The sequence below is a fragment of the Myodes glareolus genome, chromosome 13 (genome assembly GCF_982192425.1).
Source record: "Myodes glareolus chromosome 13, mMyoGla1.1, whole genome shotgun sequence".
Classification (NCBI taxonomy): Eukaryota; Metazoa; Chordata; class Mammalia; order Rodentia; family Cricetidae; genus Myodes; species Myodes glareolus.
Window position 1 is genome coordinate 43,702,209 of NC_142038.1, and position 144,179 is coordinate 43,846,387.

General features: G+C 41.6%; 1 protein-coding gene across 4 annotated transcripts; it reads left to right on the top strand.

Moving 5' to 3' along the window:
* Positions 1-30,066: 30,066 nt before the first annotated feature.
* Jakmip2 (janus kinase and microtubule interacting protein 2) lies at positions 30,067-91,498 on the top strand. Of its 4 annotated transcripts, XR_015734708.1 has the most exons (22): positions 30,067-30,329; positions 39,046-39,543; positions 42,884-43,093; positions 44,872-44,970; positions 48,293-48,439; positions 48,982-49,122; positions 51,159-51,215; positions 52,138-52,257; positions 53,457-53,585; positions 55,194-55,277; positions 55,963-56,025; positions 59,402-59,500; positions 60,379-60,477; positions 61,264-61,317; positions 62,102-62,167; positions 65,442-65,510; positions 67,894-67,971; positions 70,024-70,227; positions 76,872-76,937; positions 79,346-79,416; positions 85,775-87,855; positions 88,904-91,498. XR_015734708.1 is itself a non-coding variant. In XM_087896078.1 (21 exons), exons 1-20 carry the CDS (start codon positions 30,201-30,203, stop codon positions 79,394-79,396), a joined length of 2,463 nt encoding a protein of 820 aa, XP_087752204.1. In that variant the 5' UTR covers positions 30,067-30,200; the 3' UTR covers positions 79,397-79,416; positions 85,775-91,498. The 4 variants fall into 4 exon arrangements, 3 of the variants coding, with proteins under 3 accessions (XP_087752204.1, XP_087752206.1, XP_087752205.1); XM_087896078.1 differs by having other exon boundaries at positions 85,775-91,498; XM_087896080.1 differs by lacking the exon at positions 79,346-79,416 and having other exon boundaries at positions 85,775-91,498.
* The last annotated feature ends 52,681 nt before the right edge of the window (positions 91,499-144,179 follow it).

Here is a 144,179-nt window from a genome sequence, read left to right on the forward strand (position 1 = left end):
AATGGCAAACAGCAGCTTTGACAAACACAGCCTATCAATTTCACTAGACAATTATGGGACCGGGAAAAATCGGGCTGGCAGTTCATTTTTCTACAGAGCCTCTCCGGCATAGGAAGGCCTGGCCTGACATAATGATGGCTTTTGGTGGAGGGACCCTTGAGGAGTCAGGCTTGCTTTATTTCAGTTGTGCAGGATGGGAATGTCAGCCTGTGATCAACCACATAGAATAGACAGGAGGCATCCAAACTGGGATCAAGCAGCTGGCATCCCCCTTGCCCTCTTTAGCCAAAATAGAGTGGTGAGGGAATGTTTGAAATTCCGGTACTTCTCCAGCATGGGCAGCAGCGACTACCAGCAGAATATTCTACCTCAAACTTTAGATCGCACAGGAATGACCACAATTTGACATCAAAAGCGTCAAATTCTAGCCTAGCTATTGTGCTCTTCAATATGAACATATTAATTGGCCCTAAAATTGTTTAATTAGCAAGGGTTTTCAATGGTTTTAAGAGAAGGCAATTATTTGAGAAGGGAAAAGATCAAGGATTTGCTTAATGGGTTTTTTGATTTTTCCAAACACAACTTTTCTGCTCAGAGATTTGACTCCTAGATTGATGTCAATTCTGAGTGTTAAAGCCCTTCAGCTAACTTTTATAATCCCTAGAAATGTTGACTTCACAGGTATAGAATTGAAGTTCTTTTATTTTTATTTTTTCCTGCTTCATTACATTTTATTTAGCTATCCAATTTATTTATTTATTTAGTCTCCCTCTCTCTCTCTCTCTCTCTCTCTCTCTCTCTCTCTCTCTCTCTCTCTGTGTGTGTGTGTGTGTGTGTGTGTGTGTGTGTGTGTGTGTGTGAGGACAATTTACAGGAATCATTTCTCTCCTTCCACATCATGCCCAGGATTAAGCTCAAGTTGCCAGTCTTGGAAGCAAGCACTTTTACCAACATTGCCGCCTCAGGGACCCTAAAACTTGAATTTAACTAGTTATCACAAAATAAACTAAGGCCCTTTAAAGAAAGGAAGCAAGTTGTGGGAAAGGTTATGTTTTTTTTTGTGTGTGATACTGAATTTCATATTCCTTTCTCTATTGTCAAAACAAAAAGATTAAGACCACTATCTTTTTCTGTCATGAAGCAATGTGCACAAACTGTCTTCTCCATCCACAGTCCCACATACACCCACCTACTTTATCCACTACTTTCAGACTCTTAAAACTGGAAAGGAAACCCTGATTTGTAAGCTGTAGCTCTGATGTAGACTGGTGGGGTGTGACTGCTCACCTTGGTGTTATCATGTCGGACTTCCAACAGTGATGGCGACAGCTAAAATGAATGGAGACAATCACTCTTGCCTGGGTTTGCATGGATTAGCCTAGCCCATCCACAGCTCCCCCGCAGGCAGAAGTTGAAAGCTGGGAGGAAGGGAGTTGAGCTGCCCAAGGTCACACAGTAGCTGCTTAGGGTTGGTCTTTCAATCTGGCTTCTGAGTTCCAGTGATTTTTACAATACTAGAATCTGCAGTTATGTCTATTGTTACCTAAGATGTAGAAAAGTATACAAATTTTACTAATTCTAGCAAGTAAAATTTGTGTATAATTTTGCTCGCTGGATGCAAATCAATGGCATAACTTTGTTCATGCTCCTTATCCATTTTTAAGTTTGCATACAACGTAATGGCCCAAAGGAATGGCACTTCCTCGCATTTGTGTTTCTTTGCCCTCCTCTTCTGCTTGTCTCCCTTCCCCCAGAATCCTGGTTGTCCTGTTTCCTGTCCCAGTAAAGAATCCTAATTACGGGACGGAAGTGGAAACTCTTATAAATTAATAATAAAAAAAATACAAAAAAAAAGACTGAAGAGGAAGGGAGGAGGGTGAGTGGGGGAGCAGGAGGGGAATGGGAGGAGGGGAGAAAGTGGAAATTTTTGAATGGAAAAATAATAATAATAATAATAAAAAGAATCCTAATTACATCATTTCTGCCATCCCTCACCTTTCTCCTAGCCCTTCCCAATTCACACTTGCCCCTCTCAGCTGCCTCCTAAATTCATAGCCTCCTCTTCTTTAATGATTGTTTATATATTCATATAAAATAAACATATAAATATAATCTGCTGAGTCTCTTCAGTGTTGCCTACATATATATGTATGTGTATATATATATGTACTATGTGTGTATATATGAGACATAAACTTATGTGTTATATGTAAGTTTAGGTAAATAAAAATAATGATTACTTATGCATTTTTCAAGAACCCTAAAGTCATTTTTCCTTTCTCCCTCCCTCTTCTGCTGTACTGTCTTTCCACCTTCTCCCCATTTCTTCCTTCATCTAACCTCTTTTCTATCATTCACCTCCCATGGTCCATCTTTACTTTCCTGTGGTTACTTCAGGTTATGTCCTGACGTACGAGGATTTGGAGCTCAAAACTGCCGTTGAGAGAGAACACGTGGCATTTGTCTTTCTGGGTTCCTCTTACTGACTCAATATAATCCTCTCTAGTTCTATGCATTTGCCTGCAGATGTCGTGATTTCTCTTTACGGGTGAATGTCATTCCATTGCACGTATGTACCACCTCTTCATTCTCCAGTCATCAACTGAAGCCTCTGGGTTGTTTCCATTCCCTAGCCTGTGAGTGGAGCAGGAAAGCTGAACAGGTGTCCGTTTTCTGTTTTCCTTTCAGTCTTTCTCCAGAGACTTCAAGTGTTCATTGTTGAGGTCTTTCATCTTCTTGACTAAGTTTCTTCTGAGATGTTTTACTTTCTTTGAGTCTATTGTTTCTTTGCTAATTTTTAGTTTGGAAGAGCTACCTCATGTGAGACTCACATCCTTAACTATCCCATTATAACTGTGTTAGTACCTATGCCTTGTTCGTGATGTTTGTTTTATGAAATTGGAAGCCTCTAGGTAAACTACACAAATATTTATGCTTCCATATTTCTTGATTAATTTTTATCTTTATTAACATGTAGAAATGCTACTTAAGGGCCCTTAGCTATTGTTTGTTCCTATGCCCATTTGAGCCCTCCAAATTGTTATTGATACTTTCTAAAAGAGGGGCTCTGAATTCTTTCTCTGACATGCAGCTATCCCAGGGACTTGGTTTCTGATATGGAGGAGTTGAGTAGTTATCGCTGAGATGTCTTCATATTCTGTTGTCTCATATGTATGATCTTTCTGGTTCTGCTTTGTGTTTATTGAGAAAAAAATCTTCCTTCCCATTTAAATGTTCCTCCTTTATGTCAATCTTTTTGCTTTTGCAGTTTTTTTGTGAGTTTCTCTGGTGGATTCTCTTCCTGTTTCCTGTTACTATTGTGAGAGGTTATGGCTGCAGCTCCTCTAACATTTAACAGTAGTCCTGTCATTGACTTGTACCAGGGGACACTATGAACCTCATGTGTCCTAGATAAGGTGCAGGGCCAGTGACATTGGCCAACTGTCTGGGAATGTCAAAATGTCAAAAAGAAGATGTTTGTAAGTCCTAAAAGCTTTTCTGGTGAGATCAAAGTTAAACATAGTAGCTTAAAAGTTAAAGTGCTAAAAATAAATCATTTAAAAAATAAAAGCAAAAGGAAATAAATAAGGAAAAATTACGCAAATAAAAACAATCAATAATGTAAAATGCTGGTCCTTAGTCAGTATTTCTTTCTCACTGGGGTAATATGGGTTCTCTCCCCTCTTGGATTTCTATTTTCTTCAGTCTTACAGGAGGCCGATGAGAACTAATAGTCTGCCTAATTCAAATAAACCAAGTCAAGTTTCTCTGCCCAGTGAGAAGGGCCTCTTGAGCATAGACTATTCTTCCAGAATTCCCTGTACTAAGGTCCGCTGGTCTCCTCCCCCAAGCCCCAAACCAATTATAGTCCTTTGCCTGGTGAAATAAGGATCTAATTTCCATGGGCAGGCCTTTCTCCAGCTCAGGCTCTGGGGGAGTCAGGCCCACCTGCCTGAGTACATTTGTGTGTCATCAAAACCACCTAGCTTGGTTCCAGAGCACATTTGTGATATAGCTTAACTTAAGCCTTGCCACGGCAGAGAGGGACTATTGTTCTCTCAGGTTCGGGTTCCTTGGCTATCCTCCTGCTTAACACTCTCGTCCTTACTCTGCTCTGGCTACTTTCTGTGTTGGCTTTTAAACAGTCCAGACCTTCTCTCCCTGAGCCTCCTGGTGCCGCTCTTGTGGCCAGATCAGTGGTGACAGCATTTAAAACTGGTTGGTAGGACCAATTGGGTAACAGCAGCAGATGCAGCCTTCTTGCTAGACTCCATCATTGGGCTGTCTGGGCACATTCATAAGAGAAGTTCACTGCTCCAAATAATGAATACTGGTCAGCAAGTAGAGGAGTTTGTGCAGTGGCTCAGTAGCTTACTCTTCCCACTTTCCCACTGGATCCTGTGATGTCTCTGAACTAAGTCAGGAGGGAAGTAAGTTACTGATCACGTCATTGGAACGGTAGAACCAGGAGAACCTGGTTTCTTTCTGTGTCTGTCCTCAGCATTCTATGACATTGCCTTATAGCTCGTGATCCCAACCTGCTATCAGGAAGTACTTCTTGGAATTCTTTCCAAATTGGTTTCTAGTAGTAAGTTTATATTATCTCTAGGACGTAACGTCGATAGAAATAAGAAATAGTTCCTGCACATTATTTATGTTCCAAGTTTGAAATGAATTGTTTCATGCCTTTAGGGTTGACGATGAGAAATCTGATGTTATTTTGGTTTTGGTGGCATGCTAGCTTTTCAGTTCGACATAAACCTAGAAATATCTGGGAAAAAGAACTTGAGTTGAGAAGATACCTCCACCAGATTGCCTATAGGCGAGTTTGAAGGGGTATTTTCCTAATTAATGATTGATGTGGTGGGCCCATACTATGGGCTATTCTGTAATCCCTGAGTGAGTGGTCCTTACCAAACTGAGCAAACCATAAGAATGCCAGAAACAATACTCCTCCATTGTCTCTGCTTCAGTTCTTGCTGCCTTACTTTCCTTCAGGGTAGATTATGATAAGTAGATATAAGCAAAAATCAACCTTTTCCTGCTTGAGTTGTTGGTCCTGTGCGTTGTCCCAAACGTAGAACCCTAAGACAGCTAGCATTTGGGAGTGTTTATATTTCCGTCATCAGTATTATTTCTTTGTTTTGTATTTTGACCTGTTGACTATATTCTGTAGAGTCTTCTCTGGTCATGTCCGTCTGCAGTTCTATGTGTCCCTTGTCTTTAGATGCTCATTTCTTGTTCAACCTTTGGATAATGTTGACTGTTGTTGTAGGGTTTATTTCAGCTCCTTCTTCTTTCCTCTTGATTCTGAGGCTTCATTGCTTCATTTCTTGAGTAAAACTCGGGGTTCTTAGAAGATTTGGTCATGCTCATTCTTGTTTTCAGGTATGTGAGCCTGAAATATCATCTTCACTTTGCCTTCCATCCTTGAGATGCATTGTTCCGTTTGTTTTTTTATTGATGATGTTTCCTACTGTTTCTTTTAATTTTATTCATTAATTCTGTCATCTCCAGACTTTCATCCACCTTGCCAACTTTCTTTTCAAAACCTTCACTCTTTTCCTTATTTCATCCTTATTATAGACATCATTGTGGTCATGAGCACTTTCTGAAAACTAGGGCTCTGTAATATTTTTAGTATTATTTTAGCTGTATCGTTATCTTTATTTCCTTATATTTAGGGGTTGTGTGTTTTTGTTTGTTTGGTAGGTCTTTTTGCATATGTTTCTTTAATGTGTTTGCATAGATGTTGGAATGAATGTGTTCTCCAGATTTATTTTCAACGTTTTCTTACTTTGTGCTTGTATGTACTATTTAACAGAGACACTAACTACAGTAACAAATACAGTGATTGGTCAGAAGTTCTGATGTTAACCTGCAGTGGGAGATATGTTTGTATCCCAGTCAATATTCAAAGACATTAGTACCACTGTGCTGACTGGCGAATATAGTTTATAGCTTTTTGTTTAGAGCTAAGAGTGTCAATGACTAAAATAGTAAAGTGAGAAGAGAACGGTCAAGGGAAAAAGGAAGGATTGTATTATGCATAAGGAAGAAAGTTTATAGGTCAGAGAGCTAAGATACAAAAGAAAAAAGGCTGAAAAATGAAGGCTTAGAGGGAGAAAGGGAAGGCATAGATGCCTATGTAGGCAGCTCTAACATAGCAGAACAATCAGAGTAGAAAAGAATAAATAAGAAATAATAGTGTTTGGAGATTTAGCTTCCTGTCAGATTATTTTATACAAGTCCCTAGCTATATTCAAAATAAATATAAAAATACAACTTAAAATAATAAATAAAAATAAGAAATCAAAGTAAATAAATGAAACCATGGAAATATTAGAAACTCAGTAGTTTTACTTGTGGAGCAGTCTGGCTCCTGTCTCCCCGAACCATCTTTTTTATCAGTCTCCACAGGTGGAAGAGAAGGCGTCTCATCTCAGGAAATCAAACAAGTTACCCCATGTATCCAACCTAATGAGAGGGATTTGTTGTCGGGAAGTCCATTTTTTCCCAGGATTCCCTGGTCTGAGGCCTCCGTACCTGCATTTCCGATTTGGTCTTTGTTATTTTGTAGTCATTCTTTCTACTCGCAGGGCCATATGTGACTGAGGTGCAAAGGGGTTGTCAGAAAACCTGCCCACTACCTAATCTCTGTCATTTTCAAGTCTCTTTCTGGCCAGGCCAATCCAGCACTTTGCCATGTTCAAAAGCTCACTTTCCATGATCGCCTATAGCTCACTCAGGCAATCACCCCCATCAGTGGAGGTGATGCCTCTCGGTTAACTCCAGGAGAATCTAGAAGGTTCTCAGGGTCAGACTTCTGCAGCAGGAGCCTTCATCTGTCCCCATTGCTTATTCTGCTAAGCCATTCAGTGTGTCTGCTGCATCTGGCCTCCGGTTGCATCTCCTCAGCCAGGACAGTCTTGCTTGTCTCCAGGATGAGGAAGAGCACCTTGCAGGCAGCTACTGCAGATGCCAGATGTGAGTGATCTGTGCTGCTTCTTTGTGGAGAAAATCCCACCCCCGCTCATGTCAGCTTTCTATAGCTTTTTCTCTTCTAGGAATGGAGTCTTTTGTTTCTCATTTAAACTCATTTCTTTCCCTAATCACACAAAGGTGGCTTCTAGTCTTATATTTTACCTGAAAATCCCTGAGATGTTTTGTAATCAGATCCAGTGATGACAAGCACCCAACTCTTCTGCTTATAGGAAGAAGGGGTGCATTTTATATTGTGATGTTTTGTGATACCTATCATCAGTGCTGACTCTGTGATTACGCTGGTCAATGTTATCACTACACCCAGCCTTTTAAAAAGTCAGACATTCTGAATCAAGCTAGTTAGCCTACTGAACCTGCTGAGATAAGGTTTTTCTTTTGCTTTCTAATGAACTCTACTCCAGGTCCCAAGGAACAACTGCTGTCCTCTCTGGTCACATATAGATTCACTCATACATTCAAATCTTGCTTTTGTTTGAAAAATATTTATTGACTACTGCACATGGTTAACTCAGTGCAGTTCGAGCATTCACAGACTTCTATCTTCCTAGCAGCGACAGAAAGCCAAACATCCGCTTAGGAGCTGTGACAAACAGTCATGCTATGTAAACATGCCCCGAGGAACAAACAGGCCTTGATCTCAGAAACCCAGTGGACTGGGGAGGGAGCTTCTTACAGCTAAGTAAGAAATGACCACAAACTGGGTAGCTTTAGATGGTAGGCGGGCATTCTCACAGCTCCGGGAGAAAGCAGTGTGTAGTCAGATGTTCTTTCTAGACAGACGGGAGTCTGCTCTTGGAGTGTAGACAAGTCATTCCCATCTTGACTTCTTCTTGTCCCCTGTGTGTCTGTGCGTTTCTGGAAAAAAATTTTCTCCTCTTAAAAGGAGAGCAGCCATTAGATGAGACCCGCCAATCTAATACATCATCTTAACTTTGCCACATGTTCAAAGTCACTGTTTTCAAATAATGTGACACTTCTGGGGAGCGGGGGATTAACCTGTCTTTGGAAGTCACAATTCTTCCTCCTAGAGAAGCTTCCTTGAGCACATTACATTTGAGATGAGGTACGAGAGTCTACAAAATAAGAGTCCTCTGTGAGGGTAGTGGGCCCGCACAGGCCCTCAGGTATGATGGGGTATCCTGCTTGAATATGTGAAGTCAAACATATCCCCCAAGGAAAATAGAAGCAAAGACTCAAAACATGGAGTATCATGTACAGAATACCCTCCTGAGAGGTATGAATACCACAAACATGATTATCCATGCAACTCCACTGCCAACCAGGTTTAGACACAATGGTTCTCAACCTTCTTAATGTTGTAACCTTTTAATACAGTTTCTCATGTTCTAGTAACCCTCAACCATAAAAGTATTTTGTTGCTACTTCATAACTGTAATTTGGCTAATTTTATGAATCATAATGTAAATATCAGATATGCAGGTTCCATGGGGGCCACAAGCTACAGGTTGAGAACCTCTGGTTTAGAGGAAGCTGGATGAGGTCAAACAGCCTTATGACACCCGGGCAGGCGACTGTTGTGGAACAGTAGGTGAAGATGCCTTACATTTGCTTATGCTGTGGAACATTGGTTTAATGATGCAAAGATGTGCTTCATTCTGTTGTTGCATTTGTTTAACTTGGTGAAGCTATGTGACTTTGCCTGTCTAAAACACCCAATTGGTCCAATTAAGAGCTGAATGACCCATAGCTAGGCAGGAGAAAGGATAGGTGGGGTTGGCATTCAGGGAGAACAAATAGGAGGGGAAATCTGGGTGAAGAAGGTCAAGTAGAAGAGAAAGGAGAAGGAGTGGACTCCAGGGGTCAGCCACCCAGCTGCACAGCAAGCCACAGAGTACGAAGTAAAGGTACAGAGAATGGTAAAAGCCCAGGGACAAAAGGTAGCTGGGATAATTTAAGTTAAGAAAAGCTGGCTGGAAACAAGCCAAGGTAAGGCTGGGCATTTCTAAGTAAGAATAAAACTCCGTGTATTTATTTGAAAGCTGGGTGGTGGGCCTCCAAAGAATAAAAGAGTAAAAAACAACCAACTATAATTGACTACTATAAGTTCTAGGTCCTCATCCAAAAACCTATTATTCTCAATGACAAACCTACTGCTCACAAAGTGAAGACAGCCATATCTTCCTCAGGCTGCCATTGTGAATATTAGGTTTGAAAATACCCATTTCAGTTTTTAAACCTTTAATGTAGAGGAACAATGTGAACAAAGATGAAAAAAAAATTCCCTGACTTTTTAAACTTGGCCCAATTTAATCAAAAATACTTCCTCGGTGAAAACAGTAGCTAGATTGCGGAGGGGAATTACAAATAACTTTCTCAATCCGTATACTATTGAAGGAAGCAGGGAGGTTGGGGATGACATTAGCATGGAATCTGGGCACAGTGGGTGCTCTGAGGGACTTCCAGGAGTCATTTTAATGGCTGACCACATGCATGCCGGGTAATGGCTAACAGTTCCTTTTCACAGTCTCAGGCAGTGCTTGAGCATTCAAAACTTGTTTCAAAAATAAAGCTCATGCAGCCAGGGATGGTTTTAGACACAAACCTTATTATAGGGGCACATCGGCACCAGCGGCTTGTCACATTAACTGCCCTTGGGAAGGCTGGAGAGAGGAGGTGACAAGAATAGGCAGGGAAAGGGAGGAAGCAGGTCAGGCTAGCGCTCCACCAACCAGCCCTGAGGCGGCCAGGGCTGGAGAGAAGCTGGACCCCTCTTGTTCTCACTCCAGACTAATCCCCTGTGAGCTGAGGCGCTGCAGAAACAGGGCCACATATGTAGCTGTCACAGCTCTAGTCGTGTGGAGAGCAGCCCAAGTCTATCATGTTCTGGCCATGCTGGGTTGGAAGCACATTCTTCAAAGACCTTCAGACACAGAGCTAAGGAAAGACCTTCTGATCTTGAGTACAGTGGAACACTTCATGTCTTTCAAAATGTTTTTGTGTACTTATACGAACACACATACACCTAGAAACTTGCATGTATGCATTTATTTATGTAAGTATGAATATAATACATGAATGGCATTATATTTTGAATATAATTATTTAGGGACTTAATCACATACTTTGAAGTACAGCTAGTCTGTTGGCCAGTGTAAATGCACCTACATATTTGAAAGTCATTGCATAGTTTCTTATAGACTTTAAACAAATGTTCTCTCTTATGTGGACATGGGTTCATGCCTAATTTTTAACTTCTAGAGCACATAGTTTGGTTACCATGAAGTCTGTCTTTAACACCTTTAGTGTACTATGAAATACATATTGTCAGGGACCAGTCATTTACCAGGGTAGGGATATGAGGTTAGAAATATAGCTAAAGAGTACAAAGCTGCAAAAATAATAAAACAGAAAAACATAGAATAGTACCAGAAGGGAGTTCCAGTGAATACTGAAATTGTCCACATTTAATTTTCCATAATCTTTTATACCCCAATACCAAAAGGGGGAAGAAAGCAACAAAAAAATTCTTTAACATGACAAAGGACAACTCGAACAGTTAATTGCTTTAACACTTTGAGGCATCAAGTCATTAGCATTGTGTTGTTTAAGCAGTGAAACCACTCTAGACCAAGTATCCCGAAGACTGCCACTCCCCAGGTAACTTCATATTACCAAAGAAGGGGCAGAAGTATGTTTGCATGTCCTGACCATCTGTCAGGATGGAATGGATCTACTTGTATGAGGCATCTTAATGTCAAGAGAGCCAAATAACCACATCCTGGTAAGAGAGTTTGGAGGTGCTCAAAAATATTGATGACCATCAGGTGGAAATAGGCTCACATTTTTGGGTCTCCACAATACATATTTGTCTCATGCTACTAAATTTAAACTCCATGTCGACAAGAACCACCTGTATGAATTGTTTTCAATGATCTCCCTTCCACCCCTAAAACTGTCTACCTTTATTGAGTAAATGTTCTGTGGCCATACTCTTGACTCCATATGCAGTAAGGTGCACCCCCATTGTCCTGTCCTTAGGTAGCTCTTTGACGACAAGGACAATCACCTCATTTCTTCTTGCTTCAGTGGAGGCACAATGCCTTACACAGCCGACAAGTTCAGTTGCTTTCAGAGGTGAACAGTATAATGCACAGTTTAATACTTGGTCACCTAGGTGTGATTCAGTGAAGTAACAACTTAGGATCCTGCCATTGTGCTACAGAGCAACTCAATGAGGATTCCTCTCAACCTCCTCCTGCTCCCTGTCTGCTCTAAGACATCATGGCACCATCTCTGTGCTGAATTCTTGCAGAAACCTCTAAGCCCAGCTCCTTGCTTCCACCCTCATGCTGTTTTTTTCTATTCTAACTAGAACAGACAGAGTAAAGTGATAAGGACCCAGTCAAATCAGAACACTATTCCTAACGTCCCCAGGGTATCACTACCCTCTTTGAGTAGAAGCCAGAACCAATTAAAAGAAGTCTAAAAGGCACAGCATGGTCTATCCATGCTGCTCTTCCATTAACGCCAGCCCTCAGCTTGGCTGCTATTCTAGCTCCCTCCCTCACTCCAGCCTCCTGACTTCCTGAAGTTCTAGGACTTGGATACTTCAACCTACTCTGGAGTCTTATACTAGCTTCTTCCTTAGGCACCCACATGGCCTACCCACTCTCTTCCAGCCTTCAAATATATCCCAGTAGCACAATTCACTCTCTGACCTACATAAATCTCTTTGGTTAACAAAATGAACATGTATTCACCATACTAAATATACACTAGAATCACTAGAATGCATAATAACTTCATACATGTACATAAAATCCTCTTATTTACTCCAAGTTAGTCCCTCTTCCCCTCCCTCATCAACATTATTTACGGTTTCCTTTCTCTTCTTAACTAGTCCCTATTCTTCCTCTGTGCTTATTCCCTAACATGTTATGATACTGCAGCACTGCATGCTTATGCTTGTGTGTAGCATGTATGTATGTCGGCTTATTGTGCGTTCTCTCAACTAATGGTAGTTCCATAAGTCAATGAAGTATTATTGATGATTGATGATTGACTCGTTTCTGACCCTTCCTGGTCCTCTTATGCCAAAAAAACAGTGCTCAGAAGTTGTCTTAGTTATTGTTGCTGTGAAGAGACACCATGACCAAGGCAACTCTTATAAAGGAAGACGTTTAATTAAAGTGACTTACAGTTCACAGGTTCAGCCCATTGCCATCATGGTACAACATGGTGGCATGCAGACAGACATGGTGCTGGAGAAGTAGCCAAGTGACCTACATCTTGCAGGCAACAGAAAGTGGTATATCTCATTGAGCAGTATCCTGAGTATATACGAGACCTCAAAGTCTACCTCTATAATGAGACACTTCCTCCAACAAGACCATACCTACTCCAACAAAGCCACAGCTCCTAATAGTGCCACTCGCTATGAGCTTATGGGGGCCAATTACATTCAAACCATCACATTCCACTCCCTGGTCGCCATAATCTCATAACCATTATCATAATGCAAAAATACATTTAGTCCAACTTCAAAAGTCCCCATAGTCTATCACAGTCTCAACATTGTTTAAAAGTCCAAAGTACGAAGCTTCTTCTGAGATCCATGGAATCTAACTGTAATTCCTCTATAAAATTAGGATCAAAAAAGCAACAGATCACATACTTCTAACATATAATGATATATGATATACATCACCATTCTGGAACATAGGGATGGGAGCGTCGTAAGGAAATGTTAGACCAAAGCAAAGCTGAAAATCAGCTGGGCAAACTTTGAACTTTGCATCTCCATGTTTGATGTCAAAACACTTGTTAGATTTCTTTTTTTTTCAAAGTTTATTAAATTATGAAAGTTTCCATTTCCGCCCCTCCTCCCAACACCTTCCCACTCCCCCCTCCCCCTCCTCCTCCCTCTCCATTCCTAAGAGCAGTCAGGGCTTCCAGCCCTGTGGGAAGTTCAAGTTCCTCCCCCCTCCCTCCAGGTCCAGGAAGGTGAGTATCCAAACAGACTGGATCCCAAAAATCCAGTATATGCAGAGGAAACCCGTCCCAGTGTCATTGTCAATGGCTTTTCAGAAAGGCTCCGGGCCAGCCACATTCAGAGAATCCGGCCACATTCAGAAAATCTGGTTGGATCACATGCTCGTTCAGTCCCAGTACAACTGGCCTTGGTGAACTCTCATTAGATCAGTCCCCTTGTATCAGTGGGTGATCGCACCCCTCGCGGTCCTGAGTTTTTTTCATGTTCTTCCTCCTTCTGCTCCTCATTTGGACCATGGGGGGCTCAGTCCGGTGCTCCAATGTGGGTCTCCGTCTGTATTGCCATCCATCGTCGGATGAAGGATCTATGGTGATAAGCAAAATCTTCATCAGTATGGTTATAGGCCAAGGCCGGTTCAGGCACCCTCTCCTCTGTCCAGAGAACAATCTGGGGATCTCTCCTTGGACCTGGGATCCCATTTATAATCAAGTCTCTTGTAAACCCTAAAATGACTCCCTTAGTTGAGATATATTCTTCCCTGATCCCATATCCATCCTTCCTCCCTCCCCCATCTCAGTCCCCTGAGTTTTCCCCATTTCTCCCCTACTCCCTTCTCTCTAACCCAAAAACACCAATGATAGCCTATGCTGGAGAGGATGTGGAGAGAGAGGAACTCTCATTCATTGTTGGTGGGAATGCAAACTTGTGCAGCCACTGTGGAAATCAGTGTGGCGGTTTCTCAGGAAACTGGGAGTCAACCTCCCTCAAGACCCAGCAATTCCACTCTTGGGAATATACCCAAGAGATGCCCTATCATACCACAAAAGCATTTGTTCAACTATGTTCATAGCAGCACTATTTGTAATAGCCAGAACCTGGAAACAACCTAGGTGCCCCTCAATAGAAGAATGGTTAAAGAAGGTGTGGAACATATATACACTAGAGTTTTACTCAGCGGTAAAAAACACTTGTTAGATTTCAACTCTGTTCAGCTTTGTTGACTAAAACACACTTCTTTCTCTTGGGCTGGTTCCATTCCCTGTTAGCAGCTTTCTTTGGCAGGTGTCCCACAACTCTGACCTCTCTAACATCTTGTGGTCTCCAAGGCAACCCAGGCTTCAACTTCACAGCTTCACCCAGTGCCTTCTCTACTAGGCCTCCATTCAGGGACAGCCACAACACAGGCCTGGTCTCAGTGATTTTCCTTTGTTTTGGGTCAAACCATACTCCCTTTTTACTATCCTTAGCCATGTGGCCAAAACTGCCAAGTTCTGCTACTTACTGGGGCTGGAATATGGCCTCCGTGGTCAATTACCTCTTCATTAGCTTTCTGTCCTTCATTGTCTAAGCTTGGCTTTCCTGAAACTGGAACTCTAGTTCAGTCTGGCCTCAAACTAGGAGATCTGCAAACCTCTTCCTTCCGAGTGCTGGGACTGAAGGTGTCCACCACCACTCTGGGCTCTATGCTTTTCTTTAATTCCTTTTTACAAATGAGAAATTTAGTTGGGTGTGATCTTGCCCTGAGGCTACCACTGCCACTTCTGGCTCTGTTTATCTCTTTGAACAGAGGATTTAGCTTTTTAGTGTTCATTATCTTCTTAAATTTTATATCTTGTAATTTAAGCTGCTCAGATTGCTCCTTTTCATTATATCTTTTCACTATTACAACTAATACCACTTTTAGTGTCTGCTAGACTGTTGAGATTTCTTCTTCCAACAGAATGAATACAAAACTCTTCACTTTAGCCTCAGGCAGACTCTTCAGACAATGCAAAAAGCAGTGACATTCTTCGCCAAAATAGCACAAGAACGAGTTCTAGGCAACATGGTAAAATCAGAAATCTCTTGGTCCAGGCATCCATAGTTCAACAAGTCATATTCAGCGTTACTGTCTTCTGTGTTTGATGTATGAGGGTCATCTGTCTATGTGTTACTTTTATTGGTTAATAAAGAAACTGCTTGACCTGATAGGTCAGAACATAGGTGGGTGGAGTAGACAGAACAGAATGTTGGGAAGAAAGAAGAGAGACAGAGAGCTGCCCACCATGAAGCTGTCAGGTTAGACATGTTGCATCTTTTTTGGTAAGCCATGACCTTGTGGTGAGATACAGATTATTAAAAATGGATTGAATCAATATGTGAGAGTTAGCCAATAAAAGGCTGGAGGTAATGGGCCAGGCAGTGTTTAAAAGAATACAGTTTCCATGTAATTATTTTGGGTAAAGCTAGGCAAGCGGGCGGCTGGAAGCACTTAAAACATCCCGCTGCTTTTCTAACACAAAGTACCAGAGACCATATTGCTCCAAACCAAACCATGATCAGGCCTATTGCAGCCATACCCCATTCCTGGAGCCAACTTTTATCTTAGTTACATTTCTATTGTCGTGAAAAGACACCATGACCACGGTAACTCTTATAAAGGAAAGCATTTCAATGGAGTGGCTCTCTTACAGTTCAGAGGTTCAGTCTGTTATTGTCATGGTGCAATGTGGTAGCGTGCATACAGGCATGCTGCTGGCAAAGTGAACTGCATCTGTCAGGCAACAGGAAAGTGTGTCTTAGTGGGTGGTATCTTGAGCATATATGAGAGCTTAAATTTCACCTCCACAGTGATGCACTTCTTCCAACGAGGTCATTCCTGCTCCAACAAAGCCACAGCTCCTAAGTGTCACTCCATCTGAGCTTAAGGGGACCAATTACATTCAAGTAACTACCACAGCAGCGATGAAGTATTCAATATCTTAATAGTGGTCAATCTGGCATTAATTTGGAGCATTGTACCCTTGTTGCTCAGTAAAACTTTCAGTGATGTTCTCTAAGAGACATTTTGCATGTCTGAGACTCTCCAACCAAATGCTTTGGATTCAACACATTGCTCCACTTCTCTGGGCAGAATTTTCATTTTATTTATATTCACCCAGTCTCTTGCTACTCCATCTGAACAGATAAAATGGGATATTATGATTGTTGTGTGCTACTACTTGTTGCATTTTATCAGACTTAGTTTGAACTAGCCATTTTAATATTGCAAGAAGTCTATGAACCACATCCCTAGACTCCAGCATCTGAACCTGTCTTGTTTAATCGACTCTTGTGATCATTTTGGATAGCATAGCTATTCGCTGTGTACTGGCTATAGGAGTAATGGACGCCCTTGTCTGTACCTTATTTTACATAATAAAATATTCACTGAGAGGTTATACTTACCACACATAGAAGAATCTTCAAATGAACTGCCATAAACCGTCAGGCCCTTTAGGCTGCTGAACATTAGTAACTGAGTGTGATGTGCAGCCATTTCCTAACTATCTGAAACAGTCAGCTGTCACAAAACATGGATTGAGTCAATGGGTGGCTCACAGATGTATGAACTGTGTGATGTTGGCAAATAGCAAAAAAAAAAAAAAATTTGTTGAATTTCCTTGTTTGAATAATAGAATGTAACTTCCCTATGAATCTGTTTTGGTGAAATATTTGGGCAATGGCAGAACCTGTGTGAGAGTGCCCAAAGCATCACAGATCACAGAGCACATAAGCAAATGCAAATATTCCCAATACTGTAAATGAGAAATGTGGAAATGTGGGTCCTAGCTGGGCATAGTGGCATACCTCTGTAAGCTCAGCATTTGTAAGGGTGAAGCAGGAGGATTACTGTGAGTTTGGGGTCAGCTTAGGTTTCATAGTAATTTCCAGGCCAATCTGTGCTAAAATGTGAGACCCTTTCTCAAAGAGAGAGAGAGAGAGAAAGAGAGAGAGAGAGAGAGAGAGAGAGAGAGAGAGAGAGAGAGAATAAAACAAAACAAAAGAAAAAGAAATAAAATGAGACAAATCTCGGCGCTGATGTGAATGTTTTTCAGCAGCGGCCAAACAGAAGGCCTCCTCCATGCTGCTCCCACAGCCCCTCAGCCGTTATTTTAAACATGAGAATATTGCAGATTTAATAAAATCTGCATCCATAAAAAGGGCCTTCACAAAATTCTCCTTCTCCCTCATTTTACTTCCAAGCTCACATCAGGCAAGAGCCTTGATCCATTTCTAGTTCTCACTAAATCTTCTCATGTAATTTTCCTTCAATATTCCTTCTCTATTCTCCAGACCACATGGCAGCCCCTCTGCCATCTTCCAAGACTCAGTTTGGCCATCCTTTCTGCCAGGAGTGTGCTGTGTTCCCCCAGGGAGCAGACGCGCTCCTCTGTGCACCCCAATGTCGGGTGTGCAGCTCCTGCGGCCCTCATTATATCTGCAGACTACAGTTCATTATTTACATGTTGGCCTCCCCTGTGGGGGGAGAGTCGTAGAGAGGATTCATAAATCATACACTCAGGGGTGACTAAATGATTTTCCCCTCCCCCACCAGAGCCCTGAGCAGATAATACATGTCTATGGCTTAGCATTGACCAGCAGTAATGTGTGGTCAATGGCCATGATGATTCTGACGACTAGCACCCTGGGAACATCCATCCATCCTTCACAGCATGAGGTGAGTCAGCAGACGAGGTGTAGAATTATCTTTACCAACGCTAACGCAGTCAAGGATATTATAGGCCAGGACTCCAGCCCTTTGCAACAGAAAATTGCTTACTACACACACAGGAAATTCTTGAGCCTTCTGACATTCTGAACTGTGGAAGAAAACAGCCCTGGGGCTTCATTTTTCCTAACAAAGCTGTCTAGAGAAATAGATTAAAACCGAAAATGAAAAAGTACCATTCCTGGTTTCCGTGTCACGCGGTAATAAATCAAAGAACCTACTGGGGGAAAATGTACTTCTCAAATACAGATTGCTAACATTTGAAAATAACTTGCTTAATTTTCTCGGGGCTCACATACTGTTTGTGCATCGCTATGTTTAATGAGGGGAAAGGAAGCCTCCGCCAAGCATTAACGTGACCTGCGCCTCCTCCTGGGACAGCTATGTACCTGAGGAACGACACCGAGGCTACCGACAGAACCCACTATTCTTCAACAGCACTGCCGTTTAGGCTCCATTCTTGCCTGATTTCAACAAATCTTTTGTTTTTGTGTCTCGGCTATGAGGCACTGTGCCCAACATTGGAAAGCGAGTTATGAATAGACCCAAGGAAGTCCTGCCTCTTTAAGCCAGAAGAAATTGAGGTACTGAAGCAAGGGAGGTGAAAAGTGTAGGGAATGCAGTTTATTTTCACCCTGAAGGAGGCAGGGAGGCTTCTTTCAAAAAGGCAGGCTGAGAGAAAACAGTGTCCCTGATGATTTCCAAAATGGTATCTGTTTAAGCTCCAATCTAGTCCACCTTTGACTATAGTTCCAGAAAGGGATCCAGCATGTACTTCGTGGTTAGTTCTACTCAGTTGATTCCCAGCAAGCCAGGTTTGTAGCCGGATGAAGCGCTCTTACTTGCTGTTACTGTCTCTTGAATCTATGTCAGATTTGGAACAACGTATCTGCTTGCATTAATCTCGGCTCTCACTGACTAGTGTCAGTCTGTTGGCTTCAGCCTCATTCCTTTTCCTCCTTCCATTTCCTTCACTGAATTCTCCCCTGTTTTGATTTCTGTCTCCAGAAGCCATATTTCATTCCCATTAGAGAAGCTGCACAGTCATTATTGTAGGTATCTTTGGAATGGGGAAGAATAGCTCCAGGAGCGCTGTGATATCTCGCCACCTGACATTAAGAAAGCTGGTGTCTGATTTCGCTTTGAACACTTATCTTTGCACGTGTGTAAATGTGAGCTGTCTGGTTCTTCTTCAGCGCCACGGATCGTATCACATTGAAATCTACTCCCATAAAGAGTTTTGATAATTGATTTCAAGTAAGTTATGGCAGAAACTTCTCATAGGTAGATAAACTTATGATAAATAAGTAAACCAGTGATAAAAAGAAAGTACTGCTGTTCTTTAAATATGAGTCTTAAAAAAAAAAGACTATTTCAGATACAGATACAGGTGTTTTGGTGATTGTATGCATAAGCTCCTGGAGCAAAGTCATTCAAGCTACAGTGGCATTGCGTCTGCATCACATGATCAAAGGCAAAGCCTTCATTCCTTTCTTTATCTTTTCTCTTCAGCCTAGTATTTACAATGTGTGGTAGTGGGGATGTGAATGTGCGCTATTTAACTTAGTGCCTGACTTTAAAGTCCCTGAACGTGTTCGCTTAGGTTATTTCTAAACCACAATGGACTCCCCCCCCCCCCCCGTTTTGGTACCTTCTGCATTCTTTGTTGTCCCATTTACTAGAGTGTTGTGTCACCCGGAACATTCAGTTGCTCACAGCTGCCCAACAATCAGCATATCACCTGGGCTTTCGCTCTGTCGCAGAGCAGACAGAGAAGCAAACTCAGAAGATTCCGCCAACTGTGTGTCTCGATGCTGCTGTCGACCTCGCTCTTTGGTTCTTAGTGAGGGGATAACCTTCTGTCAAGGGAATCCGTCTCTCTCTACAGAGTGCTATAACTGCAGTTAATGTTATAACTGCATAGATCCATAACTGCATAGTTGTGTTTAAAGTCCAAAATAGGAGAATGTATGTAAGTACACAGTGTTCTTCATCCACATCATAAATAGAAGATATTCAGCCAAAATAAAGCAAAATATGAGAGTGAAGTGAATTGCAATCCTTTTAGCTTAAGAAAGGAAACGCCTGTGGGTCTTTATCCCAGTCCAAGCTTCTCTCCTCTGACTGGACATCACAGTGAACGTCTGTCTGGACCTTTGCTGTAACTGCTCTCTGCCCTACACAGAACGACAAGAACAGGCTTCCTTAAAGGCAAACGTAGGGGGATAGAAAGATGATTTCTTCAGTTCCTAAACGTTCCTCCTGCTGAAGCATGAGGACCTCAGTTCAGATCCCTGCACCCACAAAAGAATCCTGAACCATTTAAAATCTACATAAAAAGACATAAAAAAGCCAGATACAGCGGAATGTGTACCTGTAACCCCAGTGCAGTGAGGTAGAAGGTAGAGGAATGGGAAGAGATAGTCAGGCCATGAGGCTTGGTACCAAATCATCCTTCCTTGCCGAGTCATTTCTCCAGCCCTCATAATTAAAAATAAAACAAAATAAAAACCTAAGGATTACAAGGGTATTCCCACCAACAGCCTAGCTCCAGGTTCAGTGAGAGACTCCGTAGCAAAGGAATATGGCTGAGATCAGCACACTGGAAGTCTTCCTCTGGCCTCTATGCATGTACACACCGGTACATGCACCTACACACATGTACATATACACACACAGAAACAGCAATTTCCCTATTAATTTCTCCTTAATCTTAAGAATTTTGTACATAAATCCAATGGAATATGATCATAATTACCCCTCATTTCCTCTCTCCAGCTCCCTCCAAATCCCCCCAACACCAACACACTCCTTTCCTGATCTCACATCTCTTTCTGATAATCCATCAAGATTATCCATCTGATAATCCAATCAATACTGCCCCAATGAATATGGGGGCAGGGCCATCTACTGGAGCATAGGAAATGGCGACACAGTGAATGAGTCTGCCTCCCCATCAGCTATCTACTGCCAGTAGCTCTTCGGGAGGGGATGGGCCTGGGGAGCATGACCCTTCTGACATCCACACTGGATTTTCCCGAATGGACCTTGCACAGGTCATAAACAGGTAACCACAACCGGTGTGGAAAAATAAATGCCATAGCCAGGTTAAGTGCCAAGATTTGCATTTCCCAGTGCTGTCCTCATTGTCTTGCTCTTGAATTCTCTACTTTCTGTCTGCTTTTTCCTGATGTTCCCTGAGCCTTGCAGGGTGGGGAGGGACCGAGAAAGACATCCCATTTAGGGATGAGCTCACTCTCTTCCCCGAAGCACATCGCATCTCTCCCTAACTGCTGCCCTCTTCGAGAAGGACACTTCTGTTGAGTGCAGCCCAGGTCTCTGGGTAGAAACGCCAAGGTTTAGCATGAAATCGAACATCAGGACCTTTCCACAAGACAGCAACAGCAAGTTCTACCTTAGGAGCATGGAATACCCCAGTCACAGATGAGAAAGCAGCACATCTAAACCCATTTTAAAACATAAAAGTCCCAGTAAGGATAAACAATATGCAAATCAGTACCGAGGCCCTCAGGACTTGCTCTTTTTCCTCACCTCTTTCCTTTTTGTTTTTTTGTTTTGTTTTGTTTTGTTATTTTAGTCTTTGTTTTTGGATTTTGTGCTTCTTTTTGAGAAAGTGTCTCTCTGTGTAGTATAGTTGGTATCAAGCACATGAAACCCCTTTCTACAGCTTCATGAGAGTTTTGGTTACAGGTGTCTTCCACCACACCAGCCTGCATCGCATATATTGAGTGCGTAGAATGAGCCATTCTTATCAGACATAATAATACAGGAATTATTCCTATCCATGTGTCCTGACTTCCAGGATTTTCTGTCCCTTCCATGTTAGCCTTCAGGTTCCAGCCTTACAAAGTCCTTCTGCAAAGTTGCCTATTAACTCTGAACTATCTATTCAGAATCACTTGTGTCCACTGTTGTAAGCAGTGGGATTCAACGAGGAGATAGACATCAAGTGAACAGAATCTTAGACTCAGGGTGCAATACTTCTTCGTGTATGTGTGTGTGACCCTCACCTATGCACCTACACACACACACACACACACACACACACACACACACACACACACACACCTGGAATCTTCCCCAGTGAGAATATGAAGTTTCATTTAGTACAAACATACTGCACTGTGTCCAACTGTAGCATAATGTTTTATATATAGTTATATTTCAGAGATGGTATCTGAACTGATTTTTGATTTGTTTTTCCTATGGAGAATAGTGCATAGAGTTAGGATAATCACTTTAGTAAGACTTTTCTTTTAAGAATCCATCAACTGGAACACACGCACACGGACAGGAGTTCACAGCTACACAGTCTGCAAGGAATGAACTTTCAACACAGAACGTTACTTTGTAATTTTGTAACATTTATTCATTTAATTCATTGCCTGTGTGCCGTGTGTGTGTGTGTGTGTGTGTGTGTGTGTGTGTGTGTGTGTGTGTGTGCAGGTGCATAGGTGGGCGTCAGAGGACAATCTATGAAGGTTAGTTCTCTGCACCTACCATGTGGGTGGGGCCTGGAGATCAAATTCCGGCTTTTCTCAGCTAAGCCGTTTCTCTGACCTTCCTATTTTTTTTAAATGATCCACATTATTTTGTAGTTTATTACTATATTATACCACAGCACAAACAAAATGCTTTTAACCAGTTATTACTACGGGGAGTATGCAAAATTAAATGGAGCTTTCATAATAGTACTATGGACACCCATCTATGAATGCTCAAAGCTATTTTATTCAAATTTATGTGCTTTTACCTAAGAAGTATGACAGTAGTCATTATAAAAATTTGCATTGAAATTATTCTGCCGTTTTGTAGAACAACTGACATGCCTGGGCCACTTTCTATTTATATAAGTTTCTGTTTCTGTTTGGCACTTCACAAAGGTGTCTTCTCCATAGGTTTTCTTTTCCTAAATTCAAGGTCTTTGGGAGCTGTTACCAAGGAAACAGCTGGATAAGTTATGTATATTTCACTTACACCTAAAATAGAAAAAGCTTGCTCTGGGTTATAAATATAATTCTATAAACCTTCCTCCAGTAAGCTCTGTGTTTTTCTGCTCACACCATCTTGTCGTTAGAGCAGGGCACATGTACAGCCATGTCTGCCTCGGGCAGAGACTCTGAGCCTATGTGTTCCTTGCTCTGTCTAACCTTAATCACTTCCTGCTGAGACAGCATTGCAGTGTGGGTGGGTGTCTTTCTCGTGTCCAGGAGTTGATATTTGTCACTCACAACAGCTGTAAGGCACTCTGAATCTAAGAGAGAATGAAGTAAAAATACTTGTCACACACAGACTTACCTTTCCTCATGAGACTCAGCCCATCTCTGCGAAGTCCATCTAAATTCAGACAAAAGAATATGATGCAAGGCGCACCTGTGCTGAGGACTGAGCGTAAGCTTGGGACTGTGATGGGCAGTCACAACGACTGAGAACCCCCAGCGAATGAATGCACTTGGTAGCACACCCAAGGATTTCCAGCGCTCAGAAGGAAGAGGTGGGAGGGCAGAGTTTGAGGCCACCTCAGCTGTCTGACAAAGGCAGGTCTCAGGAAACCAAAATACGTCAAGAAACAAACAAATATACTCTGAGACCTACATAAAATGCCTTTTGTTTTATTTTTTAATTACCCCCCTGCAGCTTTTGCCTAAACCCTAAATAGCTATTCAAGTGCTTACAAAATAGTAGCAGTTTCCCACAATAAATCTTAATATAGGTATCTGTAGAATTGATACCTTGTGCTTCTCATTCTTGGCATTTTCTATGGGTAGAGACCAAAGCTTAGTAAGTTGCGTTTTGTGGTATACGTTGCGTACAAAGGCAAGCAAGATGCTGTTTTATTCTTCAATGACAGCAACTGCTTACTGAAGCACAACTATAGGGCAAATGGGGCCGAGGATGGAGCTCGGTGGTAGAGAGCTTACCTAGTGTGGTAAGGCCCTACATTCAATTCTCTAACACTGTAAAAGCACAAAACAGAAATAAAACTAGTAGTTGCATAACCATGGGCATGGTCACATTCTTCCAACTCCTTTACTTACCTGGACCCCCATGCCTTTCTTCAGTGACAGGATCCTAAGGGGGATGATGGCCAGAAGGAATGAGAAAATAAAGAAGATAGGAAAGTTTGAGATGAGAAAGTCTTAAACAGATGATGATACCTGCAAGCAAGTTTACTTAAGCAAAATACAGTATCTTATGCACATTTGTCAGGAGAAAATGGGACCGAATCAGCAGAAAGCTGCCACACATTTGCATGAAGTCAGTAGGAAGCTAACAAAGCAGTGCTGCACAAAGGGAATGCAGGGTATCTCCAGAGCATCACAGATGTAGCGACTGATGACCACAGTCCATTAGGGTAGGAAGAGCTGGGGGTCTCAGGATCTGAAGTCTCAGTTCCCCAAGGCCCTGGTCCCACGGGCCATTACTGGCTGTCAGCTCTGTTTTCGGTTGTAGAGAAGAAGTCATATTTCTTCTCTGCATACCAAGGTCTCAGGGACAGTCTAAGATTGACCCACCTGTCTGCAAGCCCTGAAGCCCATTCTGTCCCTCATTTTCATAGGATTATTATGAAAATTCAGTTCCACTGGGTCCTTTTTGTTATCTGAAACCCTGTGGTAACAACAGGTGCTTTTTGCCCTCCACTCCCTATGGTGATATTTTGTTTGTGCTCTAACAAATAAAGCTTGCCTGGAGGTCACAGAGGGTGGAGCTAACCATGAGTTAATCAGAGAAGTCAGGCAGAGGTGGCATTTGCCTTTAATCCCAGCACTTGGGATGTGGGAGCAGGAAGATCAGAAGTTCAAGGTCACATTGGACTAGGTGAGATTTAACCTGTCTAGAAGAGAAACAGAACTCCCACCTTTGACCCCAGCACTTGGGATCTCAAATCTTTAATTCCAGGACTAGGGAGGTGGAGACAGGAAGTGATAGATGGGAGGCAGAGAGGAATGTAAGGCAGAAGGAGGCAGGCGCTCAGCCCCTGTTCAGGACTGGGGATTTCGTCGAGATAAGAACTGTGGTGACTGGCTGCTCTGCTTCTCTGATCTTTCAGCTTTCACCCCCTAATATCTGACTCTGGGTTTTTATTATTAAGACCAATTAGGGTTCAAGCTACAAGTCCCTGTCAACATCCCCATGCTCGTCTTTTTCTGCTTGTCTGGTTGTTCCTGAAGCTCCTCAAGGGTTTTTCTCTGCACCATCGTCCACAGTCCTTTTTACCTGGAGAATCCGATATTCAGTGCTTTCGTCTAGATGGTTCCTTCCCATTCTAATGATGAACTGGTTGACTCTCTTTTGCTTGCCTATCTCACCTTCCCTAAGTGATCTCTTCTGGCCCACCTGAATACGTGCTATGCTTCTCATCCACTGTCTGAACAAACGCTGCAGCTATTACACCGCTGGCTCCCACCAAACCCCTCAGGAAGGACAGGCATCGTTTCTTTCTTAGTACATGCATGTCCTTACCAGGTGCCTCGTTTATTATTTGTAAATTACTGAGTACATAAGAAAACTGCTACAAAGCATAGCTTCAAAGTGAAAGCAGAGATTCAGGCTTAAAAGGGGTGAAGGAAAGTGACAAGAAGTGACATCTGATCTGGGTTTAAAACATAAAGCTGAAGGGGTATTGCCAGGGAGATCAGGGAAGAAAGGAACGATCAAGCAAAGAACTACATGACCGAATTCAAAAGTTCTCAGTAGATGGATGTCACCTGCTTGGGCCTTCACCTCCTACCAGACAGACATTGCTTCCTCTGAGCATCCCTGGAAACCCCCCTGAGAGAGAATAGATGCTCCTGACGTGTGTGCTAAGAGCTCTTTAGATCCCCACACTTTATAAATGTGATTCTAAAATGAAGTTTTGATGGGCATCTAGAAAGCAAACAAATACAAAACACCAAGGATGCTAAATTTGAGTTGTATTGATGGCATTAAACTTTAACTAATTTTTAAGATTTGCTATTTTTATGTGAAAAGAGAGCAATTTGGTGAGAGACTGGAGCTTAGAAAACAAACATCCAAGCTCAACAGCTTGCCATCCTGAAGGTGCATAATTACCACTATACTGAATCTCAACACCTACCACAGGTGTAATGGGTTGGAGAGCTGCCCTCTCCCTCTCCAGGCACAGAACACCAATCCCTCCCTATAGGGAAACTAGATCTCCAGAGTTACAATGCTTTAAGCAGAAACCCTTTATATTATATTTTTGTGCCTAACTCATGAGCACACAATGAGACACGTCTGTATTTGGGGGAGGGGCCGTAGCACGCCTCTCCTGGTTGGCGGGGATGATGTACTCAAGGGTAATTCAGACATTTTAAATACTGACAGCATCTCACTCAAAAGCATCAACTTTGGGAAGAAGAAAGGCTTAGATATGCTCTCAACGCTTCCTCGGGATGGACATGTTCCAATATCAATTATGCAGAACTCCTGGAGCATTCGGCTCCACACATGTGAACTCTAGCTATTTCATATTACACTGCTTTCAAATCATAACTCGGCAGCGGCAGCCTTAGTGGGAAGCTTGAGGTTAATTACGACTTTATTCAGCTTCTAGCTTAAGGCAGAAGCAGCCACAAAGCCAAAGACCCCTGGGAATACTTATCCTGTCAGTGACAGCCTCGCTCCCCTGCAAGCGGAAGCATGAATTTCTTTGCTCTTTTCCAGGGTCTCTGTGCCTTCCCTGTCCCCTCTTTTTAAAACAAAGGAGAGATAAATGTGTTGGTTCTGCACTTTATGTTTCAGCTGGTGTTTAGCAGAATGTTATGTCCTTGAAGAACTGTAAATATGATAATAAGGGCAATATTGGCTAACGTTTCCATCACACACTTCAGTGCACTTCCTCTTTGAAAGAGCCCAGGATGGCAAGCACACTATAGTCCCAACTTTGCAGCAGGAGTGTAGAAACTTAGAGATTTAAATGCTCAAGACTATACAGTAATGAAATGTAATTAATAGCCAGTTTTTCTGATTTCAAATTCCAGGGTCCTGACTACCTCCTACCATTGCATTTCATTAAGTGCCAGATGTACTTGTATCCTGTGCCTCTCTGTAGCCTCCTGGCAGCTAGATCTGAATCCTGCTCTCTCTCTAAGAAAGTGGTACTGTGTCTAAAAAGGTTAAGAGACTGACAGATGTGCATTTGACTGTAGGCTATGCCATTTTACAATTGAATGACATTTTCCAGGTTAACTCACCTCTCTTATTCTAAGTCTAAAACATAATGAGTAAATGCCAAGAAGGGTTTGATTGGGGTAGCTCAGAGAACTCGTGTACTGTACAGTGCCAGGCCCTTAGGGTGAGGCAGTATAATGGGGCTTGACTCTCACACCAGCTGTTTTAGAAAGCATTCATGCCTTCTTAATCGGCCCCGAGTTTCTCCTGGGCTTTGACCATCCACCCCTTCACTGCTTCCTAGAATGCGTTTTGTCTCTGTCAATGTAAGTCCCATCATAAAAGCTAGACGCCACCACTGGATAGGAGTAATATGGATACTTCTTAACATCTTTTAAAAGCCAGCTTCAGTAAATGTACATTTGAGCAATGCTTGAGAATTTCATAAACTGTATTCTGTTTGTACACCCCCGACTCCTATCAGATCCATTCCCATCTCCACTCAACTTTGTGTCCTCATTCTTTTGAACCCACTAAAGCCAGTATTTGTTGCCTGTACACTCACGGTGCTGGCCACCCACTGAAGCGCTGCTCATCTACCAGGGCTTATGCCCTTAAAGAAAACTAAATTTTCCTCTGCTAACAGTGATCAGTTATCTATAGCAGCTCAGCTCGCAGTGAGACTTTGCGCCCCACTTCACCCCTCTCCTTGCTGGGATTTTGTCCGACATGAGCTTGTGCAGGTCTCCATGTGCTGTCACAGGCTCTGTGAGTTCGAATAAGTGTCCTAAGTAGGGTTGTCATTGCAGTCAGGAAACAATATGGCTAACGTAAGCCTGGGAAAGGGAGGGTTGATTTGGCTTGCAATTCCAAATCACTGTTGGCTATTGAAGGAAATCAGGGCAAAACCTCAAACAGGGCAGGATCCTGGAGGAAGGAGCTGATGCAGAAGCCATGAAGGGAGATACTTGCTGGCCTTATTCTTCATGGCTTCCTCAGCCTGCTTTCTTATAGAGTCCAGTACTACCAGCCCAGGCGTGGACCCACACACAATGGGCTGGGTCCTCACCCAGTAATCACTAGTTGAGAAAATACCCTACAAGCTTGCTCTACAGCCCCATGTTATGGAGACATTTTCTCCGCTGGGGTTCGCACCTCTCTGATGATTTTAGCTTGTGTCAAGTTGACATAAAACTATCCCGCACTATATATAAATACCTCATTGTGTCCTGAATACGTTGTTTGGTTGGAGCGGTACAGACGTCTCATTTTGGGCTGAGCACTCCATAGTCTCTTATTCTGCACTCCTGTACTAGTTGTGAGTCCTTATGTCAATCACCATCTCCTGCAAAAACAGCCTTCCCTAACGAGATCTGAGAGAGGCTCTCATCTCCGTGTATAGCAGTAGATAATTAGAAGTCTGTTTAATATTATGCCCATTTAACAGAGCAGTTGTGGCTGATTGTCTTCTGGGACCTCTAACCTGTGCAGCCTCAGCCTCTTGGCTCTGATAACAATGCCAGGGTGGAATGTGCCATATCATTCCATGATTTGTGTAGACAAGTTTGCTCTCTCTTGCCTCAAGCTCCTCCTCCCCTCCTACCCCCGGCCCCTGGGGACACTCCAGAGGGCACAGCTGCAGTGTTTGTAAAGGGTGGCACCCATCCCAGGATCTCAGTTCTTGGAGCCAAATACCAGGGTCTGTAGAGAGCAGCAGCTGCTGGAGCACATGGCAGATTAGTCCAGGGCTCTCAGTTCTCATCGGCAGCGTCTCAGCACACCACCACCTCATCTCCGGACGCAGGCATGAGAAGCTATGGTCTCTTGTCCTCCTCTGTGATGGTAACAGTTGGATGTGCATAGCTTTCTCTACTTTCCCTGTTGTTCCAATGCTGTATTTAAGGACCTGTAGATAAGGCTACCACATCTTTCTCTCCTCTTGTCAGAATTCTGGTTAGGCTTCCATTACCAAGACAAACTGAGCAAGGTCCTCTCCAGTGCCCACGTCTCCATTGCTTCCCCATTCTCTCACCAGAATACCAACATCCAAACCCTTCCCTGCTACATAATCACCAGTCAGGGACTTCAGCACCCACCCTCCACTGCTTACTGAAAGATGAGTCCTACACTCTGAGATTGGAATTATTCTGAGTCTTCTACCAACTACCATTTCCAGTATTGGTGTCTACTGGCCATTTTAGGGCCATACTTATTTAGATCTTATTCTTCTCCAGAATACCCTCTGTGACTTTTTGCTGTTGTATCACACACAGCATCTGCCATTTCCTTGACCCAGGGTGCTTCACCTGTGTCAACATCTGTTAACACTCATCCGCTCCTCATGGACCAGACCAAGGATGCTGTCTTCTGGCATGCTTCCTAATATGTAAGGAAGGTAGAAAGAAAAGTTCTTGTCTATTCTTGTAAAATACTTTGTGCTTGTTTTATAAAAACATTTATTAGAGTCAGGTATGATGCCATACACCTTTAATACTAGCAGTAGCTTTCGGGAAGGCAGAGGCAGGCAGATCTCTTTGAATTTGCAGCCAGCCTGGTCTACAAAGCAAGTTTCAGGCCATCCAGGGATACATAGTGAGACCTTGTATCAAAGAAAAACATAAAGCAATCAAAACACTTACCAGAGAGGTAAGACAGACAGATGCTAATGATGAACGTAGGTAGGTGTAGATCAGATAGATAGATGACAGGTAGATAGATAGATAGATAGATAGATAGATAGATAGATAGATAGATAGATAGATGGATGGATAGATAGAGAGATAGAGAGAGAAATAGTGAGATAGATAGATAGATAGATAGATAGATAGATAGATAGATAGATAGACAGACAAACAGATAGAGATAGGGAGATAGAAGTTAAGTAGATAGGTGATGGGTAGCAAGTAAATGGGGAGTTAACTTATTTTTCTGTCATAGAACTTAAAAAGAAACATATTGTACTAGAAAATCAGTTTAAAGTAACTATAGCAATATTAACTGAGTGAGTGATTCAATCCAGAAATCCACTTAGTTACTCCCTACTGTTCAAATCTTAACTATTGAACAATATGTAGTGCTTTCCTATTTTTGAGTACTAGAATATCTCCATGTGTGCCTTTCTTTAAGGACTTTCATGCACACACTACCATTGAGTGACATGGAGGAAGACAGAATAATGGGTTGGTGTTCCCAAGAACAGCACCAGGCAATGTGAAATACATGTGTTTTAGGTAACGGATCCTAAGCAGATGGCAATGTAATTGGAAGCGTCACTGTGAGTTAGATACAAAATATAGCATAGAGGAGGTTCTGGAGACAGGAGGGCCTCAGGAGATGGCATTTTCGGCCACTCTGGCTGGGAGTGGATAGACTGGCACAAATTCATTCCTCACCAAAGAGTCACTCTGGTCTCTGTCTCTCCCTAGGGCTTCCGGGGGCAACGACTGAGAAGACCTTAACAAGGAACACCACGCAGTAGTTGCTGCAACATCTCACTCCGGGAAATGAAAGAGTAACATGGCAGTGCCCATTTGAGAGGACTAAACCCCAAAAGACTCCGTTTAGAAAGGAACAATGTCCAAGAAGGGACGAAATAAGGGCGAGAAGCCCGAGGCACTCATTGTCGCCCTTCAAGCTGCCAACGAAGACCTCAGGACCAAACTAACAGACATCCAGATAGAGCTGCACCAAGAGAAGTCCAAGGTGAGTAGGGGCTGCTGGGGGTCATGGCTCCCGCCAGCCCTGGCCGTCTTCATGTGCACCAAACTCAGCAATTCCTTAGAATCATGGGCTTCGATGCCTGCAGCCCAGAGACAACCACATCAATATAAAATGGCATCATTTCAATAACTGTTATTCTAAGAACATTCTTGATCACAGAGTGACAAATGTCTTATTTCAGTGTTTCAGCATTCTCTTCTATCACTGTAGAAATTTAATCTTACCCCAAACGTATTTTACTCCATTTCAAAGAAAATAATAAATGGACTCAGAATCAGTTGGAGGCTATTTCTTCCTATGTCAACTAAGTTTGGCCGGTTTTAGTAAACAGAAATGTGAAGTTTGTGAAGGACAAACCTTTATCCCCATGAACAAAGGGAAGCATGTTCTAACTCTTAAAAGGCATTAATTTGTGAATCAGAAATTCTAGGCATTATTTTTTTCTTCTTCTTGGAAAGAGACCTAGGTGTGTCAGTATTCCTAGTTGTCATTTTGATGACTGGTTCTTTTCCTGCACAGCCGTCTCCCACACATTACTCTGCAAGAGAACAACCTGGGAGAGCCCGGGGGAAATTGAGGTTCCTGAACCCACAAGTCAAGGATTTGGGTTAAGTAGGCGGTGGAAGGAACAGCATAGGCCATTCGGATAAGGGGACTCCATCTTGAGGATTAGTTTTCACTGGAAGAGCTCTTCCCGGTCCTGACACTGTCTGGTCCATTTAGTTTCATTTTCCCTGGGGCAAAGTAACATCTGCAGGGAGCCAGGCTCCTCTTAGTAAATGAGGAATGATGATTACAGGGATGCTTAGGAGAGAAAAACAAAAACCTCAAGATTCCAAAAGAGATCCCACCACTGCCAGTATCCCAGCGTCCCACACATCTCAGCTTTTTAAAAATGGACACTCTTGAGTTCGAATGCAGCTGCCTGTCTTCCAGCATCTGGAACAGCATCCACACTGGCAGCCATGCGCCATCCCCGCCCGCTTCCTCTGACTAGGCTCTGGCAGTAGGCCTCTTAGACAAGAACGTTTCTTCTCACCCCTCTCCTGCCTTCCCTCCTCCCCTCCGCTTATAGTTAGTTACAACCTCAATGCAGGCTGTGCGCTGGGCAAAGCCAGTGTGCACCGGAGGGACAGCAGAGGGCAAACGAATCACAAAGCAATTTCATTATAGATAAATATGATGGTGTTTTCAAAGAGCAGGCTCTAGGGGAGAGAATGATCAAAGCCAAGGCATGAATTTACACTCTCGGCTTAGCCCCGAGGCCCTTCTGATAAAATGACAACTCAGCTATTGGGAGGGAATAGAGTAAAGCCTGAAAACCTTCAGGCTGGTGGGCCATTACTCATTTTCCCAGCAAATCACATAATGCTATTGGCATTTACAGAATGCCCCGTGTGAAGCGAACAGAGCCCATTGTAAAGGCTTTGGTCGATTCTATAAATAGCTAGCTACGACTTGCCCGGTGTACGCTATCTATCACACGCTACAACATGCGCACTACATCCCTTCTCAGTCCCAGCTCTGACACTCAGCACCCGGCTGACCCTGAGCTGGTCTTCCCATCCCTCTCTGCTTTCTTGCCCTCGCCTGTCAAGAGGCACTGCAGGGGTGCCTGCTCCAGATGAGTGTGGGAAGGAGGGATGGCAGGTGAGAGGAGTCAGTTGGCATCACACTGGAAAGGGAGCTATGCCATTATCTTATCTGATTCTCAGTTCCTCCTTTTCAGGTAGGCATTGTTCTTATTTCCATCTGTATGAAGAGAGTACCCACCTGGTGTGTAGGCGGTGCTCCAAACTGCTTACTAAAAGAATCTGTATGACTCTTCAAATGCTTTCCTGACATCTCTGCGCTAGCATCACTATTGTAGTATTTGGAAAAGAAAACTCAGGCTGGAGTAAGAAAGGCTTGTCTTTTCTTTGATCCAGCATTCTTGTTTTCGTTCCTGCTTTTGTTTTTGTTTTTGTTTTTGTTTTGTTGTTGTTGTTGTTGGTTTGTTTGTGTGGGGTTTTTTGTTGTTGTTTGCTTGGTTGGTTTTTTTGAGACAGGGTTTCTCTGTGTAACAGCCCTGGCTGTCCTAGAACTCACTTTGTAGACCAGTCTGGCCTCAAACTCACAGAGATCTACCTGCCTCTTCCTCCTGAGTACTGCCATTAAAGACCCGCGCCACCACGGCCCGGCTGAACCAGTACTCTTCAGCTACTAAGTACGCGACTATTTTCCTGTCTGTGGATGCCATGCTCACTGTGGCTTGCTATGAGACAAGAAACTCACCCACTGGCTTCTCCAGGGAATGTGCCTTCAGAGCTGGAATACAGTGTTACTGAGCAGAATGGGCGAGGTGACAAAAGGGATGAAGGGATGGAGCAGAGGTCAGGGTTATGAGGAACAGGCTGCGGCCAGCCTAGGGTGCAGGGTTTAGGAATCAGTGATTTCAAATAGAAATAGAAGCAGCCAATGGACGCAGTCCCTCAGACTGCAAAGCATGTGGCACATGGCCTCGTGGTCCTCACACCATGTTTGGGGCAAGGGCATCCTGTGGTTCCCCTTTTGATTTTACTGAGGGACGAAAATGAGTTTCCTTATGCGCAACTCACTCGCTTTCTGATGGCAGCCGTGGAGGCTCCAAAATGGCAATTTTCTTCTAGGAAATAGAGGAGGTCAAGAGAATGCTTGGACACCTAACCTCTGCCCATTCCCACCACCACCCCTGAAAAACCACACCTGACCTTCTTCATCCTCCGTCCTCAGAGCTTCTGGTTTGAGGCTCAGATCCGGAGTGTGGTATTCTTTCCTTTCTGGACCTCTGCTGCTGTTTTCAAGATTCTAAAGAAGAGGGAAGGGAGGGAAGAGAGAAGGGGAGGGACAATGGAAGGGGAGGGGGAAGAGGAAGGGAAGCAGGGATTGCTCCCCCAGGTCTTCAAAGGTTTCCCATAATAGCTGCCTGCTTGCTGCAGTTTCCCCTCTGAACCCTTGTGTCTGAAAGTCCCTAGGCTCAGGTGATAATTCCCGCTGGTTGACGGAATTTATTCTCCAGGAACATGCAAAGCAGATAATCCGAGCCTCAGCTCCTGAGAGCTTGACTCCCCAAGATAACCCACCGCTCTTTCCTCACCCTTAACTCAGCTGTGATTTTTAATCCTGGACTTCTAAGAGTGCATTAAAACTCCCATCACTGCCAGGCTTATCTTGGCACAATTTACACGGGCACTTCCAAAGGCCAGACTAGAATTATGGACGGCAAACAGCGTGAGCTCTGCATAAAGCGGTCAGGACTCCTTTTCCTTGTGTCCCACTGAAACCATTAACACAGGGATTAGATTTTCTTAGTGCTCTCTTCTTCCCATAGAATCCTGAGGGCAGAAAGGATTTGAAAGTTCATCTTCACAGCCTTGTTCCGTGCCCCTTGTCCTTGCCTCTTCTCCCCCACCCAACTCTTTATGGCAATGTGCATTCCCAGTGTGTTCCAAGTTAAGACCCTACGTCACCAACAGCAGGGAACTCAATGCATCCCAGGGAAACCTGGACATTCTTTTTCTCTGGACATTCCTTTCTGTTGGGAAACAGTTACTACAGTCTTGATGTGGTATTGCAATGTTAGTCATCCATTATGGTCATTTGCATTTTTGTTGGGGGTGGCTTGATATAACACTGTATAATATATCACCATATGCAACAATATTTTCAAAATGAACGTGATAGTATCTACTGGTGCTTAGTCACTCGCTTTTGATACATATTGAGTCATCTTCACCACAACCAGATGAGAAAGAGAACATCATCCCAATATGCCAATGGGAAAAAAAAGGCCGACAGAAGGAAAGGAGTTTGCCGGAAGTTTGAGAGGAGTCAGGCCTGGGCTGTAGGCTGTAGGCTGGACTTGGCTCTTGGCCACACCGGCCTAATTGATGTGCTCATGTAGAGACTGTTCCTTACTGTCTCCCCTGAAACCGTGCGGAAGCAAATACCACAGGGCTGGCCTGGAGGCTGGATGAACTAATACGTGCAATGCCTATTTCGAACAGGGCCAATTGCAGTAAAATACACAGAATACCAGCACATTTACGACAGTAAAATACACAGAATACCAGCACATTTACGACAGTAAAATACACAGAATACCAGCACATTCACGACAGTAAAATACACAGAATACCAGCACATTTACGACAGTAAAATACACAGAATACCAGCACATTTACGACTGAGCCTAAGCTCTTGCTGCAAAACACCCTCACTGTTCAAAATCATTTTTATTTATTAAATAATTTCCAATTTCTAAATATCTTCATGCTCGTATTTACATTTCTACTCAGCAATAGCTGTTTTGTGTCATCTTGCATCTCAAGATTTGTATTAAAGTATTTAAATCTTCTGCCTTAATGCCCAAGTCTGTCTGAATGAATCCAGAAAGAGACCTTGCCACACAACTGTGATGGCCTCTCACGTCCATCCCCCAAATCACATTTTTTGGCTCCCCCTCAAAGTGAAACACTTTCCCCGAAGGAGTTTCAAGGGGAAACAAACAAGTCATGTCAAGAAATCCTGCAAATAACGGCAGTTTCCATGGCAACTGGAACAAATGTGAACCGTTTCTTTGTTTTGTGAATTCCCCCGAGTGATTGGCACCATGGCCAGCTTCTGTTTCTGTTAGTTTGCTCCATGGGTTGGAATATATTCTCCACACAGCTGTATTTTCATAGCCTAACTTTTTTCTTCTTTTAATCTCCTTTCCTTCCAACACGCATGAAAGATTACTATTTATAATCCGAGAGAAACAACACAGCCCCAGACAGAATCACAAGGAGATGCTATGTTAAGCACCTCGAGAGAATCTGACATAAGTCGTTTAGGGTGGAGCGTCTCCTGTCATAGCTACTATTGCTCTGTATACCACAGGGCTTTACATTAAGTCATTTTCCCATGCATTTGCAACTGAGTCTTGGAAACATCTATTACAGGCATTTTTTGAACACTTTTCTTAGCTGGCGATACAGAACGGAAACCCAGAACACCTTACTCTTTGTCCCTGTTTATTATTGTTTGTCACTGTCCTGTGAAGTGTTTCCCTTGTGACCCTGTGACATTGTGGTAATGTCGCTCTTCCCAATGCTACCGCTTACTGCTAAGACTGAGGAGACCCAAATTCTCACCACTCAAGTTAAAGACATATTTCTAATGTCTTCTATGCGAGCTAAACTCAACTTCTAAATTAGAAAAAAAATATCCCTTCCACTAAAAATAAATACATTATCTAGACCAGAAATCAACAAACCTTCCTACAAAGTGGAAAACACTAAATATTTGAGGGTTGTGAGCCAGACAGTCTCTGAGAGAGCTCAATCACTGTATCATGAAAGCAGCCCTAAGTAATGTGTGACTGGACAGTCATGGCTGTTTGCCAACAGACCTTTAATCATAAAGACAGACAGTTTGGCTTACGGGCTCTAGTTTCCTCACCTCCTTCCTGGAAGGCATCATTTTCTGTTTACTCTAGAAAGGTGAGAACAAGATCTAGATTGTCAAGAACAGAGAGGCAGCCTAACAATGGCGGTGCATGTCTGTAATCACATCATGTAGGAGGCAAAGGCAAGCGGAGCTCTATAAGTTCAAGACCAACCTGGTCTCCAGATTGAGTTCCAGCACAGGCAGAGCTAACAAAAAGCAAAACAAAACAAAACAAACAAAAAGCACAGCAAAAAGCAGAAACACTGTCTCGAAATAACTGAGAGAGAGAGAGAGAGAGGGAGAGAGAGAGAGAGATTCAAGACAGAGATAGTCATTCTAATTCTTAGATGTTAGAGATTCTGTGATTTACTGTAGTGTCTTCCAAGGGATGAGTGGATACAGAGTTATGCTGGAACTCCCTAAGCCTATGTTTTGCAAACTGTATGACAGGGCTTATTATTCATGACTCTGCTTTCGGGGCTAGCTAGGAAACAATGGCATATGGCCTTTAATTGCACCTGTGCCTTCTTGTTCATTAGTGTGCTGTGCCAGCAATCAGCGGATATACAGCGGTAGTCTCGTCGGAGTTGCCACTCGGGGGCAGGATAAGAGCAGGTGCAGGTGAGAGAGCAGCGTGCACACAACCTGTAACATGAAGGAAAATACACTAAGGACCAAGAGAGTGCACAGAGAAGACAGAGAAAGGCAGTTGGCCTGAGCATAATCCTAGGCCATTAGGTCACATGACAGGAAAGGAGGGTAAGTAGCTGGGCCAGGAGGAATGTGAGATTCCCACAGAGAGTCAAGGGAAGGGCCACCAGGGAAAAGGAAGTGAAGGCAGACAGGTACAAATATAAACCAGGAGCAGAAAATAGCATATTCTCTTGTATCTGGGGGGGGGGGGTGAGGGGAAGGAGGAAGGAAGTCCTCCAAGCCAACCTGCGAAGGGGCTTGATTGGCAAGGCTGAAGTATAGGGATTCTATCCTCAGTGTGGAGGAGCCTCCAGGCTTAGGACAGATACTGCAGTCCTGCCAGGATGGGAGTCTCCTGAGAGACCATCACTAGCAGCATAAAGGAAGTCAAGTTTTCCAAATGAACCCCAATGAACTCTGGGGCAACACTGGCCAAAAGAAATGGATGGTGGACTCTGCATACCAGATACGTGACCTTTGATAAATTTTCTTATGAATGAAATTTTCACAAGTGAAAGGGATCGATTGCTTTCCCTAAAAAGTTTAACTTAAGTCATATAAAATAGCACCATTTCAGCATACAGCTATTTAAAAAGGACTAACAAGAAACTCTGTCTCGTGACAAATCATCAAAATCTGGAGTATATTTTGCACATGGAGCAAATTTCAAGTTTACAATATTGCAAGGGTTCAGCATAGCCATCTGAACACGGCTCACAACTGCTTTACCAAGTCCTCTCGGGTTCTCCACCCTTACAGGATAACCACTGTGAGATTAATTATAGTACCTTTAAAACAATAACATGTTCTCCAAACATTACTTCATTTAGAAAATACTGCTCTAGCTGGCGCTAGGTAAGTGGCTGAGGTAAGTGTATCCCCCAGGCTCTCTATACTGTAGTTTCGACCACTTTAAAAGGGGCTTTGACTTTTCAAACACTGCTAGGTTGAAAAATCTCTCAAATTTTGGGAGAGGGAAAACCACAATCAGAATATATTGCATGGGAAAAGAGCTATTTTCAATAAAAATTGAAAATATATCATTATTAAACCTTTCCAACTGGAGAAGCGGTGGAGGCTATCTAAGTAATTAATCACTAGGTATGCCCCTGGGGCTTCCAAATTGTCTTCACTTTCTCAAATTCTGTCTCTGTCTCTCTGTCTCTCTGTCTCTCTCTCTCTCTCTCTCTCTCTCTCTCTCTCTCTCTCTCTCGTGTGTGTGTGTGTGTGTGTGTGTGTGTGAAGGAAATGGGGTAGAAGACATAGGCAGGTGACAAAAGGAACTGAGTGGAGGAGGGAATTGCACAGGATCACAGAGGGACCTTTTCCTGCTACCCAGGTGGCCAGCCACCACATCCCAGCAACCCGTTAAATCAGAGAGTTAGGTTGTACACACCTGCCAGGAGAACTAACAATGTCACTGGAAATGTAAGGACACCCAGGAGATGATTTCCAGCTGAATTCTTGGAAGGCGGAAAGATTAGAAGGAATTCTTACACTACGTGAAGTGTTTGGCTTGGGTGGCAGTAAGGTCAAGGGATAAGAGAGCCTAGAGAATGACAGTAAGAGACCTCCTGTAGCGTCCCTAAAGCCCTGTAATCAGAGCAGAACCCAACAGACTTTGGAGGTGTCAGCTAATTGGCTGCCTTGTGTGTATGTATATGACTATATACAACAAGTTGGAGAATGGAACGTGACTACTATACAAAGACAAAGTCATTGTTACTATAACAATCTTTTGTTTGGTTGGTTGGTTAGTTGGTTTCACGAGACAGGGTTTCTCTATAGCTTTGGAGCCTGTTCAGAACTAGCTCTTGTGGACCAGGTTGGCCTCAAACTCAAAGATATCCACCTGCCTCCGCCTCCTGAGTGCTGGGATTAAAGGTGTGCGGTACCACCACCCGGTTAATCTTAATATCTTTTTAACCTCCGTTGTCAGCAGTCTGTACTCCACCAGCACGTCCCATCCCACATGATAAAGTGGGGCATCATATAATAACATTTGCACCCATTTGTTTGCCTTCTTACACTATCAGCCTTTGAGCTATCCAGAGATGCCCACATGTATTGGTTTGGGTGGAGCCAGGCTTGTGCCGGTGGTAGCTGTAAAATCTTCTCCACCAATGGGAGAACCACTCCAGCAAAGCTTCCCAGTTTGACTGGGTAAACCAGTTGCCTGGGGAATTGTTAAAAGGCGCATTCTGATTTATGGGTTAGGTGGGGAACTGGAGAATCTACAATTCTCACTAGCTTCTGGGTGTCTCTGGAGCTGCTAATCCATGGACCACATGCTATTTAACAAGGCCCGGGAACATCAAGTATTGTCTGAACACGCTAAGATAAACATATTAGATGTTTCCCTGTTTTCCACACCATAGTCTCTGCTTTAAGGCCGGTACTTCCTTTTCCTCTGAGCACACAGCAGCTTGGATTTTTTTTTTTTAAATAAATAAGGTATTAAGAGATCATAGCAGAGTAAGCTGCAAGATCCTGCCTGGAAGCACGAGTTCTCTTTGAGGCTCATGCTTTTGCATCCTTTTTACCCCTCTGCCTCTAGGTATCAAAGCTTGAAAGAGAAAAGACTCAAGAAGCAAAGCGGATTCGCGAGTTGGAGCAGCGCAAACACACGGTCCTGGTGACAGAGCTCAAAGCCAAGCTCCATGAGGAAAAGATGAAGGAGCTGCAGGCGGTGAGAGAGAACCTCATCAAGCAGCATGAGCAGGAAATGTCAAGGACAGTAAAGGTGCGGGATGGGGAGATCCAGAGACTCAAGTCCGCTCTGTGCGCTCTCCGGGACGGCAGTAGCGACAAAGTAAGGACAGCACTCACCATTGAGGCCCGGGAGGAGGCCCGGAAACAGTTCGATGCAGAGCGCTTGAAGCTCTTGCAGGAAATCACAGACCTGAAAACAGCCAAGAAGCAGGTGGACGAGGCGCTGAGCAATATGATCCAAGCGGATAAAATCAAGGCTGGGGACCTTAGGAGTGAGCATCAGTCCCACCAGGAAGCCATCTCGAAGATCAAGTGGGAGTCGGAACGGGACATTCGGAGGCTGGTCAGTAATAATGAGAGCTGGGCAGAAACCAGTCTCTGCCAGAGCTCAGTGTGATTTGCTTTGCTGGGTGTCCCCTCGACAGTTACCATAGACAAACACCCCCACTTCGGCAGGCTGCGCTATCCAAAACGCAAGGTAGAATGATAGGTAGTTGGGTAGAAATTGGAATTGTAAAATGTAAGCGATTTTACAGTCCCCATTTTCATAGTAAGTGCCTTCTCCTGGGTGCCCAGGTGTCCATGCAGCAACCTGTGTTCTTGAGTATTCCATGAAAGATTGGAAAGTACAAGCCATTCCAACCTTAGCTTGCTTTGTGCCACAATTTGTCTGAAAGTGGCCACTGAAAACATGAAAACATCCTAAATGATTCATCAGCACAAACATGGAGCTAAAAAATCCCTGGTCATTTATAAAATGGGTTTCTTTCCCCCAATAATCAGGGACTATTTGTTACGAGCCATTCTGGTTTTTAGATGGGTGTCATTCACACATAGTTTACTTGCTGTTACAGTATTTTTTAGTTCAATCCACACAGAATTAGTTTTTGTTTGGTTGGTTTGTTTTGGGCTTTGGTTTTTAATTTGCAAAGCCAACAACCATACAGATGTCTCATAATGCTAAAACGAATAAATTAATAAATTAATGCATGGTCTATGAGCTGTAATGTCCTAGGTGCCTTGATCTTAGAAGGAAACTTTCTATTCATGTTTGTACAAAAGTTGAGGATTAGCTTAAACCATTTAGAATGTATTTAATACCATTTCTCTAAGCCAGTGGTTCTCAACCTTCTTAATGCTTCGACCCTTTAATACAGTTCCTCAGGCTGTCATGATCTCCAAACAAAACGTTATTTTGTTGCTACTTCATAACTGTAATTTTGCTACTGTGATGAATTGCAATGTAAATATCTGATATGTAGGATATTTGATATGCGACCTCTGTGAAAGGGTTGGTTCAACCCCCCCCCCCCAAACTGGGTCGTGACCCACAGGTTGAGAAGCACTGCTCTAAGCTGTTCAGGAAAAACTATTCTTTCCCTCTGTGTCTGCCAACCCTCAGTAACCATCTCCAGGAATTCCACTTCATGCTCTGGATGATGTCTCCGGGATTTCTACTTTTAGTGGTTCCCATAGAAGATTTTACAGGTTAAGCATGTGTCGTTTTCTTACTGATGTGGTGTGATGTAACTGTAAGATGCTGCCTCGGCCATGCGTCCTGGGGGATGTACTGCAGTTTGTTCTGTTTGACAACCAAGGCCAAAGGCAGAGCAGAAATAGTGGTCTCTGTTCTGCTTTTGGTTTCTGAGATGACTGTGGTTGACGAAGAAGGATTCAAGACTCTGCAGTGTGGAGCAGTCAGGTAGGTGAGTTAAAAGAAAGCCTCGAAGTAAATATTGTTGCTTTCAGTGTAAATCGACCAATTGGTCATGATTTCCCCGTTACTTCTTCCCAAGAACACCGCTAAGGTAGACGCAAGAGTCTGCTAAACAACCACCTGAAATCTAAGCCATCCAAAGAGTGGCTCAAACACTGGGTACAAGCAGACTCAGGTGGGGGGGGGTGTTTCTTTAATGTACATGTCCCTGTCTCCACTTTCTCATCTTCCTTTCCTACCCCTACCCTCACCCCCATATGTACTTTGGGGCCTGTAGGGAAAGAGGTGAGATCTGTTCTTTCCAAAAAACATCAAAGAATTCTGCAATGTATTCCTTCTCATGTATGAAATGGAGCACTAGTTAATTTTGTAATATTCTGAGAATCAGGTTATGCGTTCACAACCACTGTATAACAGAGCCTCTTCATTGCTCGATATTCTACAGGACCCCACTTTGGAAAGATCTGGGGGCGGCGGGATGCCAATAATTTTGGAGCCAGTGTAGCACAGTGCCCGATAAATGGGCTCTAGGCTCAGAAGACAAAGTTAAAATATCAAGACTTCATCATTCACAAGGCAGGGGACAATGACCAAATACTTAACCTTTTAGGGTCTCACATGGTACCTGGTGATCATGGAACCTACTGAGCAGGACATTCTTAGAAAGTGAAATAACTTGCATAGTTACAGTGCTTCCAATACTGTAAGGATGAGAAGATTTCATTTATAATACTAGAGATGGTAAGGATAACTCCAAGAGGGTGTTAATCAGCTGATAGCCTAGCATCTGTCACTAACTAGAAGACATTGCCAGCAACCAGGAAGGGGCAGTTTGTGAGCTGTATCAAACTTCAGCAAACATTGTGTATATCAATCTGAAAAATGATTGAGCACTCAGTTTCACACGCCTCAGCCATATTCAAGGAGTAGGAAAATGTGACTGATATTCTCTTGCAAATCAACAGGACACTATCACAACCCTCATCAGTTAGCAGGTGATGTTACAGGACAGTGCAGACATTAGTGCACATTAGAGACCTCCCAATGTTAGCCAAAAATTTAGTCGCATGACCTAGAGTCAGTAGCTAGGCATTAGCGTGTGTAAAGCAAGGGACTGCGCGAACAGGTGATTCTATGATCTCCTCCTCATCTAAAATGCACAGCAAAGAAACACGCTAAGTGAGTCATTAAATATGAGAAAGGACAAAGAAAGATGACATTTGTGCTAAATGTCTTTTCTTATTTGCATTTTAAGTAACTACACAGAATGTGCTGAAAGGTTCCACCCAGTGTCATGGTTACAGACATTTCATATATGGTATATTTCTCATCTAAGGACAGCAAACTGATTACAGTCCAGTAGAACCCTAATCCACTGATACCTGTGCCTTAAATTGAAAATGAAGACATTTGAGACCACTTCTAAGCTTCACAGAAAAGAGTGGTGAAATCAATAACTATATGTCACAAATTTACAAAAAAACATTTTGACTAAAATTAACAGTCATTTTTAATCCCTATCCTGGTCCCACTGATGCTTTTCCAACAGTAATGGTAGAACGATTGCTAAGGTTGACTGCTTTGAAGTGTGGGGAGGAAAGGAAAGGCCACACAACAGGAATTCCTGGAAGAACCCCCTCCAGATGCCACCAGAATTGACACTTACTAGAAAATCAGTAGACCAGTACTAGGAAGCCTGCAGTTTCTCCAGTTGCAAATGATTGGCTAATAGTATCAATCAGTAATCATTTATTTGTCCACTAGAAACAGTGGACTGTTTTGGATTTATCTTTCGTAAAGCTAATGATCCATTTTAGATTTTACCTTTCCTCACCCACCCAGACCGTTTCAAGCTCTCTAGGGAAGGACAGCACCTTCCACCATCCCAAGACGAGGAGGACTTCCCCTAGTGAAAATGGGATTTATATACAGCATAGTGAAATGTCCTGGATCTCATTTAATTCAGATGGATGAAATCAAAGCCAAGGACAGGATCATCTTTTCCCTGGAAAAAGAACTGGAGACGCAGACAGGCTATGTACAGAAACTCCAGCTGCAGAAGGAGGCTTTGGACGAGCAGCTCTTCCTGGTCAAGGAGGCCGAGTGTAACATGAGCAGCCCTAAGAGAGAGATTCCAGGAAGGGCGGGAGATGGCTCCGAACACTGCAGCAGCCCGGTGAGTTCACTCAAGTTGAGGTTTAGCAACTCCGGAGTCATCTTTTGTCTAGTGCTCAAGTTCTGCTATCTCATGTAAGCTATTTTCCTATTTATAAGTACAGAGAAATCAATTCTCCCTCCAACTATAAAACCAACAAAAATCCTGGGAACAGGCTTTTCTAGACTGGCAGACAACAAAGTGGGCCATACTTCATTGGCAGATCACGTGAGGGTTGCAGGGGTCTTTGAATCTTGCACAGAATTTTTCTAGCCTAGTGATTAGGCTAGACTCAAACTTGAGTCTATTTTAAGAATCATAAGTTAAATGATAATATTTGCCTGTTGCTAAGATTGGTAATTTCCCAATCTGTGAACAATTGGATTCGAAACTGGCCAAAGACTGTTATCATGTACAGTGGTTGGGTGTGTGCCTTTAAGAAAGACAGAATCATCTATAGCCACAGCACAGAAGCCTCCGTTCTGAATGAGCTTGCCACTTACTTCGCTAGATTGTCATCATCTTTTATATGAGCAGTTATTTTCAGAGGTACAATGAGAGACTTAAGTTGGCCTGTAGTGAACTATCAAATGATTTATCTGCAAAAAGGATGAAAATATATTAATTAGGAACAACAAATGGGTTCCAAAGTATTACTTAGAACAAAGTAGTGAATAACTCATAAATTGATTTCCAGGACACAGACACACCCCAGGAGGTGGTGGGAAATATATACTGATCTAAGATGTAGCACATGAAGATTTTAGTTCTTTTGTTAATACCTATATGCAATATAGCATAATTGCCAAAAAAACGGACTTTCGAAGTTAGACCCCCTTGGTTCAGATTCATTAGCTGAGTGGCTTTATGCAAACCACTTTCCTGTTCAGTATCCTTATCTGTGAGATGCAGGCCATGGTGGTTTCTGCAAGACTGCTCTCTGAATTAGACGACTCTATATAGAGAAGGTAGAGTGCTGTGTTTAGTACATGGCTAGCCTTCACAGATTTGGTTGGTGCTATCCACCATAAGACCTGGGTTAACATTGATCCACCCTCTGTTTAGTTTGTCCTGATAGGTCCTCTAGGATATGATGATTCCGGGGACTCGGGATGTGTGACACTGTCCATCAATAGTGAACCTTTCTCAAAATGAAAAGAGTAACCGAATCGCAGGCATGTAATCAGAATAGGCTGCAGCACAGGATTAATCTGTAACTGTTGTGTGGAAGGTGATTCATAACAATGGTTATGCTCTGTAAAATATTTTACTCTAGATTATATTGTACACCCTGCCTTTTACACATGAAGGTAATATATGTTCTCTCACAGTGACCTTTATCTTCTGGAGTATAGAAAAAAATCACAAAACCCTGTGTCTACTTCCTAAACTGTCCTCTCCGTGACTAAGTATAATAACAGACAGTTGTCTGTGTCATCGGAAGCAATGGACATTTGTGACACAAGGATAGTCCCTGACTTCACATTCACCTTGGTCACAGGGCAAATAGTTCTCCTAAAACCTGTTTCAGCCAACTGTCACACTTCATGCCACAAGTCTGGGCTCCAAGGTCTGCCTGCCACATGGAATTCATTTGTGATTTTCACCATGCTTAGTATTGAACTCAGCAGTAAATGTTGGGAGTTAGAAAGGGTAACTCATCTTTTCTTAGTAAAAGAACGTTTATCTGTTACTTCCTGGGCCAAACTGCAAGAAAGGACATTATTGCTTTCATGAATAGTATTCTAGGCTTTGAAAAGTATTACTTAAGAGATGCTCATTTTAATTCTCATGTGTAGGATTTGCGAAGAAATCAAAAGAGAATAGCTGAATTGAATGCCACTATAAGAAAGTTAGAAGATAGGAACACCTTGCTTGGAGATGAACGAAACGAGTTGGTAAGTTGTACGCAAACTGTTTTGATCATGTGTTTTGTTAGATGTTAGGCTATGAAAACATGTGTTCTGTTAGTTTATCATGAGAGAAAAATGAGTAGGTATTAACAGTACATCATGATAAATCCTCAAAAAGTGACTGCCCCACAGAACTACCTTCCAAATGACTAAGTGGAAAATGACCAAGACCCCTTTCTCTAATCCAAGACCCAATTAACAATGGCACCACTCTGGTTTCTGTGCGGGTATCTACCATAATAATTTTAAGAATAAAATAATAATAATTGCATATTATTCCTGTGTTCCTGGCTGCTTTAGCTCAGTAGTTTGCCTATGAGGATCTTCCTTGAGCTGTGTGGAGTTGTTCTCTTTCCTTACTCTGCAACATCCAGTTAACATTACTGCAACACATGCAACCTTTCTTCTGGAATATTTTTCGAGCTCCTAAGCACATTTAGTCTGTTTAGACTGGGACTTCTAGGTATCAGTGATGAAGAAAAGTGCCTCTTCCCCCTGGGCATATGAATTTGGATCCTGCAACGTGGTCAGTTGAAATCTGAGGTTGCTCTAACACTTTAAGTTCTCAGTGCCAGTGCATGAGGGCCTCAGTGTTTCCATATCTTTGCCAACACGTACACCATTTGGTCATGAGGTGTATTCTTATTCTGACTTTTGTTTTGATTTTTGTCTTTTCTAAGGAGTTTGGGGGAGCTGTCAAATATCTGCCGGCCTGCTGGTCTTCTGTTACAATCTGTCCTCAGCATTTTGTTCTTTCTCTAGTCTGCTTTATTTTCTTAATAACTTTAGAACATTTTGAAATTAGATATTTAGACATACTGCTCTGTAGCTTAGATTTTGATGAAGCTGTTTATGTAAAAGTGATTTTAGCCTTTCCCTGAATTTGGGGCCATTGTTTCTCTCGAAATCTTATTTTTTGGACAACTTTCACAAGTTTGGAGTGTTATCATGTATTGCTATTTCATAAATAATATCATGCAACTTGTTCTGAAAAGTGTATTGCTCATTTTCTAAACTTCTAGAGATTTTTCTAATTATCTTCTGGTATTAGTTACTTTGTAACATTTGCCACACTTTGCAACATTTCGTTGCTGTGAGAGTATTACAATTTTCTTTCTGGTCATAGCACAGGGTCAGCATCTTCACTTGCTGTCTATTGTTATGCTAAAACACTGTGACCAAAAGCCATTTGAGTAGGAAAGGACTTATTTGGTTTACGTGTTCTGTTCAGTCCACTGTGAAGAGAACCTGCTTGCTCCCCATGCCTTCATAAGTTTGCTCTTATATACACCCCGGTACCATTTACCAGGAGTCAATACTGCTCACAGGGTGCTGGGTCCTCCCACATGAATCATTAATCAAGAAAATGTCTCCCTGGCTTGTCTACAGGCCAATATCCGGGGGACATTTTCTCAATTGAGGTTCCCTCTTCTCAGGTGACCCTAGTTTGTGTTGAGCTGGCAAAAGCTAACCAGTACAGTCACTTTAGAAATATGTCATATTCCCAGACGAGGAAGAAGTGCTCCACATCTTCAGTTAAAGTTTTCATTCCTTTGTGGCCTTGTTTTAAATTTTCTATATAGTTCTAATATTTTTGTCTGCTTATTTCTCGCAACAAATATGTCTCTTCTTAGCTTGTCCATTTTTCCTTATACATATTTGAAGTTATGTTACTTGGTAGGCATAAGTTAATATTTGATAATGGTTTTAGCATATCAACCCTTTACGATTATAAAATTTTTCCTTTCCTTGACCTCAGGTCTGTCTGTTATTAGTTAAACTATAGCAGGGCTTCTTAGAGTCTACATGAGCCTCTGTTTATTCATATATATGCATACGTATATTCATGATGGAGCATACATGTATAATTTCAGTCTCTCTCATCTACAAAGGCGTGTCCTTTTGAGGAAGCACTCTGTTGGGTGCTTTGGAACTGTTGTGATTGGATGCTGTGCTACAATTGGACAGTTTTTTCCCTTCATGTTTATGTGCATTTCCTATGAATTGTATGCACTGAAGAGACTTAACTACTGCAAACACAGGGCATTAACTTACAGAAGAGATCAACATCGCAATAATAAGCCCAGTGAATAATTTCTCTTTATATGCACTCGAAATTTAATATTCTTGATTCAGATACCAATACTGGAAAGGTGTTGCCCCAGATTATTTATGAAAAGTAAATCCATGTTTTTGATATCACCATAAAGCTGTAGTTCTCAAACTGAGATTAGAAAGGTACTGGAGAAGTGCTAAGAATAACAAAATCTTATTTGTTGTTCTCAATCCTAGGTCGTTTTCTCCTTCCTCAGTATCTCCCCAAATCATAGATTTCCATAGGAGTGATGGTCTTTGAAATCTTCTGATAAAAAGAATAAGCTGATCATTACAAATTCAACATAGAAATCTAATCCGTCTATATAGATCAGCCTATAACACAGTGACTAAGCATAAGTGCTTTGAATATGAAAGGAAGGGCTGCTGACGATTACAAGACAACATTCGTACATTTAGCTCTAAATGAAAGGCAACTTGGTCATCAGATGTCATCATCGCAACTGGCAGGGTGTTACTGTCATCAGCAGGACAAGGTCAGGGATGCTGTCCAGCATCCTGTGGAATACAGAACAGGTCCTGTGACAACAACAGAAAAACACGAACTGCCTTAGTAAGGAGATTTCAGTAAGACCCTTGCAGGAGGCAATGCAGTTGCAGAGAATGAGACTTGGAACCAGGTTCCGATGACCATGAAGTTCAATTGTGCTTCTATCTGTTGCTGAGCCACTGAGAGGTCCTTGCTGGTTCAGGGAGAGAGTTTAGACCTATATGGGTGAGCGAGGTGAGGGAAATCAATGGAAGCAAAGAGAACTTTGGGTTTTCCCGGCCACTTCCAGAAGCAGCAGCAGCATCTGTGGCGCCTCTGTCAAGGTAGCAGACAGGACTATGTTAAAAAGGCTCTAGAGCCAGGCATTGTGGCTCATGGCCTTTAGTCACAGTACTGGGAAGACTGAAGCCAGAGGAGTCATGACTGCTCCAAGCTACTTAGTGCTACATAGTAAGTTCTGAGTCTACCAGACCTACATAGCAATTCCTTCTAAATAGGAGGAAGTGGGGGAGGGAGGAGAAGAGAATACCCATTAAATGAAACTAAAAAATATTGGTTGGCTAAATGGAGGGCTGGAATGTAGTGGTCAATCCTAGGACAGGTCGGGTAATTGAAGGGGTGCTTTCCCTCTTTAGCACTTGGCCCCTCCTGCCCTACTTTCCTCAGGACACCAAAAATCTATTTTATCTTATTTATTTTCAGTTAAAACGCGTGCGGGAAACAGAAAAGCAATGCAAACCTCTCCTGGAAAGGAACAAGTGCCTCGCCAAGAGAAACGATGAGCTGATGGTGTCTTTGCAGCGCATGGAGGAGAAACTAAAAGCCGTAACCAAGGAGAACTCAGAAATGGTGTGTATCGCAGACGCTGCAGAAGCTGCTGCTTCCTCCTCTGCTTCTTCCCCTGGGACCTGTGACCTATTGGGTTGTGCTGAGGTTGTTTCTCATTTGCTGCTTAGACTTCCCCTTGAAAAAGCAAGGAAAGCAAGAAAAGGGGATACACTCACTCTTCAAACACTTCCATATGGAGAAGCAAAGCCTCAGTGTAGCTCCTACGCCACAGAAATGTGGAGAGAGTTCATGCCTGCCTTCTAGTTTGCTTGATAGCTGAGAAATCAATATCATGGCTTGTATTATATATGGATGAATGATATGGTCATACATTCCTGAAAAGACTTCCAAGATAAGGTAACTATAGAAATGTCCAAAACATTGCCAAGGACTTCAAGATGTTATAGCAGATAAAATGTACTTGAGGGTTTTGGTTGGTAAATATAAAAGTCTGTCACCAAGAGGATTCAAATTATCTGGGACCCAATTTTTACAAATTTGCCAATTACTAAAATCGGGGATCTTTGAGGTTTCCACTTGTAATTTCTTCTTCTCCAATTTAGAGAGAAAAAATAACATCTCACCCACCCCTAAAGAAACTGAAGTCTCTGAATGACCTTGACCAAGCTAATGAAGAACAAGAGACAGAGTTTCTGAAACTGCAGGTCATAGAGCAACAGAACATCATTGACGAACTCACAAGGGTAGGTGCACTCATCTGCAAACCCCTAGCTATTCTTAAGGACGGGGAGCCAACACCCAACACATAAGGAAGCCCTTCATCATTTTGGATTAACTCCAAATGCCCATATTCAGGTGTGCAGCATGTAATTACGGACAAGAAACTCTAGCCCAAAACGTTTATATTATTAAACTGAGTTATACCTTCCAATTCTAAACATTTGCCAACTAGTCTAGAAGCATGAATATGAGCCGCATTAAGGGACTTTTCAGAGGCGTTGTTAGGTAAGTATACAGGGTAGATCTGGGTATTTTATAGTTGCTTTCCACGGTCAGTCTCCTAAGCCTTGGCAATTCAATTTTTTGTCTACGAAAGCAGGACCATGTATACTCCTTGTTTCTAACACCTAATCAGTGTGTAGCATATAGATACATTCTGTTAAAGGCTTTGTGGGTGAAGAACAGCATCATAATTCTGTAATAGAACAGAAATTCCAGTATACACTTCATGGATAGATACTTCAGTTCCTGTTGACTAGGTCCCATTTGTATCTGATTCAGGTTACTATTGACAGTATGGTAGGATAAGACCTCTTGAAGCCTTCAGGCTTCCTTCTTCACCCCTCTCTCTTTATTCTGAGAATGGTATCTTTATTTCTTTTTATTTCAAGAATAAGCCAAAGCCTGTAGATTTGAACTAATCATAGGGGTGGGGGTGGGGGCTGTTACACAATAATCTCCAGAATAGGTGAACTTTGTTTCACTGCCATTGGGAGCGAAAGAGTCTTCTTCTGTTTACAGTTATTTGCTACTCTCCCTTTAAAAATTGTCCACTGTTGGATGGTGGTGCACACCTTTAATCCCAGCACTCGGGAGGCAGAGGTAGACGGATCTCTGTGAGTTCTAGGCCACCATGATCCACAAGTCAGTTACAGGACAACCAACAACCAGGACTCTTCCACAGAGAAATCTTCCACAGAGAAACCCTGTCTTGAAAAAAAAAATCATCCATTGTTCATATATAATTTGCAGCCTTTAGATTAAGAGAGTATGCAATGTGTAATTTTCTTAAGTTTCAGCTATAGTGAGGATCCACAATCAAAATATTTTATATATAAAGGCAAAAAGTAAAGTCTAAATGCCAATGTTTTGAATTATATTCAAACGTAAGCTGAAGCCTGGGTCACTCACTCCTACCTTGATAACTCTTACGTTTTACGGAGTCACTGGACTAGGGACATACCTGGCTTTGAACACCCTCAAATTAAACTGTAGATTTCCTGTTGATCAGGTAGCTCCATCTAGCCCAAATTTGCAGTAAAAACACAGAGTCCTTAATGATTAAATCCCACGTTGTCCCAGTAGCTATAGCTATGGTCACACCTTACAAGTCACGAAGTTGATTACAGTTCGTGGATATTCACCGAGATTCTCAGAAGACCACAGCCATGTCTCCTCAAATAAACCAGAAGCAAAACTAGGTGACCCCAACAGAGTAGGTACTCTGCTTCCTGCCCCATCCTCACCAGCTGCATACTCGAAACAAGGTCCAAAAACTAGTCGAGGCACACCTGCCTATGCTAAGAGATGACAAGATGTAGAAAAATAAATGTGTATTCTAACTAGAAATAATATTTTCTCACACAAATGCCAAGGAATTGTGGGCATCAGCGAGTACAACTACGCGTGATGGGACCCTGTTTTCAGGTCTAAAATAAAGGAAATCAGCACACTTCCTGATTAAATGGCAGGAAAATTATAATATACATACTCCAAAAAATATTGACACATCATGTCCAAACATTACCAAATTCGTAAAATAAAATCATACTTCAAATAAAAATATATAATCTCTCAGGGGAGAAGAACCGTCTCTTTGAAAAACAAAAAAGGGGCCACAGAGAGCTCAGCCAGTGAATTCTATTGCCTGGATCCACCCTCAGAGGCTCTCTTGGATCCGAGGCCCTCTTCCGGCCTCTGTGGGCAGAGGGAAGAGGTAACAAAGTTCTTGGGAAATGTGCGACAACCTTCGATCTGAAAAGTCCTCTCTGTTTTCTAGGATCGAGAAAAGCTCATCCGTCGGAGAAAGCACAGGAGAAGCTCGAAGCCAATCAAGGTAACGAGGAAACTCTTTTCGGGCATTTGCCACCAAAAGTCAGGAAGGGGAGGCGTGCCAAGGAACCTACCTGCAAAGATGTGATAGATCAGATGGTCTTGAACTGTGGCAAACCACAAGCCCCACTGGGTTTTTTGTTTGTTTGTTTGTTTGTTTATTTTTGATTTTTTTAAAAAAGAATCTCTTGATATTTTTTGGTCTGAAAATTGCTGTGTTGTTGTGCCCTAACCTGAAAGGCTATGACTTCTTCTAATAGAAAAGGCAATGGGTTTAATGTTAGAAGGTTTTTCTGACAAGTGCATAGGTTACATCCTAAGAACATGTAAGAGATATACATAATCAATATCTTCCATTGAATCATATTAGTTTATGATGTCTGTCCTGTAACTGATTGATGTGTTTGCATTATTATCATCTGGGAAGTATTGATAATGACCTTCTCAGTCCACCATTATTTTTATAGCCCCTACAATGCACAGCTCATTGTTTTGATTTCTGTGCTTGTTTTTTTACCCTGTACGTCACTTGGGTTGGATGTGGGATTGGAAAACTAGAGTTAAGACCCCATGACTTCCTTAACATGGGTGCCTCCATTTTCCAAGCCCCATAGGCCAATTTTAAATACTTAAAAGAGCACAATGCATTGACTCATCATGACAGAAGGTAATGTAACCAGATTATGATGGCTTTAGAAGACATCCAAAGAGTCACACACTTCTTTTAAGTGTGTCAGAAGTGAAAAACATGGGCAAGAGATGGATTGGCATTGTGTTCCTGCTTAGTGCTTGTACTGCACCAAAGAACTGGTAAAGAACCTGGACCCCTATGCTCATTTGTATCCGTCATAGTGAATGGAGCTTGGATATGGCATTCTTCACTGATCTTAGTCATGTTAGTAAGTTTATACTTTCTCTTCACTTAGAGGCCTGTTTTGGATCCATTCATTGGCTATGACGAGGACTCCATGGATTCAGAAACATCATCCATGGCCTCCTTTAGAACAGACAGGACACCTGCCACTCCCGATGATGACTTAGATGAAGTAAGCTTTTTCTTTCCTCTGATCCTGTGCAATATTGTCACCAAATCTTTCCTCTAAGGGGAAGGAAAAGCACAAGCTGATCTTGTGACCGTGACCAGTCTTTAGTCATGTTCCACTTTGATATCTCTTGAAAGTAAGTGTCATCTATGTCATGGAATCTCTCTAGAGACGTCTCAAACATTCTGTGTGGCTCTGTAATTTGCTTACTCATCTCACAGTAAAAGTGACTTCCCAAAGATCTGTGGAAGGCTTGAAAGGGAGAGCAAGTTCAAGAGGCTTCTAGATTCAGTGTAAAGCTGTGTTTAAGTAAACTCCATATTCTGTGGTCCACCATCTTCAGAAGTATCCAGGGGCTTCAGCTACACTGAACACAACTACCAGGTCAGAATCAATGGAATGAAACCACTAGTCCACACTGCTTTTTTTATAGAGTTACATGTAATGCTAGCTGTCCCCAGACCCCTTAGACAGCTAAAGATGAGCATAAACTTCTGATCCTCTTGCCTCAACCTTTCAAGTTTTGAGATTTCAGGTGACATCACAACTCCTCCATACGTGTGTGTGTGTGTGTGTGTGTGTGTGTGTGTGTGTGTGTGTACATGTACATATGTATGGATATGTATATATAATTCTGGGAAGTGAAGCAGGCCTTTGTGTATGCCAGGCAAGCACTTCCCCAACTAAACTTCACTCCCACCTCCTTATTCCACATTGTTGAACAAATTCTCTGGTGATAATTGAATGATGCCCCAAATCTAAGTTCTAAGACTGAGAAGGAGTGTCATGATTTAGTAGAGATGAACTTTAATCACAAACTAATGAACTATCTTTGTCTCTGAATGCATGGGGAAAAAATGGGAGTAACGCTTTAAGGATCCTTGCCTAAAATTTAGATCCAAACTTTGGGTATGACTTCTTTGTTTGTGTCTAAAATTGGGTATTATTCAAGGTCAAATGGAAAGTGACCATCATTGTAAAAATAAATAAACATTTCTTTCATTAAAATAATGTCTTATATATTTTTCCAACATCTGCCTTGAATATATTGTATATTCACATTTTTACTGCTAATTCAGAATTAAAAATAAAATCAAATAAATCTTTTCTTTACAAAAGTAGGCAAATGTCACTGTTGACACAGAACATAAGACACAGACATAGCATAGTTACTTTTGGACTTTTGCATTTCAACCCTCCAGAGTCTAGCTGCTGAAGAATCTGAGCTACGATTTCGACAGTTAACAAAAGAATACCAAGCCCTCCAAAGAGCATATGCCCTCTTGCAGGAGCAGACTGGAGGCATCATAGATGCTGAAAGAGAAGCCAAGGTGAGTGTAAACCTGCAAGAGGGCCTGGAATCCACTTGCAGATGTCACATCACTAAAGCACCAAGGACATTGAAATGTGAGCTGCACAGCCTTCTCTGTGCCCTTTTGTCCTCCGAGGCTTCTGTTTTTTATTTAATTCTAACAAACTTCACATCCAAACACAGATCAATGCTTTTGTTCCTTTAAAGATAGCTGAGTGTGTGTTTCTTATTTTCACTTCTTGAGAACTTAAATTTTCTAAACCATGTTGGGATTTGATGGTCTGTTTTACTAAGTTCTTTGCTTACAAATAATAGTTATTTTATTTTTTCAAAAGTACTGATTAAGCCACTTTCTTTTCTTAATTAAAAAGTGTAAAACATTGAATCCACAACTCACTAAGAATTTCACAGATGATGTTTGAATGAGCCTTTGTGTCAGCTCCCTAAGGCAGATGCTTTTGTAACAGAATTTAAGGCCAAAAATACTAATGGACTTGCCCATTATAGGTCACACAGCTAGTATGTAGTACAACTTGGATAACTGCTCCAATATTACTGGGTCTACTTCCTAGAATGCCATGGTTGTCACTTATAAGCATTTTTCCAAAAGAAGAAAAGACAAACAAATGAAGGGAGGAAGAGAATAAGAAAGAAAGTGATTTATTCATTCAGTCAGTCAAAGTTAAATTAGTTACCTGGGGTCCTGATGCTAGGACTTGAGCCCAGCCTCTAAGCTGCAGAGTTGGAGTCACCTAAAGAACCTGCCTTACGGACTTTGGCAAGAGACAAGAAGGAGCGCGTCTCTGCGGTGCTGGTGCTCCACTTTTCTTTCTGAAGGGAAAATAAGATGCTGGGAGATGCCACAGCAGCCACTCTTGGTCATTGAGAAGATAGATTGGTACTCTCCTTTTCTACAAGTCCCTATTTTTAAGTGGTAGCATATGCGCGCGCGCACACACACACACACACACACACACACACACACACACACACACGGGGATAAATACTAAAGACTAAACTTTGATTTGAAACAGACAGGCAAGCCATTATCAGAAAGAGATGTTCATGTATTTTCTTCAATACTATCATATTTGAGGTTTTTCACTGTCAGTATGTTAACCCTTCGTACTGCAGAGGACAGATAGACAGACAGACAGACAGAGATGTACATGTACTATTATGAAAAGTAAAATAAAAAGTTTTCAACTTAGACTTTTTAGGTATCAGAGCAGAAAGTTGGCTCTGAAAAACACAGTCAAACTCGGAGAGGAAAATAAGACTTATTTCTCCTCAGAAAAGAAGTTCATTTGAATAGATCAACAGTGAGTTACCATAAAGGATTTAAAAACCAGGGATGTCACCGGGCTAGAGGCGAAGTCAAGGTGGAGTCTGGAGGGTGATGGGTATCCACTACCCTTTAGTGGCTAGCTAGAGAGCGTGAATGTTCGTGGGATGACAGATGGGACCATAAGGACGTTTGTCAAGACTCTAGATCTTCTTTGATTGTGAAGGCAACTTAGAAGAATAACCCTCCCCTCCACAAACGAATCTGCTGAGCACTAACTAGTGAAGGATATAGCCAAGTCACTCGCTCGCTCATTGAACTCTGGACTTTTAATCTCCCCAGGCACAAGAGCAGCTCCAGGCAGAGGTGCAAAGATACAAGGCCAAAATCGAAGATCTGGAGGCAACGCTAGCTCAGAAGGGGCAGGTAGGTGCTCGGTCGCTAGCTTTCCTGCAGGTGCAACTGGTTCAGGCCACCTCTCCTCTGGCTCACCTCATGCATGGGCCACACCCAGGACATGGCTTGGCTCACCACAGTGACCTTTCTCAAACTGTGTCAGAATGTAAACCATTCCTGTCCCCATTGCTATTCTCCCCGAGTGCAAACCCAGCCACAGTGGTGAGTGAAGTTGGGTAAAAGAGAGGCCAGAGGGAGGGGCGCCCAGATGGACAAGGCCTAGAGCGGTCACAAACGGCTAAGGCAGAGCTTCCCTCCCCGAGCTGTGTTCTTTGCCTCCGTACTCCATATATGGTCCTGCATTTTAGTGTTTTCCATTCATATGTATTGAGCCTGTGTGCATTCTGACCTGTTTCACTTTTTTTTGCCTGTGTGGTCACTTCTGAGTCCCCAGAAGGCTGGTCCTGGATTATTCAGACTGGAAAAGGTAGCGATAGTAAGTGACGATAGAACCAGGGCCAATTTGTCCTGGCAACTCTGGCCCCAGAATTCTTGAAAACGTAGCTGGCAAGGGTGGGCATCACTTACCAGAACCAGTTTACTCTGTGCAGGCAAACTGGGTGGGAAGAACACGGCTCTGGCCGGCTGGTTTGAGCACACAGACTCCTCCGTGGCACTCTGAAATGCTGACTGCGCGATATTCTTTGTCAAACAGGACTCACACTGGGTAGAAGATAAACAACTTTTCATTAAGAGAAACCAGGAGCTTTTAGAAAAGGTATGTTGGGCGCACCACCCTAGTGGGGCAGAGGAGAGAACGATGATCCAGGAGCAGCAGGGGGTGCTCTCAGGAGTGGCACAGGGGCCAGGGAAGGGGAGGCTTTCCCACCGTGGCTCTGTCCTCTGCTGTGTGCTCGACCGCATCCCATCCCTCCCTGCCATCACCATCAGTGAAGTGGCACTCGTGCATGGCTGCAGACTTGTCAGGGCGTGATTCCTGTGCCCCAGCGACATGTTAACCATATATATGTACTGTATATATGCTGTGTGCTGTGTGTGTGTGTGTGTGTGTGTAGATGATATGTGTGTGCACACACGTGCCCATGAGCATCTCCTGTGTGGTTGTTCACCCACCTGCCCCCTAAAAAAAGAAATCTCACGTTGTGTTGTGTAAGAAAGTGAGTGAATATGTCTGTGCTCTGATTCTCACAGACTATATTCTCACTTTTAGACATATTTGCTGGACTTGGCTTTTTCTTTTCTTTTACTTTTTTCTTTTTTTGTTGTTGCTGCTGCTGCTGCTGTTTTTTGTTTGTTTGTTTGTTTGTTTGTTTGTTTTTCAAGACAAGATTTCTCTGTAGCTTTGGAACCTATCCTGGAACTAGCTCTTGTAGAGCAGGCTGGCCTCGAACTCATAAATTTCTGCCTGCCTCTGCTTCCCAAGTACTGGGATTAAAGGCGTGCACCACCACTGCCTAGCTTCTTTTACTTATTAAAGGAAGGGATTGATGTTTTAGAGGCATCCAAAACAAAAAGTACCAAGTCTAGGAAACTGGTCAACAAACTAAGATATGTTTCTAACCAATAGAGATAATTAACGGCAGGCTTTTGATCTGAGGCAATGTAACATCATAGAACAATTATTTTGACATTATTTTCTCCAGACTTTTCTATCACTGATAACTAGTGAAAATTTACCACTATGTCCTGGTCATAGTGGGATGGAAAAGCTGTCCTCTTTCCTCTAGTTTAACAGGACAAGTGCATCCTGTCTTTCTGAAAATGTAGCAGGACTGAGGTACGGAGGTGGCCAGTACCCAAAGTTCAGACCTCAAAATTTCTATGAATAAATGTGGTTAGGTGGCCTAGTAGCTACTCAAGTGGCTGACACAGGAAGGTGTCCCACGGCTACACAGAGAGTTCGAGGCTAGCCTGGGCAACTTAGTGAGACTGTTGTGGAAGAAAAAATACAAGGATTCAGTGGTAGAGATAGCACACCTAAAGCTCTGTGTTCGATCCCTGTTACAAAACAAGTAAAACGTGAACTAGAAACAAAAGGAGAGACAAGAAAAAGTCATTCCTAGCAATACATTGAAATAGGTAAACAACTGTTCTGATTCTATCAGTAGCCACGAGATCCAGTGATCTCCTCCAATACCCTATCATAGATCCAGTGATAAGATTCTAAGAAGGATAATCTCCTTTACGATCTGAACCAATTCATACAAATTGTCTGAAACTTCATTAGACTACAGATGTCTATGATAAGGTGCTGGGGAGTTGACTCAGCAGTTAGGAACACTTGCTGTTCTTCGAGAGGACCAGAGTTCAATTCTGGCACCCACAGCGCTTGTAACTCCAACTCCAAGAAATACAACAGTCTCTTCTGGCCTCTTGTGCTACTCATACCCATATTTGTGTGCATATGTGCACGTACACACACACACACACACACACACACACACACACACACATGAGTTGACGAGGGTACAGAGACACAGAGAGAGACAGACAGAAAGACAGAGAGGTTGATAGGGTGCATGGTAAAGCAGAACCCTTGTTGATGACATCAGAAAATGTCATATGTCACAAAGCTCCTCCCCATGGCTCTGCTGCTGTTTTCCTACTAGTCTCAGAGATGTCCCACAACGTGTTGTTACGGTCCTTTATCATGCAATTGATTCCAGTGTGTTTTCTGGTTTCCTTTAGTCTCTTGGTTTTTTTTTTTTGGCAAAAAGAAATTTTTGAGTTATGTCTTCTATATCAAAATCAGAAACATACACACACACACACACACACAGAGCAAAAGAAATCACACACACTAAACATTTTATTTTCAATTATATGTTTTGGAAAATAAGATCCACTCTCAAATGAAAGCGCCTGTTTTTGTGTTGCTACATTTAAGCTTTTAAACTGCCACTGTGTGGAATGATTCCTTCATAGTTAGTGACAGAGATGGCAGTGCATAAAGACCATCGGGTTCCCTCAAATGCACAGGGGTCTCAGCCGTGATCTTTGCCTGAAGGGAAAGCACATTGGTGCGCATCTGACTTCACCCTATGTCTCACGCTTCATCAGATTGTACAGGGTGCCCTTGAGCAGGTCATAAAGGACAATAGTGTGGCTCTGTGTACCTATAGTCCCTATAGAAACACTAAAGCAGGAGGGTCACTGGGGACCGAGAGTTTAAAGCCAGCCTGATCCACACAGAGAGACCCTGTCTTAGAAAACCAAGCAATTGGTAACAACTAAGAAAGAACAGCAAACAGCTCCACAGGATGATGGGGGAAGAGGTGCCATTTCTGAGTGTTTAGACTAGCAGAGGTTCACATGGAATGTAGAGCTTGGTGTTCAGGGAAGTGAATGATTTCTGTAGTAAAAAGATAGAGGAGTACTTTCCAGGTGGGCGAGAACCAAGAAAACTCCTGGATTCGTAGGATAGATCAGGACTGCTAGATTGTGTGTGTGTCTGCATGTTCACATATGCCTGTGTAGAGATGATACTGATAACATTTAAAGCTGATTGATCAAGTGTTGAGCAGTTTTCGAAGGTTGGAATTCCATATATGGAGTCTCACATCACTCTGTTCAGCAATTATAACTCTCAGTTTTGTGCGTATGAGCTGTTTAAAGCAATTAGTTTGTATTTCAGAATTCCTACAAAAGTATATATCAAATCTTGGCACCATACGAAAGGTTGTTAGAGGTAAAGAGCATGACTTGGTTAGATTGTAGCCATAAACATCTATAATTATAAGCTGTAAATTAGTGGTCCAATTATCCCTGGGACAACTGGTATTTTCAGAGATAAGCATGTCAACTGCCCCCATAAACATCCTTAAATCTGTTCCCAGCACACTGTGCCTGATCCGTAGGGGACATGTGAGCGTTTCGAATTCACTGACTACAGAAGCCCTAGCCTGCATACTCAGAGAAAGACTCACTCTTCTTGACATTTGTCTCTGTGCCTCCCAAAATAAGCTGAAAGACAGTTACAAGAGAAGCCAACCCTGCCATAACCACATCTCCTTAGGGATGGTTGTCACGGTCCAGAGCAAATCCCACTCACTGAGTGCATGAAGGTTATCCATACTTGCTTTGCCAAGGTGCTCCTTGCTGTCCTCGCCTAACTCCAGGGTTTGCTTTATCAGATAGAGAAACAGGAAGCAGAGAACCACCGGCTCCAGCAGGAACTACAGGACGCCAGAGACCAGAATGAGCTGCTGGAGTTCCGCAACCTAGAGCTAGAAGTAAGGAAACAACACTGCCGCTAACGATGACACGAGCGCGCCAGGGCCCGGGCCTGAACTAGGCATTTCAGAGTCACACTTTCATTCAGACCTCAGAATTAGCTCAGGACTTTATGGTTGTGACAGTTGAAGCTAAATACCTTAGAACTGTTGCCCATGCCATGTGACTGGGAATGATAAATCTTGAGGAAGCTTAGAAGGGTTCTGATGGTTAACTGTGCTCCTCCAACAGCTGGGTGACTGACTTAGGAAACACCTTGATTCATCAGGACAGACTTGAGGTGGTGGTTTCAGAGGATTTGTTTCTTAAATAAAACACATCGTGCCACACTTTGATTGTATTCTACGAAATCTGACAGAGGTTCTGGGTGATGGCAGATTCCTCTGTGAATTTTTTGTTGCTTTGCTAGTGATATTTGTCTCGAGGTTGTTTCAGATTAGGTCTGGAGGTAAAGTCAGTAGTCAGTATGCTCCAGTGGAGATGAGGGAGTCATCCCCGCAGCCTATATATCTCGCCCATAAAGAAGGGGAGGATCAGATGTGCAGAGGCCGTTTGCCAACACAAACCTTCGGAGCCGGCCCACCCTAGGCTATCTGAGGGGAATACATATTCATAGTGTTGAAATTGCATCTCCGCTTTCCACATCTCCCTGAACAAGAATCTTCAAGGATGGATGACACCATCTATAAATTTTCTCCCGTGTTTGTAGTTGACTGACTGCTTAATTCTCTTCCACCCATTAGGCATGTACATCTTGAGTTTAATGTTTTTTTCTTTTTTTGGCTAAATGACACGTTGATAAACTGCTGAGACGGTATAAAGAGACGACTGGTTTAGTGTTTAATCCGTTACCGCTTCTTTTCTTATATTTTTCAAGGAGAGAGAAAGGAGATCCCCTCCATTTAATCTACAAATTCACCCTTTCTCAGACGGCGTGAGCGCCCTGCAGATCTACTGCATGAAAGAAGGTGTGAAGGTAGGCGGATGCTGAGGCTTCTGTGTGTGCAGACATTAGGAAAACAGGAAACTGGGAAAGGAACGGCTGCTTGCGGTCACTCTGTGTGTCAGTCCCTAGGTACAGGGCAAAACTAGTCACACATCTCTTGGAAGTCAATAGGACATAAAAGAAATGTTTGACAGAGGCATAAAGGGTAATGGCAAGAACAGAGGTGGGGCATTTAGATCAGAGTAACATAATGGATGGTGTAGGATCAGAACATGCAGTAAAATAAATGGTATTAGTTACCTCGGCAAAATATAAATCAACTATGTGCTTCAAGAAACACGATTCAAATCAACCAGATGGAACAGGTCACCTGAGTCTCTTTATTGCAGCTTCCCGGTGCTACGGAACTCATTGTCGTGAGATTTTTGAGTGAGATGAGACTTCTGACATTGTCCGGTTCTTGCTGCTTTTGATGGATTTAATTGAAGGAGGATCTTAGCTCTTTAGGAGGGGCTTAGGCCTTCTAACATGATGCCTACAAGATCAAATGTGGTTCTTTCTTTAGCACTTAGTGGAACACATTATGTGTGCTAAGCTTGAGATGGCGTGGCCCTGTTCCCCACAAAATAGATTGCCTGGAGGGCCTCGTGAGAGACATTTCTCCTGAGGTGCCTCCTGCTGTGTCTGGTTGGCCCCTTTACCTTCTGCATGGCCCTTCTTGTGCTTCTGCTCTGAGCTGCCCAGTGTACCTGCGTCAGTACCATTGTCTCTACTGCATCTGTGCCTTGACTTGAACACGTCTCCTTGATTTTGCAGGATGTCAACATCCCTGATCTCATAAAGCAACTTGACATCCTGGGCGATAATGGGGTAAGTAACACACCAATTACATGTGACAGAGGTGTGGACTGGCCTGAACAAAGTCAAGAAATACTTGGCTCTGTGCCAAGTGTAAGCCACTAGCGAGTCAGACAGCATATCTGCCCTAAGTATGTCCCTCCTCACAGAGAATCCCACATGCCACAACAGCCATGGGGATGGCCGGAAGGTCACTGTGGAAAGGAGATGTGGCCGAGGGTTCAGGTTGGCATGCAGACCACATCTGCAGTGATTACAGCTAATTACTCTCTGACTGCTGCTCACAGGCAGCCAGTGTAAAATTAATCAGCCAGGCGGTCGGAAAGACGGCTAAACACTGGGGTTGTTGGCAGCCCTATAAAATGAAGCAGGAGGCTATAATTTTTTCTTCTTCTTCTTAGCAGCTCCCTCTGAGCAGGGCCAAGGGCTGTTAATTCAGGGGCAGCACCACTCGTGCCAGCATAAGGTGACTGGCACGTGTAGTACATCGAGGAGCATACAAGGAAAAATGGCGCACCATTTTCCCTTTGAAAATGACAACCAGTGAAATCTTGTCAGAACTGCTGTTGAGAGGACGGCTCCTCCTTAATGCCGGCTTCCTTACCATGACTGTAATGAGGTGTGCGTAGAGTCACACAAAGCACGAGACTTTGCACGGACTCTTCGTGAGGAATTGTTAGCAGCCAGAGTACACAGAGGCTATTTGCACACACGCCGTGTTCAGGGCACACATGTTTTCCATGGTGCAAATGTCATAAGCATTCTCACCTTATTGTTCTTCTTGGGTCTTTTACAGAACCTGAGGAACGAGGAACAGGTGGCCATAATTCAGGCCAGCACTGTGCTGTCACTGGCAGAGAAGGTAATGAACAAAGCTGGCATTTCTAGTCACCCAGGGTTAAGCTTGGTGTCTGGGAGCATGAGAGTGAACCACCTGCTCTGAGCACCCGATTCGGCATTACTGAATATGTGATCGATGAGATTTGACCCAGGAGAGTGAGAATAGACAGAAGTGTATAGATCACTGTGGGATGGGGATTTTTTTTTTTTACATTAAATTTACTTGCAAAATACACCATCAAAATGGAAACCCTTCTCAGTTACATCATTCAAGCAATCCCAGCGAACTGGGAAGCCAGTAAGAAGGGTTTTGTTGAGAGCTGATGAAACTAGAGTTGCTCTAGTTCCAGGTTGTTCCTTTAGTGTGTGTGTGTGTGTGCGCGCGTGTGTGTGTGTGTGTGTGTGTGTGTGCGCGTGTGTGTGTGCACCTATTGTTCCCCATAGATTCTGTGGCTTGACTGCAGCCCAAGCCTGAAAGCACAATACTGGTGTACTGCTGACCTCGTGTGTCCAAACCTGGTAAATGACATGGCTGGTGGAGGAGAACCAAAGCCAGGATTCCTGGTTGTGTCCAAGTCTGTGAACCCATAGCCAGGTGTGGTAGTACGTGCTTTTAACCACAGAGAAAACAGAGAGGCAAGTTCAAGGCCCGCCTCGCTTATATAGCAAGAATCTTTCTCAAAGATTTTAATTAAAAGAGATTCTGCATATAACAGGGAGTTGTGTGCACATGCTTGAATAGTATGAAAGTTTTATTGTATATATCCATTAAGACTCTGTCTTATTTCTGACAGGCATAGACATAATGTTAAAAGTTGTATTAAGCCCTGAGCAACAATCAGCTCTTTTGAATTTGAAATGATTAAATTCTACGGGTCTAATAGCAATGTTTTAATTCTTAAAATGATAACATAAAGGGAGAGAAAGAAAGAAGAGTTGTTAGAGAATTAAAACTACAAAATATTGGTGTACTCCATTTACTGATATTAGTTTAAACAAACCATTTTTATGTGTTCTTACTAAAAGCATTTTGCTGATCACTTATCGTTTGATGCTTGACCTATTAAATTAAAATTTTCCAAGTTCCTTCCTATTTCCAGCGCAAACTTCATATCAGCCATTCTAGGTATTTGTTTTGTTCGGTGGCAATGATCAGAGAGTCTTATGCAGTTGAAGACATGAGGGGTGGCAGTCCTTTAATGCAGTGTGAAATTGCCTTGATTTGGAACTGCAAAGAAAATGTAACCTGATTCTCTGAAAGGCGTGGGCTAGGAAGATAAAGCAGTAAGAACTAGGCTTGTGTGCCTCGTTAGGTCCCTGGTCCCATTCTGAGTGTGCTGCAGTCTGTTAAAGCTCAGGGAACACTTGTGGACTGCTTCTTTTGAACTGGTTTCTTCTGACCACTGGATCTAGGTACCATTATCACAATTTTCAATTTCACTGATTTCACAAAGAATCAGAAGTACAGAGAAGGTGGGTGCTCTGCCCAAGGTTGCACAGAGAGAGGTTGACTAAGTTGATTAGGACCCAGAGTCCATATCTGCCAGTTTTCACCAGATGCTTGTGTAGCTCGAGGAATCCTGAGCAGGCTGTGCAGAGCAGCCAGGAGCTGGGCCATGGGGTCTGTGGTGCTCTAGTACGAACCTTCCTTCATGTGTCTCTTGCATGACAGGGTCCAGCTGAGCAAGCGCCAGATAGTAGCTCTTAACACTGTGGTAGAAAGTCAGGGGCTGGATGAATAAGACACACACTTGCTCTAGAAGCTTAAGAAATGTATAATTGATGGTTTTTTTCCCAATGGTGAGACCTTTGCAAATCAGTTTAGAGCCATCTCCTCCATTAAGGACTCTGCTTTGGTTCTATCCCCAGGTTGTTCTAATTGTCCCCCTTTGATCATAAGACTATGAATCTAGACAACAGTTGCTAATTGGGAGCATGATCTTTAGCCCAAGTGTATACCTAGACAAAATTCCAACAGAAAACTCCTGTATGTCTTCATATAAAAAGAGAACTGGAATGGCTTTAAGTGAGGAAGCATAGTGGGCTCAGCACTTCATCACACACTGTAGATATCATGATTGTTTCTCCCATTTAGTTTACAGCTGCCCCACTTTCCTTCTGCAAGTGGCAACTGGCCTTAGCCACACAGATAGGATCAGGAGCCCATACACAAGGGCTGAAGCTCACAGCGGAAGAGTTGAGGTTTGCAGTACCTGAAAACACACAATTGGAAACAGAATCTGTTTCTCAATGAAAAGGGGGCAAAAAGAAGTGGTAGCAAAAATAATGATGTGTACGAAGCCATAGCTGTTGACTGAAATGTTCTTGAGGAAGTTGCTGTATATATGGGTGAGATGTGAGAGATTCACAGCTCTGCCACCATAGTGTGGTCTCGGGAGCTGAGGTGGAGGAGGGGTGCTGGTCATGCTCTCTCTCCAAAGGCTCTAGAATGTAGAATTGTTAGATGTGCCATATGTCTGCACTGAAGAGAAACAAAACCTCACAGTGGGACACTTCAGTGACTGTCACCTCACATAAATTTTTGAAAAATTTTTCACTGTTATTTATACCACTTGACATATACAAATTTGTGATTCCAGGGACATCAGGCTACCTTTCAAAGCCACATAACAAAGAAAAGCTAAAGCTGAACAGGAGGCAAGGGGGCTCCCCCAGCACTCGCACAGCTATGCCCAATCCCCTCCATCTGGTCTAAGCCGGCATCCACCCTGATGGACATCCATTCGGATAATTGGTTCCATTAAGCCATATATGCACTATGCTCATATATTGGACCCAAAGACAGTAGGGGTTATTAATACCCATGTCAAAATGGTGCATTCTGAGTATCAAGAAATAAGTTCTCTTTGTGTGCTTTTAAAAATGTCTTCAGTTAAATCTCATTCTAGGAGAACCACATTATAGGATTAATTTTCATATATTCCGTTGTTACTTTTACTCATAACCTTGAGCTATGGGGCATGGTCTTCCTTGAAATTCAATTCCCTCACTCTTCCTTTAGACTTCAGTTTCCAAGAAATCCTCCCATGGGTGTAAAACCTTTGCTATTCTTAGTCACCACCGAGCCTTCCTTAGTAGCTGACACGTAGTAGACATCAGAGGATATTTGTTGAATGAATGATGTGTGGGAGATGGTAACATTAAGTCTCTGCATGAGGTTTCAACCAACATCCAGAGACATCAGCTGAAAACCCAGGCACGCCAGGGAACGACCCACAGAATTCATGCCATGTGCAGCATTCACGCCCAATGTTTCTGTCTTCTTAACCCTTTAGTGGATACAGCAGATTGAAGGAGCAGAGGCTGCGCTGCACCAGAAGATGATGGAATTGGAAAGTGACATGGTAAGTATAAAGAGGAAAACTTTATACCATAACGAAAAAGGAACATCCCTACTGCCATTTGTATCTGGTACGAGTGGAAGTTTGGAACTGCCCTAATGATCTGTGTCCAGACTTGGGGCATATGTCTCAGAAACAGCTGATAACTTCAAGTTCTCTCCCCCAAAGCAGGCCGTATATTGGCAACATTTATAAAACTAATATTAAAAGACATTAAATTAGGTATTTTCTCTCAGGCTGAATAATATTTTTTTTGCTTTGAGTAATTAACAAGTAAAAAAGTACAGGCTTGATGAGTTTGTCTGGTTTTAAGAATCCACAAGCTGTTTCACACCCATTAGGATAGCTACTGTCAGAAAAACATAGACAGTGACAATTGTTGACAAAGAAGTATAGAAGTTAGAATCCAGGATACTACCGAGGTATAAAATAATACAAATATAAAAATAGCATGGGGATTGCTTTAAAAGTTCAACAGAATTATCACATGACCCAGCAATACCAAAAAGAATGGAAATTAGGATGTGGCAGGTCACTGTACACCTACTCTCATAGTAATGTTAATCACAGTTGCTAAAAGGTGAATGTATCCAAAATATCTATTGATGATTAGATGGTTGAACAAAGTATGGCATGCATATGTGTGAGTTTAGTCTAAGCAAACAAGCATCCATAGTGTCTAGTGAAGGGTACAACGTGGATGAACAGGCATGAAACCAACTATCACAAAACGACAAACACTATCATTCCATGTACATGAGCAACTAGCTCATAAAATTCACACAAAAGGAAGGCACAGTATGGTTGGCAGGGGTTGAGAGGAACAAAGAAACAGGATTGTTAAAGGGGCATAGTTTCTCTTTTGCAAAATTAAAAAGTTATGGACATTGATTTCATAACAGCATGGGTGTATATTCCATACACCCATATACATAAAGTACACAAATATGCTCTCTAGTGATTAAAGTGTTAATTTTATTTCATGTGCATTTTAACACAATTTAAAATAGCATAACTTCAAATGTAGGAATTAATAGGTTGTTAACTTGCAGCATTATCTTTAATCTTATAACAAGATGCCTTTTAAAAGATCGTTGTTAAAACAAAGGTAGTTGGTACCTATCAAGTCATGAACTTCTATGATAACAATAATGTATTTTAGAGAACTTAACAGTTTTGAAGATCATAATGTCTTGTACATAGTTCCTATTTTACCAAGGAATTAAGATCTATAGTGAAAGCACATAAGAACTGTTTGTGATCAAAGTGACCATCGGAAGCCCCTTCAGTACTCAGCTACTAATGCAGCAGTCAGCCTTTACAGGGTACTTTGGGCACTGGACCCAGCCATGGTCAGGGAACCCCACGCAGCATTGCTGCACGCGCTCAGAACTGAGCACAGCTGGGATTTCAGCCTCCAATTAGCTGGAAGAGTTCTTCTCTCTTCACTTAAACACCCACAGAAGTTATTGACTTGTATCCCAAAACAAAGCTTTAACTAATAATAGCAAGATGGTCATACAGTGAGAGATGGACACGAACTGAGGATGTGTGAAGAAACTTCAGATTTATGTCTCTCAGCTCACACAGGCTTTTCAACAGGTGCCAATAAGTACTCATCAAGGGCAGTGTTGTGGAATCGCCCTAGCTCTTTAAAATGTCCTTCATCTTTGTGTTTATTGATTTGAATAAGTTAAGTTTCTTTATTCTATAACATCCCTGCATTAAATTTCATGACATTCTTAGAAAAACATACTGTAACAATACACAACTCTCCTCTGTGTCCTCAGGGAACTGGTTCTAGGACCCTCTGGAAAGACCAAAGTCCACAGATGCCCAAGTTCTTTCTATAAAATGCCATAGCTTTGCATATAACCTATGAACCTTAAATCATTCCTAGATTGTGATTACGGATTATTTCCATTTATAATGTAACTGCTTTATAAATACTTATTCTCCATGTTTCGAAGGGATGATCAAATCAAATGCCACTGTCAACAGATGTTTCTTTCAAATACTTTCATCCCCCAAATACCAGTCTCTCTAGGTATAAAACTGCAAGAAACAGAAAGCCAAGTGTACTACGCAGATAGACTTATTAACAACCATGTCAACAACTATCATTAATTACCCACTCTAAGTCTTTAGGAGCCTCTCATGTGGTTCCTTATTATGCCCTTTCTGCTTCTTGTTATTGATTTTCACAACCTCTGTGTAAGGCTGTGAAAGCAAAACTAATTTCTTAGATGAGAACTACAGTTCTCCGAATACTAGCGATTTGTCTTGGGCGCTAGAGAAAACATTCATCTGTGTTGCTTTCATGTATCACTTTCTAATTAGCCGAGCATGCTCTCTTAATTTGTCAATGTGATCCTTTTTTTAATAGGAACAGTTTTGCAAAATAAAAGGCTACCTGGAGGAAGAACTAGACTACAGAAAACAAGCTCTTGACCAGGCATATATGGTAGGTACCATAAGTGGCCACGCTCTGCTTGCCCATCACTCTATACAACAGACCTAAGATGGCCTATCTAATCCATCATTTCACGTAGTTGGGTACACACAGCATGCATGCAGTTATTAATGGCTGCTTCAATTTTGGAAAAGAAACCCTAAGTTTGCAGCAACTATAATATCCTTATATTTTACACATAATTCTAATTCATTCTTAAAACAAATGTATACTGTAATCTTTAGATGAAAGACATACTGAATTCTAGTGTAGATCCAAGGGGATTTTACTGAATCAAGTATCATCATTTAGCATTCGAATGTACAGAATAATAATGGATTTCATGTATGTTATGCATATTTTAATTCATTTATTTTTAAAATGAGCATACAAATCATGGGTAATGCTGTTATTCCTAACTTACATATGAAGAAAAACAAGGTTTATAGAATGGTGGTGAGTGGACCTTGCCTTTTTCTCCCCATAGATGGTTGTACTTATAGAGGCTCACAACAGATTCCTTTCCTTCTACAAAATGCATACTGCAAAGTGTCTGACATTGGACCCCAGCTAGTCTTCTCTCCTTATGTCCCACCCTCATTGGTTCTTAGTAATGAACCAGAAGACAAACACATAGAACATTTTAAAACTTACTAGTAAAGGTTTTTATAATGTTCTTATCCTTCTGGGGGAAAGACTATAACTCTGAGTCCCTGTTTGTATGGAAGACGATTTAGTCCACCCTCTCCCAAATGAGTAAGAGACCCTGATATCATTGAATGGGAAAGCAAGAGAATGAGAATGGGCACTCATTAGAAAATAAAACAGCTATTTCTCCCCCCCCCCACACACATTGTTTTTCCCTTGTCTCTCCTGCCTTGAGAAAACAAATCAAGCTAGGCTCCTGAGATAAGCTGTTGAGACTTCATTCAGAACGCCATATTTAAATTTCAAAAGATGAAATATGCTTGGTCCAGGAGCAGTAGTAGAAAATCATCCCCTGTCAGGACTTGAAAACTCACTTCTATCAGAATTATGGGTAAATAAGACTTGGGCAACTGTATTTGACATAGGTAGCACACACAGGCACAAAGATAATATATATATATATATATGGAACTGAGAAAGACATTTGCGCAGCTATAAACCTCGTTTTATCAAAAAGAAAGGGACCGACCATGTGACCATGTGCTGGGAAAATGGATCAGTGGTCAACTGCTTGTCACCCAAGTATGAAGATCTGATCCCAGCTCTGTTGTAAAAACCAGGCACAATTATGCATGCTACAGTTTCACTGCTAGGGAAGCCAAAGCAAGATTAATTAGTGAGCTGCAGGGTCACTGAGAGATCCCCATGTCGATACCTATGGTGAAAGTTGTTGAAGGTACTAATCCCAACCTCTGACCTACACACACAAACACACACACATGAGTGTGAATCCATGTGCATGTGTACCTACACACACATTTGTACATACACACCAGGAAAACTCCAAGATTCTAGGCCAGTTTTGAATCATATTTTTCATTTTTTCAAGGAAAGAGCTTAAAAGATCAAAAGACATCTTCAAGTACAGAGACCTGTCATGTGACTAAGAGATGATGTTTTGTGTTTGAAACATCTCTCCAATTTCAAGTATTTGTTTCCTCCTTATACTTAATCTTGACACCACAGCCACTGTGGCATAGGATTCCAACAAGCTTCAGGGTTTGTCAAGCAGGAAGGGGACTAAGCCCATTCCCAGCTACACTGAAACAGGGAAGAAGATGTGGAGGTGCAATCATTATTACAGAGGGACTCCTAAAAACAAGGATCTAAACAAACAGGATTACAAGAAAGAAAATGAACTTACTTACAGAGCAGCCTGTGCACTGTGTGGGTGACATTTGCGGCATCTCATAAAGGGGATGTCCAGAAGGAAGCCAGGCAGGAGACACTCAGAAGCTTTAAAATGCTCTGAGTCTGAGATACCATGTTCCTGTCTCACCCATCCACGCACACTCTCCCTGCATCACACCCAAATGCTCAGTCCCAAAGTCAGACTTCTCTGATTCTATTTGCCAGAGAATCCAGGAGCTAGAGGCTACCTTGTACAATGCTCTGCAGCAAGAGACTGTGATCAAGTTCGGTGAACTGTTAAGTGACAAGCAGCAGGAGGAGCTGCGGACGGCTGTTGAAAAGTTACGGCGGCAGATGCTGAGGAAGAGCAGGGAGTACGACTGTCAGATCCTCCAGGAGAGGATGGAGCTCTTACAGCAAGCACACCAGGTGAGGATCAAGCCCCGAACCTCTGTCGGTCAATCCTGAGCACATGGGACTTAGGAACAAGCCCTCGATGTCAGAGCGGGACAGTTTCAGATTGTCGGCAAGCAAAATGAGTGACTCATTCCCGCTATCACTCAATACAGGGGGACAGGTTGCTAATAAAACTTGGTCTTGAGGAAAATGACATTTCAGAGGGGCTGCGTGTGGCTATCAGTTTTTAGAATGACTTTGTCACGGGTCTCCTAATCTGTCGGAGCCTGATTGCTCACCTGTGTGAGGAAACAGGGTAGTGGCTCTTCAGTACTTGTTCCTGTCAGTAACTGAGCCTGAGGCAAATATCTGGAAAGAGTGAAGAGTAGAGTCTGCCTCTTCATTCTCAGAACAAGCAGCAAAAGTAACGAAGCCTGGAGGCTGCTCTGTGCAGCCTGGCATTTGTTCAGTCAGGATCCGAAGGTTGTCTTTGTCACCAGAGAGAGGCTCAGTGGTTAAAAGCACTGACTGTTTTCCCAAAGGACAAAGATTTAATTTCTAGCACTCACACGATGGCTCATACCTGTCTGAAACTACTCTAACGTCTCTGATGCCCCCTCTGACATCCTCAGACATCAGGTATGCAAATGCTAAATAGATATACATGCAGGCAAATCGCCCTATACATAAAAATACATTGTGAAGAAAGTACAGGTTTTACCTGTATCATTTCTGCTCATCTTCACAAAAGTGCTAAGAGGTACGTGTTTGCATTATCCCAGTTTGAGAACAGAATTATTCAAATGATTCATTCAAGACAGAAGGTAGCAGAACAAAATCACAGACCAGGTACGCCAGCCCCCGAGACCTAGGTGCTAACCATTGCACACTGCTGCCATGTGCTGCTTATGGCCTTTGTGACTTATATGCTCCATCTAGACTGGCAAGCCAAGAAGTAGGCACCCGTTACCAACTTTCAACCAAAAATCTTTGGGATTCTTCATTTGTGTTGTGACTTGACCAATAGGCACCAGCAGAGAGAGTCCTGTTCAGAGAAAAAACCCACAAGAATTTCAGAATTCATTGTGCCAGGTTGTAGTACTCTGGTCCTCAGCTGTGGCAATCTGATGGAAGACATAGGAGGTACAGAGAATGTGTTGAAGCTAAGGAGTCGAAACGGAATTGTGGTTATTTTATGATCCCACTAAGAGCCAAGCACGGAAGCCTGACAGTGTGGATAGAACCAGGGGCTCTGTGTTCCCCACACAGCAGAACGCTCAAGTCATTTGTCCCAAAGATGACAAGCACCTATATTTTTTTATAGAAAGCCTTCAGGGTTACAAAGGTTTGACCAGTGGAAAGTTTCCAAAGCTTTTGGCAATAGATTATTTTATGGGAATTTTTTGTTTGTCTCTTTGTGTCTCACTTCTACTAGGGGATAAAGGGATCTTCTTCTCATATTCTTTATGTTGCAAAAGTGTTTAATCAGGCTTAGCATATTGAGAGCTTTGTCTTGTAAGTACATGTGTTTGTTTTAGCATGGACTAATAGTTGTCTAAATTTGCTTATTATAAAATCCTGGCGTACCAGTTTGAGTATCTCTTTAATCTGTAAACTAAAATATCTTTCTTGAAAGAATTCCACTTTTTATGTGAATTAGACTGAGTTGAGAGAGTTCCCTGACATTTCCCCCTCTCTAACAAATGTTCACATTAAATGCACCTTTTCTAATTACTTCTTACTCTCCTCTCCCGTTTTAATCAGTAGCTTAATAGCAGAATTATTCCAGAAGGCACTGGCCAGGATGTATCAAAGACACTGTGATGTAATTATAATGTGTAAATTCTAGAGGCCATCGCTAGCCATTTGTGCTTAGATGTCCCCAAGTGAAAACAATATGCATTTTTGTCCTTATTCCATCTCTCCTCCCCATCTTCTGGGTCAACAGAATGGCCTTATCAACAGTCACTCAGGCTGCAACGCCTATGCCTTCCCTGTCCTCTACCTCAGGGAACTTAGGTAGCACCACATCCAACGGACATGGACATGGGTATCCTTGGTCTATTTGTTCACCCTTTACAGGCATTGGCAGGATCTTTCATGATTAGAGTGGCTTCCAGGTGCCCCGGTACTAACCTGACTCTGTCATCTACACATGTGTTCAGGCCTTTCAGTGTATCTCCTAGTAGGAGATTCAATGTCCTGGATATCTAGAGCACTCACTGTGGACACTGGCCTCCTGAATATTTGAAGACAGAGCTTGTTAGCATAAAGAAAATAATTCTGGTGAATTTTGATAAATGGCATTAACAAAGGCTCATGGGCCCCCAGGGGCCATGGAAATCACTGTAGGAACTTCCTACTTTCCTCCCTTCCATTTGGTAAGTAAGCCCTGTTTTTTTTTTTTCACCTTTCCTTATGGTAATTTTTTGCCCAAGGGCATCTGTAATTTCCCTTTTGAAGTGGCTTAAGTCCTGTGTAGATCTCCTGAGGTCCTTCATTAGCTGGTCATCTCTCCCTTAAGATGTGACTTGAGACACAGGAGTTCTTTCCAGTGCAAAGCCTGGTGTCACTTGTCCTTGGTTTCTTATTCCTGAGCTTTTATTTGACTAATTTTCCACCAAAAATGGCATTCAAATATTCTCATTTTTTTCCTGTCCCTACTAAAGGTCTACCACTTCCAGAATCCTCTTCTGGATGAACAAAGTGAACAAAACGTTCTTAAACCAATACATTTAAAACCTTGCTTTGTAATCAGTAAGAGTCATGTACTAAGGGCCAGGTGTGCACCAGATGCTGTGATTATGGCAGTTACTGAAGACATTGGATCTGCCATACAGATGAGAAAGGACAAAGTCACAGCACAAATGAACCATGCATGAACCATCCCTAAGGAAACCACTAAGTGCTGGGAATAAACTTCAACAGTGTCTATGGATGTGCATGTGAGTCAGAAAGGATTAAGCATGTTAGGCCAGGTAGTCAGAAGACATTTCTGAAGATCCATGAAAACCAGGGAACCCAGGAACTCGTCACTCAAAGGTCCCAGTGTAGACGGTGATTGCACTTTCGTTTCTGGCTTCCCAGACCCAAATAATCACACAGAAACTATATTAAATACAACACTGCTTGACCTTAATAAGAAGCTCAGGCTTCTTATTAAGTAACTCTTACATCTTAAATTAACCAATTTCTTTTAATCTATGTATTACCATGAGGCTGTGGCCTACCGATAAGGTTCAAGCATCTGTCTCCTTTGGCAGGTACATGGTGTCTCCTTGACTCTGCCTACTCTTTCTATATATCTCTGTTCAGATTTCCCACCTGGTTTTGTTCTGCCCTGCCATAGGCTGAAGCATCTTCTTTATTATTCTGTCCTGCCATAGGCTGAAACAGCTTCTTAAAAAAAAAAACTTTAACTTTATTTCATGCACATTGGTATAATGATGTCAGATTCTCTTGAACTGGAGTTACAGACAGCTGTGAGCTGCCATGTGGGTGCTGGGAATTGAACCCAGGTCCTCTGGAGGAGCAGTCAGTGCTCTTAACCACTGAGCCATCTCGCCAGCTCCAGAAACAGCTTCTTTATTAACCAAAAGTAATAAAACATTCACAGCATACAGAGGGGAATCCCATACCATCTCAGAAAAGGAGCAAGTACTAAGCCCTGGTGTGCATTCGAGAGCTACAGAAGAAGTTGGCATGCCTGATGTGTACAGAGTTGGGCTAAGAGGTGAAGCTGGAGACCACAAAGGGTAAAGATCAGTGTGGAACCTTGCAAGAGTCCAGGTCTTAGTTTTATACTCAGCTAACCTTTCCTTTCTCCACCTCTTAGACACAGGATTGCTGTCATCTCTCCAACCTTATGAAGCTAAGAATAGTACTGGAGGTCTTATGCATGCTAGGCAGGTGCTATGCCACACCCCATCCTGAGTAGTTTATATTTCAAGTTCACGTTAGCTATATTTTGTTGATACGGGAAAGACAGATTTTGACATGATTAGCATGGACCAAATAAGAGACAGGAAGAACTAATAATAAGCTGTGTCACCAGCCCCAATTAAAAAATAAATGTGAGTTCATGTACCTGATAGTGGGGTGGGGGAAGGAGGATATGAAAATATGTTTTGGGGTCTCACAATGTTTCCTCTTGTTTGGATGACAAATGGCTTGGGAAGAAAAAAAAACAAGCTTACAAAATGTAATGAAGAATAGTGGATTCATCTACAGTGTGGAACGGTCTGTCTACAGACTAACACAGCCCCAGGAATTGGAGATGGGTGACAGTGTTTTACATCTTCACCCTTTTGCACATTTGTTTCTTTTTTTTTAAAGATTTTATTTATTATGTACACAATACAGTGTGCTGCCTCCATGTATGACTGCATGTCAGAAGAGGGCACCAGATCTCTTTGTAGATGGTTGTGAGCCACCATGTGGTTGCTGGGAATTGAACTCAGAACCTCTGGAAGAACAGTCAGCATCCTTAACCTCTGAGCCATCTCTCCAGCCCCCGCACATTTGTTTCTTAATTCTGTTACTCTCCGCTTTACATCCCATCTTGTCAAAGAACATTGTAGCTCTTCGGGACCAGAACTTGGTTGATGCCTTAGCTGTATTCCTCAGTACACGTGGTACAGTCATAGACAGGAAACGGTCAGCAAACACAGAGCTGAAGACTGAATAAGCACTTCAGCACTCTCATGGATGTATGGTTTTCAGAATCAATATTAATCAGTATTTATATCGGTGTGCAGACCCAGGCCAAGGAATTGCATGCATAAAGAGAGAAATGCCTGGTGCATTTATTGTTCAGTTGTGTAGCCTTAGAGTATATGCTGTACCACTGAATTACATGCCAGCACACATCACACATACATATATGTCAGTGCTGCCGTATTCCAGGCTCACCTGCATCTCCATCATTCGTCAGCATGCCAAGATATGATGAGAACTAGAGCACAAGCCTCACCTCCTTTCTCTGACAGCAGGGTTTGTCCCTCTTGGCAGTAACAAGACAGATCATCTAGATCAAGCTGAATTCCTTGGGGTGGGAGGATGTCTCCTGCACTGTGGGATATGTCCCAGTGGCTTCTGCTGGGACTAAGTCAGAAGAGCTGTTACATATCTTACAATGCAGTTGTGACAGGAAGAAATATTTACACAATTACACACTAGTGATAGGTATGCACGTTTGCTACTATACTAAAACATGAAATAATTATGCGTTATAAAATAAGCATACCAATGAACTTGAAAAATTATCAGACATTGCCAAATGCCATCCTCCAGGAGAGGGTGAAAATTACCTGTGGTTGACACTTTTTAGAGAGAAGACTTGATTTCCATGTTGAAATATGTTTTCTTTTAGCTTCCATTTTTTTCTCCTCATATTACATTATAAAAACCTCCATATATCACCCTAGTAGGCTTCCAGCTGAAGGGCCAGTTCACTGTTTTAGCTCATACAAACAGTGACCATTAAATAGCAAGCTTGCTATGCATCATAACGCACACGGGTACCAGAAGCCTTTAGATTGTCAAGAAAAAATTGTGAAGACTCCTTTTGCTCCCAAACAGTTATCTGTGTAATGCCATTATCCAGTCTGGGTGGTCTCCCTGTGTGGGTTGTGGTTACATAGGCTTTTCTGCATTCCTGACTGCTATGCTGTTTTGTTACAATTGCTTCATCCCCGGCTTATCAGCTTACTTCTGAGAAGTTGTATTAAGGCATATTCTCACTGACATTTGAGATTGGCCAATCATGTTTGTGAGGAAATTCCGTCCCCAAACAGGGCTGAAGCAGGGAGACAAGAAAGGCCAACGGCTTTCTGCTATTGCACAGTTGGTTCCAGCAATTTTTACTGTACAAATAAGCAACCAGAATATCAACCCAAAGGGCTGACAAAAGCATCCCCTTCATGCTCACTAGTTCTGGGACATATGGCTCTCTGACAAGGATGTTACATTCCCACACTTCCTATAAGCTCACATTCCCCAGAGCAAAAGTAATCTGGCCAAGTCTAGCAGCAGTGTGGCGGAAGACACACCCCTCACCTAAGCTAGGCCTCTGCAAAGGGTAAGAAAGGGGTGGGTTGTTAGTACACTGTTATGGTCACAAAATTCTCAAAAGCCATTTAAATCAAAGGTACGGTTCATCTGTGCTCATGCGCCCAGAAGTCCCTGTCCATGATCCCATCTGGCTCCTTACATCTGGGCAGTTCATCATGGAAGAATCAGGAGTGAGGAAAGTTGCTCATCCTGAGACAGTTATAAAGCAAAGAGGGGATTGGGATCAAGTTCCCAATATCCTCATCAAGGGAATACTCGATGACCTAATGACCTCCGAAAAGCCCTACCTCCCATCAGTCACACGGGCTAATGACCATGCCTATAGCATGCATATTTTTTTGTGGGGGGAGGGGGTGGCTAAGATACAAACTAAAGTAAATAGAAAATACTCAGCTCTAAAAGGTTAACAGTGACAATATTTTCCCAACACAGGGCTGGATAAGCCTTGGGCCATGCATTTCCCTGTGGGTAGGGAAAAGTACATTTGTGCTATTTCCGTCTGCTGGCACTAATATCAATGTTTTCACAGGAAATGTTATGTTTTGTTTGGTGAACAATTTCCTCAACAGCCTAGCACCTAACAGTGTTTTCCCTAATTCATTCAGAGAATCCGTGACCTAGAGGATAAGACGGACATTCAAAAACGGCAGATAAAGGACTTGGAGGAAAAGGTACCTATTAACTCTTTTGTTAATCTGAAAGTCCTGCTTGTTTGGCTTCTCTGCTATCTTTCTCTTCTTAGTAATTAGGTCTGACACAGGCAGACATAGGTATGGGGAATGTGGTGCCCACCTTGAATAGGATGCCAGGATTTGTGGGGGAGGGGTGCTGTCCCATCAGCAGCCTGGATATTTTCACCGTGTGTAGTTTTTCCCTTCGCTCTGCCTTCATCTGAATTTCCAATACTTTTGTCCATTACTCTGATTTGCTTTTTCTTTCAAACATTACATTTAAAATAAAAATCAAACACACAAACATTTCCCATTATTTATAAAAAAAAAAAAATCTCTTTCAGCCCGGGCTTCAGCTTCACTTTAACACTTAGTTCAAAAACCGTCTATAGAGTGAGTTCCAGGACAGTCAGGAATACACAGAGAAACCTTTGTCTTGAAACCTTCCATCCCACATCCCCACAAATAAAATAAATAAATAAAATTTAAAAAAAAGAAAGAGAAATTTCTTTCAAGAGGTCCTGTGCTTGGTGAAACTAAAGAATAGTGTTCTAAAGAGGACACGACACATGGAAGCGATTGAGTGTTGATAGAGGAGAAATGGCTCTGTCTGGTGCAATTGCCTGTCCTACCTGACAGGCCTGGGAATGCAGAAAGACAGCAGAGTTCTCTCTCATGTACCTACCTCCCTGACTGGAAGTAGCGCCCCAAACCCCAGGGTTGAAATAGATTGTTTGGCTGTAACTTCCATGGGATTCAAGAAGACCACAGCAAACGATCTGGCATTTGTGAGACTATAGCTAGAACTGAGCTCCTCCAAAAATGCATGTGTCCTGGTCCATGTATGTGAGGTCAGGAGTTAGTCCAGTCTGGAAGCTATATCCCTGGGCGCTCACATTTGTAGATGGTGAGCTTCCACTTCTGATGTCACCTTGGGTAAGTGACTACACACACGCCTTTTGTGTCCATAAAATGGCAGTGGCAACATCCAAACTGACTTCCTCTTATGGGTTCCATGAGGAATGAAGTCACACATGAAACTTGAAAAACATTTTAAAAGTCTTGTGAAATTTTCCCATCCTTGAAGTACACATCCTCCTTAGAATTTTATATCAGAACGTCCCTCATTTCAAACCATTCAGGTCTTCAGGACTGAGTGAGGCCACGGTGAATTACAGTGACCCAAGCACTACATGTAGTTTCCTTGCAGTCGGTGGAAAGCTCCACGGGAGACAGGGGCAGCTCCCTGTGTTCCTGCTTGCTGGAGAGCACACCTTGTGTCATCTATTTCTGACATTTTGGAATGGCCCAGTCTGGTCTGCCTTGCTGTTAATCCCCTTGTTCTGACTCAAACAGGAAGATACAGTTGAAACAATTCTGTGAAGAAACTTCGGGATGCTATTTAGTCCCCTTCAAGGGAGGCTTCCAAAAGTGGAGAGATTTGGGTGGCCACCCCAGCACCTACCTAAATAAATCCTGTGGAAATTTGGGGAGACGAGGCACTAAGACCGTATCAGCTGTCAGAATTTAATGAGGATGTTTCCCCACCATTTTGTCCCATAATATTTATAGACCTGAACTTCCTAGATGTCTATGATAATGAAGTAATGCAATAATTTGTGCTGAATATCGTCTTAAGGTAGAGAACGGAGCTACTTAAATAACAAGCTGGTTGACTCTTGAGAGGATAGAACGGGAGATGAGGGTCACACTGGGTGTCCTGCTCATGTGACTTCACTCCCTACTGCCTTCCAGCCTACTGAAACAGCTAAGGGTCAGTGTTCTCTTCATTTGCCCCTTGCAAGCCTTGAAAGGCTGCTCAGAGCATACACCGTGTCCCTGCTGGGCTAGGGCGGCCCATTTCCATGCACGCAGTTGGTGTAAATCAGGGGTTATCAACAAACCAAGCAAAACAGCCTCCACTGCACACAGCACTTCACGTGACCAAACCGCTTCCAATGTTATTGTTTCCTGTGCTTTTTGTAAGGATTCCACGAGGGAGACACGGCAAATGTTGTGGTCCTCTTAATAAGCACATATCTCTGATTACAGTTCTGAAATACCCTCACATCCCTGAACGAGAGAGACTGTGCGCACAGTAAAGTACAAAATTCTCATTGTGCTCCAAGACAGTATGGGGTTAGAATGATCCTTTACTAACTCTACTCTTAGTTTTTCTCATGTGTGAAATTTAGGCCTAAAGCCTAAAGCCTAGGCCAAAGGCCTAAAGCCTAGAAAAATTGTCAGTGAGAATCCCCTGACATTAATTCTAAAATGTATGGCAATAGGTGAATGCAGGGCGGTTTTGGTTTGTTTTTATGAGGGAATATGGAAAGCTGAGGTTTTGTGCTTACCTGAATGCTGATGGAAGCTCAGATTTACATAATCTCCTTCTTTTTTTTCTGCAGTTTCTGTTTCTATTCTTGTTCTTCTCTCTTGCCTTCATTCTATGGCCTTGATGTCAAGGTGCCTCTTAAAGGTAAGACTCCTTTTAACTCAACACCGTGGCTCTCAGAGGTAGCAGATAAGAATGAGGTTACATGTTGTTACTGGATCACATGTCTTTTCCAAACCAAATAGTTTGTTTAGTTCGCCACAAAATGGGAAATGGGTCCAATGCAGGTTGACTGTTTTTAAAACTTAAAGTTGTATGGTGTAAAACTGATGTTTTCAGTTTAGCTATATTGCCTTAAGAAGTCACAAAGTCTGTGAATCTTAGTGTTCTCATTGTGGTTGTCTATCACCCAGAAGGAGTTGTGTGCCTGTATCTACCACATGAGAAAACATCACTGGGCCTTTAATATTCCCCCCCATGCCGATTCCAAGACTCAGAGAAACCAATTATGAACCACTATTGCAACTCTGTCCCAATCCTTCCACATCAGATGTCAAGAAAGCATGGTATTAAGTGAACATGGATCCTGTTTTAAAACAAGACACTTTTCAGCATTAATTCAAGGAAAAAAAATGCAGTTATGTCGTGGTCATTACCAAACCGGCATCTGATGAGCACGTGCATCACTATTCTAGCTTGTGGTTCTCGGTGCTGAAAATAAACAGGCACAGAAGCCTTGTCGGGCACTTCACGAGCCAGACCACTTGAGCTGAGAGGGTTGATGGGAGGTGGGGGTGATAGAGAGCAGGGCCTGGTCTGTGTCTCACGGCATCGCAGGTGGTGCTGCTGTCCAATCGGCAATGGAAACCACAAATCTCAAAACTACTGTTTATAAAAGGCCATTCTAAATATATTTCCATGGACCACTTCGACTTTGATTATTCTGCGAAATTACATCATACAGAGTTCCCTTCTAGGCTTCATATTAGTTATTATTCTTCTAGCAAGCAGAAAGATAGAAGAGAGACTCTTTCCCTCTCCATGAATGTCAACTTCATTGCCTCCCTGCGAAACAAACAAGTAAGAAAGCTTTAGCATGACCTGAAGTGGAGAGAGTGAAACAAAAGGGCCTAGAAAGTTTACGTCCTTTTATTATCCATCCTCCGGCTGTGTTTCTTCTTCCAAAAGATTTTCTCTATAGTCCGAAAACTATCTTTGGCCTGGTGACAATTTTGACACACACTAAGAAGACTGAGCCTCCTGGAGGAAGGGCGAGCATAGGATGTGAAGGAAGAAGACGCTAGTACAGCACTCACAGGACCACGATGTCAGCAAACAGTGACCCCTCAAAAACACAGAGTCTGTAAAATTATTAAAGTGGCGATGCTGCATGGCAAACTTAGGAAAGACAAACTAGATCTCATAAATATCAGCTAGGAAGGGAGGAAATGTCAGTGTCACTAACACTCATGCTGTCGTGTACGGGGAGTTATTCTGAGCACCAAGTGCTTTTAACCCCCGTCAACCACTCTCCAAGGTTAGTCTTGTGTTCATTTCCATTTTACAGTTAGAAACATGGCATTGAGCGACTGTCCACTCCCATGCAGCTGTGCTCAGCAGGAGCAGGGACTGCACCCACAAACCTCGCACCTCAGTCAGTTGAATCAGCAAAGAGCAGGACATCTCTACTGCATCCCAAAGGATCATTGTCATACAGGTGTAGCTTTTACTGCTGTCTCGTGTGTCACCAGTCATTGGCTTGGAAAATCACACTGTGTCACCTCTGTGGTTTCTGCTAAGTTTCTGGAGGTTCCTGGAGACGCTCAAGATTGGCTTTGTGCTTCAAAGAAGCGCATAATTGATACTTCGTCTTTCTCTCTAGAATGAAGGTCCAGTGTAGAAACTCAATAGCAAATGAGTGTGATAACAACTCTGGTCAGTATAAAATGTATGCAAGCAAAATGTCAGTGGTTGAGAATTACAGACATCGATGATAATGTGAATTCTGCCAATGAGAAGTGTGACAGTAGGCAACTTATTTAACCTACGTAACTCTTTAAGTATTTACCCATAGCATGGTGATGTGTTGAGAGAATTGAATGTTGTCACACATGAAAAATACTTACCAAATTGCCTGCAAAGTAATTAAATAATTGCAATTCTTAGCTAGCTACTATTATTTTTCAAGTTAGTTATCACATTCATTAATTTTTGTAATATGAATATGAAAGTGTAACTTTCAGTTATTTCCAAGGAAGCATAACATAAATCCAAACAAGAAGATGTCTCTTCAGAAAGTAATCTTATCTCGATTAACTTTTGAAAAGCCAACACCACTCAAAACTGAATGATGTCATTTGCATCTGCAAAGCAATTTAGATAAGGATAGAGGGAAGAAAAGTGATAATATTGTTCACAGATAGTAAAAGCATACTACAGATAATTTGTATATACTAAATCAATAATTCTGGTCATAAGCCTAAAACTAACTTACATATAAAGACTTACATTGTTTAGAGAAAGTGATTTATGGTCATACATATTTTCTTTGAGCAGTACTGTAAGTGATCCTGGGTAGTTGCTAAAAATACATTATCCAAGCATTTATAGCACCCTGATTTCAATCTTCAGTCTCAGCTGAAAAGGGGTACTGGGGAGTCACAACCATATTTTTATGTAGCACTAATAAAAGTCCTGTAAAATGAATGCTATTCCCTTATTATACTTTATTATTTTGTAGATCTTCTGTTCCATAAAATACTACCCAGACTGGGTGATTTACAAATATTAGAGTCATTTTTCACAGTTTGGAGGTTAAGGAGTCTACATCCAGCCATTGTCAGGGTCTACATCTGGTGAAGACTCAGCTTCTGCTTCCCAGATGACACGTTGCTCTGTGTTCTGGAAGAGACACTATGTCTGCATGAAAGAGAAGAAACAGAATGACATAAAGACTCACTCAGTTCCCTCAGGCCTTTTCTGGGATAAAAATCCAGTCCATTATGGGTTCACCTCCCATGTCAGTAGAGAAAGCCTCTACCTTCTGGCTTCAATTAGGACTCGTTTCATATTGTATGTTCTCACATTCATACTCCCACAAGTCAGTTGCTTAACAATTCCCAATGCCGTTTTCTTTATCAGTAAAACAGAGATAGCAACAGGTATCTTTTATTGGATTCCACATGAATTTATTGAATGATAAATTGCATTGAAGTTCTGAAGGAATGGAAAGTGTGGGAGCTGTCCCTGGGTTTCCAATGGGGTGGCTGGTGGAATGGACATTCCTTTAAGATATTACAGTCTTTGATAGATGAGAGCTGCTGAAAGAGAGGCAGTTTTCTTTGAGGGTGTGATCCAGGGTAGGTCAACCTCACTCCCCCGGAAAGACACCATCCAAGAGCAGGACCAATTAGACTCTGTGGGTTTAAAAAGGTACTTGAGAACAAAAGTGAGGGAGGCAGGCAACAGAGTTGGCACAGAAGGATGGAGTTGGTATGGAGCTGGAGGATTAAAGTAAATATTATCAAAATATATTTTATGAAAATCTTAATCAATAAAAATATTATTTGAAAATTATAAAGTCACAGATCAAGGGTGACATGCTCTTGGTTCAGAGCCTGGTATCATGGAAGGTTTCAGAATGATAGCTGCAAGCTAGCTCAGAGAAGGAAGGTAAAAGTCTGCCTCTGGAAGTACTTGCTTAAAAGAATCTCTGATCCACAGCATGATAATCGAAGTTACTCAGGTTGAATGCCACTGGCCTCACAATAGCAATAATAATTTCCTTTAAAGGTACTCCTTAATTTAAAAAAAATGTAAAATCCTAAGAAATGATTATAAACTAATTGGTTCTAAAACCTAACATGTTCTAACTACAAGCATTGTCTAGATAACTCTAATAGTCAAAAACAAGAGCCTTTTGTGGTGACAGAGAGCTACACTCCCAACACTGGGACCATGAGAGCAGAAAGATTATGAGTACAAGGTCAGTCATGGCCAAAATTAAACAGAAAAGAAATGATGATCCAGAATATATGATGGAATTTCTCATAGAATATAAACTGAAAGTTTGCAAGTAAATGCCTTTGAAAGGGAATATATTTATTTTATGTATACAGATACATAAACATCTCTCTAAAACATTGTTGTATAGGTTTGGATGAGATCTCTTTGCCAGAGAGTGAAGAATGTTATTCTTTTTTAAAAAAATATTATTGTATCTATCTTATGTGTATGAATATTTTTGCCTGCATGTGTATCTGTGCACCACATATGTGCAGTGTTCACAGAAGCCAGAAGAGGGCATTGGGTCTCCCGAAACTGTTATAGGTGGTTGTGAGCCACCACCACACGAGTGCTGGGAATAAAATCTGGGTCTTCCAGGGAGATGTCTGGCCCCGAGGATGCAGCTAAGCTCTCATGGTGGTGGCAGTGTGTGAATGTGAATTGAGTCTCATTTTTTCAGTTCAGTCTCATTTCCTTTCCTCATCCTTCAAATAATTCTTCAATATATTCCCCCACTTCCCATTCACTTCTAGTACCTGAAACTCTTGCTCAGTTTAAAACTTCACTCTCGTATTTGATTTAATCTCATGTCTTTTCTTATTCTGTCTTAGCAAAGTAAGATACCCCAAAGAGGAACTGGTTTGTGGTTTGGCTGTAGATCTCATACCTTCCATCAGAGCTCAGAACTCAGAGTTTATTAAGAGGAGAAAGGAGCATAAGAAGAGAGAAACTGCTTCTGAGTGATTGTCACAGTTTCCCTGACTGTGATTGGCAAGGTCTTTGAAGTCTTTTCTTGGCAAAGTAACAACAGATTGGCCATCCCGAGAATATGCAGCAAACATGCATGAGCTCTTCAAAGGGCCACTCCAAGAAGGTCCAGTGTCCTAGTCTCAGCCTATCTGAGGCCCAACCTTCTCCAGTGTTGTTCTCGCTCCCATCAGTGGCTCTAGCCCACAGCTTCTTGCTTGCATCTTTTCTTGAAGCATAAGCAGAGATAATTACACTTCTGCCCCCACCTCTACTCTCATCCCACTCCAATTCTCTCCTCTGAGAAACAAAAGAAGAGAAAGAAGTATGTATACAGAAGACAGGTCTCTGCCTGTGTACACACCACAAAGCCTTTAATGCCTCTTGGCAATGCCCCATCCCCCAGAGTATTCTCTTTTATTATTTGTCGATTTAGTCATTCATTTGTCTATTTCATATGTATGTAGACGTTGGTTCTTTCTTTTCACATTGATGAGGCAAAGTCTTTCTTCTGCTGCTGTACTATGTACTCCAGCCTAGGTGATCTATAAGATTCCAGATAATTCTCCTGCCTCCACCTTTCATATCATTATAGAAGTGCTGTGTTTACATTCATATATACCACAACATCTAGCTTTTTATGGGTTCTGGGGATCCAAACTCGGGTCATTTGGTTTATGCAGCGAGTACTTTTACCTACCTGCCCATCTTCCATGTCCTCTCTCATCATAACGTCTACCCTTCATTCGCTGTACACCTTTGCCATACCCTGCTCTGTGAGTACACTCACCATCCTATTCTTTAGAGCAAAACGTTTACACAACATATATTACAGATACGTCTAACTTGTACCTGCAGCAAGAGTTTGTCTGTTTAATGTGCCTCCACGTGGTGGTTTGAAAATGTGATCGAGAAACAAACACCTCCTGATCTGTCAGTTTGGACCTTGCTCAACATTTCTGGGGCAGTAGCATAATCTTTCTACAGAGTCAATGTTTTCATTATTTACTTAGATTAATCATGCAGCTTAGGGAAGCTGAATCGCTTGTCGCAACAACAGAGAACTTTTTTCTCTATCCATGTCATTCAGAGTGAATGTCCTTAAACAAGGTACAGTAGTGTGTCCTCTTCCACCACCTCTGGTTGTCATTGGAAGAGAGGACATTATAAAGGAGCGTTCCATTTCAGTGAAAGTCCAGACGGTAATACTAAGAGCAGGGAGGGAGCCCCGTGGTCACAGCTCACTTTGAGAGACATCTCAGAATCAACTACAAAATCTGTACTGCAGGGTCTTCAGGAAGTTCTTCCACAGTCTCTGGGGTGAGAAACCATGCCAGCGGCTGTAGTTGTAGAAGAGCAGGCGTGACATAAAAGTAAATCACAGAAAGTTGTAGATAGCATAGCTTCTAAAACAGTATCTGGCAATAATGATAATAGCTAACATATCCAGGAGGCTCTAACTATAAAAACTGTTATTCCTTTGTATGTAACTTATTTCAATAAATCATGGAGTAAATAATTCTTTTTTCTCTCTTAAAGCAACTAAGCCTAGAGATATATGATTTTCCAAAAAGCATTCAGCTCAAAGCATAGACAAAAATAATAATGTTGTTATCTTTATTTTTTAAAGTATGGTTTGGTTCTGGTGCCAGAAATTGAACAAAACTTGTCTTGTGTAAGAGTTTGCTTTTTTCTTACTTATCTGTTAACATAGATGATGGTTGGTAAATTATTTTCCTCTGTCTTACAGAAAATTCAAGAACACAGATCATACCCCCAGAAGGCATATGCTTTTAAACCTTCAAAGATGGCGAAATTGTTTACACCGATGTAAGGGAAATCAAAAGCTAAGAACTACCCTGTAGCCAAGACTGTGTGCTTTAAAGCCATTATTCAAGGTTTCTTACTTGACAGTTTATAATGACCCTGTTGAAAAATCTACATTATATGCTGCATTTAATGAAACGTATGTATGTTGAACCAGAAGAAGAGAACTATAAACATATATTGTGTGAAGGAAAAATTCAGCAGTGGAACCAGTTTCAGCAGATCAAGAGAAGATGTGTCTTGGGCATGGAACCAAAGTTACAATGAAACATTCAACTCCTGCTGTGCAGGGGGGGTCATTTTAATGTAACACCACACCCCATGGAAACACTATTCCTGAAAATAAACATCATTTTAAAAAAACAAAGCAAACATAAGAAAAAAATCGAGGGTGGGTGGGGAGTGAAGCAGGAGGCATAGCTATGAGGAGCTATTTACAATAAAAGGTTTCATTTGAAAAGTCTGGTTTGTTACTCCAGGGATTTGCTTTTTCTGTCCTTACGATTGTTTTAAACTCAGGAACAGAGACATCTGTGATGCGGATGGAAGAAAAACGCTCTCCATTTTGTTTCTCCTAAAGGTGGAATTGGGGATCAGAAGCAGATCCCAGTTATGCTACAAGCGACCAAGTCCAGTGACTCTGGGGTGTGTAACATGGGATGCAAACGGAAACTTGATGCTTCCTGACATCACACCCCCGCATTTCTCCACTGTGGATGGACTGGTCTCATCCATATTGAAAAAGATGAAGATTATACCCACAAGTCACAAACTCCCCAACTTAGCTCTGTTTAGAGCATCCAGAGCTATAGGGAACTAGGGCCAGAGGGCGCCTCTGAATCCTCCAGTTTCAAGTTTAAATTGCCTGCAGATGAAAACGCTCTCCGACGTGGGTGACATCGTAGAGGTGATAAGTCAATACCAACAATCGCGTTTGCCAGAGGGCTGTGGATATTGAATATCCTGCTGTACCCAGAGAAATCTGAACTCTTGTCATTTAGAACAATAATATTATTTTCTGAGATAGCTAACAGCGGCACCATGGGTCTACTTTTCTCGAGAGAGGGAACGCGTTACTGACACTTTGGTTCTCTACCACAGGCAGATAGAAGACTCGTACTTCTCATAAGTTACGTGTTGCTGAGTCTTGGATTCAGCACTGACAGTAAATATATGTTCCTGAAAGGCTAATTTTACACCTCATTTACTATAGATAACAAGACAACCTCAAGTTTTCAAATAGTCAGAGTTTTCTTGCTGGGACTAGAATTCACGCATAGAGAATGTGTGTAGGGAGCCAGGAACTCTGTCTATGAAATGCTACACAAATACTTCCATATGTGAATTGAGCATATTCTTCTTCAGTTGTAGCGCTGGCGTTTTCAAAGCCAGAACAACTGAAAAATCTACAAGACAAAACAGAATGCTGGGGTCCCACATTTCTGCCCTTGTTTTTAATGCTTACCCAAGAATTTGGCCCAGTCACTGAACCTCTCTGTGCCTCAGTTTCCTCATTTGCAAAATGGGGGTTAAATGCTTTTTTTCATAAGGTTTTATTTGCAATTCTGGAACAAGAGGTGCTTAAAGTAGCACGAAGTGCTTTGCAACTGTTATTACTGCTATAGTGTTTGATTTCCCTATATAATGAAATAGTTATTGAATTTGGTTCAAACGGCATAGCATTACTGAAGCTTTCCCATCAAGCTACCTAAGACATTACTAGCAATAAATTGTGAGATTCAAAACCATGATGGTGAATCATCTATAGCAAATAGATTGACTCATACTGTCATTTCAATGCTAAGCAACTCCTGTGCTCTCCTGGTTGCATAAACACTCCATCAAACAGGATCCCGTCATCATCACAGGAGAGTCGACCGCGCAATCAAGGGTTGGCAAGAGCAACTGAGAAATCTGAATATTTCTTTCAAGGAATGCCAGATGATGTGTCTTGATGCAAACACAAAAATCAGAACTATCCCATGGACTCTTTGTGCCACTAAGGTAAGTTCCAGATCAAATGCAATTAGCAGGTTCATTGTGCAGTTGACGTGAAACAGGGTACTTCTACTGTGCCTGCCACCCAGCTAACTCTCGGCCATGTATACAAATATACAAATGGCTTTTTTAAAACCTCTTTAATGATACTTCATCTACCATTATGAGGCCCACTTGAGAAAATCCGTACTGAATCTGCTCCAAACACGCACCCTCCTCTCCTATTGACTTTCCCTATCAAGAACCTGATGGTAAATTTTAATACCAGAGAACTACATCTAAATTATGATGAATGATAATAATAAGAGTCCATGTCTGCTTCCCTGCTGTTATTTGAATTGTGTCAATCCCATACTGAACTGTCTGAGAGCAGCAGCTGATTGTCTCTAAAACGCACGTGTGTGTGTGTGTGTGTGTGTGTGTGTGTGTGTGTGTGTGTGTGTGTCTTTAATATCCAGAATACCAAGGAAATTTCTCTAGGCTGTAAGCTAAATGGTGATATCTTTATCAGGTTTGGGTTATGTCTTCAAAGTGAATGTTCTACTATTTAGACTAGGGAAGTTTAAATATTTTGACAGATCCCATCCACGTCTAAAATTACAGCTGTGTTGAGAAAACGGTGGTTGTGTGTTCTGCTCATTCGCAGGTTAATGAAAACAGAATGCTTCCTTGCATATGATGTCCAGAATCGACAAAAATGTAACTTGAGTAATAAAGAGCTCTGCTATGACTTCCTTATTTTCTTCCAAAAATATAATTCCCACCCAATTCTTTTAATTTCTGTATCTGTACCATGCAGATACATTTGCCCAGAGATTTAGGGGGAATTAGCACAATGAGAGTTCATTTACCTACGTTCTCTTAGCCGAGTATGCATCTCTTTGAAACCGACTGAGTAGTTCAAAAGAAGTAAAAGCCCCAATTTAGCACCATCAGGATAGTGAAATGCCGTTGAGTGAGAAGAACTGCACAGATTCGCTCTGAGAATTATTCTACAAAACACTGTCATCAACTTCGCCTTCTCATTTTCAATGCCATCTAACTTCTATTGCAGGTGAAGAATTAGACTAGTGATAATCCTGTTTGACTTAGATCATCTCACTTAAACTGCGGCTAAAAGGAAGGTTTTAAGAACGAAAGAATACACTTCCCTTTGATTTTTTTTCTTCAATCTAGAAGTAACTTCTTATGTATGGATTTGGTTCCTCCCAGTTTGGGAGTTATAGTCATCACTGGGGTCAGGAAGGGTCTCCACTTGCCATAGAAGAAATAAAATTTGCCAAATCATTTGTGCTGCAGTATTTTATTTCAACCTGTCTATTTTTTATTATTTACTTTAAATACACCTTGCCCAATTTTTCTTCTGCCTGTGTATTGTTAACTTTTTCTATGAACACACTGTAAAATGTGTATGCTCAAATTTTCAATGTAATTGAAAAGCACCTTATTTTAAAATGTTTTAACCTACTTGGGTTTTCATAGAAACTGTAAAAAGAATATCTGTTGGCTATGTGTTGATATTTAAATAACTGGACCATCGCTGCAATGTTACATCAAAGAAGATGACCAATGTACTCTATATTAAACTTATAGTTGAGTTCTTTTTATCTGTCAAAGAGTGGAATTAAACACACAGACACACACAAGTGTGTGTCCTGGAGTAAGGATTGTAGGAATCAATGATGTCATTTGGAAATTACATTGCTTTTGTGATAATTTAACTGCCCTCTCTCTCCACCCTTTCCTCACCACCCTCATTCTGTTTTATTTTTTTACGGTGGTGCTAGAGGTTGAGCCCAGGTGCTTGAGTGTTCTAGACAGCACAGAGCCACATCTCACCAGATCCTTGCCCTGGTAACATAACAGGTTTTAGGGATTCAATCTGATCTACTATGTGGGAAAAGTATACTTTCGAAGTATCAGTAATGAAAGTAGATCTTTTTGTTGTTTGCTTTGCTTTGTTTTCTGAGACAGGGTTCTTGGCAGTCTTGGAACTTGCTCTGAAGACCAGGCTGACCTCGAACTCACAGAAATCTGCCTGCCTTTGCCTCCCAAGTGCTGGGATTAAAGGCATACTCCACCACCCAGTGTGGAAGTAGATCGTAGAGGACTGTTTACGGCATAAGCATGTCTTCCCATGGACTTCTGTTCTAGATGGGAAAATGGTCATAGGAGAAAGATCTCTCCTTCCTGACTACTTTATAATTCCCATATAGAAAACTGCCTAAAGAGTTGATTCCAGACATATCTACAGAAGGACTCGGCATGATGGGAGAATGGGGTTGATCCTCAGGATGCCTCTTCAAGGACCAAATTCTATTATACCATATCAGAGCTGAGCAGGGCGTTTTCCAGTCCATCCCTGACTTTAGTAGTTGAGTTCTTCCTACATAAATCTTCTATTGCTTGGAGAGCCTGAGTCCAATTCTTCACTAGAATTTTAAAAGATATATGTAAAGGGGCAGTACAAGAGAATGGATCATAATTTACTACTTTCAATCTAATGTGTCAAATCCAGAGGTACAAATGATTGACTTTATGAGGGGTTATGGTTCTATTTTGATTTTTTGGACCAAAATCATATTTCCATTTTTGCTATATACAGTCCTGCAGGGTGGCAGTGGAGCAGGCAAACAATGTTGAGTCCTCTTTGCCCACAGTGAAGACTCTGGTTACTTACTAAAGAATGAATTCTCTAATTTTCTAATCAGAAGCAAATCTAGAACCTGTTAGAAACTGCAGCCACTTAAGTTTGACAGACACCTCACAAAATGTGCCTATTTACCCTACTAACTGTACCATCTCCCCACAGTAAGGCAGATCAACATCCAAACACTTATAAATATGAGATGTACATAGTCACACATATGTATTCTGTACCCAGTATGATGGTGCGGGCATTAACAGATATGTACTTCAGACCTGGACAGAGGATCTAAAGAAGATGTTTTTCTGATGTTGCTTGGCAACTTGGTTTTGTTTAGCATATGGTGTTTATACTCACCCTTCCTTGGTTGCCTCTCTTGGCTTGGCTGATCCACCTTCCACCCATTACCACTATTTTCCGTTGCCTGTGAATTTTCAATGACCTAGGCCCCCAAACTGGAAAGTTTTGTTCCTAGAATCTCAAGAGAAACATCCCCAGCACAGTTTACAGTATTAATATCGGTCAAAGGTCCTATGTTTTTACCAACTGAACTTACATCTCAGTAAGCTTTTGTGCATGATCTAACCTGCGGTGTCTAAATCTGTGGGGACTTGAGTCTAGAGCGAACAGGTTTGACTCCACAGTTCCTTGTGTGGCTACTGAGTTAGTGTAGCCAGGGGGCCTGTTTCCAAAGCATTCCCACATCACCTGCATTAATTAATTAGTCAGGGTGTTTCTTGTCTCATCGCATGACGCTGTGGGCTGCTTCACTGCTGACTGATGAGAGGCAGAACGTGACTGGTTGCAGCAGAGTGATTATCTGAAGTTCACGGGAAGTGTCCATGTACTGTATGCATCACCATAGAGACAGGAATCCATTTACTGTATGTAAAGTTTTATGAATGGTTATTTTATAATTTATGTATTTAATATAGCAACCAATGAACTCTGGTGTTTTAGTTTCTATGAAAAATAAAACAAACTGCATTTTTAAGAAAAACATTTACTTTGTGCTCTGCCTGAGTTGTTTTTTCTAAAAATTATAACTCATCTCGTAACCTTTTTATAAAAGCAGGGTGAGATAAATTAAGATTAACGGTATAAGTTTGTGAAGTAAGTTCAACATCAAGAATAAGAAGCACATATCTTCACTTGTCACTCTTCTGAAACCTCCAATTTATGCTGTCTTGCTACGGGCATACTTAAGAGGAGACCAAGATGGGATTTACAGACGTCTGAAAAGAGCTAAGGTTCTTAGCATCCCCTTTCAGATGAATGTACCAGGTGCTCGCTACCCTCATCCTAATCTTGCTTCCTTGTTCCTAGCCCTTTATCCCCCACGCTCTGCTTTGGAGAGCTACCAGATGACGACACAGTACCTGGAGCAGGTATGTTCTACACGAGCTTCTACATGGATCATAGTCTATGTCCCAGAAGCCCTGAGTGAGATGTCACAGAACTTGCAATCTGATGCGGTGAAAAGCCTTGGCAGGTTTGAGGGTCTGATAACTGCACAGGCTTTGAGTCAGATTCCTGCTCTAGACTTTACTTATGCTTCTCCTGGCCAGGAATTCTCTCTCATTTCCCCCTTACCTACATAAGTCGTACAATTCAAGATGTACCTTAGCCTTCACTGTTTTTAAGAACTGAATGAATATGTTTTCTAACATTTGTTGAGGCCAGATTCCTGATAGATGCATAGAAACATGTATATGTATATAACAGTGGAAAGGAGACTAGGGAAGGAAGGGGTGGCAGTAAGAGAAGGCATGAAGGGAAAGAAAGGATAGAAAAAGATGTGAATATGGTCAAAATTGTCTTTATGAAACTCAACACTGTGTTCAACAAGTATGAATCAGTGAGAAAGTTTGAAGACACAAATTTGGATAGAATAGTCTTTATGTTTTCCCGGGGCCATCTATTGCAGTTTCCCACAGAAAGTCACTGGGTTTGTGCTTTTTCACTCAATTCCCTAATTAAGCCTACCTTTGCAGCTAGGACAGGCCCTTGTCCTGAACAGGATCTCACTAAGTCACTCCCGTTCTGTTGTTTTCTGTATTGGGCTGTCTAGGGGGGATTAGCACACCATTTTGGTAATTGGAGAAAGACTTCCTGAAGGAGGAGTGAGCTAAACCGGGATGTTCTGTGGAAATAAACGGGCTTTGGTTTGGTTTGTTAGTCTCTTCTTTCCTCTAGTCTTTTCCCTCTTTCCTTCCTTCTTCTTTCCTGTCCTTCCTCTTTTCCTTCTCCCTTTCTTGCTTTGCTGTCTTGTGCTTCAGAAGAGTTTTTTTTTTTTTCATGAACCAGAAGATATTCCCAAAACACGTGCAAATGACCTACCATTCTGTACTGCGAGTCTGTTCCTTCTGGGTTCTATCCTGTGCCCTATGCCTGCTCCTTCTGGATATTATACTGTGCTGTATGGCTATTCCTTCTGGGTACTATACTTATCCCATGCCTGCTCCTTCCAAATGGCTGTCCTCCAAAGTTAATTTCTAATCTTTTGTATTCTACTCTCTGGCCACCAGAGGGGGCATTTGTCCAGGAAAAACATGCACCCAAAGAACTAAAGTTGACCTTTTGTGGTATTTTGTGGGGTTTGTTTTGTATTTTTTTTTCCTTTCCCACATCCATCTGAGGTGACAGCCTAACATCAAGTGTTGAGTGCCCACTCTTCTACAAAATGGTTGCACCATTCCAATTTGTAGCCGTGAAGGACTTCAGTTGCTGTCTTCACTCGGGCAGCACAAAGACCCGAGGAACTTGGTGACCAATTGCACACCCTCCAAATACCCCAGACTTGCTCCAGACACAGACAAAGGGGGTCAAGGCAGTTCACCAGAGTCACTCCCTAAGTTCCTGCCTCTGAAATAAGCTCCCCTAGGGAACAGACAGGGACGGCATGTTATTGTGTCTAGGATTCTCATACTGTGGGAGAATCTTTGATTGTTTCTCTTTCTCTCTCTCTCTCTGGAAATTACAGTATTATGTTTAAAATGTCATTGCCAAAGCATACTGTTTCTCTAAAGGAATTTTCAAAGAAAAGAATTAGGGATGGGTCCTTAAGGCATTTGTTACCTCCCAAGAAGCACGGGAATGAAAAGCAGCAATAATTTAGTTGTACAAATGTTGACATTATACATTTAATTCCACAAGTCCACTCCTCCTAACTCTCCACAGTACTGTAGCAGACACAGTACCCTGGCTTCTGCAACTCCCATTGCCCCAGTTACACAGGTGCTGCTTCGGGAAAGCACAATGTCAAGTACGCCAGGAGCTCCAGTTTCTTTTTCCTTTCAAACGGAAGACAAATCGTGATCTACTAATGTCGACCACTTCCAGCTATGCCATCAGCTATGAGTAACTCAGCCATCCTGCACCTTTCTTTTCTTACATGCAAAATGAAGGGATAATGCCACTTGCTCCATTGGGCCGCGGTGAGAATTAGTAAGCAACAGCAGAGTCAGAACAAAAGAACAATGTGTGGCTCTAGTGGGCTAAGGCATGCCTGTGCATAAAGTGAATGGTTTATGCAAGTGACCGGCCTGTTGGGAGGTCTCTAAGAAGCAACAGAGGCAAGACTTACATCAGACCCTCTGACTCTAAAGTTAGAGAACTTTTCACTGAAGACAATAATGTAATCAACTCATTTGTATCATTTTATGATAAACTGTAGAATCATAGATGGTGTGATATGTAAATGTACTAATATATTTACAAATACAATTAACGTGTACGCTCATCTGTCACTCATTACATAAACAGCAGTGCTAGAATGGCAGCGTCCCTGATGGGTGCAGGAAGTCAGCTTTCATGCATTTATTTTTACATCCCTATGTAGCTGCTGTCAGGATCTCAGATCGCAGGCTTCGCCTTGAAACCCAGTGTCAATCCCTCATATACCTCCAAAACCTTGGCCTACGTCTTGAATATCTCCAAGGCTCAAATTCCTTACAATTTGAGCAATTATTCTAGTTGGAGATATGCTGAAGATTCAATATTAACTGACTGCACTGAAGTTATACAGAAAATGCTTCATACCAACTTTACCATGGGTCGTCCAGGTCTTAACTCTCATGCTTACATTTTACAATGTGAAGGATTTGTTCAAACCTTCTTAGCTAGTATGTGGCCAAGACAGAATCTAAACTCTGATCTAACCCTCAAGCTTCCGTTCTTCACACAATTGTGTGGTGGGTGTCACTGGGCCTCCATGCCATTAATTAGGTCTTTAAGGTGGGAGGGCATGTAAACCACCAAAAACTCTAGAAATAGACCATATAGATACCTTAGGTTATTCATTGAATGATGACTGAATTTCGTTTGTTTTACTTACATTTGTAATCTGCTATGTTCAGTATGGTAGTGAAAGCATTATAAATATTCCACACATATATAATCAATGAGTACGGACAGTTGGTCTATACAAATAGAAAGGCATTGATTCGCTTTATTCTTCTGTCTATAACTAATATGCTCAAGGTTAAGAAGAAATAGCTGTTTCCTACCATCTCTAAAGGAAAATGGGATATAGGGCTTCACTACATAGAAGCTTGGAGACCCACACTGCTATTTTAAAAAGCTCATGTGTTTTTCGCCTCTGTCTTGGTTGGTTTTATGTCAACTTTTGATACAATCTAGGGTCATCTGAGAAGATGGAACCTCAATTGAGAAAAATGATTCCATAAGGCAAGTCTGTAGGGCATTTTCTTAAATAGTGATTGATATGGAAAGGGGGCAACTGTAGGAGGTGCCATCCCTGGGCTGGTGGTCCTGGGTTCTATAAGAAAGCAAGCTGATCAACTCATGGTGAGCAAGCCAGAAAACTGCAGTTTTCTATGGCCTCTGCATCAGCTCCTGCACCCAGGTTGCTAGCCTGTTTGAGTTCCTGTGCTCACTTCCCTGAATGATGGGTTGTGGTATGGAAGTATAAGTTGAACAAACCCTTTCCTCTACAACTTGCTTTTTGTCATGGTCATTCATCACAGGAATAGTAATTCTAACTAAGACAAAAAAATGGTACTGGGAGTGGGATATTACTGTGACAGACCTGACCATGTTATTTGTGAGAGGATTGTGAAAGTACTTTAGAACTCTGAGCTAGAAAAATCATGGAATGTTGAGAGCTCAGTGGGCTGCTCTGTAGGAGCCTGGAAGATAAGAGCAACGAGAGCAGCGTAGAGAGGGAAGGCCTGGCTTGGAAAGTTTCAGAAGCAAGAAAAAAACTCTACCTGCCCATTTATGTGAGAGTCTGTGGCATCTGGTCAACTGAAGCTGAAGAATAATCTGTAATTAACAAGAGACCTGCATCATTGGGGTGAAGTCTTCTGGGAAGTGTTTCCTCAGAATCAGCACACAGCTGTGTTCCAGAGGTAGCCAAGGTTGTACCTTTCATTGCTGGTAGCATAAAAGTCACCCAGATCATCCAAGCTTTGAACACACAAAGAGATTACAGAGAGAAGCTGAGGCTTGGTACTGTGAGAAACCAGGAGAGGCCACTGGTGAAGGGGCAGCCTCAGTGGCAGTTGAAGACCCAGAACTGAACAGGTCATGCAGAGAAGCTGAGGCCTGCCACCATGAAGAGAATCAAAGAAGGCTATTGCTGAAAGTACAGCTGAGTAGCAACAAATAAACCCCAGAATTCTGGAGATGCAAGTACTATAGTTAGGCCACTAAGAACAATAGCAGCGGTGGTGTGACGCCATCTGGAACCGAGAAGGTAAGGGATGTGAGCTGCAGAGAGGAGAGCCTGATTCTTGGCCCAAGTCCTTTGGAGGAGCCCAGTAGACTGGTGTAGGAGGTCCTCCTGTCTGTGTGTTGCTTTTATTGGTTAATGAATAAAGAAACTCACTTGGCCTAATAGGGCAGAGTAGAGATAGGTGGGGAAAACTAAAACAAATGCTGGGAGAAAGAAGGTGGAGTCTGGAGAAGCCATGTAGCCCCGCCAGAGACAGGCGTTGCAACTTTACCCAGTGAGCAACAGCCTGGTGGTGATACACAGATTAATGGAGGGCTCTGTGTCACCATCAGTTACTGAGCCACCCCACTCTCCCGTCCTTTTTCTCCTACTCCTTTCCTTCCATCTTTCGTCATGACAGTCACAGAAAAGCTCTTTCCTTCTCACCCTCCGTCAATTGCTGCTGCTTGGTAGGTGGATTAAATTAAGATATAAGTTAGCCAGAAATACACTTAAGCTACTGGCCAAACAGTATTGAAAATAATATGGTTTCTATGTGATTGTTTCAGGGCTGAGCGGCTGGGAACAAATAAGCAACCTCCTACAAGAGAAGATTGTGTAGGAGATCTTTCTGTTTGTGTGTTGCTTTCATTGGTTAATCAATAAAGAAACTACTTGTCCTGATAGGGCAGAACTTAGGGAGGCGGAGAAGGCAGAACTGAATTCTGGGAGGAAGAAGCAGAGTCAGAGAGGGAGAGATGCCACGGAGATGCCAGGTCAGACATGCTAAATATTTCCCAGTAAGCCACAACCTCATGGTGACATACAGATTATTAGAAATGGGTTGAATCAATATGTGAGAGTTAGCCAATAAGAGGCTAGAACTAATAGGCCAGAAAGTATTTAAAACAATTACATGTTTCTGTGTGATTATTTCAGGAAGAAGCTAGCTGTGCAGCCGGAACAAGGGGTTCCGCTCCCTACAACAAGAAGACCCTGTTTAGTTTCCAGATATTGGATATTGATTTATTTCCACAACTGGAGTTTGATTTTGATTTGATTTGATTATAACTGTGCCCTGGCTATTCCCTTTCGAACTAAGAAAGTATTGAACACATTTTTCTTATTTTATAGAAACCCACAATTGAGAAACTGAGCCTTTAAAGGGATTTTGAAATTTTACAAAGACTGAATTTTCAAGGAGGCTGAATATTTTAAAGAGACTAAATTTTTAAGTGTTTGAATTTGTGAAGACTGTGGGACCCTTAAAATTTGGAATATTTATATTATAATATTGGTATTCATGTCTGATATTGGGGATGGAAAAGAAAGGGAAGGTTGTGGCTTAATGGTGATGTGTTTGTGTGTGAAGCTGACAAGGGGTCAGTTGTGCTGGATGTCAACTTGACACAAGCTAGAGTCATCAGAGAGGAAGGAACCTCAGTTGAGAAAATGTCCCCATAAGATCCACCTGTAAGACATTTTCTTAACTAGTAATTGATTGGGAGGCAGCCCATTGTGTGTGGTGCCACTCCTGGGCTGGTAGTCCTGGTTTTATTTTTTAAGAAAGAAGGCTGATCAAATCAGAGGGAACAAGCCAATAAGCAGCACTCCTCCATGGCCTCTGCCTCAGCTCCTGCCTCCACGTTCCTGTCCTGACTTCCTTCAATAGCAGACAACTGGGACAGACCCCTTCTCAGGTTCAAACAAAGGCTCTCTTTTCATGTTCCACCATCTGCCTCATAGAAAGGGTGAGTGGGGGCTAGAAGTTACAAAAGAAAGAGATGGATCTGGGCGGGCGAGACCTTATATGGGCAAGAGATCAACATCTGCCCACTTGGTGAAAACTAAGAGTTAAAATATCTCCATCCAACCCCACACATGTGTGTACATGTGCACACATGCACACACACAGAGACACACAGACATATGCAGATAGACAGACAGACACACACACACACACACACAGACACACACACACACACACACACACACACACACACACACACGTTCTCTCTGAATCCAATATATATCCATATTCCAGAAAGTCCCTGGGGGTAAATAGAAATGAATTACTTCTAGGAAGGTCATTTAAGAAGATATTAACATCCATTAGCAGAGAGCCTTGCTTTTTCAAAATTAGGTTATTTAGCTGCCCTGTTTCATAAGCATGCAGGAAATGAAGTATGATGACTGATAAGAGCATGCGTGTTCCAGTAGATAATGAGGATTTACTGACAGACTCGGAGGAAAAGCAGTATAGGGAGTCAGGATTAATCAAGACAAACGGCAAATGTTCTGCCATCTGCAGCAGTGCAGGCTCTGGGATGGAAGGCGAACTTGGATTTATGTTTTGCAGATTGCTCCACCCTGGCTGATTCAAACAACCAATAATGGGATTCCCGAATACCTCCCAGCTGGTTACTGTTATGCCCAAATCCGTGGGTCCCCACAAAAGCCAACAAAGGAGACCGAGTCCCGTATGTAAAAGCAAAGAGCCTTTATTTTAATCAAGTTTGCAAACTCGGTCTCTCCACATGTCCAATGTATTGGAATATCGGGAGAGCCCTGAGCTCAATTAAAATTGGGTTTTTATAGTAGTAAAGGTGGGGGTGAGAGGTTTCTGAGGTTCAGGGTCTCTGATTGGCTGACATCTGTCTAGAGGTGTCCTGTTGAGGTGCGCTGTCAGGTGATCCTATCTACAGCGGTTGGAATGCCAATCATTTCCTTTGAATGGTCTGCTCTTAGGTGGGGGTCAGGTAATCTCAGCCTGTGATTCCTTTTGCAGCCAGGCATTGTAAACTACTGAGAGGCCAGACTCTATTTAAATTCATAGATGGCCAGAATCCCAGGTGATAATGGTTGGAAGTATAGAGCTCCCTTTGGGTGACCTGCCCAGACTTAGATTATCGTGTCTGGCCCCCACAGTTACTGGAGCCAGGACGAACCAGCTCCAGCACATCTCAAAGTAATGGTTTGGGGAGAAAGTTGGACAAGGGTGTGGTTACTGCCTGTTTGGTACCAGATGAGAAATCCAAGGTAGGCATTTATGCCCGGAAAGCTAGTTCAGTATGCTTCCACCATTTTTCCCCAAAGCGCTGATGAAGGAGTTAGGGAGAATGGGAGCCTGCCAGAGGTGAGTGAGTGTGAAGGCTGGTGAAACGTGAGTGAAGTGGTGCCTGCATCTGCTTCCTGGTTCCCCCACTGCACTACAACCGTTAGCTATAGGAGGACGGAAGTGCAAGGTGCATAAGACGTTGTCCACTACTCACCCTCGCTATGGGGCTTAGAAAATTCTTAAAATAAATAGTTCAGATCGAATAATAGTTAATTTAAAAATAAAGTGGGTGGCTTGGTTAAGAGCACTGGCTGCTCTTCCAGAGAACCCTGATTCAATTCTGGACATCCACAGAGCAACTCACGACTATCTAGAACTCCAGTTCCAGAGCATCTGATGCCCTCTCCTGGAACCTCCACATACACTAGCCACACCGCACCTGTGGTGCAAACATACATTCAGGAAAGCCACTCGGACACACAGAACTAAAATATAAATACACATTTTTAAAAAAATAAAATATTGTGAACAGTAAAGAGGAAGGTGAAGGGGGAATATTAAAGAAGGCAGGCAACAAATTACAGAACAGCAGTGAACTATAAAAATAAATGAAAATTTCCCTCAAAACCACACAATCTTGATCACATCATTGTGGGTGTCTCTTCTGGTAAGTATACAGAGGGGAAAAGCAGGGTTACTTTTAGAGAAATAGTCCTATAATAGATTATAATTCAAAATATCTACAAGTAAAACTATACATAAATAATTTAAATGTACTTGAATTTAACATAACTCTAAAAATGAGTAAATTTCACTGAAGTTTGTTGGCATACGCACACGCAGCACACATAGAATGAAGTGGAGTAAACACTTTCTGGCGTACCCAAACCCAGTCTGTGGGACCACTTCTCTGCTCTTAAAATTAAAGCTTTTCAAATTATAAGTTGGGTTCATGTGTTTTTGTTCTCAGAGGTCATGTCATTCCAAAAAGATCCAGAGAACCAGGTCATGGAAGTTTCAGGAAAGGATGCCAAACACACTGAGCACTGACTCTTCAATCTGCCTTACCATCCTCATCCAAAACTAAGATTTTTATGTGTAACCTCCTGCTCAATTTCGCAGTGGAGTTTTTAAATACTTTCTACTGTTTTCAGTTTTATTTTGAGGCCATTATTACAGTATTAATGAACTATAAGATCAAAATTAACACTGACATCTTAATCACCGCTTAAACTTGTAATTATTTCAAGGAAATGATAAAAAGTGTTTTCAGATATAACAAATTTAAAGGTTTTAAAAGCGCAACAGTTGCTCTTGTTTATTTGTTTTTTTCTTATTTTCTACTTGATTTTAAAAAATATTTTAATTAAAAATATAATTTTACCAATCTCTTTCCTTCTTCTTCCTCCATGTCTGTCCCCACTCAAAAAAAGTATGTTAACATACTTGAGGAACTATATCTTTAAAGATTTACTTTGATTGTTTTAAATTCCATGTGTATATTGTATGTGTCAGGTATGTACATGTGAGTGAAGGTGCCCACAGAGGTCAGATCTCTTTGTAGAAGGATTTTCAGGCAATCGTGACTCAACATGAGTTCAGGGAATCAAACTCAGGATGCTGCAACAGCGATACATACGCTATTCATCACTGAACCATCTCTCCAGAGTCGACATGAAGAACTCTTAACACAAAAATAAAAGTGAAGACTCCAATTGAAAAAAAAATGACAAATGATCTCTACAGTCTACTAAAAAAAATATACAAATGACTTATATAATATGCAAATAGCCTATAAAGAGTACACATGACCAAAATGACATGAAAAGATGATTGTATTATTAGACAGGATGAAACCAGAATAGAAATCACAATGACACCAACTCACACTCTTCAGGAGGTCACTAATCTGAAAAAAAGACAGCTGTTAGCAAGACATAAAGAACTGGCACAAAAACACTTGGTTGGTGAGAATGTAAATGGTGTAGCCATTTCAGAAACTAACCTAGCAGTGCATCAAATAAAGCTATCCTAAGACCTAGCAATTCATCTGAAGGTCTAGATCCAGAGGGACTGAAAACCACATTGACACAAAATGCATATTCACTTCTTCAAGGATAGTGGAAACACCATCAGTCATCAGAACCTAAAAATGGAAACCCTTCACTATTGGCCAATTGACTGATGGATAAATTGGATGTTTTCTATCCATGAGTTAGAATACTATCTGATAATAAGAAGAGATTCAGTATTTATAGTTGCTGTGACAGAGATGAACCTTGAGAACGCTATGCTAAGTGACAGAAGCTAGTTCCAAAGAACCACAGTTTGAGTGATACAATTTATATTTAAAGTCCATAATAGATGCATATTTAGAATGGTGAATGAGCTAACTAGGGCTGGGGTAGATAGTTTTCTTTGGGGACAATGGTCAAGGACAAGGGATTGTCTTTTTGAGGGAATGAAAATATTCTGATGTGTTATTTATTTGACTACACTATAGAGCCAGCCAATTAATCTTGTTTTAAAGGTGGGCTTGTATTGGGTTTTATCTCAATAAGGCTGTTTACATGTGGCAATCCAACTGGCAGAAACATATGCTAAGACTGTCACTGAAGGCCAGCTTAAAAGCTTAGCAAATAAAGTCTCTGCAAACCTAACAGTCTGAGTTTGATCTCTGGATCTCAGGGTGCAAGGAGAGAACTGCTTCCCAAAAGTTATTCTCTGAACATGAATATACATATGCACATGCTTATACATGTTACACACACACAGACAGACAGACAGACAGACAGATAGATGATCGATAGATAGATAGATAGATAGATAGATAGATACCACATGCACATTTTTAAGGAGTATAATTGTGTTATCCCTGCATACATATTAGAACTGGGGACAAAACATTGTTAAGTATGTGGACAAATAGAATCTATAACAGATCCTGACTGGAATTCTCAATCACACTTTGGTACTTGCGTGTGTGTGTGTGTGTGTGTGTGTGTGTGTGTGTGTGTATGTTCGTGCATGCACACATGCACATGTGTTTATAAATTGAATCACATTACTAATGGTCATGTTTTCTTAAGTGAAAGTCCATGTACCTAACAGTCAAGCAACTACAATCTTGGACATTTATCCCAGATAACTGACATACACATGCATTTTGTACATGAATTCTCCAAGAAGGGTTATTTGTGATTTCCATAATTAAAAAAAACTGAAATTCAAGAGACAAATGCTTAAACCAATCACAGTATAATAATACTATCAAATATTTCACAGCGACAGAAAGGTACTGTGCTACCAATTCAAGCAATTTAGTTAGACTGTTATGTGGTTGTGTGGAGTGAATAGAACCTCTCTAAAGATTCTCTATGATGTGATCCTGTAGGTAATGGAAAATGGTTAGATCAAAACCAGTTAGTTGTTGTGAAGGGTCAAATACAGTGGAGGAGAGAGGCGGGTGACAATAAGAGTAAATAACAGGGAAATCTCTGGGGTAACGGAACATTTCTGAATCTTGTTTGAATTGACAGTAAACTACTACATGGATTAAGTACCATCTTTAGTTCTGTAGTTCTGATCATGTAAGAAACCTATTGAAGGAGCAATCTTTTTTAAAACTGATGAGGTATGTAATGGAATCTGTGTATTCATAAAGAAAGATCAGTGCAGCTGGTTATGTACTCAATAACTGTTACCTAGGCTACGAACACAGGAAACATGTATAAATGTAAACACACACACATATACACACGCAGAAAACTTAGGACAATTAACCTCGGTATTCCTCACATCTCCTAGACAACACATACAAGATAAAGCCCAAGAGAGATGAATCATCTTCTGGAAAAGCTACAGCTCCCCCATGCCTTGTCTATACTGAAAATGGAGGCACATAAATATTAAGTAAGCATAACACACCCCTAAAGGTTGCCAGCTCCTAAATATTCATTGAATTAGGAAATGTCTAATCTCCGAGATTCCCCAATCAGGAGGAAATGTTACACTGCAGAGCTATGACTTCATTTCCTTACACAGCTATTTCCCCTTCACGTCTGTACACTCCACAGGGCAGCTGCTTCCCACCTTGGAGTCAGTTCAAACCTTGTGGTTCAGAACATGCCAACAGCTGCAGAAGCATCCTAACCTTTCAGTTCCTGGACTCATGCGAAGAAGAGATTTTGGCCAAGGTAATCAAAACCGATTCCACCTCTCAACTTGAGCCAAAAAGCAGGGTGGAGGGGTTCCCTTCCGAGTCAGGCTCTTCTCATCCCAGAACACTCCTCTCACGGGATCTCAGTTGCATGGGCCTCGTTTTTCTCTTGTCCATGTACTGCCAAGCAAGACTGGGAAAGTTTAGCTTACTCTGTAGCAACAGACTAGAACCCTATATCTCCAAGTCTGTGTGTGTCTCCCAAGTAAGACAGACTGAGCAAGGAGGTCCTTACCACCTTGGAAGCCAGACACTTTTACAGCATTCATTGCAACCCATCAAGCCTCTGGATGCTGCACTCACATCCCTTACTTCACTAGCATCCTGTGTTAACTCCTCATTTCTCACAAAGTACCAGGCAGCTGGAACACAATCCAATTACTGCTTTCTGCATTATTACCAACAGTCCCCATTTCACAAAAGTGTATTATGTTCTGATGCTCTGTGGACATAATTTAAACATGACAATGACCATGAAGGTTATGCAGTTTTGCAGTTTTTTTAATCTTGATTTAAAACAAAACAAAACATAAACATCATTGACAGCAGCTAAGATATATGTGGTATATGTGTGTATATGTAAACTTGTGTGTGTGTGTGTGTGTGTGTGTGTGTGTGTGATATTCAAATGCACAAGTCTATGAAGGCATTCTTATTCAAACCTATAGGGAGACTACATTTGTATTTTAATATATAAAGTTTGTCTCAGGATCAGAGAGTAAAACATTCCCACTGGTCAGCCTTACAGACCAGATAGTGGTGACACACAACTTTAATCCCAGTAGCCACACGAGTTGACCATAGAAACTTGGTAGTAGTAGTGCATGCCTTTAATGCCAGCCCTGGAGAGGAATATAAGATGGGAGGAGACAGCTCTCACACACATCTCATTCTGAGATTCCTGGAGGCAGGATTGTCATTTCAAACTGAGGTAGAGGTAAGAGCCAGTGGCTGGTTGTTTTGCTTTTTGAACTCCAGTATCTGTCTCTGGGTTTTTATTAATCATGGTATACAAATCACTTCATGGAGGGAGAGAGGGAGGGAGATACAGAAATTGTATCTCTCCTTTGACAAACAGGAGAGAAATCATATTTGGCTTTGTGATGTGGACAGAAACAGACCAAATCTGTGGCTTCTGGATGTATTGCCCGTTGCCATGTGCAGAATTGTCTTACTAAGATCACAATTGTGAGTTTCAGGGCCTTGTAACAACCCAGTTCACCCTACTCCACCAGCACCAATGGTGTCTTTAAGACAGCCACTCAGAAACACTTAGAGAGGAATTAGCCACCAATTAGCCATGTCTGAAGAGGGATTCCAGCTTCCTCTTTTCTTCTGTCTGGGCAAACAATTGAAAACTAACAGGCAGCTAGCATCAAGGGAGGAAATTCTCCATCCATAAAACTGAATTCCCAGAAACATTTACTCATAGCTCTGTCGGTTAGAGTTTCTACATCATCAGCTTATCTAGAATGCGGAGATTTCTCTTACTTGTAAAATACTACGGGGCGAAATGAAGTGAAATCTTGCAAAACTTTTTAATCTAAAAATGAATCTTTTTCAAAGTTTAAAGTCACAGGTTAAATATCTTCATTTTTATCATATAAAGTCCATTAATCTTCATCACACTGATCTTAGTGTTCTTAATTTCCCATAGATCCATTAAGAGTTTCTTATGAATCTAGTTCATATATAGAGAAGTATTTGAGAATAGCAGTAGTATTTGTTTCGCAAAGTGTTGTGGGAATTCGATCCCATAGTCAAATGTATTGAGGTAACTTGGCCCAAAGGCTGTGGTCTTTTCTGGGGATACATAACCCAATAAGAACTTGGGCAATGGGTTGTGCTCTCTTGGACTGTGTAGGAACTGGCTGAACCACTGCTTGGAGCTTCCCCATCATGATTTGGGAACAAAGCTAGGACTGCAGCAGCGGAGAGTTGGTCCCCCAGGAGGAACAGAGGAGAAGCTGGTGACACAATTCAGATTCCTCATTCTATCTTATAATCATTGTGTACAAATTTGATATTAATAAAAGGTAACACAATCCTCAGATTTCCCTCTTTTACAAAGAGCAGAAATATAGAATGTTCTGAGTTTCCAAAGGAAGAAACTAAGAAATACTATAAAAATATAACAGTATAGACCTTGTGTTTTATCACCATAATAGAACACTTATGTAGCATGTACAAGACGAGACTCTGGAGAGAGAGAGACAGAGAGAGAGACAGAGAGATACAGAGAGAAGAGAGTCTAAGGATACACTATTGTGAATAAAGTAGATGAGCTCAAATAAAGTTGACCATTATAAGTCTCACAAGGCAGTTACAGTGATGAATGCCATGCTGAGCAGTTTGTGAAAACCTGGAAGGAAGCAGATTTTAGGCTAGTGTTATTTTAGTTACAATTGAACAAAAGAAAATTGAAACTAATATCAGTTTTAAGGAATTTCTAACTCCAAAAGAACCAGGATAGATGAATGAATGAATAGATAGATGGATGGATGGATGAATAGATAGATAGACAGACAGACAGACAGATAGATAGATAGATAATTATACAGATGAGAATGTTTATAGAATATAGGAATTTATATGTATATAATACACGGCAATGGTTTCTTGTAAGGATCATGTTTTAATCTATACAATGCATACTAATCAAGACCACAGTACCACCGTCCCCTTCTCTTTCTTCCTCCTCCACTTCTTTCTAATGTCTATCCTGTATTCTCTGTCAGTTCAACACTATTCCTTTTCACAAGCGTGGTGCAATTTGAAAGGAAAGAGAGTTGAGCGAGTTACACTTTCATATACATTCCCGGGAAAAAAAATCAGTAACAAAAATAAAAACCCAACACATTAAAAAAGAAAAAGAAAAAAAAAACACTAAAAATCTGCTTCAAGGTCCAGATACCATGACAACATATTTTCTACTGCTGTGTTAGCCTAGCTGTATCAGGTAAGATTTCTCGTCTCCAAGTCTGGGATTATTGGTTTTTAGACCTGGCTACCACTGTAATTGTAAAAACTGTTCTTTGATGAACTAGACACCCTTCACGCAAATGTAGCTCTGACCACAATGTGAGTCCGGCACACACCACTCTGTGCTTGAGGGCCATCAGAGTATCGTATGCAGCTTGCTGTATCTCTCAGGCGCTCACTCTGTGCCCTTTTCTAGAAACAGTAGCAAAGTAACAGTCAAAAGAACCTGGAACAGCATCCATATTCAAATGCATTTGATAGACACCAGCTTACATTGTCTTTGTATAAGCCTGCTGAGAAACTTTGTCCTAATGGCCAGTATGAATTTTCAAATATTCTAAGTTATTACAATATATTTGGCAAAATTACAGAGTTGGAAGAGGCAATTTCAAAATGAAATTCCTAGACCGTTAGTCCGTGGACTGTGGTTTGGGAAATCACCCCAGATCTCTCAAGACTTTCAGGTTCATAAGGCTTTTTCACTAGTCTTGTACCCTCCAGAGAAAAGATAAATGGTTGTTTTGCTATTTGTTCCCCCAAAATGAGGACTCTATGGACCTAAACAGAAACATTCTTGCATTTTTCTCCTTCCCAGCACTTAAGGCCACTTCCCTTCAAAACTCCCTCCTCCACTATAAAAATAAAAAACAAAAAGCTCATAACCGGCCAATAGGCACAAAGAATATCATCTTTCATGTAATTGTCCAGTCAGTGCTGACACGGCTGTAATTATTCTCCTCATTTGTTGATAAAGGTTCTAATTCTTGCTGTGTTAAGGCTTGTGTTCAAGACTGAGTGGACAGCTGTTGGAACCCAAGGCCACAGTGTGAAAACTAGCATCTCTCAAGTTTTAATGCTTCCTAGCAGCCAGGACCAAGCCCCTCTATTGCCAGTGACCTTGAAAAGGGCCTACACAGGACCTTTCCATTTCTCCCACTTCCACTTCCATGTCTCTGGACCTTACTATTTCTCCCACCTCTGTGTCATAGGTGTAGGTTAGATATTTTATCTCTGTTTTTTGATTTGAGACAATATATATATATTTAGAAAGATCAAGATGTCTGCAGAGGGACAGAGCGGGCAGACGGGATGCCCCTTCCTAAACAAAGACTGTGTGCATCTTGTGCCCGAATAAGCTGCTCCACACTTGAGAGATGCTAGAGGAACAAAAAAGACTTACGAAAGGGGAAGAGCAACCCAGCCAAAGGATAAAAGCCTTCTGTGTCCTCTCCATCCAACTTGGACCCCATTGAATGCCATTTGTTTAAATAATGATCAGAACATAATAGATACGATGAGGTTGCCAAGAGCCCAGTCATTCAGTTCTGCTCAGCTAAGGAGGGAGAAGAGAAAGAGAAAGAAAGAAAAATCTGCCTTGATGTGGCTGTAGCATAGCTCACTGAGCTCAGATTTCTATACACTGATGTTTGCAGTGGAATCCCCAGATCGCTCAGTTATAGGAAATAAAGGAGCTGGCAAATAGACAGGACCTCCCTCCTTCTCCGATAAAGGAGGAAATGAACGAAGCTGAACAGAGGGGTCTCGTAACTACTCAGCAATCATCAAAACTGTGCCCATTTGACCCTCTTTTTCTGCTACTCACAGGGTAGGGAGTGGGGAGGGTATTCAGAATGGCAGAGCTAGATAAGTGTTGGGAACGGGATCTTGGGCACTGCTGATTGAGGTTGTAGGTCTAAGTCTTCCTTGCTCAGATTGTCTGACTGTGTTAAAGCTGGTATTACTCCTCTGAGCATTAGTGTCCTTAGCTGTCTCAACGGAGAGAACAGCTGCAGTCTTTATAAAGATTAGATGATTTACTGCCCAAGCTGAGAACTCTTCTCCTTTCTGCCTTAGCCATGTCTCCCACTAAAAACAAACACCAAGGATGGGTGATACAGCTGAGCGGCACAGTACCGTCATGGCATGTCCAAGACCCACGTTTTATCCCTGACCCCACAGAAAAGCAAACAAACAAAACCAAAAACATACCACAGTTAAATCAAACAGAGTCCTTGCTGTTGACCATGTAGTAAATCCACGGCTGTCCGTGGAGCACCTTGAAGCCTGGCATGCTAACCTATACAGGCGGAAACACATGGTCTTATCCTCTAGCAGAGGAAATTAAAGTGGAAGAATTCAGAAGTGCCCATTAAGAAGTAGTCCCATATCAACCCTTTATCAAATAGAACCAGAAACTAGAGAAAAAAGTGATACTCACATAGTAAGGCAACCACCCTCTTTCCCTCCCCACCGTGGTGGGGATCCCCTACTCTCACTAGGGAACTGAAGACTGCCAGGGTCCATGGGAATAAATGCGGATTGCATTATTCCTTTCTCCTAAAAATTTCAAAGAAGGGACACTATTTATTCTCTAAATGTCAGTACATACTAGCCTCAGAAATTTGATCCTGGTCTGATTTGGCTAATTAATTAAACTATTTTATTTCCTTTTTCCTTCTCTAGCTAAAACTATTCCCAGGCAGAGTCCATGGGTGCTGATCTTCAGAAGCATGTAAGTGAGGAATTCTGCTCTCAATATGAGGCCTTCAAAACTTAATCACAGGGGCACAGGCTCAAGAGGTTCTTAAAGTCAGTTCTTTCATTTTTCATACAAAGAACTTCCTGAGACATAGGAAGGCATCAATCAGACTCAGTGCTGAATATCTCCAGCACAGAACTAGACAAACTTTCTTTGTCCTAAAAAACTCCTCATGCAGAGAGGCAAGGCTCTTCCCACAGACTGGCATGGCTCCTCTTGCTCCTTCTTTTGTAAAGAGGCAAACTGAGTGGTTAATGATCTATTCTTCCTGTGTTTAAAACAAGACTGTTATCAGCATGAAAAATGAAATAGCTAGAAATTCCTTAGTTGAAAAGAGAAAGTCATGAGGCTTATTTTAAATTGGCCTGCTTTTGGGAAAAGAGAGAAAGAATAAGAGGAAGGGAGGAAGAGAGGGAAGAAGGGAGGGGAAGGAAAAAAGGAGGAAGAAAGGAGAAAGGAAGAAAGAAGGAAGAAAAGAGAAGGAGGAAAAGGAAGGAAGGAAGAAAGAAAGAAAGAAAGGAAGAAAGGGGAAGGAAGAAAAGAGAGAGAAAGAGGGAAAGAAAGAAGAAAGGAAGGAAGGAAGGAAGGAAGGAAGAAAGAAAGAAAGAAAGAAAGGAAGGAAGGAAGGAAGGAAGGAAGGAAGGAAGGAAGGAAAGAAGAAAGAAAGAAAGAAAGAAAGAAAGAAAGAAAGAAAGAAAGAAAGAAAGAGAGAGAGAAAGAAAGAAAAGAAACAATAATGATCATTGTTATTCCTTCCGATTCCTGGACGAGAGCCTCTGTGTTGTGGAGAGACACACATGAACACACAAAGCCTGGATAAGCCAAGAACATTGGTGGACAGGAGCTATAGTGGTACTCAGTGGGAAATATCTAGAAGGAAAACTGAGCTGAAGGAGAAAGATGGGGAAGCCATGCACCAGACAGTTGTCACAGGTGACATTTCTGGCGTGTAAACAGAAAAGAAGAAACAGAACAGAACTGAGAAAAGGACTCTCCTGTCTCAGAATTGCCAAGGAACAAATAAGCCTCCAAGCCGTCCTACCATACACAAGGGATCCTGTCAATTTGGGCTATAGTTCCTTTTTTATTATAGGCTCCAAAAGGGCAAAATGGATCCATTTACCATTCCAAACTCAGTGCCTGTGGGCTTCTGCGCACAAGAGGCCGTTTCATAGACATTCCCGCCTTGATGGTAGGCTTCATTCTTCCGGTGGAGTGCAAAGAGGAGACAGAGGATATGAGATCTGAAGCTTCTTCTATTGTGACTCGACTTCAGCTCAGCCATACTTCTTTAAGAGATGTGTATTTTGTGCTAAAAGTTTGCAGATTGTTTTTATAACCATGCCCACTACATGAGAGAACTGATCTCCAGACATTCACTCTAAACCCGCATGGCCAAAATTTCAGCTCTGTTGGAGTTTCCATGCACCTGTCACCTGGGGACTCCACAAAGTCTGGGCCATGGGCCAGCAACATCTGAAGCCCTGGTGAACAGGGAGGACCACAGCTCTCAGGTCCTGAACCGGGCCTCCTGCAGTGCAGCATAAATATTAACAGGACACCCCTCCCTGTCCCCAGGTGATTCACAGGCGTAGTCTAGCTTGCTAAGCTGGCGTTCCCCACCACCGCTTCTGCCATCTGGACAGTTTTCCTCTCCCGCTATCACCTTCCTTTGCCTAAAGAAGCAGCTGAGAAGAGTTTTGTAGGAAATCTGAGAAGTCTATGCTTTTAGACACCCTAGAGATAAAAGCCAAGCCACAGAGCAGGGTCTGCAGACACTTCGAGGAGATTTTAGATGGACTAGTCCTAAGTATTCAAGCACAAAACAAAGCCTAGGTGGACTTAACTGGAAGTGGCGTCTTTGGTGACAGAGTTTCCTGAAGAAATAATTTATTTTTAAGTTCTTTTTAAAACCCAGTCTGGCCCGTGAGAAACGAGGAAAGCGATGTGCAGGGAAGCGGCAGGTTGGCGTAAAGGAGCCCAGTAGAATATCTCCACTGAGACTTTCTTCAGTGCCAATGGGAAACACAGGGCTCATGGATATTTCAATTCTGTCAGCCTCCTGCAAGCCCTCCTTTCATTGCCAGGAAGGGCTCCCGGGGCAGGCCTCTGCAAGCTCTTTAAAGGCTGCTCCTATCTGCCACGGGGTGAAAAGTATTGGCCACACCTCTCCATGCTGAAGGCCTGAGAGATTTGGGGCACTTTAACACCAAAAAAAAAAAAAAAAACCAAAAAAACTACGGACATGGACATGTGTTTTATAATGAGTCAAAATATCCAGATAAATACAGAAGAAACTAAACAAAACACCTATAAATTTGAGTCATAACACCAAAGACTCTCTAGGAGCAATGATGTTCTATTTTGGGGGACACAGAGCGAGGAATAAGAATCACAGCCACAAGACAAGCAAGACTTAGACTGCGTCAGGAAAGTACACAGCTCCCACTGGGTGTGTGACCTTGGGAAATTTGTGTGACCGCTCTTCTTTCATATTTTAAAGTGTTGGTTCACCTCAATCCTCATTTTTAACGGTGAAAAGTCAAGCTCACAAATGTTAAGAGTTGCTCCTTTGTGTTGGTCATTCCACGTACACAGTTTGAGATATTGCCTGTCCTTCTCTGATCTAGTCTATCCCTCAGACTTTGATGTATTGGGGTCATGTAGGCTCCCTTGGTTGTCTGTAGGATGTCACTGGTGTCTGTAGGGTTTGACTAATGGCAGATTAGCTCCTAGGAGGAAACTCAGGCAAAGGTTGTGCAAAGTGAGGACATGACTGTCCCATGGTGTCAGATCCAAAAGAAACTTGGACAAATGGCTGTGATTCCTATTAGCATACCAAAGCACATGTGACCTCAAGACTCTCTCAGTATCAAGTAGGTGCCCACTACAGAGTCCTTGTTGGCACTGGCACTCTGGCTCTTCTGGGCTCTTCATACCCTGTCCTCTACCCCAGACTTCCCAGTTCATGGCTTTACTTCCCTCAGCTTCTCATTCCTATATAGCCCAGCAGTTTCGACCTTGCTTTCTCTCTTTGCTCTCTTGGCTCCTGGTTCTCTCGGCTCTTGGTTTTTTTTTTTATCTATCTATCTATCTATCTATCTATCTATCTATCTATCTATCTATCTATCTATCCATCTCTCTCTCTCTCTCTCTCTATCTATCTATCCATCCCTCTCTCTCTATTTATCTATCTATCTATCTATCTACTATCTATCATCTATCTCTGTTACCTTTCTCCTCTCTTATCTCTTCCTCTTGTGCTCTCCCTCTCTCTCCTCCAAAGCAGGGAGAGAAGGTAGTAGACTAAACATGACCAGAAGACTGAACCAGGTCATGAAAGGGGAGACATAGGATGTGTGTGTATGAGAGAGAGATGGGGCAAGTAAGAGAGAAAGAGAAAGAAAGAAACATAAAAGAGATAAGGAAACAAGACAGAGGATGAAAAGGGAGCCCAAAGATAGGGGACCAAAGAAGGTACATGGACAAAATGGCAGGGTTATATATAAATGAGAAGCTGAAGGAAGGGAAGCCCATGAACTGGAGAAGTTTAGTGGGGGTCTGGCTGAGAAGAGCTAAGAGGACCCAGAGTTATTGAGTGAGCCTTGAAGCCTTCTTGAGCTTTGGTATGCTAATAGTCAGCACAGTTTCTCATTTGCCCTGAGTTTCTTTTGGCCCTGACAAAGGTGATGGGGTTTCTTTCAGCACTTCCTCTTCTTCCCAGACAGGGAGCATAGAACTATCACTGTGCCATACAATGATGGTTGTGGCCCCTTTGAGATTGAAAGACAGGGGTCACATATCAGATATTTTGCATATCAGATATTTACATTATAATTTTTAACAGTAGCGAAATTGCAGTTATGAAGCAGTCAACAAAAATATTTTTATGGTTGGGGGTCACCACAACATGAGGCACTGTATTACAGGGTCACAGGGTTAGGGAGGTTGAGAACCACAGAGAAAGAATAAACTTTAGAGCTAAGGGATGGGAATGATTTGGGGTGTCGTTTAACTTGATAGCCCCCAGACTGATGGGGACAATGCCCTGGTAACCAGGAACCATCAAATGTATGTACTTGCATGGGGCACACGTGAAATACACCTTGGATCAACACACAAGAGCCACTTGGAGTCACTAAGAGATACATAACCTTGTAGAAGCATAAGTGAATTCATAGGCCTTTGTAAATTTGGTCACATCTTCCTCTTGAGGCTGATCATCAAGGTCCCACACTCAAAGTATTCAAGTCCAGTAATCAAAAACCCACTATTGGATGCCATAGTTAATATGCCCAATCAAAACAGTCCAATTTATACTAACAAGCGGTTTATAAATGGCTATTTGGCTATGGGCCATCTCTGTCTGCTCTCTACCCAGAGGCAGACCTTTGTACTTCTGGGGCAAATATCCCTTCTCCATCCTTTGTCCCTTTTCTCTCCTCTCTCTTTCTTGTTCCTTGCCCTTTGTCTCTCTGGGGCAAATAAATCTCTGCACTGAGAGGTTGGTCTTGGAGTGTGCCGACTCCAGACATTTCACAGAATCCATCAAAAGATGGAAAAGAGACACCTTTGTTGCTGTTGGAAATATAAATCTCCCCTAGAGGTTCATGTTTTGAACATCTGGCTTCAAGTTTTGGCACTATATTGAAGGCTCTGGACCCATTAAGAAATGAAGCTTGGCTGCTTTAACAATTGCATCCTTCTCTGGCGTGGGACTGGTAGTCTCGGCTTCCTGCCTGCTGCCATGTGAACAGCATGCCATGGCTGAGCTGCTCTCACCACCCTGCCTTTCTGACCATGAAAGGCTGAAATCTCTTTGAAACAAGGAACCAAGACTAACTGGTGGCACATTAAGCTTTTTTTTTTTTTTTTGACAGAGATTTTCATCATTAAAGCAAAAATGACTTAGACACTGTCTTATGGCTCTCATGTGGTCAGGATAAAGGCATTTGTTAGACAGGTTATTACAGAAATGTTTGTTTATATCCATAGCAAACTGGAGGGATAAGGGTTATAAAGTGAGAAAGGACACACCTGGAAAATCTTCCCTAAGATAGAGAAAGCTAGTACTGGAGGAAATGCAAAGGAACCCCAATTCAATCCCAGTCCTCACATGGGGGCTCACATGTATCTGTAACTTCGGTTTCACCTTCTTCGGACTTCCATAGGCACCAGGTACCTAGGTGGTAGTACACAGACATACATGTAGGCCAAACACTCATACATGTAAAATGAGAATTAATAAATATTTTAAAAGCCTACAGAAGGAAGGCTTCAATGTTAATATTTCTTTTTCAAGTTTACAATTATTCTATGTGTGTGTGTGATGTATGTGTCCCAGGGAGTGAGATTCATACATGCCAGGGCTTGTGTGTATGCAATTGTGTGTGTGTGTGTGTGTGTGTGTGTGTGTGTAAGTCAGAAGATAATGTCAAAGAGAGAGTTTTCTCCTTACACCTTTCTGGGGGTTCTAGGAATTGAACTCAAGTTGCGGTAGCAAATACTTTTCCACCTGAGAAATCTCTCTGGCCCTGAGATGTTAATGTTTCTCAAGGAATCCACTCTGCCATAATTTGCCTCTCATAAAACCACCTGGATTAACTAAGTTTCTGTTTCTATGATAAACACCATGACAACAAGCCCACCAGGGAGAAAAAGCTTCATTTTGCTTCTTCACACTGTGTATATGGTCCAACAACGAGAGAGAGAGAGAGAGAGAGAGAGAGAGAGAGAGAGAGAGAGAGAGAGAGAGAGAGAAGCCAGGGAACGAGCCCAGAGGCAGAGACTGAAGCAGAGGCCATGGAGGAGCACAGCTCACTGGTTTCTTCCCCGTGGCCTGTTCAGTTTTCTTTCTTATACAACCGAAGACCGTCTGACTGGGGTGGCACAGCCCAGGATAGGTTGAGCCCTCCCACACCAGTCATTAAGCAAGGAAATGGTTCGCAAGGTTGTCCACAGGCCAATATGATGAAGCATGTACTCAATTAAGATTCCCTCTCCCCAGCTGAGTCCAGGCCACGCCAAGTTGACAAACTGACCAGCTCACCAGCAGACACTACCCAGGACTTCCCCCAGCAAGTGTCTCTTGAACGTGTTATTATGCGAAAGGTTCAACAACTCCTCCAGGCCTTTCTCTAGGACATGGGCAGGAAAGAACTTTAAAATCATCCACACATTCATTTTCACTCCGTGAATAACCTAATCTGGTGAGATCATGGTCCACTGGGACTGTTTTGAGCTCTTACTCTGCTAAGCAAAGTTACCAAAGCTATGAAGTTGAATTTAACTGACGTTGCAAGATCCTTGGGACCCTCTAATGTTTAGGGGAAAGAAAATATGTGCATATTGAATAAAGAAAATCAATATTGACTAAAAAAATCATCGTAGCAACACCCTAATGAACTTTAGGTGAATACAAGAAACTGATGGATGAGTCTCTATTAGGGTAGAATCCTCCGTTTGTGGAGAATGCTGTAACAGAAGTGGATGTAGAGAGTCCATGACAGGACATGGATGGGCCTGTTTGAATTTCATGACAAATGGTTCTTACTTTACTTATTTACTTATAGATGGTGATTTCTTTTCCATAATATTGGACAGCGGAAAAGGGCCTTCCACATAACCAGCAAACCTTCTACCACTGAAGGTAATTTTATTTGTTTGGGGGCAATGAAGGTCAAACTCAGGGACTTTTACATGCTAGGGACGTTCTCTATCACTGAGCCTCCACCCCAGACCTTCTTTTCAGACAATCTCATGTAGATCAGGCTACCCTAAAACCAATAATCCCTCTGCCTCTCCATTTCAAATACTGGAGTTATACACATGTGCCACCATACTTGGTGTCCCAAAAAATTATTTGAAAGAGATATCTGCTTGGTGGCATTAAGGCATAGCAGTAGCTTCATTCCAAACACTGTTAAGTCTAAGACACAAACTGTTATTTCAGAATTCCAGTGCTCTTCCTTATTACTGCTCAACCTACACTGCACAACACTGGATGCTGCTGCCTCAATTTCCTCACCCTTAAAGTAATGGATAGAGCTAGAAGACATCATTTTGAGTGAGGTAACCCAGACCTAGAAAGGCAAGTATCACATGTACTCACTCATAGGTGGTTTTTAAACATAAAGCAAAGAAAACCAGCCTACAAATCACAATTCCAGAGATCATAGACAACAACGAGGATCCTAAGAGAGACATACATGGATTTAATCTCCATGGGAAGTAGAAAAAGACAAGAACTCCTGAGTAAATTGGGAGCATGTGGACCATGGGAAAGGGTTGAGGGGGAGGGGAGAAAAATGAAGAGCTCAATAAAAATCAATAAAAAAGATCACAAATGCCAGGGCAGATTGCTATGCCCAGCAATATTATCAATCACAAAACACAGTAAAAGAAAAGTATTCTATGATTTAAAGAAACTAAATTTAATCAGTATCTATATACCAATCCATCTCTATTAGAAAGAAAATTTCAATCTGAAGAGATTGACCACAACCAAGAAAAGAATAAATAATCCAGGACCAGTAAATCAATAGGGGGAAATTCACATCATAACACCAAAATAACAGGACTCAATAAACAATGTTCATTGATAAATCACAATATTAATGGCTTTAATCCTGCAGTAAAAAGATACAAATTAGCAGATTGAATTAGAAAACAGGTCCTCTTTCTGCTCCATTCAAGAAACACACTTTACCAACAAGGATCAACCTCACCTCAAGGTAAAAGGATGGAAGAAGATATTGCAAGAAAAATGGACCAATGAAGTAAACAAATATTGCCAGTTTTAAAACCTGACAACATAGATTTTTAAACCCAAACTTCTCAAAGAGATAAGAAACTCTATACTCATAAAGGAAGAATCCAAGAGAATATCACAATTCTAAATATTCATGCACCAAACAACCCAAGGGAACCCAAGTTCTTAAAAGAAACACTAGTACAGAAATCACATATTAACCCTCACACAATAACAGTGGGTGATACCAATATCTCACTCTGGCCAATAAATAAATTATCCAGAAAAAAACTATATGGAGAAATGCTGGCATTGAGCGATTCATAAATCAAATGTGCCAAGAAGATATTTACAGAACATTTCACCCAAACACAAAAGAATTTATCATCTTTTCAGCACCTCATGAAATCCTCTTAAAAACTGACCACATACTTGGACTCAAAGCAAGTCTCAGCAAACACAAGAAAATTGAAATAACACCATGCATCCTATCTGAACATCATGGATTTAAGCTGGATACCAAAGACAGCACAAAGTACAGAAATTCATGAAAAATGAACAACTCACTACTGAATGAAAAACAGATAAAGACAGAAATTAAAAGGAAAACTGAACCTTTTCAGAATGGGATGAAAATGTAAACACCCAAAATAAAGGCGGTTCTAAGAGGCGATAAGTGCAGACACTAAGATCAACAATAAATGGGATCTCATGAACCTCAAAAGCTCGTGGCAAAGACACCAAGGCATCATATGGACAAATATAATCAGCAGGCTACAGAATGGAAAAGGATCTGTACCAATTACACATCTGATAGAGGGTTAGTATCTTACCTATATAAATAACCAAAAATGGACATCCAAAAAAGCAAACTAATTTAAAATGTGGTACAAAATAAACATAGAGTTCTCAAAACATGAAACACAGATGACCGAGAAACACTTAAAGAAATGTCCAACATCTTTAGTCATCAGGCAAATGTATATCAAAACTGCTTTGAGATTTCATCTTATACTAGAAAGAATGGCCAAGATCAATAAAACAAATGACAGTCATGCGGGCAAGGGTGTTGGGCAAGGGAAACACTCATCCATTGCTAGTGGGAGAGCAGATTTGTACAGCCACTGTGGAAATCATTGTGGAGGTTTTCTCAAGAAGCTGGGAGCAAATCTACCACATGACCCAGCTCTATCACTCTTGGACATATACCGAAAAGAATCTACACAGAGTGAACACAAAAGTATCTTGGGAGTTTTTGTTTGTTTGTTTGTTTAACCTTAGTGATCTTTTGCTTGTTTAGTATGGTCTCTGATTTTGTGTGTGTGTGTGTGTGTGTGTGTGTGTTTCTTGTGCTCTTTCTTAATTTCTTTGTTCATTTTCTTTTATCCTTGCTTGTTTCTTTTTGATTTGCTTTTTTTCTTAAGAAAGAGAGAAAGAAGGCACAGAGTTAGAAGAATGGGGATGTGTAGAGAATCTTGGGGGAAATGAAGGAGGGGAAACTGTGATCAGAATGTATTACATGGAAATAATTACATTTTCAAGAAAATGGACTAATCATTAAAAAGAAAAGAGGGGAGATTTAGAATTCAGAGAGATAAAAGATTTGTTTGTTTACTACTAATCCATTATGTCAAAAATCCAGTTAGAAGCCAAAAAGAAAAGAGAAGAAAAGATCATAACTTTGAAAAAAAATGAGGAATTCATTGGCATTACTCTAAACAATAGCAGAAGGAATGTGTTTGTAATTAGAGAAAGTACCTTGACCCCACCCCACCCCCCAGCCCTGGAACATGAGCTCACTGAGAGAGAGTGGAAAGTCCCAGCCTAAATAAAAACCCACATCTTCTCCAGGATGGATGCTCCAGGCCATGTCCAATGGAGTCCAGGAGCAAATATTTTCCATCAGGCAAAGAATAAAAGCCCTTTTCAACCCCATTTTTATAGACAAAATCCCCTGTTCTCTTTCCCTTGTGTTTTGCTTTACTTTATGGGCTGTTTGCGATGTTCTGGTTTGAAGCAGCAAAGGGGAGAGGGAGAGAAAGAGTGCAGAATGTGTCCTCCAAGTGCCAAGCTGGGGAGTGCCAGCACAGCTGGGCCTGAGAGCTTATGCCCAAGGAGGGGACTGGTGTGGCTGGAAGCCTGGGAGCTCTGCCTCATCTGTCTGGTTTCTTTTAAAGTTCCCAGCCATGGTCTGAGTTTTGGCATTCCTTCCTGATGCATTACATAAAATCAGATTATTAAGTGCAGAGACAGTCAACTGTTCTCTATCCTCCTAGATGGTTTTTAGCATCACCATAGCAACACCAATAAACAGAAAAGTAAATTAGCCTCTGAGGAACAAGCGTGCTAGCTTTACTGTCCAAATTCTTCTTCCTTTCCCTGCTTAAACTCACATGTGCATGGACACATACATTCATAATCATGCGTGTGTGCATACATGTGCATGGACACACACACGGCTGTAGTTGTGGTTGTTGAGTTTTGCATGCTGTTCATCTCTGAGTCATTTGACCTTGTGGTAATAAGACCTTGAAGCGCAGCTTGATTCTTGTCACCTTTTGTTTTAAAAGTATCTTTAATTTTTCATTATCACTGACAGAATTTAGTCCAATTACTTGGCATGGCTTCAAAACTCTCCCACAACCTTTTTAGAGTCCATTATCCATTATTACTTTATAAGCAGATTTATAAGTATAAATCTACCGGTAAGCTTGTTGAAGAAGTTAAATTGCCTTTGAAGACTCATTCCTGTTTGACCTTGGCATCTGTTTGTGCCCAGCTGTCAGTGCCATAGAACCAAAGCAAACTGTCAACTGCCTCCAGTATGGAATGCCAAACCTTCTCTCCATCTCTGCTGGATCCACGTCATCTCCAAGTAAGCCTGGAGGACATCTTCACAAGCCTTAGGTCTGGGCACACATTTTTACCCTTGTCCTATATGGTCAGATCCTTATACACTTAAGTCTCATTAAGTCACCGTTCTGCATAAAATCCTTCAGTGCACTTTCCTGGTTTGAAGAATTAATTGCAAAGACATTACATACAACGCCTGCTGAGTCTTGACTGACCTGGCCTACATCTACTTTATCTGACTATTTCATTTTCCTTCTCTCAGCTTTGGCTCTTCCTCTCCAGAATTCTAAGCCTTTCCAATCTCTGAAATAAGAAGAGACATCCCTTGCATCTGATCTTTGGATTTTCAAGTTTTCTACGACTTTATGGGATTGGCCCTTGGTCCTTGACATTTAGGTTTCAGCATAAATATTTTCTCCTTAGACAATTTCTTGTTTGTTCTGTTAACCATGTCCCACCTCAGCATGCTACCAAATTCTCTCATATTCTTCTTTAATAAAACATTTCTCAACATTTATCACTATTTTCTTCATTCATCTGATGATCCATTGTGAGATTCTTTCCACAAAAGACTAGCGATCATTTCTGATTTGCTTACACAGAACCCTTAGTACCAGAACTAGCATACAAAAAGGCAATCAGTGAAAAGTATTTTACATGAATAAATAGATACATGCACTCTCTGATTTTTTTTCACAATCCTGTCTTAGTCACTGTTCTAGTGCTGTGAAGCAACACCATGACCAAGGCAACACTTTTAAAATAAATCATTTAATTGGGGCTTGCTTACAGTTTCAGAAGTTATTTCATTAACATCATGGCAGAAGCATGGCAACAGGCAAGTGTGGTGCTTGAGAAATAGCTGAGAGCTCCACCCAGATCCACAGGCAACAAAGAAACAGAGAGAGAGAGAAAGAGAGAGAGAGAGAGAGAGAGAAAGAGAGAGAGCCTGGCATGAGATTTTGAAACCACCCCCAGTAACACACTTCCTCCAAAAAGGACACGCCTCCCAATCCTTCTAATTCTATCAGAGTTCTACTCCCTGATGATTAAGCATTCAACTATATTAGCCTATGGGGGGGTCATTCTTATTTAAAACACCACACACTTATTAATATGAAATGCCTCTTCTTTTTGTCTTTTCCTATATGGTCCCAATCTCTCTCTTACCTCCCAGGAGCCCTTCCCAAATAAACAACATGTACATAAGTTTTTTCCACAGATTCTGCTTCATGCACGGTAGCCAAATCACCTATCATTGAACTACATCCCTGTAGGAGGAGGGCTGCTTGTTGGTTCCTAGCCACTTATCCCCGAAATAATCACACAGAAAGTGCATTAATTAAATCACTGCTTGGTCCATTAGCTCTAGCTTCTTATTGACTAACTCTTATATATTAATTTAACCCATTTCCATTAATCTGTGTACAGTCACATGGCTGTGGCTTACTGGCTAAAGTTTCGGCATCTGCCTCCAGCGGGACTACATGTCCTCTCTTTGACTTCATCCTTCTTTCTCCCAGCTTTCAGTTTAGGTTTCCCTGCCTACCTCTATTCTACTCTATCAGGCCAAAGCCAACTAGTTTTCTTTATTCATTAATGGTAATCACAGCATATAAAGGGGAATCCCATATCACATCCCTCTCCTACTTCTTTAATGGATGATTTTTAATATTTTGTTTATTGATTTTATTGAGCTATACATTTTTTTCTGCTCTCCTTTCTTCCTCTCCTCTCCCCTTCAATCCTCTCCTATGATCCCCATGTTTGCAATTTACTCAGGAGTTCTTGTCTTTTTCAACTTCCCATGTAGATTAGATCCATGTATATCTCTGTTAGGGTCTTCAATGTTGTCTAGTTTCTCTGGGATTGTGAATTATAGGCTGGGTTTTCTTTGCTTTATGATTAAAAGTCACTTATGAGTGACTACATGTGATACTTGTCTTTCTGGGTCTGGTTACCTCACTCAGTATGATGTTTCTAGCTCCATCCATTTCCCTGCAAATTTCAATATGTCATTATTTTTTTCTGCTGTGTAATACTCCACTATGTAAATGTACCACATGTTCCTTATCCATTCTTTGGTCAAGGGGCATTTAGATTGTTTCCAGGTTCTGGCAATGACAAACAATGCTGCTATGAACATAGTTGAGCATCTTTTGGCTATATACCCAAAATTGGTATTGCTGGGTGTTGAGGAAGGTTATTTCTGAATTTTCTGAGAAACTACCATATTGATATTCAAAGCATCTGTACCAATTTGCACTCCCATCAACAATGTAGGAGTGTTTCCTTTACTCCATATCTCCTTCAGCGTAAGTTGTCATCAGTGTTTTTGTTCTTGACCATTCTTACTGGTGTAAGTTGGAATCTCATAGTTGTTTTAATTTGCATTTCTCTGACAGCTAATGAAGTTGAGCATTTCCTTAAGTGTCTTTCAGCCATTTTAGATTCTTCTTTGAGAGCTCTCTGTTTAGATCTGTACTCCATTTTTTTTGTTTTCTTTTGTTTTGGATTATTTGTTATTTTAATGGCCATTTTCTTGAGTTATTTGTATATTTTGGAGATCGATTCTCTGTTTGATGTGGGGTTGGTGAGGATCTTTTCCCATTCTGGAGGCTGCTGTTTTATCTTGTCGGCCATGTCCTTTGCTTTACAGAAGCTTCTCAGTTTCAGGAGGTCCCATTTATTAATTGTTTCTCTAAGTGGCTATACTATTCGGGTTATATTTAGGAAGTGGCCTCCTGTGCTAATGCATTCAAGCATACTTCCCACTTTCTCTTCTATGAGGTTCAGTGTGGTTGGCTTTATATTGAGGTCTTTGATCCATTAGAAAAACTTAAAGGAAATGCAAAACTTTCTGGATAAATATCACTTACCAAAATTAAATCATGACCAGGTAAACAAATTAAATAGACCTAAAACTGTTAAAGAAATAGAAACAATCATCAAAAGTCTCCCAACCAAAAAAGAGCCTAGAACCAGGTGGTTTTAGCTCAGAATTCTACAAGATTTTCAAAGAAGAACTAATACCAATACTCCTTAAATTGTTCCACACAATAGAAACACAAGGAACATTGCCAAATTTTTTATGAGGCTACGATTACCCTGATACCACATAAAGACATTACTAAGAAAGAGAATTACAGACCAATCTCACTGATGAATATTGATGCAAAAACACTCAATAAAATACTGGCAAATTGAATTCAAGAACACATCAGAAAAATCATTCAATATTATCAAGTCGGCTTCATCCCAGAGATGCAGGGATGGTTTAACATACAAAAATCTGTCAATATAATCCACCATAGAAACAAACTGAAAAATAAAACCACATGATGATCTCATTAGATGCTGAAAAAACCTTTGACAAAATACAACATCCCTTCATGATAAAGGTCTTGCAGAGAGGAGGGATATAAGAAATATACCTAAATATAATAAAGGCAATATACAGCAAACCAACAGCCAACATCAAACTAAATGGAGAGAAACTCCCAGTGATACCACTGAAATCATGAACAAGACAAGGTTATCCATTCTCTCCCTATCTATTCAATATAATTCTTGAGGTTTTAGCTAGAGCAACAAGACAATAAAAGGAGATCAAGGGGATACAAATCAGAAATGAAGAAGTCAAACTCTCACTATTTGTTGATAATATGATCGTTTACATAAGTGAGCCCAAAAATTCTACCAAGAAACTTCTACAGCTCATAAACACTTTCAGTAATGTAGCAGGATACAAGATTAACTAAAAAAAATTCAGCCCTCCTTTACACAGATGATAAATGGGCTGAGAAAGAAATCAGAGAAACATCACCCTTCACAATAGCCACAAATAGCATAAAATATCTCAGAGTAACTCTAACCAAACAAGTGGAAAATCTGTATGACAAGAACTTTAAATCTTTGAAGAAAGAAATTGAAGAAGACATCAGAAAATGGAAAGATCTTTCATGCTCTTGGGTATGTAACTAACATAGTAAAAATGGCAATCTTACCAAAAGCAATCTACAGATTCAATGCAATGCCCACCAAAATCCCAGCAAAATTCTTCACAGACCTTAAGAGAACAGTACTCAACTTCATATGGAAAAGCAAAAAACCAAGGATAGCCAAAACAATTCTGTACAATAAAAGAACTTCTGGAGGCATCACGATCCCTGACTTCAAACTCTACTACAGTACTGAAAACAGCCTGGTATTGCATAAAAACAGACAGGAGGACCAATGGAACAGAATCAAAGACCCAGATATCAATCCACACACTTACGAACACCTGATTTTTGACAAAGAAGCAAAAAATATAAAATGGAAAAAAGATAGCATATTTAACAAATGGTGCTGGCATAACTGAATATCAACATGTAGAATAATGAAAATAGATCCATATCTATCACCATGCACAAAACTCAAGTCCAAATGGATTTTTACTATTTTATTATCTCTGAAATTATTGCTCTTTACAGAATGTATAATTCATTTTTATAGACCTCCCACATGTGCATACACTTATGCCACAAGGGCTCAATAAAAATAAAACTGAATGTTTTGTTTCTTTTCCCTACAATTGCCCACAGGCATGGGCTTGGTCCTACAGCTAGCTCTGTGCAAAATGTTGACACAGCTGATGTTTATCTCTTGGCTACAGTGTTGGTTGGGTTTTGTCAACTTGACACAAAGTTAGGCATATCTGGGAAGAGAAAATCTAAATTGAGAAAATGTCTCCATCGGATTGCCGGTAGGCAAGTCTGCAGGGGCATTTTCTGGTTAATGATTGCTATGGGACAGTCCAGCCCACTGTGGCTGGTGCTCCATCTGGGATGGTGTTCCTGGATTGTATGAAAAGGCAAGCTGAGCAAACCATAGAAAACAAATACGCAGCATTCCCTCATGGCTTCTACTTCAGTTCCTGCCTAGAGTTACCACACTGACTCACTTCAGTGATGGACTGAGACTTGAGAGCTCTCAGCTGAACGAAATCCTTTCCTCTCCCAGTCGCTTTATCACATCAATATAACACAGCCGCTTAGTATAGCAGATATTTTGGAGGATGATTTCTACATCACTTTCCCCTGTGTGTGTTATGTCTGTGAATTGTGGAGGGCAACTTTGGGCAGCTGAGCCATCTCTGCAAGGGTTTTCAGTTGAAGGATGCTCAACAGCTTTAGCCATTCATATCTGCATCCTTTTGAGGTACCAGAACACTAACTTGGCACAAGGGTAACTTTTAACCAGTGGGAACATGAACAGGGGTAAATTTCTCATCCTCTGTTTTTCAGCTGGTTAGTTGGGAGACCTCCTAGAAGTTTCTTAGATGTCTTGACGGAACCTGATCGCTTGTTACAGCACCCTCCACTATGACTTTTTTTTTAAAATATTTATTTATTTATTATGTATACTGTCCCACGCTACCGTCTCGCCAGCAAGAACCACGCGGAACACTAGGATCCTTCTGCAGGAATGGCTTTAATCCTCTTGGGAGCTAGAGCATAAGCCAACATGGCCGGGGACCCAGATAAGATGGAACCCATCCCTTATAAAGGAAACAGCCCCTGCTCTGGACGTGTCATTCCTGGATTGGTCAACTGCTCCCAGTCCCAGGTGAAACCTTGGGAGTAGTGGAAAAATACCAACACGTGTGAGCTTTCTAGCTCACCTGGCGGTGCAGCGCCATCTATGGTGGAGAGTGTGGTTGCGGCCTTCTACAGTATACAATATTCTGTCTGTGTGTATGCCTGCAGGCCAGAAGAGGGCACCAGACCCCATTCCAGATGGTTGTGAGCCACCATGTGGTTGCTGGGAATTGAACTCAGGACCTTTGGAAGAGCAGGCAATGCTCTTAACCTCTGAGCCATCTCTCCAGCCCCTCCACTATGACTTTTAACAGAGCTTTATCTTTCCTATTTCATTGTCTCTTTTTTGATCTTTCCTCCTCAGATAACATCCAAATAAATGATCTATAAAGAAGTTCTTGCCAGAGACCTTACTTCAAAAGAACTGGAAATAAGTCATCAACTCTTTTCCTTTAAGAACTTCAGTTATTGTTGGCTAATGATGTTGATAAAACTGGTGATGTATGTGAAAGATTAAAGTTTGACTTTAGTCTAACAACATATATGATAATTAACTCAAGATGGACCAAAAATTAAAATATGGGATCACAAACTATAAAACGTTTAGTCGAAAGCCTAGTGCCAAAACTTCTGAACATTGGATCTGGCAAGGATTTCCTGAAAATGGCACCAAAAACCAAGGCAACAGAAAGAAAGCACAAATGAATTAGATCACATGAAAACTTAGAAAGTGAAAAGATCACAGCCTAAGAGGCAGAAGGTAACCAAGGGGAAAGTGCATTTGCAAACCACACGTAAAAGTGGAACTAACAGTTACGATATATGAAGAACTCTGAACTCCACAACAAAACCATTAATAAGAAACAAACAAAACACTTGCTAGACAATTTCCTAAAGAAACAAGCAAATGGCCAGTGTTCATATGGAAAAGAAAGCTGGGCTCCTGGCCCTGCTTACTTCTCCTTTCCAGTGGGAGGCCTACGCTCAAGCCTGCAGTACTACCTATCTCTGCAGCCTGACAGAGACTGCATGTGTCATCCTTGCTCACATGTCCCTCCTCTTCTGATAGGGACCTCAGAATCCCACCACCAACCTCACTAATCCCCCATACCTACCTAAGGACCACACACTAAGCACTATATTTCTCCAATCCTCTGTCTGTAGAGATTCACGACTTTTATTGCTAGTCTACCTATCTCTGCTGCCTGAGGATCGGTCCTGAAGGCCATTTCCAAATTCCTGAGGTTGGGCTTGAGAATCTTCCAGATGTGCAAAAGTTCTGGTCCTGAGCTCATTTCACTTAGCTCTAACTGAGCTGAGGCTACATCTGATAATCCATTTACACATCAGTACTAAATTTCTCCTAGACTGAACCACAGATGCCATTCAGCTCGTCTTAGACCTGACAAATTGAGTGACAGCAAACAGAGATCCAAATACACACTCAACAAAGGGGAGGCCAAATATTCATACCAAGAAACACTACCAATGACTGTTGTCTTCTCTTTAAATTATTGTTGCCTTTTAAGTCATGGCGGTCCTATCAGAAATTGCAACTCCGCAGCTATCAGGCGGTTAAGCTGCAAGAGCCACAGCCTAAGGGAATTCTGTTCCCTCAGGCACCAACCCTTTAGCTACAAAGGGAACTTATCTAAATCTCTGTCCCCCCCCCAAAAACAAACAAACAAACAAACAAACAAAAACACCCGGCAAGATTCAAAGGCTGAGGTGGAATCCTGCCCTCACAGAGGCTGAACAAGTAGCTCACCTCTTCTTCTCTCATCTTTCCAGAAGCCTTTGCATCTCCTAGACCTTTCTTAAAAACTCTTCGCCACGTGGCTCCTCACTACCACTTCTGTCAGCTAGTTGCTGACGCAACCTCCTGACTGCAGGTGAATTTTATTTGATCAAATACTTCTTTGAATCATTAAAGAAAAGTTCCAGAGTATAAACAAAAGTAACACCTTATAATAATATTCTACAACAAACGCCTTAAAGCTGTATTCCAGACCCCATTTTAAAACCACAAAGAACCGATAGGAATAACCAATACAATATGTCTTCTTCAAAACGTAGTGCTCCCATAGAAATGCTTACCTAAAAAAAAACTCTACTTAGATGACATATAAAACAATGATTAAAAAATAACAATAATAAATATGTTCAAGGAAATGATGGCATGATTGAATGCCAGATAGAAGACCAGAGAAACATAAACAGTTGGGTGGAATAATAAAAGCATTTCATAATGTGAAAATAGATTTTTTTTTTTAAAAAAAGAGGATCTCTAAAGAAAAGTCAAACTGAAATAAAACTCAAAATGAAAAATTCAGAAAGCCAAATAAAAAGCTCTGGAGAAAGCTTCACCAATAGATTGAATCAAGTAGAGGAGAAAATATCAGGTCTTGAAGACAAGGTAAAGGAACTAGATCAATCAGTAGGAGCAAATATTAAATAAATTTAAAAAAACACATGGTCAGACATCTAGGAACTTTGGGATAGAATAAAGGAGCGAATCTATAAATCACAGGCATAGAAGAAAAAGAAGAGATACAGGTCAAAGGCAAAGAAAGTATTTTCAATAAAATTGTAGAAGAAAATTGTAAAATACTTTTTTATTGAAAAATTATTTTCAATAAAATCCATAATCTAAATTAAGATTTTCCTACCAAGATACAAGAGGCATGATCCCAGCTTTCTGCCTGGAACCCATACCCTCCCCTCTCCTTTTTTCGGGACTTAAATTCCTCCATCTCAGCCGGGGTGGGCACCGCGGGGCCAGGTTAGGCGGTGAGTGCAAAGGGACTGGAGTCCCTTTGTTCCGATAGCTGGCCTGCAGCAAGCCAAGACTGCAGGCAGGGGCACCTCTGACCAGCGAGGGGCTCTGATCCTGTGGAGGGGTAAGTGTATTGTTCCTGACCGCCACACAAGGCCGGTTAGGGAACACACAATACTCCCGCCACCCTTATCTCCCTGACTACTCCAAAGGGGCAGCTTCCCCAGCTAATCCCTCTCTCCTGCAACGCCATCCCAGCTTTCTGCCTGGAACCCATACCCTCCCCTCTCCTTTTTTCGGGGCTTAAATTCCTCCATCTCAGCTGGGGTGGGCACCGCGGGCCAGGTTAGGCGGTGAGTGCAAAGGGACTGGAGTCCCTTTGTTCCAAAAGCCGGCCTGCAGCAAGCCAAGACTGCAGGCAGGGGCACCTCTGACCAGCGAGGGGCTCTGATCCTGTGGAGGGGTAAGTGTATTGTTCCTGACCGCCACACAAGGCCGGTTAGGGAACACACAATACTCCTGCCACCCTTATCTCCCTGACTACTCCAAAGGGGCAGCTTCCCCAGCTAATCCCTCTCTCCTGCAACGCCATCCCAGCTTTCTGCCTGGAACCCATACCCTCCCCTCTCCTTTTTTCGGGGCTTAAATTCCTCCATCTCAGCCGGGGTGGGCACCGCGGGACGTACAGGCGGTGAGTGCAAAGGGACGGAAATCCCTTTGTTCTAATAGCCTGCCTGCAGCAACCTAAGGCTGCAGGCAAAGTGATTCCTGGACAGCAAGGGGCATTAATCCAGTAGCAAAAGACCCAGCGGAGGGAAGAGCCATTGGAGAGCATCTGAAGGAAGAGATGGGCAGGCGCCAAGACAAGAATTCCTCCAACAATCTGAAAAACAACACGAAAACACCAGATCCCAGCGATCTTATGACAGAAGGACTTGAACACCCTATACCGGAAGAAGTGGAAAACAGTGTCATTATAAAAGCAATAGAGTCTCTTAAACAGGGTATGAATAACTCACTTAAAGAAATAGAAGAGAAATATAACAAAAAGATGGAAGAAATGAGTAAAGAAATGGAAGACAAATATAACAAAAAGTTTGAAGAAATAAGCAAATTCGTAAATGATACCCTGGGAAACCAAGAAAAAACAATCAAACAGGTAATGGAATCAGTTCAAGAATTGAAAACTGAAATGGAGGCAGTGAAGAAAACACAAACCGAGGACCGGCTGGATATGGAAAATCTAGGTAAACAAACAGAGACTTCAGGAACAAGCATAACCAATAGAATGCAAGAGATAGAAGAACGAATCTCAGATTATGAAGACACCATAGAGAAAATAAATGCCCTGACCAAAGAAAACAGCAAATCAAACAAATTCTCATCACAAAACATTCAGGAAATATGGGACATAATAAAAAAACCAAATCTAAGAATAATAGGAGTAGAAGAAGGAGAAGAATTGCAGACCAAAGGTCCAGAAAATATATTCAACAAAATTATAGAAGAAAACTTTCCCATCCTAAAGAGTGATATTCCTATGAAGGTGCAAGAAGCATACAGAACACCGAATAGACTGGATCAGAAAAAAAACATCCCCTCGCCATATAATAATCAAAACACAAAGCATTCAGATTAAAGAAAGGATATTAAGAGCTGCAAAGGAAAAAGGTCAAGTAACCTATAAAGGTAAACCTATCAGACTTACACCAGACTTCTCTATAGAAACCATGAAAGCCAGAAGATCCTGGATAGAGGTACTGCAGAAACTAAGGGACCATGGATGCAAGCCCAGATTAATATACCAAGCCAAGCTTTCATTCACTATCAACGGAGAAAACAAAATATTCCAGGATAAAAACAAATTTAAACAATACGTAACTACTAATCCAGCCTTACAGAGAATTTTAGAAGGAAAATTACATCCCAAGGAATCCAACATTGCCAACACTGACTACAATAACTCAGACATCTAGCGACCCTTCACTAGCACAACCCAAAGAAGGAAAACACATACACTCTACTACCCAAAAAAAAAAAAAATGACTCGAGTCAACAACCACTGGTCATTAATATCTCTTAATATCAATGGACTCAATTCACCTATAAAGAGGCACAGACTTAGAGATTGGATACGAAAACAGGATCCAACATTCTGCTGTTTACAAGAAACACACCTCAACCACAAAGACAGACACCTACTCAGAGTAAAGGGTTGGGAAAAGGTTTTCCAAGCAAATGGACCTAAGAAACAAGCGGGTGTGGCCATTCTAATATCTAACAAAATCGACTTCAAACTAAAATCAATCAGAAGAGATGGAGATGGACATTTCATACTCATAACAGGAACAACTCATCAGGAAGAAGTCTCAATCCTGAATATCTATGCCCCTAATATAAAGGCACCCACTTATGTAAAAGAAACTCTTCTAGAACTCAAGGCAGTCATCAAACCACACACGCTAATAGTAGGAGACTTCAACACTCCTCTCTCACCAATGGACAGGTCAATCAGACAGAAACCAAACAGAGAATTAAGAGATTTATTGGAGGTATTGAATCAAATGGACTTAACAGACATCTATAGAACACTCCACCCAAATAGGAAAGAATATACCTTCTTCTCTGCAGTTCATGGAACCTTCTCGAAGATTGACCACATACTCGGTAACAAAGCAAACTTCCACAGATACAAAAAAATATTAGTAACCGCCTGTGTCTTGTCAGATCACCATGGATTAAAATTAGAATTCAACAACAATGCTAACCCCAGGAAGTCAACAAACTCATGGAAGTTGAACAGTCAACTACTAAATCACCCCTGGGTCAAGGACGAAATTAAGAAAGAAATTAAAGACTTCCTTGAATTTAATGAAAACAAAGACACAACATACTCAAACCTATGGGACACTATGAAAGCAGTGCTAAGAGGAAAGTTCATAGCAATAGGTGCCCAAATAAAGAAAACGGAGAAAGCACACATTGGAGACCTAACAGCACACTTGAAAGCTCTAGAAAAAAAAGAAGCTGATTCACCCAGGAGGAGTAGAAGACTGGAAATAATCAAACTGAGGGCTGAAATCAACAAAATAGAAACAGAGAAAACAATCCAAAGAATCAATGAATCAAAAAGCTGGTTCTTGGAGAAAATCAACAAGATTGACAAACCCCTATCCAAACTAATCAAACGGCAGAGAGAGAACGTGCAAATTAATAGGATCAGAAATGAAAAGGGGGACATAACCACAGACACAGAGGAAATTCAGAGAATCATTAGATCTTACTACGAAAGTTTATATGCCACAAAGTTGGAAAATGTAAAAGAAATGGACATTTTTTTAGATAAGTACCATATACCAAAGTTGAACCAAGACCAGGTGAACAATCTAAATAGACCTGTTAGTCGCGAAGAATTAGAAGCTGTTATCAAAAATCTCCCTACCAAAAAAAGCCCAGGACCAGATGGTTTCAATGCAGAATTCTACCAGAACTTCCAGGAAGAGCTAATACCTATACTCCTTAACGTATTCCACAATATAGAAACAGAAGAGTCATTGCCTAACTCCTTTTATGAAGCTACAGTTACCCTAATACCAAAACCACACAAAGACACAACCAAGAAAGAGAATTACAGGCCAATCTCACTCATGAACATTGACGCGAAAATTCTCAATAAAATACTGGCAAACCGTATCCAAGAGCACATTAGAAAAATTATCCATTATGATCAAGTCGGCTTCATTCCAGAGATGCAGGGCTGGTTCAACATTCGCAAATCTATCAATGTAATCCATCATATAAATAAACTGAAAGAAAAAAACCATATGATCATCTCACTAGATGCTGAAAAAGCATTTGACAAAATTCAACACCCATTTATGATAAAGGTGTTGGAGAGACTGGGGATACAAGGATCATACCTAAATATAATAAAAGCAATATACAGCAAGCCGACAGCTAACATCAAACTGAATGGAGAGAAACTCAAAGCCTTTCCACTAAAATCAGGAACGCGACAAGGCTGTCCACTCTCTCCATACCTCTTCAATATAGTGCTTGAAGTTCTAGCAATAGCAATAAGACAACATAAGGAGATCAAGGGGATTCGTATTGGAAAGGATGAAGTCAAACTTTCGTTATTTGCTGACGATATGATAGTTTACATAAGTGACCCCAAAAACTCTACCAAAGAACTCCTGCAGCTGATAAACACCTTTAGTAACGTGGCAGGATACAAGATCAACTCCAAAAAATCAGTGGCCTTCCTATACACAAAGGATAAAGAAGCAGAGAGGGAAATCAGAGAAACATCACCTTTCATGATAGCCACAAATAGCATAAAATATCTTGGGGTTACTCTAACCAAGGAAGTGAAAGACCTATTTGACAAAAACTTTAAGTCTTTGAAGAAAGAAATTGAGGAGGATACCAGAAAATGGAAAGACCTCCCCTGCTCTTGGATTGGGAGAATCAACATAGTAAAAATGGCAATTCTACCAAAAGCAATCTATAGATTCAATGCAATCCCCATCAAAATCCCATCAAACTTCTTCACAGACCTTGAGAGAACAATAATCAAGTTTATATGGCAAAACAAAAAACCCAGGATAGCCAAAACAATCTTATACAATAAAGGAACTTCAGGAGGCATTACCATCCCTGACTTCAAACTCTATTATAGAGCTACAGTATTGAAAACAGCTTGGTATTGGCATAAGAACAGAGAAATCGACCTTTGGAATCGAATAGAAGACCCGGATATTAACCCACAAACCTATGAGCACCTAATTTTTGACAAGGGAGCTAAAGGTATACAATGGAAGAAGGAAAGCATCTTTAACAAATGGTGCTGGCATAACTGGATGTCAACCTGTAAAAAAATGAAAGTAGATCCATATCTATCACCATGCACAAAAATCAAGTCCAAATGGATTAAAGACATCAACATTAATCCGTCCACTTTGAACCTGATAGAAGAGAAAGTGGGAAGTAGTATACAAGATATAGGCACAGGAGCCCTCTTCCTAAGTAGGACCCCAGCAGCACAGACAATAAGAGAAACAATGAATAAATGGGATCTACTGAAACTGAGAAGCTTCTGTAAAGCAAAGGACACTGTCAGTAAGACAAAAAGGCTGCCTTCTGACTGGGAGAAGATCTTCACCAGCCCCTCATCATACAAAGGTCTGATCTCCAGAATATACAAAGAACTCAAGAAACTAGACACTAAAACCCTAATTAACCCAATTAAAAAATGGGGTACTGATCTGAACAGAGAATTCACAACAGATGAACTTCGAATGGCCAGAAGACACTTAAGGTCATGCTCAACCTCCTTAGCGATCAGGGAAATGCAAATCAAAACCACTTTGAGATACCATCTTACACCTGTCAGAATAGCTAAAGTTAAAAACACCAATGATAGCCTATGCTGGAGGGGATGTGGAATGAGGGGAACACTCATCCATTGTTGGTGGGAATGCAAACTTGTGCAGCCACTTTGGAAATCAGTGTGGCGGTTTCTCAGGAAACTGGGAGTCAACCTCCCTCAGGACCCAGCAATTCCTCTCTTGGGAATATACCCTAGAGATGCCCAAACATACTACAAAAGCGTTTGTTCAACTATGTTCATAGCAGCACTATTTGTAATAGCCAGAACCTGGAAACAGCCTAGGTGCCCCTCAATAGAAGAATGGTTAAAAAAGGTGTGGAACATATACACTTTAGAGTTTTACTCAGCGGTAAAAAATAATGACATCTTGAATTTTGCATGCAAATGGATGGACATAGAAAACGCTTTACTGAGTGAGGTAAGCCAGACCCAAAAAGAGGAACACGGTATGTATTCACTCATAAGTGGATTCTAACCATAATTAAAGGTCTTTGAGCATATTATTCGTGATCCTAGAGAAGCTAAATAAGAAGACGAACCTGATGAAGATTATTTACCTATCCGCCAGGAGGTAGGAAATAGTCAAGAGTCCTAGGTAATCTTGGGTGCATGGGGGGGGTGGGAGGGTTGTTGGAAGGGGAGAGGGTTAGAGAGAAGGGAGTAGGGGAGGAATGGAGAAAGCTCGGTTGACCGGGATGGGGGGAAGGGGGGAAGGATGAATGTGGGATCAGGGAAGAATATATTTCAACTAAGGGAGTCATATTAGAGTTTACAGGAAACTTGATTATATATGGGATCCCAGGTCCAAGGAGAGATCCCCAGATTGTTCTCTGGACAGAGGAGGGGGTGCCTGAACCGGCCTTGGCCCGTGACCATACTGATGAATATTTTGCTCATCACCATAGATCCCTCATCTGGCGTTGGATGACGATACAGATGGAGGCCCGCGTTGGAGCACCGAACTGAGCCCCCCAAGATCCAAACGAGGAGCAAAAGGAGGAAGAAAATGACGAAGGACTGCGAGGGATACTATCACCCACTGATACAAGGGGTCGGATCTAATGAGAGTTTACCAAGGCCAGATGGACCGTGACTGAACGAGCATGTGATCCAACCAGATTCTCTGAATGTGGCTGGATTTTCTGAATGTGGCTGGCCTGCAGTCTTTCCGAGAAGCCATTGACAATGACACTGGGACTGGTTTCCTCTGCATATACTGGATTTTTGGGATCCAGTCTGTTTGGATGCTCACCTTCCTGGACCTGGAGTGAGGGGGGAGGAACTTGGACTTCCCACAGGGCAGGAGACCCTGACTTCCCTTGGGGACAAAGAGGGAGGAGGAGAGGGAGGGGGGGAGTGGGAGGGCGTTGGGAGGAGGGGCGTAAATGGAAACTTTTTATAATTTAATAAAATTACAAAAAAAATCTTCAAGTAATAGAAAAAAAAAGATACAAGAGGCATACAGAACACTAAATATCCAAGAACAGAGAATAAACTCCCCACAGCACATACTAGTGAAAATACTGAATGGCAAAGATCAGCAAAACAACCAACAACAAATTTGAGCAAGGATATGGGTGGAATTTTCATTTGTTGGTGGAACTGCAAACTGGTCCAGCCACTCTGGAAATCAGTATAGTGAATCCTTAAAAAGCTAAAAATGAATCTACCATATGACTCAACTATACCACTCCTCAAAATATGCCCAAAGTACCTGACAAATACCTGGTCAGCCATTTCATGGCCGCTCTGTTCACTATAGAAAATAGAAACAATCTAAATGCTCTTCAATCAAAAAAATGGATATGAAAATATGGCAATATGCCCCGTGGAATATAGCTACAAAGACAAATGAAGTGATATAATTTGCAGGTCAATGAATGGAACTAGAGAAGATTATGTTGAGTGAGGTAACTGAGACTAGAGAGACAAACATCACACGTTCCCTCTCATCTGCAATTTCTAGTTACAAGTCTTCAGATGTGAATACATAATTAGGAGTAATGCAAATCCAGGAAAGGAAAGGTGAACCATAGATGAAAAAGGAACAACAGGGAGGAGACCCACAGTGTGCAAGTGATTTGAAAGGGAAAATGGAGAAAAAATGGGGCAGGGGGTTCATTAAGGATGGAGGAGAGAGATACAAGACACAAGCATACTCAAGGCATAAATCCCATCTTCATCTCATTAGATGCAGAATGGCCTTTGACAAAATCCCGTATTCTTTCACAATAAAAGCACAGAAATATAGGAAACACAACATAATTAAGATGATATATAGCTAGCTTACAGCCAACACCATGCTAAATGAAGAAAATCTCAAAGCTTTTCCACTAAAATTAAAAAAAGAGAGAGACAAGGATGTCCATTATTGTCCATCACACTCAATATAGTGTTGGAAATAGCAGCCAGAGCAAAAGGGCAAATGAAGAAGCTAAAAGGGGTACAAGCAAGAAAGGAAGAAATCAAGTATCTCTACTTTCAGATGACAAAGAAAGAAAGCAGACCCTAAAGACTCTGTGGGGAAACTTCTAGGGCTAATGAATACATTCAACAAAGTAGCAGGATTAAAAATTAACACACCTAAGACCCTAAGCAATATAGGAGAGAATGTCTGAACTGGCCTTACCCTGTAGTCAGACTGATGATTATCTTAAATATCACCATAGAACCTTCATCCAACAACAGATGGGAACAGAGGCAATGACTCACATCAGAATACTGGACTGAACTCCAAAAATCCAGTTGAAAAGTGGAAGAAGGAGTAAGAGTATGAGCAAGGAATTCAAGACCATAAGGGGTTCATTCACTGAGACAGTTTGCTTGAACTAATAGTAGCTCACCAACTCAAACTAGACTGGGAGTCAACTCTGAAGGGGGTTGACAGTTGGGGCAGACTGAGGGGCCACTGATAGAGACACTACATCTCAATGGCACGTACTGGCTTCTTGGGATCCTATTCTCTTTGGATGTAAACTTTGCTCAACTTAGATGTAGTAGCTAGGGCTTTGAACTTTCCACAGGGTGGGCTCTCTGGCTCTCTCTTAGGACTGGAGGGGGTATGGTGGGAGGGTCTGTGGAGGGAGTAGAAGAAGAGAAGGAGGGGAGTGGGAAGAGGGAAGGGAGTGGGAATTTGGATTGGTATTTTTTAAATAATAAAATAAAAACATTAAAAAATTAACACACAAGAATCAGAGGCCTACCTACATACAAATGGTAAACACACTAAGAAAGAAATAAAGGAAACAACCCCAATTCACAGTAGTCTTTTAAAAATATCTTGGAATAAATCTAACAAAATGACTTATAGAATGAAAAGTTTCAGATACTAGGGAAAAAGCTGAAAAGCTACTATAAGATCAAAAGCCCTCCCATGCTGATGGGTTGGAAGGATTAATATCGTGAAAATGAGCATCCTGTTGTAGTGGTTTGCACGAGAGGTCCCTGACAAGTCTTGCATTTGAGTACTTGGTCCTGTTTTGGTGGTTGTTTGGAGAAGGATTTGAAAGTGTGTCTTTGCTGGAGGAAGAATGTTGCTGAGGGCAGGCTTTGAGATTTCAAAAGGCTGTTGCCATTTCAAATCAGTCTTCTCTGCTTTCTGTCTGAGAATCAAGATGCAAGCTCTCTGTCGCTGTTCCAACACCATACCTATCTGCCTGCTGCTATATTTCCTCCCATGATGGTTATGGACTCTTGTCCCTCTAGAACCAAACGCCCCAAATAAATCTTTCTTCTATAAATTTTCTTTGTCATGGCGCTTTATCACAGTTATAGAAAAATAACTAAGACATTTACCAAAAGCAATCTACAGATTCAACATACACCCCATCAAAATTCAAATGCAATTCTTCCCAGAAACTGAAAAAAAAAAAACCCTCCAATTTCACACGAAAGCAAAAAAGGCACACAATAGTCAAAACAACCCTGAACACCAGCAAAAACGATTGGAGGAATTGCCGTGCACAGGTGTTATGTTCTGATGCTAGGTGCTGGCTGCCAACCGGGCTCATGTATTTTAACATTCAGTGCCCAGCTGGTGGTACTCTTTTCAGACGTGGTGGAACTTTCAGGACGTTGACTTTAATTAGGGGAAGTGGATCATGAAGGATGAGTCTTAGGGTTTGTAAATCATCCCTGTTTACTATCCAGCCAAGATGTAAGGTAAGGTCCTAGTTGCAGGCTTCCACCCGCCACCATGGAGCCTGTCCTTCTGTGATGTACTGTATCCACTCAAACAGTGAACCAAAACAAATCTTTCCTCAGTCTAGGTTTGTCTGGTATTCTGTCACAGTGGAGAGAAGAGGAGCTGATGACATAGCTTCCTCTTTTTCTTTAGGTCCATGTAAAGTCATTCAGACTAAATCTGTGCTTTTCTGTTGTTAATCTGCTTTTTATCATAGGAATCTGAGCCACAGATCTAGTAATGGGTGAGAAAGTAAATGTGTTCCCCGCCCCCTTACAGTGGTGATGGTTACAAACTTTATCAATATATTAGAAATATGCTTGATTTGTGTATTTTAAATGGATGAATTTTATAACAGTTTATTATAGCTCAATAAAGCTATTAAAGAACACAGAAGAACCTCTTTCTTTGTTCTCTTATATGAAACCATCCAATAAGTCAAGCCGTCTATTATTTTTGTTAACCATGATATACACTGTGTCCCCAAATTCAACTTTCTTTCTTCCTATTAAAATCAACCATTCTCTGTCCTATTAGTTTTTCATCCACTATTAAAATTGAGTATGTCATGCGCCTATCATTATCAAATGCCTAGCAAGTAGCCTGTGGACATAATAATCACACATGCCTGTGACGTGTCACATGAAAAGCTCAGGAAATTGGAAAGACCAGCATGAAGGCTATTTTTTGGTAAATGTCAGTCGACAGGTTAAACCTTTTTGTAAGTGCTTTTCTTTTTGTTGCGAAAAAGGACAGATTTGGAGCTAAATCTTAGTTTCCAGAAGGGAAATGAGGGCAGAAAAGAGACAGTTGCCCAGCAAGCTGAGTCAGGGGAGTCGGTTAGCATTACAGTAGTATCTGGATTGGCTTTGGGTTCCTGGAAATAAAGCCCTTGGCTTTTTGGAGGAGCTCAGAGTTTGAGAGAACAGCAGAACAGTCCAGCAGTAGTCCTGGGGGAGCTGCACATAGGAGGGATGTTTCTCTGTGTCTAAGATCAGATAGTAGTCTTCCAATCCCAATGCCTTCTCCACTACCCAGCTCCTACCATGGGCTCTTCCCCTAAAGAGGAGCATTTGGTCTGAATTTTATTTCAGGACTGATGAACTTGGACAAGTCAGGTAGTCTTTAAATCTTTGGTTCCACATTCTTAAAAGGACAGCATATGACCTCCGTACAAAGATTCTATCTGTGGCCTTTGCCTCACTACACTTTCTGGAATACTCCAATGGTCTATAAAATCTTAAAAGGGAAATTTGACATTTTGCGTGGCAGGGTTAAAGGTTTCAGAGAACTTACATATCCTTGAGTAAAGCATTGGTTAAGTTAATGACAGGCAGATGATGATGCAAAATAAAAGATGAAAATAGATCTTTGTAACAAACTTACAATAAATGCCAAGAAACCAAAAATAGGAAAGATCGAGTTGAAGGACAGATTCATTAGTTAGAAGTCATTTGAATTCTTACTGAATAAAAGTATTTATATAGCAAAAATCTGAATATGCAATATACTTTTTATGTATCCAAAAATAAAGGCTTCAATGTGTCTGGATTTTGAGATACTATACGCGTCTTAAATAGGTATCTGTGGGTGCTGGGGATTAGCAGATGAGTTATGTTATAAGATTACTATCAGATAGGCTATCACTTTCCTTTCACAGACCAGGCAGTTTTGTATCAAAGTACTTTCCTAAGGTTTCTGTAGTCAGAAACTTATTTAATAAAGCAGGATGCTGGGATAGTTGTTATTGTCATCATCACTCTTATTTTCCAGATGAAAACATGAGGCAAAGAGAGGCTCAGTGCCTCCCTCAATGTCACTACTGTGAAGAGACAGGGTCACTGTGGAACTGAATGCATTCTTCCCCTCTTTTATAAGCATGCCACTTCTTAGCTAATGACCTTGAAGAATAAAAGCATAGGCTTATTTCTAGTTTCTTTCTTCTTCTGGGGGTTGTCAGATGGTGCATTCCTGAGAACTGAACTGAGGCCTCATTCATGCCTGAGAAGCAGGTGAGCATCCACGGATCTCCCCCTCCTCCTGAGCAGTTCTCTTTACCCCAAACAAATTGTGATGTCTGATTCTGGTCAACGTGAAATAACCATAGACATATCTGGAAAGAGACGATTTTAATTGAGCAAATGACTGCATCAGATTGGCCCATAGACAACTCTATAGGGTGTTTTCTTGATTAATGGCTGATATGAAAAGACCAGGTCACTGGAGGCTGTGTCATCCTTGAGCAGGTGGCTGTGGACAGTATATAAAAGCAGACTGAACAGGCTGTAGAGAGCAAACCAGCAAGTGGCATTCCTCCATGGCTTCAATGTTGTTGTGAGGAATTCACTAGAGGAGACCGCTTGCTTATACATGAGTTCAGGCCAACAGTATCCTTCGGTGCACTCATCCAAGACAATAGAAAGTCTTTAGTAGCTGGCCAGGGACTATATTGTGTGTTTAGCACCCAAGTACAGTCCTGAGTCTTTCTCAGGGTGACCTTTTAAGCACAAAAACCATGCACTGTGTCAACAGTTTGCAAGAACTTAGTCAGACATGGAAATACAGAAGCCAAAAAGCAAGGTTAGTTCTTTAGGGACTTTCTCAGAACTACGGACTTTGTTTCAGGTTCTGTTTTCATTTTGGCTAGTCTTTATTCATCCATGCTGGGTTTCAAGGCTTGAATGGTATTTCCATCATGGTGTCAGTTGTGCTAATGGCTGGGGGCACATTAAGGACTGGAGACCTGTTCAGTGCACCTGTCTAAGTTTCTATCCTGATTTCTTACCCTGACTTTTCCCAGTGATAAGAGTGTGACCTGAAAGTATAAGATGAGATAGACCATTGCCTCCCCAAGATGCTTTAGGGAATGGTTTTTTTCCACAGCAAAAAAAGCCCTGGAAGAGAAGACTACTCCAAGACTTCCTCTGTCTCAGTCGATGAGAAACCTTTTCCAGATAGGAGTCTAATGAGTGCTGAAGGAACACTATCCTGTATCACATTAATATCCATTGGCGTCCTTGTTCTTATCAACATGTCACTTAAATTCTTCAAATTACCAGTGTTAGACAATTTTTATCATTGGGATAAGACACATGAATGGGATAATTTAAGGGATCAGAGGTTTATTTTGGCCCATTGATAAGAGGCTTCAGTCCCTGGTCTGCTGGTCTGAGGAGAGACATAATATTATATCAGTAAGGAATCTGGCAGGGAAGCTTCTGTCTGCACAGTTCAGGAAGGAAATGGAGAGGGAGAGAGGGCCCTAAGAGTAGCTATGCACACCAAAATGGTGCCCCTACTGACTTACCTCCTCCAACAAGGCCTCACTAACAGTTCATTCTGCTATGTATTCATCTTGAGATTAATCCACTGATGAATTAGCACCCTAATGACACCATTACTTGTCAATACTGGCATCACCTGAACATTAAACCTTTATATCTCATTTCCTTGCTTTTATAAATGGTCAAAGTTGAAAACAACGCAATCTGTACTTGTCTATACTTTATTACTTCACCTCTAGTAACCTAAGTAGGAATAATTGTAAATAAGTCACGACATATCCACATTACAGAATACCTGGGAGTTTTCATCAGCCACTGTCTTACAGCTAACGTGGGCATGGGAATAACTGTTTAAAAACTTAAGTGAAAAACAACTTGCTGCTGAGCAAAGATGTTCCAAAGGAAATAGAAATAGTACTCAACGGGAAAATGTCAGTTCTGTCTCATAATCTTCTTGGTTAATTCAGTCAGCTTTCTCAGCAAAGAGACTAAAATTGGGCTGAACAACAACCAGTAAAGAGGGAAATGGGATATCAAACTTAACATCTCACCCAAATCACACAGAGAGACAGACAGACACAGAGACAGACACACACGCACACGCACGCACACACACGCACACACGCACACACACACACACAGAAACAGATGCACACAGAGACAGACACACAAACAGACACACACACATAGAGAGACACAAACACACAGAGACACACACACACACACACACACACACACACACACACACACATACACAGAGGCATGATGATCACTATAGTGACTACAGAAAATGAACGAGGTTCAGGCTCCTGTTCAGAATCCCTTCACACCATACCTCTTTGAAATCTCATTTCCCCCATTTGTGAAATCACATCCTTCCGATCTTATTTCTCACAGGAAGCAGCTGCAAACGATCAATTTTTTATTGAGTACTGTGATCAAAAAGGAATTATAAACAGGAACATTAACTCAAACTACTGAAAACAAGTTCCCTGGCACTAGTGATTCAAGTAGACTGCTTTCCTTCCTCCATCCTTTCTCTTTTGATCAATATGAATCTCAGCCTCCTGCACTTTCCCCTCTCCTGATCCCATTGCAACTCAAACTGTGTGTTATCTATTTCAAATGGGTATTCTCTATTCTGTGAAGAAGCCCAAATGTTCATTACATATGAAAATGAAAGGATTTGCTTCTGTTTCAGTTATTATAAGAGGCCTAGTTCATGGAAGAACGGAGCTGCTTGATGCCCAGGGACTGCCAGCCACTCCTTAAACATATTTCTTCTCCTTTCAGGGTTCATAACCAGAAGACATTTCCCATCTTGCACCTTGCTTAGCCGGTTTATCATAACCTCCCAGTTGCCAGCCTCCAAAGTTTCTCTCCTTTCCTTGACTTGATATAAAAAGCACAGGAAATGTAGAAGCTGCTTAGGAAGCTGGAAGAGCTCAGGAATGAATGGAGACTCCTTTCCACATCAGCCAGTAAGGGAACAGCCACCAGCCACACCAATCAGGAATTCCTATGGAGTCTGGATGTGAGCACCAAATACGATCTTTTGGATTTGAACAACTATGTAGTTTGTGGTTTCTTTTCACAGAACCTATTTTTGTTTGATTTTTATACGTTTTCTTTTACCTGGAAAGTCACTGGTTTGTAAGAGACAAAACTCTTGGTCAGATCAGCTAAATACTATGATGGTCTGTTCTGGTTGAGAAAACAGAAGCTCCACAAGATGAAGTCAAAGGTCAAGAATTAGAACAATAATAGCAAAACACTAAATTGCTTTGTATATTACAATTCAAAGACTGGAGTCATCTAAGGTGCTGAAGAGGCTTTTAAATGTACAAACTCTGAGATTATGTGTGTGTGTGTTACATATATTGTACATATAAAACTACTATGCATCACTATTTTTGTATAAACATTTTATATTTATTTGTTATATATTATTTGTAATATATATTTATACACACATAGTGCTGGATAGTAGTTTTATATTAACTTGGCACAAGCTAAAGCTGTCTCAAAGGAAAGAATCTTGATTAAGAAAATGCCTCTATAAGATCAGGCTGTATGCAAGTCTATAATGCATTTTCTTAATTAAAGACTGAAGGGGAAGGACCTAGCCCATTATGGGTGGTGTCATCCCTGGACTGGGGATCCTAGGTTCTATAAGAAAGCAGGCTAAGCAAGCCATGAGGAGCAAGTCAATAAGCAGTGATGTAGGTGGGTCTTCTGTATTTCTGTTGCTTTCATTGGTTAATTAATAAAGAAACTGCTTGACCTGATAGGTCAGAACATGGGTGGGTGGAGAAGACAGGACAGAATTGTGGGAGAAAGAAAGCAGAGGGAATCAGTTGCCACGCTTCTCCTGCCCAAGATGGACATGGGTTAGAATCCTCCCAGTAAGCCATGACCTCGTGGTGGCATACAAATTATTAGATATGGGTTAATCAAGATGTGAGAGTTAGCCAATAAGGGGCTGAAGACAACGGGCCAAGCAGTGTTTAAATGAATACAATTTGTGTGTTGTTATTTCGGGTGTAAAGCTAGCTGTGTGGGAGCCGGGAGCCGGGCGGGATGAAAAGCAGGCCCGCTGCTCCTATCACTACAAAGCAGTCCTTTCCCGTGGCCTCTGCCTCAACTCTTGCCTTCAGGATCCTGTGCTGTTTGAGTTCCTATTGTAACTTCTTTCAGTGATGAAATATAATATCAGAGTGTAAGTTAAATAAACCCTTTCCTTATCAACTTTATTTTGGCCATGGAATTTAATCATACAAATACTATCCCTAATTAGGGAACACACACCTAAATTTGTATGTATGTATGTATGTATGCATTATTAGAGTTATTAAATGAAGATTCAGAAGAGAGGATAAAATGGGAAAGTCATCATGAAAGAACCTACAGAGAAAGCAGCAGTGGCAATGACCCAGTGGCTGGCCGGCAATAGGCTTTTAGGAATGTGAATGTCTCATATTTATTTCTATGCCACTCATTTCATTAAAATGAGAAATGCTTATGTAAGCCTTTATGAATCACTGACAATGATAGCAGGATGGTAAATTGCACACCACATGCTGATGTGCCGCAATGCAGCATTCTTCAGCACTGACTCTGATGTAAGACTGTCCACCATTTAAAACCAGTTCATAAGTGACTTTGGACAATTTATTTCTCTGGCCACCTCTATAAAAAAAAAGCAATGTCCTTCATAGTTTTTGTCAAGTTGACAACGGCTGGCTCATGATGGAAAAACCAAAAATCCAGTAGCTTTTCAATCCATGAGGCAGAATGTCTCTCAGTCCCAGTCTGGTGCCAGAGTCCAGGGGCATTCCTGAATAGCTGCTGATTTCAGTCCATGGGAATCCTAAAGAAGTTGGGTTTA

Coding starts and splice junctions, on each gene's coding strand:
- Jakmip2 (XM_087896080.1), top strand. CDS start 30,201: ATGTCCAAGAAGGGACGAAATAAGGGCGAGAAGCCCGAGGCACTCATT. Junction 44,971..48,292: donor GAGATGAACGAAACGAGTTG/GTAAGTTGTACG, acceptor ATTTATTTTCAG/TTAAAACGCGTGCGGGAAAC. Junction 53,586..55,193: donor ATGCTGAAAGAGAAGCCAAG/GTGAGTGTAAAC, acceptor TAATCTCCCCAG/GCACAAGAGCAGCTCCAGGC.